The sequence below is a fragment of the Myotis yumanensis genome, unplaced genomic scaffold (assembly GCF_028538775.1).
Source record: "Myotis yumanensis isolate MYYU_CA2020_CCGP unplaced genomic scaffold, mMyoYum1.0.hap1 SCAF_3, whole genome shotgun sequence".
Classification (NCBI taxonomy): domain Eukaryota; kingdom Metazoa; phylum Chordata; class Mammalia; order Chiroptera; family Vespertilionidae; genus Myotis; species Myotis yumanensis.
In genome coordinates, this window is record NW_027223754.1 from 86192802 (window position 1) to 86336980 (window position 144179).

The following is a 144179-nucleotide window of genomic DNA, read 5'->3' on the forward strand; positions in this document are numbered from 1 at the left end:
TGATTTTAGAGAGGAAGGGGGAGATGGAGGGAGGGAAGGAGGAAAGGAGAAAAGGAGAGAGGGAGGGAGGGGGAGAGAGAGAGAGAGAGAGAGAGAGAGAGAGAGAGAGAGAGAAACATCAATGTGAGAGAAAAACATTGTTCAGTTGCTTCCTGTATGCGCCCTGCCTGAGGATCGAACCTGCAACCTAGGTATGTGTCCTGACCCAGAATCGAGCCTGTCACCTTTCTGTGTGCAGGACAACACTCCAAGCAACTGAGTCACCTGGACAGGGCTATGAAATATTCTTTAATTCCTATATCAGCTGACATCAAGTTCTTCATCAAACCATGTCAGTTAATCATTTTTTAACTCTGTATTATGTAAGACTGTATTATATAACTCTGTATTACATAAACTTTAATCCTGATGCTATGACGATTGTCGTTGGTAGACAATTGTCCATGGATCTCTCATGTGTCTACACATATAAGCATGAACAACCTAATTTGCTTCAGAACTATCTTTTCAGGAATGTTAATATAAGCATGGAGACTGAGACTCATTTTAGAGCAAATTTATTTGCATTTCTGGATAGTAAAGATAGAGGTAGTCCCTTCTCAGGAAGATTGGCTTATAATCCAGGGTTAAAATAACCCCAAACACTCCCTCTCCCTAGAGAAGATGGTAAGCAACCCCTTATAAGATCAGTCTCCTAATCTCCTTCAATGCAACACCTACTTTGTGCACAGGCAATGCCTCGCCCTCATTATATCATCCTATTAGAATCGGGGCTCAGGGAACCTGCACCAAAATGTTCTTATTGCTGTAAATACTAAGCTAAGTACATTTGGGCTCATTGTTTTCTTACTGGCCAAGTCCAACTTCAGCTACTGGGCTGCTGCGTGGGAACTGCTGGGTGCTTGACAGTTTCTTGATGCCGATGTGAGTACATTTGTTTTGTCTCCTTGAGTTCACTGAGAAATTCCTGAGGGGAAGGGACCTGGTCTCCTCTCCGCTTTGTGTTCTTCAGCAACCCCAGCATACAGTGGCCATGCAAGAAAACGTTACTACTCAAGATAAAGGCACCCAGACATCCTTCCTGAAGCATTCTTCTCGGTGGAACACAGAGACTTGGGACTATTTCTAAATTGCCTTGACTACCTTCTGCCTAAGTGCCTCTGAGACTCTGGGATCTAAAGCTATTTTGGTCTTGTTTTAAAGCAGAGGCAAGTTCCAGCCAAACATTGTCCACCCATAAAACAGGCCCAGCATGGGTGTGGCCGTGGGGCCTAAGGAACATGATCCCACCAGCCCTGTGACCAGAGGGAATTAGACATATTCTTGGTTCCCCAGGTTGGGGGCAGAGTTAGAAAGGGGGAACCCTCCCTCCTGAGTGATTGCTGTGGGAATCAACCTGCACCCATAATAACATGAATGCACTTTGCCCTGGCCAGTGTGGTTTAGTTGGTTGGAGTGACCCATACACCAGAAGGTGGCGGGTTCAATTCCGGCTCAGGGCACATACCCAGGTAGTGGGTTAGATCCCCATTCTGGGGCATGAGGGAGGCAACCAGTCAATGTTTCTCTCTCTTTTCTTCCCTCCCCCTTCCTCTCTTTAAAATAAAAATAAATGAATGTACTTTATGGATTCTTGCCTCCTAAGTTTGCCAGATTTAGCAAATACAAGACACCCACAAGAAATACTTTTGTAGTATAACTATGTCCCAAATTTTTCACAAGATACCTGTATGCTAAACATTTTTTGTTGCTGTTGTTTATCTGAAATTCAAATTGAATAGGCCTGTTCTCTACTTTCTCCCCTCCAGGGCCCATTCCCCAGCTGAGTCTGACCCACAGGGTGTGGCCTCTTCTCTAAACCAGCCCCAGCAGAAACGGCTTTTCTGATTCCTCTTTTCTACAGTATCTTTAGTCAGGGCAGAGCTGGATGTTTAGGAACTGGACACAGACTTTCAGGAGACCTTCTTTGAGTTTCGTTGATGGGCCTAGACCTTCTGTCATGGTTTGCAGGAAGCAGGACAAGATAGGTGGTGAGCTCACCTTTTAAATTATCTGAAAGCATTTTGATGCATTGGGGTGCTTAACGTTCTGTTTATTTGTGTTTCATTTTCAAATCTGCAATTCCCAAAATTGTATGTCAAGTGAGATATAAAAATCAAGAAATGTCTACCCCTTGTGTGTTAATGAAACTAGAATTGAAACCCAGGCAGAGGCAGAGAGAATAGAAAATTCAATGATTTCCTAGCTGGGTGGTAATCTGTGCTCCCACTTTGATCCTTAGCAGCTGCTCTTCCCACCTGCCCCTTGCAGAGGGTGTGCAGAGTATATCTTGTCTACCTCCAGGCTGATAAGAGACTAATTTAGTGATTTCCTTCTCTCTCACCCAGTAGGCAAGGCTTATGTGGGGCTTAGCTCTGAGCTGCTGGGAAAGCTGCCTGATAATTCACAGTCCCCACTGAGGGCCCTAAAACATGCTCCTCGCTCAGCGATTCTGGGGAGATTTTCAGGGAAATAAATGCCTCCCTGGGGATTTGGTAGGTAACTCCCTGACGGGGCTGGGGCAGAGATTGAAAAATGAATTATCATCCTCATCTGGCAAGGATTTGCAGGATGAGCCCCTTCTGTACTCACAGGGAAGACTTATGCAGTCTCTTCAGCCGCACCAGGCTGCAGGCTTGTCACTGTGTGGCACTTAGCAGTGGGGAGCATTCCACAGGGGCCTCTGTCAGCCAGCCCTGGTCCTGGGTGGTATCTGCCCACTGATGCCCTCCAGCCCCAAGTGACGAGGAAGAGTTCTCTCTACCGCTTGGTTGTAGGAAACTTCTGCTCAACTCACCTCTGCTATCCTTTGGGAACTCCATTTCCTGCTCCATCAGAATGTGACTGTGCCCACTTCCCTCACCTCCTTTCCCGCCTTCCTCCCTCTTGCAGAAGGATCAGCTCTCTTCTTCAGGTGACTTTATTTGCTCCTTTGTTTTCTGTGATCCCTTTTCTCACCAGTGTGTTCAGCTCTGGGTCTGAGAATCTAATGGTCAGCCAAACACCTACAGCAGAATCCTGATTCTACCCCAGATCTCCTGAATCAGAATCTCTGGTTCTGGGGCCCAGAAATCGAGTTCTCCAGATAATGCTTAAATACACTAACGTCTGGGAACTGAAACTCTAGATTTCAGAGCGGAGCCTGGACTTGGCCGCCCTCCCCTGCCGAACTGCGGGAGGTCAGTTTCTCCCTCCCTCCCGTGGAGTCTCTCTCTAGCACTGGCAACCTCACTGCACATCTTTGCGGGTATTTTGAAGGGAAGAGCAAATATCTGAGACACTGTAGGGTTCAGAATTGTCCCCAAAGAGGACATGGCCTGAAAACTAACCTGGCTCATGAATATTCATGCTGGCCATTCGGTCAGTTTTGATCGCTCAGATCAATTCAAGACATTCTCTATAAGCCTTTGTGAAAGCAGGAAACAGGCTGGGGAAGAAGAAGGTAGGGAAGAAGATAGAGGTTAAAAGGAATTGACAGGCAATAGGATTAGAACTCTTGCTCAATCCTGATCTTGCCAGTAAGTAACAGTAGCCTGAAATTAAAGAATTAAACCATGAAGGCTCCCTTGACAACTGATCTGATAGGCCTAGAAGTAAATTTCAGAGACACTGTCATCTGGAAGAGGCAGGGGACAGCTGAGATAAGGGGCACAGGGAGGAAGGGGGGCTGGGAGTGATGGCCTGTTTCTTTCTTTGCAATCCAGTGGTTTGCACCATATGCTGAAAAAGTATTGGGAGCAAATTAGTTGCTAGGGCTTTTATTCACCTCCAGTAGCACTTTCTTTCCTACATCCAATTATAACTTTAAAATGGAGGCAAAGTGAAAAGGGGAGGGAGATAATGAAACATAAGTCAAATGTGGCAGCTGGCAAATCTCTGATAATTGTACTCTCCCTTGTAGCGTTTCATTTCTATTCTCTCATATTGCACAGTAGCCTATGGGGAAGGAAAAAAAGCAACAATAACCTAGAGCCACTCTGAAGGGTTCAAGGAAACAATATCAAATGCAATTTAATGGCATTTCTCATGGGAGACAGGGTAGAGATAAAGTAGTATTCTCAGTTTGCTTCTTCTTGTCTTTGACATCATAAGAGAGTCTAGAAAATTAAATGTACATCAATTTAGGTTAAGTAAAATGATTCTTGATTACCTTTCTCTTCCTTATCTCAATAACTTTAAAAACAGGTTAAAAAGGAGAGAGGAGTATTTATAGACTAGCACACAAGGCAAAATATTTCCACACAATATTGGAAAAGACAAACTAACCCATGTAGGCAACCCATGGGATAACCTGCTTTGGGGGGAAAAATCAGTGCTTATCTGCAACAGGTCTCTTGGACCTCTTTTCATTGTTTGTCTTGACTGGCCATTCTCCAGTTTAACACAATGGAGAACTCACCAATTCTTTAAGGAAATGTTTCGAACAAATAATCTGAAGGTTTAACAATCCACTAGGTGACTCTGCTCTTACTCTTGATGCTATTTATAGCTGAACTTCAATATATTTACAGCTGAACTTTAATCAGAGCATAATTCTTTGATGTCTAGCCCATAGTCCCTTCCCCTTCCATCAGAAATTGGATCCAAGTGGAAGCTTCAACAAGCCTCACCTCTTCCCTCCCTTACATTGAAACCACTGGGATCAGAGTAACTGACTCACTATTGAGCTTGGAGATTCTGCCTGTTTCAAGGCACTCGGGCTGCAGTTTCCTGTGACTTTTATCCTAGTGGGAACCACGCCCTTAATTTAGAAAGAGTATTGCTCTGGGCTATGGACTATGAACAGGGTCCTTTTTGGGTTGCAATGAAGTGAAGCAGCCAGAGTAGAAAGGTAAGATGCTGTGCTCTGTTCTTCATGGAACTCATTTCTTGATTCATTCCCTTTCCTGTCTCTCAGCTTGGTGCTATGTAAGGGTCCTATTTTGGTGGTTCCAGATTTTATGTGATGTTTGAAACCACTGCTCACTTTGCCCTTCTCAGGTGTTGGATATTTCCAATCTCTAATTTAAAAATATTTCTTTAGATTGTGTTTTGGTCTACATGTAGAGATAGGAAAGATGACCTATAAGAACAAGTAATAGGAGATACCAGTGTTGTAGAGTCTGGTTTTACTTTTTGGATTGGGATGGCCAATAGGCTGGTTTGTGGGGCCATGATATTTCTGTGAAAGTCATTGAATAAAACTTCCCACACTAACAGCAACAGAGAAGGGTCTGGAATAGGGCAGGGAATGCTCTTGAAGCAACTTAGAAGCCTCAGTCTCTTCGGCAGAACAGTTTGTATTTTCCCAATAATTTTCTGTTTCACTGCCTTGCCTGTCAACTGTGCCCCTGTCAGTGTGACCACCAGGATCTCGCTTCATCATTTAAAGTCCCGTGTATATCAGAGTTGTCTAGGTAGTGGTGTGCTGGTTACTGTTTAAAGACTAGATCTCTGAGAGGTAAAAGCCTAGTTAAAAACACTTGCCAATTTCCATGGTATAAATACTACCCCCAAGGTCAATTTCAAGCCATGTCACTAAATGTGGAATTGGGAGATGTGCTGTAGGACATCATTATATAGTGTGCTCACCATATAGTTATGATAGATGGAAATAACCTCTAGAGCACAGAAAATAAAAAGTAGTGAAATAATTAGGAAGTGGAGAGTTTTGAGTATTATTTTTGTTTAATAACTTATTTAATTGCAAATTTATACAATTTAATTTTTAATAATGGCTGTGTTTAACATTTGTCTCATAAAAGTCTTTTAAAAATTTAACAACTGGTATACAAGCCACCTTTAGCACACCACTCTGTCTTGGGCTGGGGAAAGAGGGAGAAAAAGGAGAAATAAAAGGGCACATTTAGTATTAAAGTACAAAAGGCCTCTATGCCATTCAGACTTTAAGATCCTTCTTAGCCTTGGTCCATGAATTCATTTAAATGACATAGTTGGTATTGGTCAGAAGCCTGGACATTGGAGCTAGACGTACTGGGATTCAAGCTCAGCTCTATCATTTGTTAGCTTTGCAATCTTAAACAAGTGTCTAACCTCTCTTAGCTTAAGTTTCTTGTGGGTACAATAATGTACTTGCTTCATAAGGTTGTTATGGGAATTAAATGAGATAATAATATACCCTAAGTAGTTAGCCCACTGGGTCACATAGTAAACCCTCAATAAATGGTAGCCATGAGTATTACTATTATTATTAACCTGATCTATTTCTAAACTGTCCACAGTAGTTGCAATGATAGGATCTATCTCAGGTGCAAGATCACACAGAGATTGATTGTTAAAGACAATCTTCTTTGTGTAGCCTGACCTTCATTTCTGCAACAACCATTTATGTAGGGTCAGCTGCAGGAGCAGAAGTGTCCTTCTCTCCACACCTCCTGAAATAATTGCCCTCACAGGTGCCTAAAGTTCAAATACTGGTGACTCACTTCTTGCTGTTAAATGCTGCCTTCTCCCCAGGCCTGCTTTTAAAATGCAAATACTCCGCAGCACCTGAATGGAATGGAATGAGGCAACCAGTTCCCAGGGCTCTGGGAGTCTAAGAATGAGGAGCCTGGAGTGGGTGATCAGATACATGAGGGTTCCCACACACCTCAAACGCCCTTCCATCCTCCCCTCTCCCCCACTTCCAAGTTGACCAGTTCTTCAAGCTGAGATGCCTCTAAAAGCAAATCTGTCTGTCTGCTTCCCCAAGTATCCCAGGACCAAGACCCAGTTGACCCTCAGGCCCACATCCCACTGATGAGGTGGGAACATTGCTGAATATTTTGGGTCAGACTTCCTATTGAAGGAACACCAAGTTTGCTGTTGATTTACCGGGTTCTAATCATGGTCCCAACCACTTGATATGTGACTTTGGAAAGGTCATTTAATGTCTCTAACGTCTCTGAACCTTTATTTTTTTAGGATACTGAAGATACTAATGAGGATTAACCTGAGACTCAAATGAGGGAGCCCTTTATGACTGTAAAGCTCAACACAATGTGCTTTGTTGGTACCAATCTCTGTCCCTATTCTTGGAACAAATCTCTTGTCTCTGTCATTGTTTTCAGTTGGCTCCTTTTGTTTCCATTCTTCACATGTGGATATGGAGAGCAGGCCTTCTTGACAGCACCATAGATGGATGAAAATAACGCATTTCTACCCTTTATGCTAAAAGTTTCTAGTAATCAAAAATACCAGTTCCTAGCTAGGATCACTTATTCATAATACAGCCTTGTGAGCAATAGCAATAATGTGAAGTTATTCCCATTTGGCTCAGGTAACTTGGCACAACAAGAAGGCAGAGGTAATGTTTGCAGGAGTCCTAAGGCTCCATGAACACTAATTATGCTCTAACTGAGGTTTTGTTTATCTATTCATCTGGGCACCTGTGATGCTACACAAATGCTATAAAAGCAGTTGAGTAGCAGAAACCAGGGAGGAACTGTGGCTTCCAGAGGGAGAAGACTTGCAGCCAAGGAGGTCTTAGGTTCCAGGTGAGGGCCTGGGAAGAAAGCAAGGAGCCAGGTGAGCCAGTCTCTCCAGTGCTGATCAACTGACCCCAGTTTGCTTCCATTCTTGACCATCTGTATGGTCTGAGGGGGGCACTGGTGCCCTGGTAGGATGTTCTGACTAAGCTAAGAGAAAGGAGGTTGTAATCTGATGCTTATCTCAGTCAGTGACACAATATTTATTGGTCCCCTTACGGCTCTAAAAGAAGGAAACCTCAGCCCCAGGGTCCTCGCCATCACTGTGTGACTAGAGGGGCTTCGTGATTAAATCTTCTGTTGACTGGCACCACCCTTCAGGTGCTTGCGGTGTGGGTTGGTGAGACAGGTGGCTAGAGGATTACCTGGTCATTAAGGGAAGGGTGTTGTGTTTCAGGGCTGATTATTTTTGGTGGGGAAAAGATTGCTGGTGGCCAGCCAGGGCAAGCTGCCTGAAACTAAGTACTCACTTGGAGGCCTGCCAGGATCCAGCCAAGGGGCTGGGGTGAGGGAGTGAAGCAGAGAGCAGCATTGGTTGGCGAAAGGCCCACTAGGTTCTGATGAGCATTGTGTGGGGTTTGGCGCCATGCTTCTTCAGTGACTGGAGAGTGGCCAAGGGGAGCACAAAAATGACAAAAAGGAGGGAGAAGAGGGCCTTCGGGGAAAGATTACAGATATTCCACCTTGAACAGAAGAGACCAAGTTGACTAAACATGCTATTTTCTTCAAATATATGAGAGATTTCAATAAGATGTTGACAAATTGTTCTAACAACCAAAAAAGAGAAAGCCATCTACCTAGAGGCAACATGGATTTCAGTCACACTGCAGCAGGGTGCCGAATGCACACTTGATCAGTGATAACATCTGTGCACTGAATGGGGCCCTCGAAGCAATTTGGAAAGTAAGGAAAGGAAAGAGGACCCTCCCTGATGTATGAGGACCTGGGCCAGCCCTCCAGGTCCAAGGATCTGGGCACAGATTCCAAGCTCCTCCTATCTGATGGTGAGCTGTGCTTCTGGTTTATAAGGTTCCAAGAGCACAGGGGGTTCTTTGTGTGACAGAAAAGTGCTCCAAGCTAGTGAAAGGACTGATGGATTTTTAACTTGATAATAAAACACTCTGAGTAGAGAACACCCTCCCAGAGGTGGGAGATTAATTTTATCCGTGTTTTTTTCAGCTGCTTCTCTTTCCCCACATTTTGCCCATTTTATTTTACTACTTGCTCAGAGGAGGGCAAAAAGGTTTTCAAGAAAGCACCAGAAATATGAGGACTTTGATTCCAGAGCAGGAAAAGATGGCACAGGCCGAGAGCAAGCCCACAGCAGCCTGCCAAAGAGGGCTCAATGTCTGCCCCTCCCCTGAGCCCTGGGACCAACCAGAAGACTCATTGTGTGATGGCGCCTCCAGCCCTGGGCCCTGCCTGGCCTTCTGAGGAGACACCATCCCCTCACATCCAGCAGCACAGCTCTGCCCCTGAGGTTGTGTCTGCTTGGTCTGAAATATATCTCCGAACTGGCCAGGTCCCCTTCCCAACCTGCTGTTCTCACACACTTCAGAGTTAGCTGGCCCTGAAATAGACTGAAAAGAGAAGGAAGAAATGGTTTGGATACCAAGTCTCTTTTCAACCCCAACAGTCTGCTTCGTGGTCTCAGTGAATTTTGCTCATTTTGGAAGCCATGGAGAAGGGAATTGGGGGGTAGGGGGTGGGGGGTGATAATAATCATTCTGATTGAATTAATTAAAAATGTTCTGTAAAACTATTCCAACTAATCAGGACAAACATTTCACCAAGATCTTGAATCACAGGATGTTTACATAATATAATGCCCAAGGCAGACAAATACTAGATACCACTAAGTACCTGAGACAAAATAAGAAAAGAAAGAAGGAAGGAAGGGAGGGTGGTGAAGGAAGAAGAATAAAAAGGAGTGTGGAGTCCTGGAATCTCGAGATCCGAAGGGCACAAGCAGAGTTTCTTGGAGGAGGGTGGCTGTGTGTGAGCCTCCGGTGGCCTCTCACTTCACATCTCGGCTTCTGAGGAGCAGACCTCTGTCGCAGTGATAGCGATTCCGATGGCAAGGCTGCCATTGTCAGAGAAGAGCTGCGCCAGCGAGGTGTTGAGGACGAGGCAGTCCCCATCAGTGATCACCGAGTCCACACACTCAAGGACAGACCTGGGGGTGGCCTCCCATTTGAGACGCCGATGGTTTCTGTTGAGCTCCAGGCGGTAGGTGAAGCAGTCGGCCTGGGTGGGGGTCCCAATCAGCATCATGGTGGCAAAGAACTGGGGGTGCCCTTCATGCCTCTCCTGTTTCCTGAGCACCAGCAGAAAGTGGTGGCCGAGGCAGGAGTGCATGATGATCCAGTCAGCCGGGGCCGGGAGGTGCATGTCCGTGGCCAGGAAGACGATCTCAGCTCCCTGCAGGATATCCACTCTGTGCGTCTGCCGCAGGTGGGACACCACCACCTCCAAGTGGCCTTCCCACTGGCAGGAGAACAGGGGGCACAGGCAGGGCGTCACCTGGGGGGCACGCAGCTCTGCCTGCTGGTGGCGGAGGTGGTGAGGGTGGGCGTGGTGGCGGGGGTGGTGGTGGGCGTGGTGGTGGCGGTGGTGGTGGGTGAGGTGGTGATGGGGGCAGCCGCCTTGCTCTGGTGCACTCTGAGTGACGGCGCGACAGCTGGACACATACTGTAGGACAAAGAGAAGGATGTTAGTTGGGTGACGTCAGTCTCCCAGCCTGGCTGAGACTCCCCTGGTGTTCGAAGTGTTACAAGCAGAGTCTCCAGTGCAGGGAGAGAAAACTTTATTTCTTAAAAAATGAGAACTGCTGGGCTGTTTTCCAAAGTGGCAGCACCATTTTACACTCCCATCAGCATGTAAAGGAATTCCAATGTCTCTGCATCCTTGCCAACACTTTCATTATCTGTTTTGACAAATATTTTGAGACAAAATTGTTTTGAATGTTTTGCTAAATTTAGATGCTGAAATATTGTAAGTCCCTTCTGTCATTTCATGTCAGTATAAAACCTAAATTCACCCAATTAAAAAATAGAAGGTCCTTCAAAAGATTCCTCCCACAAGAAGACATCTTCCAAATCTAATGGAACATTTTTTAAAGTTTAAAAAGAAAAATGAGGGATACGGTGAATGCTTTGCGTGATTGAGATTCTGCAAACCCAGTCCAAAAAAATGCACTAGTTATGCCTTTCTGATTCTTTAATAAGATACTCAAACAAATAGGAAATTTTCTCTTGAACATGCAGTATGATGGTCATTTGTTGTAGAAAACAACAACAACAAAAAAACACCTTTCTTTTTGCTTTTTTGATACTGTCGATATTTATGTGCAGGCACTGGAGGTCAATGGATTATTCCCCCCTATTTTATTATTGCTAGTATTTTTAAAACAAAATTTTGGAAAGTTCCCATTTGTCCTTCCAGTGCTGTCAGGGGTTGTGCTGTTTTGGGTGCCCTCCTCATGGATTCCCAGGTACCTGGTGGGACACAGAGCTGGTCCTATGCAACTGGACAAGGTGCCCAGAGAGGAAGCCTCACCTGGGACTCCTGGGACCCCTGGGACTTTGCCCCCAGGCACACTTCTGCTCTGTTCCAGGTTCACTGTGGGGAGCAGCTTCCCAGACTCTCTTCACCAGGCAGCCTCCACCCTCAGGCTCTCCTAACCTTTTGTTCCTCATAGTATACCCCTCAAAATGCCCTTAAAAACACCGGGAGCTGTGACGGTACCTTCTGCTCAGGTCTGAGTAAACATTTATTGAGCACCTGCTATGGCCAAGCCCTGCGGGGCTAGGAGCACAGCCATGAGCAAAATAAACAGCATGTTTCTTGGTGTGGGTAGTGCAGATATTAGTGTGCATATGATAATTTTGGTTTTCACAAGGGTCCTCCCTGTGACACGAGGACTGTGATTCATATTTTTCAGGTGAAGAAACAGGCCTCCTGTAGTAATGTGCCTGGGGTTACAAAGCTGGTAATTGAAAGATAGATTCATTTTTCACACCTCCTAACTCTGAGCACAGCAGCATCCCCCACCCCTCCTCCAGCTCCCTCCTCCATTCCTTTAGTTCTTTTTTATTAACTTAATTAGCCTGCAGGACCTAGGCTGCTGAATGGAGGTGGCAGCTCTGCGGGCAGGGGGCTCCAAGTAGGAGGCTGTCACATGGCTGCCTTTCCCTGGGCTGCCATGAGGGAGAGAGCGTCTTCTGCCCTCGTTCTCCAAGCTCTTTCTGCACTTCCGGTGCCTGTGGACACTTGCCTCCTCACCGGGCTTTGGTGTGTAGAGGACGAGGGCACAGGTCTTTTTCACACTCACCACCACTGCTGTCCACGTTTGTCTCCCTGGACCCAGAGTGTGGCGAACAGCTGAGGCCTAGCTAGCTCCCCTTTCATTAGGGCATGCAGTGGGCACACACACACACACACACACACACGTGTGCTGGGATGGCCACCCTGGTGGTGGAGGTGACCTACAGGCAAGTGGGGCCGACTAGCTCTGCCTCCAGTTGTTCGCCCAGCTGCCAGTTTCTGCGTCTCCCGGGGCAATGCTGCCAACCCAGAGAGTGAGCTACGGTGCTCCTGCCCTGTCCCTGGGGGGCAGCTACTGCTGTCACCAACCTGCATACCCACCAGGCCCAGGAAGGAACAGGCTGTGTCCAAGAATCCTCCTAACACTTACCCATTAGTGTTAAATATAGGGAAGAAAATAGTATGTAGCATTTACTAAGTGTTACTAACTGTGGAAAGTAGGTATTTTTTTTGCATAATTATTTCATTTAATTTTTCATAGAAAAGACCAATTTCCTTTTTTAGAAAAAATAAAATTAAATCTGGCTTAGTTCTGCCAGATAGAGAAAGACAAATACCATATGATATCACTTACTAGTACACGTGGAAGCTAAAGAGCAAAATAAATGAACAAACAAAATTGAAACAGACTTATAGATACAGAGAACAAACTGATGGATTCCAGAGGGGAGGGGTGTTAAGGGAAGAGTGTGTGTGTGTGGAGGGGTTGGGCAGGGTAAAATAAGGTGATGGGATTAAGAAGTACTAAATCGTTACAAAATAGGCATGGGGATATAAGGTAAAGAATAGGGAATATAGCCCTGGTCAATGTGGCTCAATTGGTTGAGCACTGTTGCATGCACTGAAAAGTTGCTGGTTCGATTCCCAGTCAGGGCACATGCCTGGGTGTGGGTTTGATCCCTGGTCAGGGTGCATACAGGAGGCAACCAATCAATGTTTCTCTCTCTCCCTCTCTCTTCTCTCTAAAATCAATTAAAAACATTAAAAAATAAAGAAAGAATAGGGAATATAGTTAACAATCCTATCTAATAAAGAGGGAATATGCAAATTGACCGTCTCACCATCACAAAGATGGTGTTGCCCATAGCCACAAGATGGAGGCACCCAGTCCTTTCAGCCCCGCCGGGGGGTGGCAGGCACACGGTGTGGCCAGACCCGCCCTCAGCCCCCCAGCCGCCTAGGGCAGGCCCGAGGTGCAGGCAAGCCTGGGATGGTGGCTTCCCAGCCACCCAGGGCCAGCCCAAGGCGCAGGAAAGCCTTGAATGTAGGCTGCCCAGCCACCCAGGGCTGCCTGAGGCTCTGGTAACCAGGGCCGGCTGAGGCTTGTGGTGCCAGCAGTGGCAGCAGCAGAGCTGTGATGGGGGCGTCGCCTTCCCCTGATTGCTGGGTTACCTCCCACCCCTGAGGGCTCCCAGACTGTGAGAGGGGCAGGCTGGGCTGAGGGACTCCCCCTTCAGTGCATGAATTTTCATGCACTGGGCCTCTAGTATTGTAATAACTATCGATGGACCCAGGTGGGCACTTGAATTATCGGAGGGAACACTGTGTAACCTGTACCATCCATTTTCATCTCATGGCACACATAAACTAATTACTAAAATTCTGCAGCACACCAAAACATATATTTTTGCCGATCTAACAAAAATAAAATAGGCATAATTTTGATTCATTCATACTGGATGGCTAGTGTTGTGTTGGCTATTGTCATTTTTTTTTAAAATTTGACAATGTAAGGAAAAAGAGGTCAGTACCCCTGACTAAATAGTTGCATGTTTTAAAAATTCTTGGGGCACACCGGTTGAACATTGCTGACCTATATGAATGTCTATCTACTGTGTTGTACATCTAATGCTATTACAAAACAGTGTTGAATGTAAACTGTAATAAAAAAATAAAATAATAAAAATAAATAAAAATCTGGCTTAGTTTCCACCTGCCTGCTGGTGGCATGTACCATTTAGTCAGTGGGTGAGGGTGGGGGTCAGAGGTTCCTCCTATTAGTTGTGATTATATAAGCCCAGGGCTCACACACTCCATTAGTCAGGTTTGAGGGCCCCTCCCAGGTCCTTCCACCAGGCCCTGCAGAAGGTCTGGTCTTGGCTTCCTGTGGAAAACCCCAAACGTAGCTTCCTCTCCCAGCCTCTGAGAGGCCCCTCTCTCTCACTTAGTCTTTACAAAAATCAGGAAAGAAACATATTGTGCTTGTCTTATTGATGAAGAAACTGATATACAGAGAGGTTGAGTCACATGACCAAGGTCACACAACTTATAAGGGGTACAGCTGGGAATGGAGCCCAGATCAGTTAAAGATGATATAGATCATAGACCAGGAAGATCACAGCCTGAATATCAGTAGACTCCGGTTGTTGTTTTCTTTCACAGTTTACTTGTCCAGCAGTGTTGACTAAGTCAGTTTTCCCATCAGTAAAATATTTATCTCAAAGGGTTATTAGGGAATTAAATGAAATAATACCTGTTAAACAGCTTTAAAACCATATCAAGTATTACATCAAGAGAGCATTTCCATATAGATGTACTTTTGGGTAAAGACTTGGCAGCCTTCTGCCTCAGTCCCTGCCTACTTGTGTCTATCCTGGTGAGCTGATCTTTGCCCCTGGGCAGTATTCTGGGCTGAGAACAGGCCAACATGAGGGTCTGGAGACCCCAACAGTGCACTAGACCCAGGGCCTCCTCTCCCAAAGCTGAGCCATGATGACAAACATTCTGAAATTCCCATCTCAGAAACAATCTCTGGGTGAATTATTTTCAGCATGTCCTTTTCCAGATCCCTTTTCCATCTTCTCCATCCTGTTCTGTGTAGCTAACCTTTGAGATGTGAAATCAAAGCAAGGAGGAGTGGGAAAGAAATACCTAGATCTCCCTTTTTCCCCAGCCTCCAAATTCTTGCCAGGGTTTCCCATTGGCAGAACCCAAGCAGAGCCCAGAGATGCACTCAACAAGGGTCGGCTCCCTTTGGAAGTGGTGCTGGCTGAGGTGCTCAGGTGAAGCGGGAATGCCCACCTGTTATGCAAATGTCTCCATTCCATCCTCTGTGATGTTTGCTGATCTGACTAAGCTTTCCCTCCTAGGCTGAGATTTGATGAGGCTGAGGGAAGAGGTGGGAAGGGTAGAATTCCTACCTACAATGCACTTGGCCATTCGACAAATGTGTATACACCACCTACCATTTACAACAGGCTGAGAATGCTGAGCAGAATAAGATCCTTGTACCTGCCCCAGTAGCTCCAAAGCCTCCTAATGTTAGGCTTTATGGACTGCATATAATTCTTTCCCCAAGTATAAATCATAGAATAGAATACAAAAATGCAGGATGCAGTGGGGACTCTGACTGAAAATGGGGGAGGTAGCTATTCCAGTCAGTGCAAAGTGACATTTACCCTGGGCAAAGCATGAATGATGAATGCTCTAACAGAACAGGCAAAGGGTTTGCTGACAAGATGGATAGCAGGTTAGAAGGAGCCGGGTTTAAAAGAACATGGGATAGTTAAGAAAAGACAAGTTCCAAGTAGCTAGCAGATGGAGGGCCTGGTGGGGATGGAGAGGAGCTGGGCCGTGGTGCTGGAGAGCAGTCGGACCATATTGCCCAAGACTTATAAGCTGAACTGAGGCACCAAGGTGGCACCCAGTCCTGGTAGAAGTCAGTAGGGGGGCCCAAGAGATACAACTTCATGCTTTAGGGAGCTCCTGCAGGCAGCCCCAGCAGGGCCTGCTCTAAGCTGGTGCTCAGGGTGGGGCCAGCCACCAAATCCCCACACTGGTTCAATCATTGGACCCTAGCAAAGGGCATTGCACTTAGGCTGTCCCATTGCTTCTGTTCGGCCTCAACTTCCACTAGCCTTTTCATTTTTTAATTGCTGCCGGGTAACAGAGCAGCAGGGGTGTAATCTAAAGTGACGGAAGTCAATGACTGTGCAAATAGAGCGAGACATTATAAACTCATGGAGAACCCTGTGCTTTCTGCGCCCCAGGAAGATGCTAAGAATAAAAACAGCCTTATTCTTCACTTCTTCCTGCTCCATTTTCTGATGCTAAATATGTTTCATTTAAGTGATCTTTGGGTGAGTGAGGTCACAGGGCTGCTGGCAGGGAGAAGGAATTCTTTTAATTGGCAAAATGCTAATCGTTTTGGAAAGTGAATTCTAATCTTTCCATCTAGTACAGTGGATGTGTGAGTAATTACTTTTCTTTACTAAACTGTTAGTGCAACATTAGTGATTACGCTAATTAAAATTAATGAACTCTTACAGGCTGATAAACCCCAGTCAGTCCACAGATGCCTTCCTTCCATTGGCTGTATTTAACTTTCCATTTGGAAGAAAGATCTTGAATTAACCTTTAGAACATTGTACAAAATTGGGTTTAAAAATGTTAGGCTTTATGGACTGCATATAATTCTTTCCCCAAGCATTAGTGAGACCATTTCCACTGAGGGTGTAATTGAATTTAAAAACACTTCCTTAATTTGATCAGCCACACTCCTACGGTTGGTAATGGCTATCCCTCCAAATCCTGGCGTCCAAAGGTGAAACCTGCCCTGGAAAATCACGTGACCCTTTCTCCAGTGTCTGCTCCCAATACTTAGCGGTCAGCTTTGCCCTTCCACTGGTTTCCAGGAACATGGCCATGCTAATGCATTCCAGCTGAAGGAGGATTTTGCACCCAATGTCAAATAAAGGACATTTGTTCTGAGTTTTCTTGGGCCTTATTTGTGAGAGTTAATTAACTGGGGTTTTCAGTGCTAAGATAAAAGGGTAAAGGCAGCGATGCTATGGATGCATTTTACACACAGAGAGGAAGAGCAAGTGTGTGGGGTACCATTTCAGGGCCAAAAAGTGGGATAAAGTCAAGGCCTGAATCAAGTTGAGAATCAGGTCGACGGAGAATAATTGTAACTGCTCCCAGGCTCCACTTGGTAGTGTTAGAAAAATCCTCAGTGTTTCTGGGAAGGACAGCTAAGGCTGAAGGCCGAGTGTTGCTCACTCCACCTTCCTGGAGTGGACACAGTGAACAGGCCCCACCTCTCTTTCTCAAAACCTAAAATGATTGTACGTGTGCCTACAAAACGCAGAAGGACTCCGAAAGGCTTCTAAACAGTTAAGAAATAAGTTAAGGTGAGATAGAAAACAATGGCTTTTATCACCTGGGATAGAACATCCTCATTAGAAAGTGTATCTTGCACTCCTTTCTCTCAAACTTAGTTATACTTGGTTCACAGATGGATGAGGACTTCATGTGGACAGCAAGAAGATATCTATAATTTTCTTTAAACTACTTTAGAGGAGAGAATGTGATATAAATGTGTACATTTTTAACCTACACTCTAGGGGTTATCAATTCCCTAATCAGAAATTCACACTTTGAGGTGATCACCTATTTGATTAGAAAGGCCACATTCCAGAGATAGCGGACAATTGCCTGAATTAGCATCCATATTTCTGATCTACATCAGACGCTGCTAATTAACATTCCGCAGAGGTTTTCATTGGGGAAATTAGGTTGGTTTCTTTGTTTCATAAGAAAGGCAAACTGCCACATGCAACACCCACATCTCCTACATTGAGAGCTTGTTTGGAGGTTCTAGCAGGGGAGCACAGCTACTCATACCCTTGACCAAAGATGGTTCTCTCTTCTAGTGGGAAGCTGTCCTCTTCCACAGCTTAAGGAGGGATGACCATGGAGCAGTGAGGGAGGAAATGGACACCGGCTTAGCCAGCCATATCAGTGGAATCAGCCCTGGCGATCAATGGGGTGACAGATGTCCTAGGCAGATCACCCTCACATCCAGGTTTTTAGTGTTTTGGTTTTTTTTTGCCCAGAGTGTAACCAGTAGTTTCTTAATTAGCATTATGCTAGAAATTTCTCTTTGGTGAAATTCATAGTTTGCAAGCTATGAAAATTGGTTAAACTATTTCAGAGAGATTCTTTTACTCTAGGAATGGGCCCAGGAGCTTATTCCCTATGTATTGCTGTATCTGTCCACTGAGTCAAGGACTTATGCTGGTCTCATGTCATCTCTAAGGGTATCAAAATCTTGGCTCTGATATATCACTGCATACACAGTTTCTTTACTGCTGATCAAAATTATGTGAATTGAACAAGGAGATATTGGTTAGTTAACACACAGATGCCTTGAGTTTTAGGCCATATAGGTATTAATTACTTAGAAAAGAGAGAAATGAGTATCACTGATAAAAGAGAAAAATAAAAATTTTGGTGGGCAAAACTTTTTAAAAACAGGATCCATGGGTAACATACTGTAAAAATGGTTCCATACAGATGTCTACACAGATGCCAGTCCTATGGTCTCAAACGCCTCCTGATCAAGCTGGTCATCTTATAAATTAAGCTAGTCCCTGTTTCTCACTCTGACTAGGTCAGGTATGTCTGTTACATGTTTATTTTATAATATGCAACACACTTATTCAATGCCCAGTTTTCCTGCTGGACCATGATGTGAGCTCCAGGTGGGTGAGCATTACATCTGTTTCTTTCCCACTGTATCCCTAGTGTCAGCAGTGCTTGGAACATGGTAGGTACACAAGAAATATTGTGGACAGGCTGAATAAATTGACTCCTTCCTATTGACTTGTCACACCAACACAATCTAACCACTTCTTAGCATCTGACTGTGACCACCAAGAGCAAGTCATTCTCATCACCTTTCTTGACTATGTTGATAGCCTCCTGATCAGCCCTACACCCAATGACAAGTGTTCTAAAGAGACAGAAGAGGAGAAGCCACAGACACAGAGAAAAAGGCTATGTGAAGACAGTGGTAGAAATTGGAGTGATATGGCCATAAGCCATGTAATGCCAGGAGCCACCAGAACAAGAACAAGAACAAGACATATTGCACATGCCAACACCTCGATTTTGGGATTTTGGCCTCTAGAACTGTGTGAGAATAAATTCTGTTATTTTGAGGCACCAAATTTATGGTAATTTGTATGGCAGCCTTAAGAAACTGATACATTAGTCTTCCCGTGTCCACCTTGCCTTTTCTCACTAAATATTTTAATGGTTTTCCATCACATTCAGAATGAAACCCAAATGCCATATTATGGCCATTAAGAACCAACATCCTCTGGCCCCTGGCTAATTCTCTGGCCTCATGCTTTTTTCACCCACACTCCCTCGCTCATTCTACTGTAAGCACATTGACCACTTGCTATTCTTTGGACACACTGTCTACACCTGACATAGGGCCTTTGCATTGTCAGTCCTCTCTGCTTAAAACACTACCAGGTACCCACATGACTCCTTCTCACACTCTGTTCAGGTCTCTGCCCTGAATTATCTTCAATCTGAGGCTGTCCTTCACTTACCTATTAAAAAATGAAAGCCTGCCAATCCCCTTACCCTGTTTTGTTTCACTTCATAGCATCTATCAGTACTAAAGTTAGTCCCTCTTTATCTACCAGAGACATGTTCCAAGAACCCCAACAGATGCCTGAAACCACAGATAGTACTGAACCCTATATATACTACTAGAGGCCTGGTGCACAAAATTCGTGCACAGGTGGGGTACCTAAGCCTGGCTGGCAATCAGGGCTGATCGGGGCCAGGCCAATAGGGGCCGGGCTGATCAGGGACCAAAGGCCCCAGTGGGGTCGGGAGAGGAGGTGACGGTCACCAAGCTGGGCGAGGAAGGAATGGGCGCCAGATGCCAACGCCACTGTCGGCACCCCACCAGCAAGTGGCTTCCCCCTCCCCCCCCTCCTTCCCTCACCACCATGCCGCCACCGTGATGGGCGGGCGACGGACCGATTGGGGCCTGCCAATCAGGGGGATTGGGGGGGAGGGATTGTGGGAGGTTGGCCACCAGCCCCAAGGAGGGAGCTGGTCCTCGGCTCCCCTGGGAAAGGGGCTGCGTCCACTGCCACCCACCCCCAGTTCCCCATCCCAACCCAGGCACATGGCCCTGATTGGGCAATCAGGGCCTGCAGGCCAGGGGGGAGGGGCCACAGGATGTTGGCCAGTCAGGAGAGGTTGTCTGTGGGAATGCACTGACCACCGGGGGCAGCTCCCGCATTGAGCATCTGCCCCCTGATGGTCAGTTCACGTCATAGTGACTGTTCAACCGGTCGTTCCGGTTGTTTGGTTGTAACAGTTGCATAGGCTTTTATATATAGAGATGCTTTTCCTATACCAGTAGAACCTCCGTTCTCTAACTTAATTCATTCCAGATGGCTGCTTGAGAAGCAATTTGTTAAAAAAACCAAATAATTTTTTCCCATTAGAAATAATGTAAATTGAATTAATTTGTTCCAGAGCCTCAAATGATTCCCTATTTTAACCTTTCTCAATTGTCTGTGATCATTATTTTGTGAGCACTTTCACACCCTTAGTAGCAACAGCACTCTTGATGGCCTCTTTATGTTTTAAAATTGTGCTAATTGTCAATTTTGCCATGCCGTACTGGGTATCTATATCAGACATGTGAACACCTCTATCATACTTTGCAATTATTTTGTTTCTAAGCTCTATCATCATTCTCACAACTTTTCTTTTCAGTTTGCTGTTATCACTAACCTTCTTAGGACCCATGGTGACTTATTGTACATATCTATATATATAAAAAGCCAGTGACCGGAACACCATAATAACCAGAATGACCAGTCCTTATGACACCCACTGCAGCCAGCGAACCAGCCCAATCAGGGGGTGAGGCTGGCTAGCCTACCTCCCGTGGCCCCTCCCCCGAGCCAGCCTCGCCCCTGATTGGCCTCTCCCACCCTGATTGGCCCACAGCCCTTCCCCCCAGCAGGCCCTGCCCCTGATCACCCCCTCCACCCCAGTAGGAGGTGGGGCCATCCAGCCAACAACCCATGGCCCCTCCCCAGGCTACTGACCCCTGATCGGCCCCGCCTCCCCATTTGGGGACAGGGCTGGCCGGCCCACTGCCCGCAGCCCCTCCCCAAGGCTGGTCCCACCCCCGATTGGCCCCCATCACCCCGATCAGGGAAAGGGCCAGCCGGGCAACTGCCTGTGGCCCCTCCCCCTACCAGCTCCTCCCCCAATGGGCTCCCACCAACCCAATTGACCCGTTGCCCCTGCCCCCAGCCAGCTCTAGCCCCAATCACCCCCCACACACCAATCTGGGGTGGGGCTGGCTGGCCAACCTCCTACAGTCCCTCCCACTGCCAATGACCCCTGATTGCCCCCCCCCCCACCCCATTCGGGGGTGGTGCCGGCCAGCTCACCACCCACAGCCCCTCTCCAAACTGGCCCCCCACATGCCAATCGGGGGTGGGACCCCGCTGACCAATCACCACGGCCCCTCCCCCTGGCTGGCCCAGCCCTTATTGGGCCCCAATGGCGGTGAGTCGGCTGGCCAACCTCCCACCATCTCCTCCTCCTAACAGACCTGGCTCCCATCCACCCTGATTGGAGCTGGGGCAGTCGGACCCCACCTGTGCACCAATTCGTGCACTGGGCCTCTAGTTTAATAATAATAAGCAGCAACAGAAGCAAAAAGACATGAAAATATTCACAGAACAATTTCCTGAGATGTTAACAACGTGAGGTTTAGCAGAAAACTGACTTATTCTTGCACATTCTCTCCTTTGTTTGTCACCTGAGAGACATGACTGATCATACAGGTATCAGCATGAAAGAGTTGTTGAGTCAAGAACCAAAATTTTGTTTGAAAACAGACACATTTTTCCATGAACAACTTGGTTGAGAACCGAATTGTTTGAGATGGGAGATGTTCAAGAACTGAGGTCTTACTGTACATACATACCTATGATAGAGTTTAATTTAAAAATTAGGTACAGTAAGATATTAACAATAATAACATACTCTGGCCCCTGGCCATAATACTATATTGTAATAAAAGTTATGTGAATATGATCTTTTTCTACCTCTCTCAAAATATCTGGAATTTTCCACTTAATAATTTCGGACCGCGGTTGACCATGGGTAACTGAAAGTGTAGAGAGTGAAACCACAGATAAGGGGGGACTACTAAATAATATATATATACTATCTTCCCTGCTGCAAGGTAAGTTTCTTGGGAATAGGAACTTGGCTATGTTCACTGCTGTGTCTTTAGAATGCTATCTGGTATCATAAAAAGCTCAATAAATCTTTTATATGGAATGAATGAATAAATTCCTCTGGGACTTAAACTTTTCTATCTTAGAGGACCTGAGTAAAGTATACATCCCACTGGAATGTTGATGTGACTATTCCCATTCCTCCTCCCCCCAACTCTGACCTAGTGGTTTTCTCACAGTGTCTGACTGCTGGAACCATGGACCTGCTGTAATGCAACCTATTGTGTGTGCAGGCATCATCTAGCCCTATCTTTAATACCCTGTGTGAATTGAGTCCCAAGGAATGAGTGCAAAAATGCAAATACTCTGGCTACTGCTATTGCTGTAGGTAACAAACTGCCCTTCATCTTTGACCCAGGTGTCTCATGTCATCCACTATCATCCATGAAATTGGGGTGAGCTTGCAAATAGAATGAAATCTCAGGCTCTTTATAGTTACATTCAACACCTGATAAAATGAACATTTTGAAATAAAAGAACACACATACATGAATATTTATAGAAGGATTAACCAAAATAATAATAACCAAAAATGGGAAAAACATCTAAATATTCTTTAGATGGATCCTTTGTGGTATAGTCACACAGTGAAATGCTATACACCTATAACAAGAGAATGAACTACTACTGCACCCAGCAACATGGATACCTTTCAAAAACATGTTGAATAAGAAAAGCTAGACACAGAAGAATACATCCTTAATAATTCTATTTTTATGAAGTTTAAAAACATGCAGTGATGAGAAGGTTTGCATAGTGGTCATCTTTGTGTGGGGCATATTGACTGGGAAGAGACAGGATGGAGTCTCTGGGGGGCCAGAAATATTTTGACTCTTGATTTAGCTGGTGGCTACATGGATATACCTGCATATATAGATATAGATATGTATATACATGAAGACAGATAAGTGTATCCATGGAACAATACATTGAAGATCTGTGCTCTTTTACTGCATGCTATACACGAAAGAAAGAAAGAAAGAAAGAAAGAAAGAAAGAAAGAAAGAAAGAAAGAAAGAAAGAAAGAAATTGAAAGTGGGTGTGGTGTGGCCATTGCCTCCAGATCAGTATTAAAGGGCATATTGTACGAGACTTACAAACACTAGGAAGCCTTTGCTTTCATCTTCACATGTGCTCGTTTGACCATCCAGTGATCTAGTTGCTGTGATGCCAACGACTAGGGGCATCGGAGGCTGGGAATGAGAACCACAACAGGGACAGGTCCTGGGTATCCAGGGGGAGGGAGTCACATGGGCTTAGAAGGGGTTGTGGCTGACACTCCCAGGAGACTCCGGGCCTGAAAACCAGATGAAATGCAGTGAAGGTATCCACAGCCGTGCCTGGAAAGGTGCAGGCCTAGCAAGGCCTTGGGTTCTAGAGGCAGAAGGCTCCCCTCTGAGACTAGATTAGGGGCTGAGGACTGATACTAGTACCACAGCATGCGAAGGGCTTAGAGGAGGCTAACCCCTGACTCTGGTGCATGTCTGGCTAAATAAATGGCTCCTTCTTTCTCTACAGCCCCACCGTGAAAAGCTGCTGACAGCTCTCAGTAAATCCCCATAAGTGAGGTGGGGCAGGTGTTTTATTGACTCTAAAGCTTTCCCAGTCACTGGGTACATATTTAATAAAAATCTTAGGCTTTGGAGAGGGGGAGGGAAGATATAGAAAGGCAGGAGAATTGATACCCCTTAGGCTTGGGAGGTTAGCGGTCTGGCCAGTCCCTAATAACTCATTCATCCAATATTCATCTTTAAGTTATTACAGCCACTGTGTGTCTCTAAGGACACGTTTATTAGTGTGTGCTATGATAATGAGCTCAATGTACTTCAAGGCAATTGAAACTGTGTCAATAATTGTATTTCTTTCCAGAATTCACCATGGCTACGTTTCCACTTGGTCCTGTTGTGTTCTCATTTCCCCCATTGGAGGATGCTCCCTTTCTACAAGCGTCTCAAACTGGCCCAAGGGGAAGGAGGTTAACGTCCCAGGCGCAGCCGTCTGCAGGCCAGGGTGGTTGAGCCCACACAATGCCTGCAGCTTGGGTCACTTCTGGGATGGCAGCAGGGGCTGGCCTTGCTTCCTCTCCCTGCTGTTCCCCGTGCTCTAGGGGTGTCGTAGGAGAGAAGACACATGTAAAGTTTCAACTAATCTAAAGAGCCAGATTTTATGCCCTGCACTTGTGTAAGTCTCTCTCCCATTGTGACCTTGGAATTTCACAAGCAGCAAAGCTCTTTTTACTCTTCTCCACTGAGAGAAGGCTGGGCCTGCGAACCTCAGACACGGCAGTGTGCACACGCATTACCTGGACATCTTGTGAAAAGGCAGACTGAGTCAACAGGTCTAGGTTGGGGCTGTGACGCTGCGTCCCTAACCAGCTTCCCAGATGCCCAAGCTGCTGGGTCACAGATCACATTTTTAGGATCAAGGGCTCAACAGATATTCCCCGCCCACTTTCCTCCTCCTACGGATCCCTTTTGGAATCAGATATACAATTCTTAATGACCTCAGACATCTCTCTTACCTCTCTGATTCTTTTATAGCCTCTATCCTTGTGGGTTTCAAAGTCCTTTCATAACAGAGGGCTGCCCCATTCTGCAAGATATTAACTTGTCAGTCATATGGCGTCCTCATGCCCAGGCAGAGCTTTGAACAAAACCAACCTCACAGGAGGGGTGGGTGAAGCATGGCTCTGAGGGAATTTTAAGTACAGAATGGGAAGTTGGATTATCTTCCTCCCGCTCCCTCCCCCCCCCCCCCCCCCCCGCCCCCACCACACACAGTATTTACATTCATTATTTTTTAGGAGACAGCTTAGCTTTATTTTTATTTATTTGTTTATTTTTGTTAATCCTCACCTGAGAACATTTTTCCATTGATTTTTAGAGAGAGTAGAAGGGAAGAGGAGAGACGAGGGAGAAACGTTGATGTGAGAGAGACACATCGATTGGTTGGCTCCCACGTGGGCCCCAACCAGGGCGAGGATCGAACCTGCAACTGAGGTTCATGACCTTGACCAAAATCGAAACCAGGACCCTTCATTCAGAGGGCCAATGCTCCAACCACTGAGCAAAACTGGCTAGGGCAAGAGCTTAGCTTTAAGTAATAAATTCTCCACTTTCTGTAATCTGTTACTATTCAGTTTAGAAAGTGGAGAATTTATTACTTAAAGCTAGGCTCTTGCCCTTGCCAGTTTGGCTCAGTGTCTATAATCTCTTACTATTTAGTTTAATTTGATTTTTAAGTTCAGAATTTAGAAGTAGCTTCCTCCTCTTAGTCTTAAGTAGTAACAATACATAAACAAACAAAAATCACCCTCTTCGGTAGCATCTATTGATTTCTGTACCATTCTGCTGTTACATAGTAAATCCGTTCACTCATTCTGTCACTCATTAATTCAACAAATACATATTGAGCAGTTACTATATGCCATGCTGGGGCTTAAATAGTGAACAAGACAAACGTGGTCCCGTTCATCACAGACCTGGCGTTTCCAGCAGGGACAGAAAATGCTCTCAGGGGTCTGGGAGGGATTGGCAGGAGAATGATCAGGGCGGTATCCTGTCTAGCGGCTTACAGAGGCCTGAGTACAAACTCCCCGTCCTTTCTGTTTTTCTTCTCTGAATGTCAATCCCAACAGGAGGAGAGGAAGGAGAAGGAAGGTGCCTTAGACAGGAGGTGACGAAGGAACTAGAACCCACTTTAAGGGTCTGGTTTCTGTATAAATTACCTGTAAAGGAAGGGGAGTTTGGAAGGACTTTATCCTCCTCCTCAGACCTTCCCTCATTCCACAGCTGCCAAAACTTCTTCCATGAGCCTAATATCGGAGTATTTTGGAAGGAAGCCTTCCTCCATGACACACAGAAATGGCAGGTCCTCAATCCCACCCCTGCTAATGCACCAGCCTCATGACAAGGACTTAGAATGAACAGTCTCTCCAATTTCTCCCCATGACTGGAACTTGGCATTTCCATTGCATTTGATCTTGGCCAAGCGCTTAACAGTAACTCCCCTGCTAATGTTCACAAGTCTCTATGTATAGGCCTCAGGTTAAAACTTACATTGCCTGAGCTAAGAAAAGAAACAGAGGTATAGATAGTCGAACCCCACTGTGTGTGGTGGGGAAGGGGGTGGGACATACGGCAATGAAGACTCAGAAGAACTGAGATGTGGTCACAGTTCTTCCACGCCTTACAAAACTAAGGGCAACTCATTTTACTTTTCCAGGCCTTGGTTTCTGTGACTGTAAAATGAGAATGATGGTACCTGCTCCTCTCCTAGAGGATATGAGGAAGAGGTCAAAATATGTTTCAAACATTCTGGGAGATAGTATTATGCGAACACAAATCATGGAAGGGCATGCACATAATTGTCGTGACTGACACCTGCTGAGGGCCTCTGACAAGCACGTTACACGCACCATCTCACGGAATCCTCCTCCGGGCTCCAGGAGGTGGACACTATTACCACTAGCAGTTTGCACGCAGGGAAACTAGGGTGCAGAAGGGATGGGGGTCTTTTCCAAGACCGCAGGGTTAGCAGTGGTGGCGCTACGCTTTGATCCTTAGGAGCCTGGCTTTAGAACACAGGAACTGAGCCACAAGAGCTTCCTGCCTCCCCTGTGTGTGCAGCTGGAGCTCAGTGATCTGCCTGTGGATTATCTGCAGCTCATACTTCATTTCATTCCAAACTGACTTTTCCCTGCTCTCCAGTTCAGCTCATTAGCTGGCAAGGGAGCTCAGGGACTTAGAACTAATCCTAATACTAAGTATAGAGCAAAGCATAATTAGGAAGATAAGTCTTCTGGGGGAAAATGTATGTAGCATATTCCAAAGTCAGGCATGTGTGATTTTCCCCAAATTCCATATGATCTACACCACTGTTCTCTTTTTCTAGCACAGATAACTATGAGCTGATGATGTAAAAAAATTTAAAACATTTTTTTTCTGATTAGAAGGAAATGTATTCTCATCACTAAATTTTTAGAAAATTCTGCATAATATAAAGAAAACTAAGAAAGCCACTATTCTGACAGTAGCACTATTAACATTTTGGTGTGTGCTTTTTTCAGTGCCTTTTGACCATAAATACCTAAATATTATATATATATATATATATATATATATAGTTTTATAAGCTGTTTTTTTCCACTTAGTAACTTATAGAACAATACACGTGAAAAAGTGTAGGTTAGCATCACTGTTTTTACTGGCTCCTTTAGTCTTGGAGAACTTATATGGATGTGGCATAATTGGTTTCATTCAGATCTGGTTAAGAGAGACACTATTGTTGTTATGTATCCAATAATTTATTAGTAAATGTATTTGGCAAACCTGCCAGATAGTGGGGATGGAAAGAAAAATAAGATTCAGTTCAGATCCTCAAAGAGTTCACCGTCTCATCTCAGAGTCTTTGCATCAGTTTCTTTTGTGGCCCAATTTCATTGCCCTCTGTTGCCCCTCCTCCTGATGCATGCGGTACAAGAAGTAGCTTTGTGGCTGGAAGCAGTCAGGCCTTATTTGCTGATCCTCCCCCACTTCCAATCCCTTCCCCCTCCCCCTTTTTTTTTGCCTCTGGGTTTAACAGTAGCATAAAACTAATTTATAGCTCTTGCCAGGAAGAGGACAAATTTTCATCTCAGCCCGTCATGCAAAAAGCACTAGTATAAATGAATAATTGTTGACCCATGCTACCTATTAGAGATTGTACTGGGGTCACCTCATTTGTTGTTTTAACACAAGAAATTAAGGGCCCTGGCAAGGGTTTCCACGAGGACTGAATTGGTAATGAGATAGAACATTGTCTTTGTCGGTGACCTCTCCTGGCGCTCTGTCCATGCAGGGAGGGGGATGGGACCTCACTTCCATAGCTATCTCATAAGAAAGGCAGATTCTGCCAGTATTCACTTTTGATTGTAGGCTCATTCCCTGCACCCTCCCTACCCATCCTTGCCAATCAGCATATGCCCATAGGGCAACTAGACTATGCTGGATACTGTGACCTATTGACCATTGACATTGCTATTTTGTCCACCAGGAAACTCACCAGCACCTGCCATATGTGAAACTGTACGTTTCTGAAATAAAAGAGTGCATGGAGTGAAGCAAGCTGCCTTCCTTTCAATATCAAATGGCTTGAGTTGTAGGAAAGGGCTTGTGCAGGGGGTGGTGAGCCTTGAAATGGGCCAGAAACCATGGATGAGAGCAGGGTAGTGGAGGGAGAGGAGAGCACTTCTGGAGGATAGGGAGCAGCTTGAGCATGGCAAGGAACTAGTCTTTTCATGGACTGGTGAAGCCTTGGCAGAATAATGAGAAATAAGGCCGGGGAGGAACAGTCTAACCAGACTACCGACTGCTTCAAAAGCAAGACTGGGGTGGGGATGGGAAGAGATCTCACAACACTTTTGATTGGTTCGGTATCCTGGATATATGACCATGATACATAAGCTCCACTGGATATGTTATGGCTTTTAATTGGAGTGGCTAAAGATTACAGTGGAAGTATGTGTGTATAGAGCCTTTCCCACAGGGGCTCAACAGATAGTTAATAACATATAATATTATTCATTTTTATTCTATCTCTCCAGTCAAGAACTATTACCCTGAACCATCACTAGTATTTTAAAAAGTGTCTCATGTAATTTTGAATATAGGTAAGGTCAATAGCATTTGCTGATTCACATTTTCCGTATTCCAGGCCTTGGTCTAGGCTGATGGATGAAGACATTGGCAGCAAGGCTGTTTTGATGCAGATTCTGCCTGTCCAGGCTGACTCTGGAAGAGGCAAGTAGCAGGAGGGGAAATGCTTTTCAAAGAAACTGAGATATTACCTAAGAGAATCAACTAGAAAATTAGTACAAAGAGGAAGAAAATTCAATACAGTGGTAGGGTAACAGGAGTCCAGTTTTGGGGTGTTTTTTGTTTCAGCCAGTGAGCCCTGACCTGATGACAGGGTGGCGAGGTTATAGAGTGAGGTGGGGTGAAGCAGGGAAGAACTATTGAGTGAATGCTTCTTTTGGATCTTGGAGCATGGTCCCAGGGCAGAAAGGAGAGTGGGAAAAGCTTCTGGATTAAGCTAATTCTCAGCAAAGGCATTCAAACACTAGATTATGGGGGAGACACATTTTCTGTCACCAGGAGCCACAGTTCATGTTGTGTGGCAGGCAGTGGAAATGCTCTGGGAGAATGCAATGTTTTGTAACATGAGGCCGTGGTGAGCCTCATGAAAGCGCCCAGCTAGTTCCAGATCTGCACTCAGTATATTGCCATGCCAGGTTCATATGCACTTGGCAAGCTAAAGAAGGTTGAACAAGAGTTCTGGATTGAAGCAGCCATGGACCATCATGCCAGCTCAGTATGGTGTGGGCAGGAGTGATTTAATCTTCTACACAGTTTGAAAGTGAGGGCTGCACTTTTTATAACTCCACCTTATTCAGGTCACTGGTGGGTATGCAGCGGGTGATCAGGTAGTGCTCTGTTAGTATCCTGAAGCTGTAGTGTATGGATTTAGTTTTATTCTTTCATTTATTCATCTCACTTTCTCAACCATCTCCCATGTGCCAGAAACTGTGATAGAACTTGATGATAAAATAATAAGACCTAGTGTCTTCCCCCTAAAGAGAGCACAGTCTGGTGGAGAAGAGGCTGGAAAACAGAGAACTACAGTACAGGTGTGGTCAGAGCTATGGCAGAAATAAGCTTAGGGTGCTGTGGGAGCAGAGGAGAGACAAGGAGAGAAATCTGGCCAGGAAAAGTTTATGGAGGAGGGGATAGATGAGCTCAGCCTTGGGAGACAAATGGGAATTATCTTGTCAAAGAGTAGGTTGTAGAGAGAGGGAAAGGACATTCAGGTAGACAAAAAACAAAAGCCTGTGCAACAGAGCTGAAGGCTACAAATAGTTCAGCAATCCTGGGAGGTCAAGGTGGTCAGGTAGGTGGGAATGATGAGAAATGACAAGGAAGAGGTAACTAGCTATGGATGTCCTGCAAGAAAGCTTGGGTTTTGTCATGAAGGCTTTAGTGGTCCATTAAACCAATTTAAGGGGATGGAGAAGAGGTTGACACAAACAAATTTCTTACCAAAAAAATTGCCAGGTAGATGGAGTGGGATGTGAAGAGGGATATAGAATTAGTAGCAGTTACAAAATGCATATTTAAAGCCAATCATATACAACTCCTTTGTAGAGATACATATAGTTGCATACTGAAAACATAAAGTAAATTATGGTGGGAATTTTTACAAATAGAATGGTTTATATACTACATTTATAAATAGAACAACTTTATATTTTACTTAAGTGAGTTCATTACTACTATTAATATTGCTGCAAGTACATTTAATTAAAACAATCTATTTCTAAAAAGCAAAGGCTCCTTTTACATTGCAAATACTCTATTGTTAGCTGTAAAGTTGTACATTCAAGTTTTGTGTAACATACTAGGTATTTTTAAAATTATATTTTTATTTTGAACTAATTTTAGATTTAGAGAAAAGTTGAAAAAACAATGCATGTATTGTTAATACAGCTTCATCTAATGTTAACAACCTGTTCAACCATCATGCAATTATTAAAATCAGGAAAATAAAATTGGTGCAATGCTCTTAACTAACTACAGACCTTATTCTAATTTCTAATTTAGGACTAAGCTACTTACCCATGTTTGTCCAGGAAATCACTCTAAGTGAGCAAGACAAGAAGTACAGGAAATGAGCTAGTGACTAGAATCAGGGGTGGGCAAACTTTTTGACTCGAGGGCCACAATGGGTTCTTAAACTGGACGGGAGGGCCGGAACAAAAGCATGGATGGAGTGTTTGTGTGAACTAATATAAATTCAAAGTAAACATTATTACATAAAAGGGTACGGTCTTTTTTTTTTTTTAGTTTTATTCATTTCAAACGGGCCGTAGTTTGCCCACGGCTGGACTAGATGGAACCTGTGCCAAGTGTCCTGAATGGGGAATCTGGGTTTAGGGTGCAGGATCTAATTTGTTTCACATTTAAATCGTTCCACTGAGGCTAATGTGCAAAAGTGGGGCATGCAAAGAGGTCTCCTTTACCCGAAGAAACAATCTGAGTAGTTATTAAAGGACAGCTCAGAGGGAGGAAATTTGTAGAAATGACAAAACTATTTTGTTTCAGCCTATGCAAATATATGTCTACTTTTTCTAGAATAGATGAATTAACAAAAGTAATCTCAGAAGAGATGGAAAATTTAAACATATCAATTGCTGGGAAATAATAGAGAAAACTGTTGTACTTTTCCCACAACCCTCCCAAGATGCAACCACCAGTTTCACAGAGAAATTCTTTACCACAACACTTACCAGATCTTTACAAACAGATGACCCACACCCTACTTAAATTGTTAAGAAGATCAAAATGAGGTCTTATTTTTAGAAAACCATTATAATATTAGTAATAAAATATAATAAAGATAACACAGAAAGAAAACTATAGACTAATATCACTTACGAATACCAATGTAAAATTCTACATGAAATAGTAGCAAATAAAATACAGCAGCAGCATATTGAAAGAATGATAATCCTTTGGCTAGGAAGTGATCATATCAGAAATGCAAGGATGATTTAATATTTATAAAGCTATTAATATAATTCACCACATAAACAGATAAAAAAGAATTACATAGCCCTGGCCAGGTGGCCCAGCTGGTTGGAGCATCATCCCGTACACCAAAAGGTTCAAGTTTGATTACCTATAAGTACGGAAACATGCCTGGGTTGTGGGCTCCATGCCTGGTAGGGGACATGCAGGAGGCAGCTGATCTCGATGTTTCTTCTCTCTCTCCCTCTCTCTCTTCCTCTCTCTCTAAAAATCAATAAAAAAATCTTATTAAAAAAGGTAAAATATTTAAATAGGTATTTCGCAAAAGAATATACATAAATGAGGAATAGGTAAATGATGTGCTTACCTCCTCCCATGAGCACATCAAAATTACAAATAAATTACAGAACAACCATCATTGAGAACCAACTAAACACTAGTTGAACAGAAATCCCATAACTAAGGATATGCAGAAGAAGCCATGTAGAGACTAGTAGGAAGGGTGGAGATGTGGAATGAGGGGGGCAGGGGGTGCCAAAACCACTGTGTGGCAGATAGTACATGGAAAGGATATCTCAACTGTAGTCGTCTTCTTGAGGAGAGAGGGGTCCTAGCCCCACACAGAGTTCCCTAGTGCAGGGCTTCAGTGCTGGGAAGAGAAGTCCTTTAACTTCTGTCTGTGAGAACCAGTAGGGATTGTGGCTGAACGAGACAGCTCTTTATGGACAGAAGTGCTGACAGACACCTCTCTTTCTTTGTTGAGCTCTCCCCCCACTCAGCCTGAAGGTTCAGGCTGAGGCCAAATCTGAGTTTCCATCAAACTGGTTAACACCGTTTTCCCAGCTCTGCTAATTCTCTGAGATCCCCACACACTCAACTTGTGGGCCAGCACAAGCCACTTCCAGAGGCTTTTCCACACAAACAGCCTGTCTCAGATTGTGCTAGGGACTTGCTTAAAATCTCTCATAGGTTCACAAACCACAATAAACAGTGTCGTGCCTCAACAGGCTCCGTACCTTTTACTAAGTGGCCCTAAGCCTGGCACTAATGGCAGCTGGTCTCAATTTGCAGCTTAGCCTCTCCCAGGCACCTCCAAGCCCAGCACAGGTGGCAATCATTTGCTGATCACTTTGTAGCTCCTACCAGGTGGATGCAGGCTGAGCACGAGCAATGGTTGTCTTTGACCTGCACCAAGACACTCCCAAGAGGCTTAAGACCAACATACCCAGCACAGTGGGGCCTTGACTTACGAGTGTCCCGACTAATGAGTTTTTTGAGATACCAGCTGTCTCTCAGCCTATTTTTTGCATTGAGTTGATAGAGTAATTTGAGTTAACGAGCTCCTTACGAGCTCGGTCTCGGAATGAATTAAACTCGTAAGTCAAGGTCCCACTGTAGTTGGTTTCAGACCACACCAGAGCACCACCCAACCATCTCTACAAATGACACACACAAAAGACAGACTCGGAAGGTACTAGAGCCTGCTTAAGTGAATACTGCTTCTTGGGTTCATCCCCTGCAAAACAGCTCATCCACTACAGTCATAACCATCCTTCACAACCAGTCATCCCTGAGGGTCAGTCTTTCCTGACACCACAACAGAAACAAAGGCTCATCTACAATAGGAGGATATACACAACCCACACAAAGGACATGCTTGAAACACCTGGATCAGATGACCAAGGAGACTGTGCCACTGGGCCCCACATGACACCAACTACATAAGGCAACTCTGCCAATACCAGGAAATGCCAATACCAGATTTACCTAATAAATAGAAACAAACATGGGAAGAAGACAAAGAGACATGTCCCAAGTGAAAATAAAAACAAAAACAAAAACAAAACCAGGACAAAACTTCAGAAAAAGAACTAAACAAAATGGAGACAAGAAATCTACCAGATGAAGAGTTCAAAACATTGGTTATAAGGATGCTTAATGAACTTAGGGGAAGAGTAGATGAACTCAGTAAGAACTTTAACAAAGAGATAGGGAACATAAAAATGGAGACAGAAAACATAAAAACGAACCAGTCAGAAATGAGAAATATAATAACTGAAATGAAGAATACATTAAAGGGAATCAATAGTAGATTAGATGGAGTGGAGGATAAAAATCAGTGATTTGGAAAACAATGTAGTGGAAAGCACTCAATCATTACAGCAAAAAGAAAAAGAATTTTAAAAATGAGCAAAGTTTAAGGGACCTCTAGGACAACACCAACTGAACCAACATTCACATCATAGGGGAACCAGAAGAAAAAGAGAGATAGCAAGGGATTGGAAACATATGAAGAAGTAATGACATAAAATTTTTCTTATCTGGGGAAGGAAATAGAAATAAAAGTCAAGGAAGCATAGAGAGTCCCAAATAAATGAACCCAAAGAAGCTCACACCAAGACACATCATAATTAAAATAGCTAAGGTTAAAGACAAAGGAAAAATCTTAAAAGCAGCAAGAGAAAAGCAGTTATTTATGTACAAAGGGACTCCCATAGTACTATAAGCTGATTCCTCAACAGAAACTTTGTAGGCCAGAGGGATTGGCACAAAATATTCAAAGTAATTAAAAGCAAGACCTACAACAAAAACTACTATACCCAGCAAGGCTATCATGTAGAATCAAAGGAGATATAAAGAGTTTCCCAGACAAGAAAAAAATAAAGGAGTTTATTACATCCAAACCAATATTATAAGAAATGTTAAAAGGACTTCTTTAAGAAGCAGAACAAGCTCAAAAATATAATGAACTTGTAATACCTACATAACTACCAATAATTAGTTTAAATATAAATGGATTAGATGATCTAATCAAAAGAGATAGGGTGGCTGAATAAATAAGAAAACAAGACCTATACATATACTGTGTACAAGAGACCCACTTCAGATTGAAAGTTGCATACAAACTGAAAGTAAAAGGATAGAAAAGAGATTTCATGCAAGTGGAATAAAAAAATAAAGCTGGGGTAACAATACTTGTATCAGACAAAATAGACTTTAAAACAAAAGCTATTATAAAACACACAAAAACAGATGAAAGGACCAATCCAACAAGAGGATATAGCCCTTGTAAATATAGATGGACCCAAGATAGGAGCACTTAAATATATAAAGCAAATATTGATGGACATAAAGGGAGATAGGGACAACCATACAGTCATAATAGGAAAATTTAACACCCTATTGACATCAATGAATAGATCATCCATACAGAAAATCAACAAGGAAAAAGTGGCCTTAAATGACATTAGACCAGATGAATTTAATTGTTATCTTTAGAACATTTTATCGCTAAAGAGCAGAATATACATTCTCTCCAAGTGCACATGGGACATTTTCCAAGATAGACAACATGTCAGGCCATAAATAAGTCTCAACAAACTTGAGAAGATTAAAACCATATCAAGAATCTTCTCTGATCACAATGGTATGAAACTACAAATCAATTACAAAAATAAAACTGAAATAAGCACAAACACATGCTACTGAACAATGATTGGGTTAACAAGATCAAGGAAAAAATTAAAAGATACCTTGAGACAAATGAAAATAAAAGCACAATGACCCCAAAAATCTATGGAACACTGGCAAAGTAGCTCTAAGAAGGAAATTCATAGCAATTCAGGCCTGCCTCAAGAAACAAGAAAAATCTCAAACAATCTATCTTTATAGCTAAAGAAACTAGAAAAAGAACAGCGGACAAAGCCCAAAGTGAGTAGAAAGAAGGAATTAAACATCAGAGTGGAAATAAATGAAATAGTTTAAAAAATACGAAAGTTCAATGAAACTAATAGCTGGTACTATTTGAAAGGCTAAAAAAAGTAATAAACCTTTAAGTGAACTCATCAAACACAGAGAGAGAGAGAGAAAGAGAGAGAGAGAGAGAGAGAGAGAGAGAGAGAGAGAGAGAGAGAAAATCAGAAATGAAAGAGAAGAATGTCAACTACACCACAGAAAAAAAAGTATAAGGAAATATTACCCTTTTCAACACAATAGAGGCCATTTATGGCAAACCCACAGTTAACATCATACTCATTGAGGAAAATAAGAACATTTTCCTTAAGATCAGAAATAAGACAAGGATGCCCACTTTCACTTTTATTCAATATAGTATTAGAAGTTCTAGCCACAGCTATCAGACAAGAAAAAGAAATAAAAGGCATCCAAATTGGAAAGGAAGAAGTAAAACTGCCATTACTTGAAGATGACCTGATACTGTATAAATATAAAGACTCTACCCAAAATCTATTAAAACTGCTAAATGAATTCAGTAATGTAGCAGGATACAAAATTACTATTCATAAATTGGTTACACTTTATACACCAATAATGAACTATAAGAAAGAGAAATTAAGAAAGCAATTTTACTTACAATCGCATAAAAAAACATAGGAATAAATTTAACTAAGAAAGTAAAAGACCTATACTTGTAAAACTATAAGACATTAAAGAAAGAAACTGAAGAAGATAAAAATAAATGGAAGGATATACTGTATTCATGGATAGGAAGAATTAACATCATTAAAATATCCATATTACCCAAAGCAGGCTACCAATTCAATGTGATTCATATAAAAATACCAATGGCATTTTTCACAGAACTAGAACAAATGATCCTAAAATTCACATGAAATTACAAAAAAAAAAAAACCCAAAGAGCCAAAGCCATCTTGAGAAAGAACAAAGTTGGAGATATCATAGTACCTGATATCAAAATATACTAAAAGGCTCCAGTAATCAAAATAGCATCATACGAGCATAAAAACAGACACATAGATCAATGGAACAGAATAGAGAACCCAGAAATAAATTCTCACTTATATGATCAAGTAATCTATGACAAAAGAGTCAAGAATATACAATTAGGTAAAGACAGTCTTTTCAATAAATGGTGTTGGTAAAACCAGACAGACACATGCAAAAGAATAAAACTGGATCACTTTCTTACATCGTATACAAGAATAAACTCAAAATGAATTAAAGACTTAAATGCAAGATCCAAAATAAAAAAAACTCCTAGAAGAAAACAGGCAGTAAACTCTCTGATCTTGCTCTTAGTAATGTTTTTGGATATCTCCTCAGACAAGAGAAACAAAAGAAAAAAATTAACCAATGGAACCACATCAAACTAAAGAGCTTTTGCACAGTGAAGGTAACCATCAACAAAATGGAAAGGCGACCTACTGAATGGGAGAAGATATTTGCCAATGATGCATCCATTAAGGGATTAATATATAAAATATACAAGAAACTCATACAATTTAACAACAACAACAAAAAATTGGCAGAGCACCTCCATTGACATTTCTCCAAAGAGTACATTCAGATGGCCAACAGACATATGAAAATATACTCAACATCCCTAATCTTCACGGAGACACAAATTGAAACCACAATGAGATATCATCTCACAACTGTCAAAATTGCTATAATCAATAAAACAAAAAACAACAAATGTTAGTGAGAATGTGGAGAAATCAGAACTCATGTGCATGATTGACAGGATTGTAAATTGGTGCAGCCACTATGGAAACAATATGGAGGTTCTTCAAAAATTAAAAATAAAACTACCAGATGACCCAGCAATTCCACTTCTGGATATTTATCCAAAGAAACCCCAAACATTATTCTAACACACATATACACCACTATGTTTACTGCTGTTTTATTTTAAATAGTCAAGATATGAAAACAACCTGTCTATTGATAGATGAATGGATAAAGAAGATATGATACATATATGCAATGGAATATTACTTAGCCATAGAAAGGAATGGAATCTTTCCATTTGCAACAACATGGATAAAGCTAGAGGATATTATGCTAAGAGATATAAGTCAGACAGAGAAAGATAAATACCATCTTATTTCACTTACATGTAGAACACAAAGAACAAAATAAATGAACAAATAGGAAAAAATCCTCATAGATACACAGAACATTTTGATGTTTGCCAGAAGAGAGGAAGTTAGGGGAATGATTATAAAAGAGGAAGAGATTAAGATGTGCAAATTGCCAATTTAAAAAAATAGTCATTGGGTGTAAATTGTAGGATAGGGAATATAGTCAATAATATTGTGATAACTATGTATGGTGTCAGATAGGTACTAGATTTATCAGGATGATCACTTTGTAAGTTATATAAATGTCTAGTCACTATGTTGTACACCTGAAACTAATATAATACCGTATGTCAAATGTAATTGAAAAATTTAAAAAATAAGTGGCCAATAAGAACATGAAAAGATGTTCAATTAGGGAAATGCAATTCAAAATCACAGTGGTATACTACTTCACACACTAGTGTGGCTAAAGTAAAAAAGATAGATAACCAATGTTGATGAGGATATGGGGAAACTGAAACCCTCATACACTGCTAGTGGAAATGTGAAATGGTACAGCTGCTTTGGAAGACATTGTGGCAGTTTCTCAGATGATTAAACATAGAGTTACCATATGACCCACTCTTAGGTACATACTCAAGAGAAATCTATAATAATAAAAGCGTAATATGCAAATCAACCAAATGCCTGAACAGTGGAATGACCGTCTGGACGAAGCAGCAGTTGTGAGGGCCAAGGCAGTCGCCAGGGCTGCAAGGACCTACTCTTGCAAGAATTTTATGCATCAGGCCTCTAGTAAAAACTTATATTCTCACAAAAAGTTTTAGTTTTATGTTCATAGCAGTATTGTTAATAATAGTCAAAGCCGAGGGGGTGGGAGTGACTAGGGGGGGTGGGGAACAAATATCTTTAAACTAATAAATATATGAACAAAATGTAGTATGTATATCCATTCAATGGAATATTATTTGGCAACAGGAAAGAATGAAATATTGGTATGTATTATAACATGGATAAAACCTGAGAGCACTATGCTAAGTGAAAGAATCCAGTCAGAAAACACATAAATTGTATGACTTCACTTATATGAAATATCCAGAAAAGGCAAATCCACAGGAACAGAAAGCAGCTTCGAGGTTGCCAGGGGCAGGGGGAGGAGATAATGGGTGCTTGCTACTGAATATAGGGTTTCTTTTTGGGGATGATGGAAATGTTCTAAAAATTGATAGTGGTGATGGTTTCAAAACTCTGTGAAGATTTAAAAACCAACTAAATTATATACTTTAAAAGGCATGTGAATTATACCTCAATAAAACTGTTAAAAAAAAAAGAACTAGAAAGAAACTTTTTTAACAAGTAGGCTGACACCATTTATAATGGGCAAATGATGTCTGGAACAAGTCCAGAATGTTCACTGTACCATTATTATTTAATATTTCACAGAAAGCAGCCAATTTAATTTGATAGGAGAAAGAAATAGGGATATAAAAATTTGGAAAGGTGAGGTTCAACTGGGAAATTATTATAAAAATTAAAGAACTCAGTAAAGCACAAATTGCATAAGTATAAATAATAATTTTTCTATATTCACACACAAATTATAAACATTAAAACAATATTAATAAACTTTATAAGAAACACTCACAAGCAATAAGAATAAAAGTATAAATTGCTGCTGAAGAACACAAATAATTGAATAAATAAAAATTACAATCTATTCATGAAAAGGGTGGTTCAATATTATAAATTTGTTGACATTCCATAAATTTAACAGGTTCATAATAAATATGCTAATAGGTTAAAAATTAAACAAGTTGATTTAACATGTTTATATACAAAAAATATATATAAGTACAGTCAGAATGTTACTGAAAAATGAATAGTAGTGAAAAAGACTAGCTGACCACATTGTAAAACACAGTATAAGGTTACAGTATTTAAAACAGTGTGATTCTGGTGCATAAAAAAACAAGTAGATCAATGGAACAGCAGAGTCCAAATATAGACTATGGGTCTATTTAATAAATTTAGTGGAGCAGCAAGTAAGCATTGCATATCATTAAAGAATAGAATCTCCCTAATGAGTTTTAAAATCTGAACCCCTGTTCATCGAGAGAGGCAGAGAAGTGAGCTGAGAGACAGTATTGTGTGGAGAAGTCAGGACACAGCAGCGACCTGCTTGAACTATGACAGGAGACCAGATGGTAGCAAGAACTCTTTAATGGGTTTCAATATGGATCGATGACAATAGCTAGAAAGAATGCCCACCAAATCCAACCACTGACAATACACAGGCGCAGTGTGTACCAGGCCTCAAGAGCTACTTGTTAACATTTCAGAAACTTAGTGAGCTCATTGTTAAACACAGCCACTATCACAATTAAATTATGTAAGCTGGCAATTGATAAGTTATATTAAAAATAAAGGTACTAGTAAATAGCCCTGGCCAATGTTCTCAGTGGTTAGAGCACTAGCCTGTGCACCAAAGAATTGCAGGTTTGAGTCCTGGTCAAGGGCATGTACCTGAGCTGCAGGTTTGATTCCTGGCCCTAGGGAACATGGGGGAGGCAACCAGTCTGTGTGCCTCTCTCACACTGAGATCTCTCTCTCTCTCTCTCTCTCTCTCTCTCTCTTTCTCTCTCTCTCCTCCCCCACTCTCTAAAAATCAATGGAAAGAATATTCTTGCATGAGGATTAACAATAACAACAAAACAGCAACAAAAAACAAAGGTAAATAAACTTACTGCTTCCTATTAATAACTAGAGGCCCGGTGCACAAAAATTTGTGCACTCAGGGGGGTGGGGGAGGGGGGTCCCCCAGACCAGCCTGTGCTCTCTCGCAGTCTGGGACCCCTCGGGAGATAACGACCTGCTGGCTTAGGCCTGCTCCCGGGTGGCAGAGGGCACGCCCAATCCCTAGGTGCAGCCCTTGGTCAGGCTCAGAGCAGGGCCGACTGGGGAGTTGGGGAGCCACCCTGTCATGCACAGAGCAGGGCGGAACGGGAGGTTGCGATGCCACCCTCAGTCACACTCAGGGTACAGCCGATTGGGGGGTTGGGGCACAGCCCCCTGTCACACTCAAGGCAGGGTCGATGGGGATGTTGCAGCGCCACCCCCTGTCACGCACAGAGCAGGGCCGATCAGGGGGTTGGGGAGCTCCCCCCTGTCATGCACAGAGTAGGGCCAATAGGGGAGTTGGGGCACCGCCCCCTGTCACAAACAGAGCAGGGCGGATCAGGGGGTTGGGGTGCTGCACCCTGTCACAATCAGGGCAGGGCCAATGGGGAGGTTATGGCTCTACCCTGTCACACACAGAGCAGGGCCAATCAGGGGGTTGGTGCGCCGCACCCTGTCAAACACAGAGCCGCAGGGCAATCAGGGGATTGGGGCGCCTTCCCCTGTCAGGAACAGAGCAGGGCAGATAGGGAGGTTGTGGCCCTGCCCCCTGTCACACACAGAGCCGCAGGGCGATCAGGGGGTTTGGGTGCTGCCCCTTGTCACGCTGATCCCGGTGCTGGGAGGCCTCGCTGCTCCACTGATCCCGGTGCTGGGAGGCATATTATAGAATAGAGGCCTGGTGCACAGGTGGGGGCTGGCTGGTTTGCCCTGAAGGTTGTCCTGGATCAGGGTGGGGGTCCCCACTGGGGTGCCTGGCCAGGCTGGCTGAGGGGCTGAGGGCCATTTTCTGGCTGGCGGTGACTGAATCTCCCAACCGCTCCTTTTCTTCTTCTTCTTTTTTTTTTTTTTTATTCTGGGCCAGCTTTAGCTCTGAGGCCTCTCTGCTGAAAACATTGATACAATGTTGCGGTCAGGCTGGCTAAAGCCCGGCTAACTGAAAGCCGGTTTCTATGGGTTTTTTTTAGCTTCTATATTTGCTACATAGTTGCTTAGAGTTGCAGCTGAGAGGCCGGCAAGTCAGGTGGGGAACGTTGGAGTCCACAGTCACTGGAGCAAGCAAGCCTCCCTATTCGCTTCAGTGCATGGCTGCCGGCCGCCATCTTGGCTGACAGTTAATTTGCATAAGGATATGCTGATTAGCCAATGGGAAGGGTAGCAGTCGTACGCTAATTACCATGTTTCTCTTTTATTAGTGTAGATAGTAAATTATTTTACTATTATATTTGTTCTTGAGATTATTTACATATCTATAAATCTGTATTTGTATATATGACAAAAATACTAAATACTGGTAAGCAACCCTTTCCCAACTTTATGTACAATGTCATATTGGTAGCTTGAAATTAGCCATGGTGCAAGTATTTATACCATGGAAATTGGCAAATGCTGAAAATCAGGGCTAGATTTCCTGTTTTTATTTATTTATTTATTTATTTATTTATTTGTATTACATAGAGTAAACTGAAGAAAGTGATGGAGAATTGTTAAAAAGGCAAATTAAACTTAAAAAAGTCATGTATATAGCTGTTACTTTGTGTTAAATAGCACTAAATATTGAGAAAATATTAATTTAATATTCTAAAATTATTTGATTCCACCAAGAAGTCATTCATGTCATTAATGAATGATATTCTGACATTTACCTCTACTGTTTTACTTTAATCTTAACATGAAAGAAAATATCAACCAACATTCATATGGAAATCATACACATTCCTAAATGATATGGTGACATCTCATTGTAGTCTGATTTTGTCAAATGATAGCTGCATTGTCACCATAAGTTGGCTCTGGGAACAAGCAAAACTAGTGAAGGTGCTTGGTGTGGCTACATGGAATTTAAAATTAAGAATATTGTATATGTTATTATTCTTTTAAAATTGTCACACATCCTTTATATTAGTAAAATTTATAATAAACTTATGTACATATGTACATGCATACTTTCCCCCCAGACAACTGATTGTCAAACATCTAGCAGGACATCACTTCATAGGCTCTCAAAATTTGGACCCAACTCTGGGCAAAAGTAGGGAATCTTCAACTTGGATAAGATTAAATTTCTACTCTTGATGGAATAGAAACTCTAAATAGATATTAACTCAGTTATGGAGAAAAGAATGTTGCATTTATTGCACACCTCAAATTAGGAATATGTTTAAGACTTGTACACATTTCTCATCTGAAAGAGCTTAGTTGAGGAAGGAACCTCTAAAGCTACAGTACCCTCTGCTTGCCTTCGGTGACATGTCTTATGTGGTGAATGAATGGGCTTCTAATCCTATTGTAAGAATATTGATGGTCCTTTCCTGGTCCTGACTCATAAAAGAAGTTGATGAGGGTCATGAGTCTGGGAGTGGACATAAATCCTGAGGCTGTCCTGCATAACCTTTGACCTTTCAGTGGCTGCTGCCTTAAGGAAATTGGCTGAGCTGCTGGGAGTTAGGGTGGGGGGAGTGGGGATGTTGGGGGCTCCATAGAACTGAGACCTTTAAATGGACTCCATAATTTCCATTCCACGCTTAAGGCTACACTGGAAATTTATAGACTATGGTTTGAAAATCATTATAAGTACTAGACACTCCTGTGTGTGCGTGCCTGCAGATCTGCAGAATGAGAATCTCTGGATGTTGTAACGAGTGCCCCAGATAAACTGCATATGTCCACTGAAGATTGAGAGCTGTGCTTCATGGAGAAATTGCCAGGCATGACTTCCGCTCATGGGTGAAATCAGCTGCTTTATGACTGCAAGGAAGTTTCAGACAAGAGTATCAGTAATTGGGACCATTTTTCTCTAGCCTGGTCAAGACTCAAATCAGGGAATACTGGGCTGAAAGTGCCCACAGTAACTTATGCAAGAAGGTCCTATCTCCAGACTGGCCTAGTAAAAATGTTTACAATATAGTAATTAAAAAAATAGATCAAGGTAAAACTACATACGCATAATGATATTTAATGTTCTTTTTATAAAAATACAATAAAACACATTGAATTAAAAATTTGCTGGAAGCACAAATACCAGAATACTAATCATGGTTATCTTTGGATGGGATTGTGGCAATTTTTTTCTTAGTGATTTTCTGTATTTTACCAGCATACTTATAGAGCACATACTGGTACTGGTTTTATAATTAAAAAATAAATGCTATTTTCAAACGAATTGTGTGTGTGTGTGAGAGAGAGAGCACAAAACAAAACCAGTGCAAAAATCACTTCTATTTAGAATTTCTCCTATCAGCAGCCCAAGCCCAGGGCTTTCACCCAGCCATGGGCTCCCTATTTGTGTCAGTCTTTTTTTTTTTTTTTTTTTTTTACTTTTTTTTATTTCAAAGAGTAAGAGAGAGGGAGAAAGAGAGAGATAGAAACATCAACGATGAGAGAGAACCATTGATCCGCTGCCTCCCACATGCCCCACACCAGGGACTGAGCCTACAACCCAGGCATGTGCCCTGACCGGGAATTGAACGGTGACCTCCTGGCTTATAGGTCGATGCTCAACCACTGAGCTATGCCTGCCAGGCTGTGCCAATCTTAATCTCGCAGCACTCAAAGTTCCTAAACCAATGTAGAGTTTGGGGGCAACCTGCTGAAGGCACAATTCAGCAAAGGTAGTTGGGAAGTCAGCTTTGATCAGAACGGCCCACAGCCAATGTTCTGGACCCTCCCCGGAAACTAAGGTCTGTGTCCTCCCCTAGGAGACACTGGGTTCCTCTGGTTGCTCAGTCCTCCCTCCATCTTCCATGGAGGTGAGGAAAGCAGGCGCAGCCCTTTCCCAAATGCATCAGGATGCTTCATAATGCCTAGAATGGATGGATGAACTCCTGCTTTCCATGGGAGTCAGCTTTCACACAGTGCAGGGCTGAGGAATGGTTTGCACCAAGAACTCACATATATCTTGACTCTGCTATATGTTGTCTGGCTGATGTAGTGCTGTTGCAAACCACTCTAGATACTTAAAATCCAGGAGGCATTTTTCAAACCTGCTTCCAGCAGCTGGTGTTTGGTGGCTAGATACGGGGTATTGATATGTCCTGGAATTGGAGCAAATCACTCTCTGGAAATAGAAAAACACTCTGACAGGCAACAATGCACCACTAGAATTTTAGCCCAGCATTTGCCTGGAGCTCATTGATTTCTCTACTCTAGGCTTGGAGTCAGAGGCAAACTCCTGAGAAACAATATGCTGCTATACTCAGGTGACTGATGGGAGTCTAGAATTGATAATCAACTCTACAAGAATGACTACTTTGAACAAATTCTATCCCTAAGATTTGGCTGTGCATTGTCACCACCAATTTAGTTTCAAGCAGCTCTGGAGACATGAAGTGACAAGCTTCCCAAGGATCCTGTTTTGTGTCTCTGAAGACCCTTAGTTTGATCATGGGCCTGAGCATATGGTGCCTGGAGGGCCTGGGACAGAATTTCCAGACATCAGGCACAGAGTCAGAAAGAAAGAATACACAGCTTGCATGCCCACATCCTTCTTGTTGGCTTCAATGGAAATATGGTTGAGGAATTATTCTGTTACACCCAAGAGAGGCAAAATGGGGAAGAAGTTAAGAGCATGACGTTTGGAGACTTGGGGTTGAGTTCTGGCTCAGCTGCTCGCTCATTTGCTGTGCGACCTGGGAAAAGTTACTTAACCTCTCTGAGCTTCATCTATAAAATGAGGACAGTAAGAGAACTTCTGTCATAGAATGATTTCAAGAATTAAAAGAGAGATTAGCACACTGCCTGGGACAGAGTAGATGCTAACCAGTGGTGGTGGTGGTTGATGATGATGAGATTATCTGAACTTAGTGAGGCAGGACTACTTGGAGGGTATAAAGGTGATAGTAGTTGGTACTTCGGCCATGATGGAGGCAATAAACGTTTCCTGGGAAAAATGAATGTTTTCAGCCTAACTAAATCTTGAAAACCCTGTAATTTGGCTTTGCTGATAGGACAAATAGAAAACCTGGAAAAGCACTTTTAATGCCCTCCAAATGAAACCTTATGGCTGACATGTTCTTTACATCTCAGGAAACCAGGATCTTAGGCTATGAAGCTATGGTGTGGGACAGGAGACAGCTGCTTTCCTGGTCACCTGCTCCACTTTCTCTTTCCAAGGGCCCCAGGACTTCCCTCTCCTGGAGTTTGCTACTCTTGATTTAACTTCTGCTCTTCGCATATATCAACCTCTACTGAGGTAGGGCTCAGAGGTCATTTTGGAGAGAGCGTTTTCTAAAGGGAAGGTGATTCTGTCTCTGGGGAGCCAGAGAACTGTTAACCTGTTCTGCTGTGAGAAGGGTTCGGGCCTGAGCTGGACTCCGGTGGGAAGGCTCCACCTGAACTTTCTGAGGTGCCTCAGGGGCTGATGGGGAGGCAGACGTCACCTGGGCATGGGTGCTGAGGACACAGTTAGAGAACAGGAACCAGACTCTCCCATGCACTCCCTTTAGCCCAGAGCCACTCATCCAAAGGAGACCTGTCAGCGCTGGTGTAGATGGAGGAGAGATAAGTGAGTCATGTTGGAGCAGATGCAGGGACTTCTGAGGAGGAGCTGCCAGTGGAACCTCAAGCTAATGCAGAAACCTGGCCTGAGGGTTGATAGTGCAGGACCACACTTGGGACTATGTTCCAAGCTTTGCTAGGTTTCATCAGCGTTCACTTGCATGATCTCTTCTTGTCCTCACCCAACCCCAGGAGAGAGGACAGACAAGCCCAGGGTGCCCATTTTAGGAACAAGGAAATAGAATCAGAGAGGTTGCATGAGTGGCCTAAGCCTCTTGGCTAGGGCATGGCAGGGTGGTGGCCAGGATGCAATCCCATTCCTAGTTTATGCTTTTCTTTTTCACCTGAAAGAGGTTAAAAAACTGCCTCCTGAAGAGCTTTCCCCAGGACTCATGGCACTTTGTTAACAGCATTCCATTAATCCTCACAGTCATTCTGGAGCAGCAGGTGGCTGATATTATAATGATTATACTGATCATTATTCTGACACAGAATCACGAGGAACCTGGGGTATAGCTTACTGAAGGCCATACTTTTTTGTGACACACACACACACACACACACACACACACACACACACCCTAAAGAGCAACCAGGTGATGCAGCTTTAACTGAGTGCTAAGAACAGGCCTGAGGTCCCAGCACAAGCAGGACTTTCCTAGTATTTCCTGATGCTCTAGTGACACAAAAGCTTTTGCCAATGACACACACAGGGAGTTAACACAATTAGAGAAAGTTTTGGGTGTCTCTGCAGGCTCAAGTGCTGGAAATGTGAGGCCACAGTCAGTCCTAAGGGGCAGAAGGAAGCCAGTGAACTGAGGCCCCCCCAGGCTTCCTGGGCTCCCATGGGCTGCTGGGAGGTGGAGGTTATCCAGCCTTTGCTGTAGGCACTGTCCACACTCAGAAGGCAAATTGGCCAGAAGGAGTGTGGTGAGCCTGCCCCAGGACTGGGTCCTGGCACATGGCTGGCCTCAGCTCTTTACTCTGTGATGCTCTCATGCATCTGAGAAAGGAAGAAGGCAGGGGTGGGAAAGAGGTTGCTTGGCTTCCACAGTGTAGTGAGCGAGAGGAAAAGCCCTGGGCTTGGTGCTGGGGAACCTGGATGCCACGGTCTGAATGTTTGTGTCCCCCCAAGCTCATATGTTGAAAGCTTAATGCCCAATGTGATGGTATTGGAAGGTGGGCCTTTGGAGGTGCTTAAATCATTAGGTTGGAACCGTCATGTATGGGATAGGTGCCTTATGGAGGAGGCTCCAGAGAACTCCCTGCCCCTTCTGCCATGTGAAGATACATGATCCAGCAGAGAGCCCTCACCCAATCCTGTTGACACCTGATTCTGGGCTCGTAGCCTCCATGTCTGAACAATAAACGACTCTTTATGAGATGAGCTGTCTGTGGTACTTTGCATTAGCAGCCAATCAGACTAACACACTGGAGAACATTGTTCCTGGGGTCTTGCCTCTGAGCCTCTGTGGCCAGCTTTGTGACGATGAGCCCTTTGCCTAGCCTCGCTCATCTGTCTCAGTCAGTTCACGCTGCTATAACAGAATACCATAGAAGGGTGGTTAAACAACAATTTATTTCTCACTTTTCTGGAGGATGGGAAGTCCAAGGTCAAGGTGCCAGCAGACCTGGTATCTAGTGAGAGCCCTCTTCCTCACAGGGCAGAGGGAGCCCAGTCTCTTTTTCTTCTTATAAAGGCACTATTGCCATCAGGGGGGCTCTGCCCTCATAATCTCATCAAAACAAAATCACCTCCCAAAGGCTCCACCTCCTAATATTGTCCCATTGAAAGTTGGGGTTTCAATATATGAATTTGGGGGGATACAAACATGCAAACCATAACACTCTTCCATCCATTTAAAAGTGTGTTTGGAGCATAGTCCCCAAGATGCTGAGAGTTCAGTGTGAGGAACTGACAAGTTATTAAACAACTAGTGGACTGGTGCACGAATTTGTGCACATTGAAAGGAAATTAATTAGAAGAAATGTTTTAATATTGCTATTTTCCCTTTCTCTATAATAGAAGTGTCAACCAAATTCACAATCTACAATGACAGATTGAAACACACACGTGCGATTGGCACCAGCAAGAGCTTTATATGTATTGTGCATGCACGAGTCAACTTAGCCTTTTATAGATATAGAATAAACTTGCTTAATTAGATCTGCTTTCTGATGTAGTAAACTTTTTCCAGCCCAGTGAAGCACCCCAACTTCTCTTTCAGGTAATTATCAGCAACACAGCAATAAATATTAACACGAAGCACATTATTATTGTAGATCACTCAGGGAGAACAAATGGTGAAATATTTAACTGCAGCAGTGTTTGACTATATTCTCTGCAGTGAGAAAACCTGAAGTCATTTTCAAGGTCCACCATTTTTTACTTCTTTTCAGTCGGGTCAAGTTTCTAAGCTTTCTAAATCTCTATTTTCCGGCTAATGAAAAGAAAATAGGATTCCACCAAGTCTCCTATCTACTACTCCAGGACTTTTGTGAGGATCAAATGAGATGAGGCATGGGAAAATGCTTCACAGACATTTGGTTAAAGTGTGAAATGTTTGTACCTGACTATAAAGCAAGTCATGTTCCTGGGCTGAAGAAACTGCAAGGAGGCTAATTGCTAGGGAGAGTAAGCCGAGCATTGCTACATGACATCATTACCCCGCGCCCACAGCGACCTTTCCTGGGCTGGGCTGGGCTGGGCTGTAGGCTGCATTTTGCGCCATGGCAGCATTGGCTGAGATTTGGTGGGGTGTCACTCTGGGATGGTGGTGGGGCCTGTGTCCCACTTGGGGAAAGCTGAGTGTTGCTTTGTCAACACCAGGTCTGCGCTGTTGTTTCTCTGTAAATGACCAGTGCATGTCACAGCAGCTTCTGAGTTGAGCGTCTGGCCCCTGGTGGTCAGTGCGCATCATAGCGACCGGTTGGATGGGCTGAGGGACACTTAGCATATTAGCCTTTTATAGATATAGATTACATTGCACGTTGGAAGTGCCATGGCATGGGGAAGGCACTGGGTGATAGAGGATATTTAACAGAAAAACCAGCACCATCTTGGGATATTGAGGAAGGCAACCCAGAAGTGGCTACTCAGAGAATGGCAAGAACTGGGCAAGCAAAGAGAAAGAGAGCAGCAGGCTTGCTGACATGTTGCACAAAACTTGGCTCTTACCCCAAGTCCCATGCTGCTCATATCATTCTAGGCTGCTGGGGTAAGTCATGAGTTTATCTGCCCACAAAGATCCAGCAGGAAAAAAATACTCGTCAATGTGGAGCTTGCTGGAGAGTGGCTGTACTGATGCATTTTATCTTGGGGGTTGTGATAGTTAATTTTATGTATCAACTGGTTAGACCAAAGTACTCAGATATTTGGTCAAACACCAATCCAGAAGTTTCTGTGTAGGTATTTTTTAGATGAGGTTAACGTTTAATCAGTAGACTTTGAGTGGAACAGATTGCCCTCCATAATGCTGATGGGCCTCATATGATCAGCTGAAGGCCTTAAGAGAAAACAGACTGACCTTCTCGAGGAAGAGGGAATTCTGCCTGCAGACTGCCTTCAGACTCAAGCTGCAATACCAACCTTTCCCTAGGTTTCCAGCCTGCTGGCCTACCCTGCAGATTTGGACCTGCCAGTTCCCACAACCACATAAGCCAAGTCCTTAAAATAAATTTCTCTCTTCTTTCTACATATAAATAAAGTTCACTCCCTTTTCTTTTTTTATAATATATTTTGATTGATTTCAGAGAGGAAGGGAGAGGAAGAGAGAGATAGAAACATCAATGATGAGAGAGAAACATCGATTGGCTGCCTCCTGCACACCCAACACTGGGGATCAAGCTCACAAGCCAGGCATGTGCCCTCAATGGGAATTGACCCATAACCTCCTGGTTCATAGGACGATGCTCAACCACTGACCCACACCGGCCAGGCTCTCCCCCTTTTCTATAGGTAGGTCGGTCGGTTCTATTGGTTCTGTTTTCTGGAGAACCCTGACTGAGATAATCCCTGGCACCTTTAAATTGCCACATTCATTTGAAAATATTACATTTTATCCACCAGGGAAAACCAAGCTTTTTGGCTTTTCCTGCTGTTTACACTAAGAATTCAGAGGCTTTTGGAGAAAAACAACAGCCCTAAAATCCGTTCTTGCCCCAACCTGTAATGAGACTCTAGGGCAGTGATGGCGAACCTTTTGACCTCGGCGTGTCAGCATTTTGAAAAACCCTAACTTAACTCTGGTGCCGTGTCACATAGAGAAATTTTTTGATATTTGCAACCATAGTAAAACAAGACTTATATTTTTGATATTTATTTTATATATTTAAATGCCATTTAACAAAGAAAAATCAACCAAAAAAATGAGTTCGCGTGTCACCTCTGACACGCATGTCATAGGTTCCCTATCACTGCTCTAGGGTCTAGATGAGTTGATGAAATTTCTGGTAGCTGTTTTTTTCATCTCACACAACTGCAGAGTCCATTAAGATGATATGGGAGTATGGAGGATCTTTATAATAAAAATGACAACAGATAATATTTATATAACATTTTCTAGGAGTCAGGCCCTCATTGAGCACATTACATGCACCATCTCATTTAATGCTCACAGCAAAGCCACGTGTTAGGAATCATCATCAACTCTATTCTAGAGATGAGGACACAGGCAGAGACACTCGGCTGCAGTGTCCCGGTTCACATGGGGGGTGGAGGCAAGACTGAAGGCCAGGCAGGCAGGCTGAGTCCTTTTAACCACTTTGCTGGATCTGGACTGAGACCAGAGGAGGTGAAGGTGAAGCTGCTTCTAGTGTGTGCTTCTGTTCTGGGCCATTGCGTTGCATACCTCCAGGAGCCCTCTCTTCTTTCACAAAGGCTATCAGGGATCGGCCCTCAGTCAGGCAACCTGGGGCCCTGTTTCTGCTGGCCTCTTCACCTTCCGATCCTGATGACTAGACTGGAATGAAAACCATGGAGTGAGGTTTATCCAGTGAACCCTGTTCATGTCCCAGTAAAAAAAGAGAGGTGTTTACAGCCACTTATTTCCACTAACATGTGGACTAGAAAATGATGTGTATGCATGTATTTTTTAGTCTTGTGATAAACTAGAACAGTCAAGTTATAAAACCTGAGGAATGACATTCATCCAAACGTGAATGTCAATGGCCCTCATGACAGAAGCACTTCTGCTGCACCTTTAAGTCATGCTTGCTCCACCCTGCTCACCTTCGCCTCCAAGCAAGGTGAAGGCTTGTGGGGCTGCTCTGACACCACGTGCATCAGCAATGGGCTCCCTTCACTTTGGGTGGCATTTAGCTGCTTTTCACCTGGGCTGGGACAGCCAATCCAGTGTGGCTGCAGAAGACGGCTCAGAGAACTAGGACCATGGGGAAGGAGTGTTTGCTGTGCACTTCATGTGCCTAAAGGTAGCAGCAATGATCAATAATATATTGAGCACTTATTACCAACTGGGTAATTATTTCAGTGAATCAGGCAATATTATTTCATTGCAAAGAGGCAGTACTGCATCCTGATTAAGAATTTGTACTAGGCAACCAAATCCCATCTCTGCTACTTACTAGCCAGTGCCTTAATTTCCTCATAGGCAATATAGGAATAATGATACCATTGGCCTTTTACTATTACTAAGGTTTAAATGAGTTATTTACATAATTCACTTAAAATAGTGTCTTGATCATTGTAAGCACTTTAATATGTACGATATATTAACATTTAATGTATACATTGGTTTATGTTTATATGCATATTTACTCCTCCTAACTGTCCCATGAGTCAGGCAGCAGTGCTTCTCCCATTTTAGAGATGAGAATATGACAAGGTCTATCGGAGCCCCAAATCCATACTCTCGACCTCTGTGCAGCAGTTCACATCTCCCGCACTGGAAGACCGCATGCTTGGTGCACACATTGCAGTGGGTGCTGCGTTCCCCTGGCACTACCCTTCCCAGATACACTGATGCCTTCTGACCACAAGTTCCTAGTGCCTGAGACTCTGGCCCAGAGCAGCTTTGACAAAGGATGAGAAGAAATTGGGGGGAAATACCCAGATTCTTCCTTCCTGAGGGAACAATTGTGAGGTGTGTTCCACAACATTTCCCATGGGTTTCCAGGGTGACTGCCCCCGTCGCCCGCAGTGGTAACTTGCCCACGCAAGCACTTTGCATGGCTGTCTTTCTACGGAGTGAGTAGTTCCAAGTGCCACTAAGCAGCAACATTCCTTGGCTCCCACCACCCCCCTCCCCTTCTCTGCCAACATCCTAAATAACCTCCTGCAGAGAACAGACTCTCTGCCTGGGCTGCTTCTTCCCAGATCTCTGGTTCCCTGGGGTTTTCCTGCCCCCACCCCCTCCCAGATTCTGGGGTCTTTGGAGTGACATCACCAGGGGCTCAGCTGTGGGGCTTGTTTCTGGCCTGTTGCTGCTGGCTCAGTTTTCTAGGAGGCTAACCCTAGCCCACTGGGCCTTTGCACGTGCTTCTCCCTCTTTCTCCCCCACCTAGCCAACCCAGCCTCTCCCACCAGGACCTGCTGTTAACTTTGATCTGTGCTTTGGGTAGCATATGGCTTGAATTATGTTCCCCCAAAAGATGTTGAAGTCCTAATTCCCAGTGCCTGGGAATGTAACCTAATTTGGAAATTGGGTCTTTGCAGCTGGTCAGGTGAAAAAGCTATCATTAGGGTGGACCATAACCCAATATCAATGGTGTTCTTACCAAAGGAGGAAATTTGAACACAGAAACAAACATAAACAGAGAAAGAGGAAATGAAGATACAGGGAGAATGCCACCGACCAGCCAAGGAGCTCCCGAGGCCCCCGGGACCCTCCCTCACAGCCCGAAGAAGGAGCCAACCCTGCCTACACCTTGATTTGGGACTTCCAGCCGCCAGAACTTTGAGATAATAATTTCTGTTGCTAAGCCCTGTAGCTTGTGGTACTTTGTTAATATGGCCCTAGGAAATGAATACAGGCACCAAGAGCCCAATCATGATGTATTGGATTTATTTGGTTTCTTGTCTCCCCAACTAAACCATCAGTTCCTAGAACCATCTTCCCCAGGACCTCGTACAGTGCCTGGCATGTAGTAGGCAGTCCAAAAATGTCAGTTCCATTCGAATAATTAGACTTTAAAGTGGAAACTCATTTAATTTTAACCATTGTTCTAATTAACTATAACAAAGATGTGAATTATGAGCGCGTGTTATTTCAATAGCTTTGCACCTCTCTTAATTACACTGTCACCTAGCTATGGCCCCAGGAAATGCCTGGTCATTATTGGGCTGATAATCAATGAAGGGGGCAGAAAGGCAGTGAAGGGGGGTCTACTGCTCAGCAAACTGGGTATGGAGAGAGGGTAAGAACGAATGCTCACTGTGAACTATCTGGAGGTTCTTTTTCCCAGGCCACATTGATTCCTGGTTACTTTTCAGCACCACCCTCCAGGAAGCAGTGCCCAGGGCCTGGGGAAGAGCTGGCAGTGAAGTATGAGGGCCATCCACAGCCGCCACAGGGAATGCATCAGACCTGTGTGTTCCTAGCTCAGACTACATGCCTCTGCTCTTGGTGCACATGTTCCTGACTGCAAGCGACTCAGGGCACCTCAGAGATCTCTGGCTGCTGGAGCTATGGGTCCACGCTCCCCAGGCCTGAGACCTGCCCAGCTGCTGTGACAAAGCACTTTCTGAAGACATTGGGGTCTCAACTCAGACCTGCAGAATATCCTGCTCTCATAATTTGAGAACAATGAGCAGGAAATTTGCAACCTTTCTGAAATGTGATTTAGAGACTTGTTCTTCAACTCCAACATAGATTTCTTATTTCCCCAGTAATCATTCATTATTTTTCCCCATATAGTAGGCAGCATATTGGCTCATGTGAAAAAAACATTGGGCTAAAGGACTAATGATTGCCACTGGGCCATGAGATTATGGTGATTTAAATTTTTAATATTGTTGATTTCCAAATTTTGAAAATGAATGTGTATTTTTTATATAATCAGAAAAATGTTACTTTTTATTTTATTTTTTTAAATGCCTTCCTTCATTTTCTTTCTTGATTAAGGTATTACATATGTGTCCTTATGCCCCCATTGCCCTCCACCCCCCAATCATGCCCTCACCCCCCTGGTGTCTGTGTCCATTGGTTAGGCTTATATGCATGCATACAAGTCCTTTGGTTGATCTCTCCCCCTTACCCCCATCCTCCTCTACCTTCCCTCTGAGGTTTGACGGTCTGATTGATGCTTCTCTGTCTCTGTTTTTGTTTAACAATTTATGTTGTTCATTATATTCCACAAATGAGTGAGATCATCTGATATTTATCTTTCTCTGACTAGCTTATTTCACTTAGCATAATACTCTCCAGTTCCATCCATGCTGTTACAAATGGTAAGAATTCCTTCTTTTTTACAGCAGCGTAGTATTCCATTGTGTAGATGTACCACCGTTTTTTAATCCACTCATCTGCTGATGGGCACTTAGGCTGTTTCCAAATCTTAGCTATGGTAAATTGTGGTGCTATGAACATAGGGGTGCATATATCCTTTCTGATTGGTGTTTCTAGTTTCTTGGGATATTTTCCTAGAAGTGGGATCACTGGGTCAAATGGGAGTTCCATTTTTAGTTTTTTGAGGAAACTCCATACTGTTCTCCACAGTGGCTGTACCAGTCTGCATTCCCACCAGCAGTGCACGAGCGTAAAAAGACTCAATATCCTCAATACAGGTGACAAATATTTACTGTGAAGAAGCTGGGTGTGCAGCAAGCCTGGAAGATAAAAGCTCCTTCTTGTTCTGTAACAGGAAGAACTGCTTTTAAAGCTACCCATGACCTCCAGCCCCAGTCTTAAACATCAGCTATGAGTGGTTCTATTTATTGTCTTTGTTAAAGAACAAAGACCAGAGGGCACATGGTCTTCCCTGGAAGTCTATGTTTGGGTCACCCTAGAGAAGCAAACATAGGGCCTCTTTTCATACACCTCTGGCCAGACAGCTCCTCCTTAGGTGTAACTGGACCCTTCTGCTAAATATTAAAGCTGTTAGCTCTTATTTGAGTCTCAGTAGCCGGTGGGCACCCTATTCCATAATAGTCCTGTGCCTACTTGCATACTGACATAATCACAACTCAATTTGCAGGATGCTTAAGAATGGCAGTCTCTCAGCTTTAACTGTGCAATTGAAATTTCCTGGGGAGCTTTTACTGCTCAGGCCCACACCCCAAATGCTGACCTAATCCGTGTGCGGTGCCGGCCCCCTGGCCCCTACTTCTGGAGCTCTGTGAAGCCTCCCCCGGGTGATTCTAACATGTAGCCAGCGCTGAGGACCTGCTCCCCGGGAGTGTGTAAAGCACTTGCCCACTATTGCAGAGGGTCCTCAGAATTGCCGGGAGCAAAGTGAGCTGCCCCAGTTTCCCAGGTAGGCCTTTTTATAGCCACTGCTTTAGAAACCTTAAGTCTCATCCTACCCATGGGGTTTTCCCAATTTCCTTTTCTTTTGTGAAATCTACAACTGATATGCCTTCCAGCTTTAAAATTCTCCAATTATCTGAATGCATGCTCTGGACCTTAGAAAGCTTGGTCTATTCTGTGATTTCCCGGCCAGACCACGGGAAACATTTGGGTGGCAAACGTGATCTGCAGACACTAGGAAGACTAGGAAGACGCTCCAGCTCCCCTCCACCCAGCATTGTCCTGCCCTCCCTTCAAGGCAGAGGCCGAAGGGGCAAATGCCCACAGGGTACGCAGGTGTTAGGAACCTTCGAACCTGTTGGTTTTGTCCTATAGGGGGTGGTGCTGATTTGTATCAAAAGAAGGGTGTCTGTCCCAGGAAGGCCTGGGCTGCGACCTGTGACCTTAGGCAAATTGTTTACCAGCTCTGAGCCTCAGTTTTCTCCTCTGTGGAATCACTGGGATGATGTGTTTACGGCTCACCTAGTAAACCCAACAAAGTTCAAAAATACACTTCCTTTCATCTGATCTTCACACGAACTTAGGGCAAATTTTTACATCCCATTTTACAAAGTAGGTAAATTTGATTTAAAGGGCTTTAGGTGCCTTGTTCAAAATTGCACAAATAAACATTGGCAGAGCTTGGTTTGGAAGTCAATTCCTATTAGCTCTCGCCTCTATTTGTTTCAGGTTTCCATGCCGAGTTCCCTAAAAGTTCAATATGTTCCTCGCCTCAAAGGGATGTTAGTGGGATTAAATGTGATCAGGCCCAGCAGCAGGCTGGGCACCTGTCAATAAAGCGTTGCCATCACAAGTGTTAGCAGAGGAACCATCATATTCTTACCATTTCCTTTCTTCTCGCCTCCATCTCTACAAGCTGAAAGGTTTGGGCCTGACCTGATCTAATTAAAGCAAATCTCTGGGGCTGGGACCCAGGTTCCAGCACTTTAAATTTTTTAAAGCTTCTCGATGAGGGTGCAGGCAGCCTTGGGAAGCGTTGGTAGAAAGCACGCCATGTGCTAAACTTCTCTGGGCCCCACACTGCATTGCACAGAGCAGGCACATACAGGAAGTGGTCCACGCACCTGTAAAGTGCACTGGAATCGAACAGCCCCGCCTTAAGTCCCGCCCACCACTTATTAGAGAAGGGACTTATTCTCTCTGTGCCTTAGGTTCCTCCTTTATAAAAAGCAAAAGCAGAACAACAGGCCGTCTTCTACTGTCTCCACGGCTGGGCTGAGAGGCAGGTGAGAAGCCCAAAGTGCCCCAACAATGTGTCTGAATGTGTTCACATTAATGAGTGCCGAACGCTATGCAAAAGTGAGGTGGTGTACCAGTTTTAGAGGGGCTTCATGTATTTATTAATCATCATGAGATCTTACTGACCCATCTTTTCTTCACCCTTAAACATAAAGTGTGGAGAATAAGTAAGAAATATAATTGCACCTCACACTTCAGGACTCCCCAGGCATCTCACAGTAATAGGTCGCTTCAGCTGCCCTCTCTAAGTGCTAATAATTCCTGGGCGATTTGATGGTGGCACTCTCTCCCAGAGATGAATTGACCCCAGCTAAGAGCCCAGCTCCCTCCCAGATCTCATTACAATCAGCCTGATGGCTGACAGGCTTCAGAATGTAACAAAATTGTAGCTTTTAAATCATTATCTCGACTCTGGGAGCATCACATTAATAAATAGGAATAAAGAGAAAGAAAAGGCAGGGAAGGGAGTGTGGCCTCTATGCCAAGCTTCCCACCACACTGCTCACCATGACACACAGGAAGGGAAATTAATTTTGCCAAAGCCAGGAGCCCAGCTCTCAGCCAAGTAGGAGGATGTGCTTAGCATCACCTCAAGGTGGAGGGCCTTATATCTGAATTGACCCTCTCACCTTTGAAAATCAGTGCTCCAGATTACCCAAGTCTCCCAGCTCACCTTCCTGCCAAAGGTAAAGGTAAGGGAAATTAAAAAGTCAGTGTCTTTATGAAGCATCTTGGTGAGCAAGAAGTGACTTTGGAGGCAGCATAGCACTTTTTCTTGCTGCACTATTTTCCTTCTTGCTGCTTCCCTGAGCTTCCGAGCTGACTCATCACTTGTTCATTCATTCTGTAAACATTAGTGCACACCTGTCATAGGTAAGGTATCAGGCAGGCCCTGAGGAGCATCCAGAAAAATGAAATCATACTTCTAATTCCTACTTATTTCCCAGATCAACTCTGTTTCCTACCACTCAGTCCCCTCTAGATATCACACTGCCTCTAATGGGTATCCTGCCAGCCTATAGTCCCCCACCCCAGGGGTCCTCACCTGTTCCCATTCACTGTCCCACCAAGGTGTTCCCAAGGGTCTAGGGCAGGGTCTTCTCAAAGATCCTTTGTGTCTGCACACACCTTCCCTTCTCCCATGTCACACCTGCTGCAGCCACACACTCAAGCCCAGGGCCTTTGCCATTATCCCGCTTTGTCCATAGGATGGCCCTTCCTTCGGCTCCCTCCATGCTACCTAGACTCATCCTCTAAGACACAGGTTTCTTCCAGAGGCTCCGGCACATGTAGGCAAAGCCCAGAACCGTCAGCCCTCAATGCCCTAGACATGTGGCTTTGCCTTGTGGGTTCTCCTCAGCCTCTGCCTGGAAGGGATTTTCCCTGAGCGCTGCAGAGCTGGCTGCAGAACCATCCTTCTCATTCTGATAGAGCTCACGTGCACTTATTTAGAGAAGGCGTTCCTGGATGACCCAGTCCACAGAAGCTTGTTTGAATTCTCTGTAAAGCACTTACTACTACCTGACATATTTATGTATGGTTTTTTCTTCCTCCTTCGATTAGATTGTAAACCCTGAGGGATCAGGAATGGATTTGTTTCATTCACTGGTATATCCTCAGAGCCTAGTACAGTGCTTGGCACATAGCAGTTGCTCAGTGAGTATTTGAATCAATGAATGAATGGATGGATGGATGGATAGATGGATGGATGGATGGATGGATGGATGGAGGGATGGATGGATGGATGGCCTTGTCTGAAAGGTGAGCTCTTTGAGAGCGGAGATGCTCTTTACTTCTCTCACAGTTCGTGGATGGTCACTTGTTCTTGGTGGGCACTAGGCAAAGGTTTGGATGTACAAATGCTCCCCTTAAAGCTTCCAGGACTCTGTGTCAAAGCCCACTTCTTCTTCTGAGGTTGAATTAAGAAAACAGTGTAATTTAACAGAAGTATAAGAAGGAAGGCATATTAATATTTCTGTGAGACTCAGAAACTACTATCCCAGGTCACCTAATATAAGAAGTCAAAACCTCTTCTCCATCTCTGCTGAGCTTCTGGGTATAATGAGATTAGAGCCAAGACTTTACCACAAGGAATCAAATGCAGCCAGGACCAGGCCTCTTTGGGGGCCAAAGCGAAGTCTACCATGAGGGCAATAAAGGTCTTTTTCAATAAAGCCAGTTTCCGCGGTGTGCTCTAGCCCCCTTAGGACTGAATCCAGGCCATTGCAATGCCTGATGACGAAGGGGAAACCTGCTTCCCAGGCAGGAAGTCGACGCCTAGACCAAGTGTGGTTTAAAAGAAATCAGTCTGTGAACACAAGTGGTATTGACAGAATCATTAGAAAGGAGGAGAGGTTTGGACAGCACTGACTCATTTTGTTGCATTTAGAAAAACTGTACCTTAAAAAAGTGCATACATCTCAAAGTTTTGTAAACAATAATATAAATGGAGCCACTTTAAAAATAGAGCAGGAGCTGCCGTGCCATGCAAAGAAGCTGCCTTGCATGTCTTATGCCTCAAATTTTTGGAATGTTAAAACAGGCAAAATAACCTCTGGACTGGGCCTACACAACCTTGTTTCCCAAAGGACTGCTTGCAAAGATAACAAGAAAGCAGATATTATGATTACTGGACTGATGACTACTGGGCTGAAAATTAGAAACATTGTTTAGAATTAACATCACAGTTAACAACGTTATGTTATCTGCACCAATAGAAATGCCTTCTTTCTACTGATGTAAGTGTTCCCCTTCCCGTTCTCATAAACACCCTTTGCCTCTGTCTCCTAATTGGAACATTATTCTTGCTTTGGTCTGAATTAATGGTTCCCGAATACCTATTCTGACTGATCTCAAATAAATGCTATTTGCCTCTCACTTTGAAAGGCATTTTTATTTTTAGGTTAGCAGTTGTAAGCATTGTAATAAGCAACAGCTTACATACCTAATTTAATAGTAGTTAATGTAGCTAATATGATAACGAACCACCACTGACTGAGCACTAACTCCTCTCACTTTTCCCACAGCCCTGTGAGGTAGAAGTGCTGATCTCACCCTCTATGTGTTGAGCAAAATGAGGTTTAGGAGGATAAGTAACTTGCTCACAGATATAGAGCTGGTGAGCCCAAACTGACTGCCTCCAAAAACGGCTTGTGTGTAAAGTGCATCAATCCCAAGTGTGCAGCTCAGTGGATTTAAACGTGTGCGCTACCCAGTAACCACCACTCAGATCAAGATATAGAACACTTCCAGTATCCTGGGTGCTTCCCGAATGCCCTTCCCAGGCATTCCCCCCTCGCGCTCCTCTCCAGGTCACCCCTCTTCTGATATCTATCTCCATCAATTAGTCTGAGGCAAAATAATCTTGCTTGTTTCTCTTCCTGTATTTTAATTTTTCTTCAGAGAAGAGCAAAGTGTGCTTCTCTCTCTCAGGTCTGCTAATAAATCATCCTATCTAATAAAGAGGAAATATGCAAATTGACTGTCATGCCATAACAAAGATGGCTGTGCCCACAGCAGAGGTAGGGATTCCATAACACAAGATGGCTGCGCCCACAGCAGAGGCCGAGTTCCCGTAATGGGCCTTAATGAGCAATCAGCAGAGACCTGAGGCTGAGTGGCGCTGGGCCAGGACAGGGGCCCTGAGGCTGTGCCCCCTGCCTGGTGGGGCTTGACAGGGGACCTCAGGCCATGCCCTCCGCCCGTGGAGGTTGATGGGGGACCTCAAGGTGTGGCCCCCGCCCCGGCCCGGGCCAGGGGACCTCAGGCCACACACCCTGCCCCAGTGCCGGGCCAGGGAACCTGAGGCTGTGCCACCCACCCAGCGGGGCTTGACGGGGGTGGGGCCAGCTGGGTCTGGATCTAGCCCAGTGGGGGTGGGGCCAGCTGGGTCTGGGTCTCGTGTGATTTCGAGGTGCACGTGGTGGGCGGGGACTTGACTCTGGTTCCTGTGGCACACCCCAGACTCTGCCAGGAGGAAGATTTTCATATACATTTTACTAATTTTCTTTCATCTCTGACACTTCTATTATAGAGAAAGGGAAAATAGCAATATTACAATATTTCCTCTAATTAATTCCATTTTAATGTGCATGAATTCTGTGCACCAGGTCACTAAAATATATATATATATATATATATATATATATATAGCTAATAGGCTAAGTGTCCAACTGTCCGACTGGTTGCTATGATGCACACTGACCACCAGGGGCCAGACGCTCAGCGCAGGAGCTGCTATGACGTGCACTGGCCAGCACCACGGACCTGGCACCGAAAAACCAACACTCAGCTTCCCTCAAGTAAGACACAGGCCCCACCACCACCCTGGAGTGACACCCCACTAAATTGCAGCCAATGCTGTCAAGACTCCATGGCGCAAAATGTGGCCCACAGCCCAGCCCGGAAACGATCGCTGTGGGTGCCGGGTAATGACATCATGTAGAAACGCCTGGCTTCCTCTCCCTAGCAACTAGCCTCATTGCAGTTTCTTCAGCCCAGGAACACAGGTGGAAACATTTTACACTTTAACCAAATGTCTGTGAAGCGTTTTCCCATGCCTCATCTCATTTGATCCTCACAAAAGTCCTGGAGTAGTAGATAGGAGACTTGGTGGAATCCTATTTTCTTTTCATTAGCCAGAAAACAGAGATTTAGAAAGCTTAGAAACTTGACCCGACTGAAAAGAAGTAATAAATGGTGGACCTTGAAAATGACTTCAGGTTTTCTCACTGCAGAGAATATAGTCAAACACTGCTGCAGTTAAATATTTCACCATTTGTTCTCCCTGAGTGATCTACAATAATAATGTGCTTCGTGTTAATATTTATTGCTGTGTTGCTGACAATTACCTGAAAGAGAAGTTGGGGTGCTTCACTGGGCTGGAAAAAGTTTACTACATCAGAAAGCAGGTCTAATTAAGCAAGTTTATTTTATAGCTATAAAAGGCTAAGTTGACTCGTGCATGCACAATACATATAAAGCTCTTGCTGGTGCCAATCGCACGTGTGTGTTTTGATCTGTCATTGTAGATCGTGAATTTGGTTGACACTTCTATTATAGAGAAAGGGCAAATAGTGATATCAAAATATTTCTTCTAATTAATTTCCTTTCAATGTGCACAAATTCATCCACTGGGATATATATATATATATATATATATATATATATATATATCTTATCTAGAATAGCAATTTCCCTATATTTTTAGAACTTTTGAATTCAGAACACAAGAACCATTTTCCCCTCTTGATGAGGACTTCCTTTCTGTCTGGCTGAGGTGCAGGCCACCCCCTAACATCAGGGAGACCCAGGGCAAAGGTCAAACATTTATCTAGATGTTTCAGAGTTACAAGCTAAGCCAACAGACTGTTAAATAAAATACACTTTTTCTTCCTATCGTGATACATAAACATCTTCATAACATGTTAGAAGGCCAGCCTTGAATTTAGAGAGCTCAGAGTTCTGGAACAAGGTAGTGGAGATAGTCACGCCCCCTTTTCTTTTATGTCTGGCTCCATCTCATACCTGGTACATGTAGGTGGCCACCCCAACCTATACATCTAAGTTCTGCTCACAGTTTCCATAAAAATGAAGCCCTGACTACCTGCCTGCGGGCATGCATGCTGGCGGCACACTGAATCCTTGGAGGACAGATCTGCAGAAGACAAGCCCTGTACATCCAGAGAGAGGCCTGGAAAGGGAAGTGTGAGCTCAGGTAGGACATTCACTTGGGCTGCAGATTCTTTACCTCACAGGGTGGGGCACACCCTGAGGAGGACCAGGTGAGACCTGCAGGTTTGTCTGATCTAAGGGTGGTTCCACAGAACTGAGATCATCTGTCTCAATCAAGAGACTATTCTCTTCACTCTCAAATTCACTTCCGCCAGCATATATTTATTTACAGAGGCCTGTTATGGGTAATGGTGCGAAAATGGAAAGATTGTACAGACACTGTCCCTGTTTTCACAGTAGTTATGTATCGTGGGGGAGTCAGACACCATTCAAATATCCCACCACCAGAGATTGTACTTTGAAGAGAAGGAACATGGGTTTTTGAGAGCATATAACCAAGGAACCAGACATAGCCTGGGTGGTCTGACAAGGCTTACTTTGGGTAGGTGGAGGAGCATTCCAAAGGTGCAGCGGTGGGAGAGAGCAAGGAAGGCTGAACCAGCCTCAAGTGGTTGAAGGTGGGGTGAAGCCACCTGGGCAGTGTCCTTCTACGCCCAGCTTTGTTTGGAGACTTTACCTTTTTTTAAGTGAAGTTTTTTTAAATATATATTATTATATATGTATGTATATGTATGTATATATATATATATATCAGAAAATTTGCTACTTTTGTATTATTTTAAAAATGTTTTTTATTGATTTTAGAGAGATCAGAAGGGAGAGGGGGAAAGAAACATTGATGAGAGAGAAACATCAATAGGTTGCCTTTTGCATGCCCCCTACTGGGGATTAAACCCACAACCCGGGCATGTGACCTGATGGAGAATTGAACAGGTGGCCTCTTGGTGCATGGGACGATGCTCAACCAACTGAGCCACACTGGCTAGGGTTATTTTTAGTATTTTTTAAATGTGCAATTCAGTGGCACTAATTACATTCACAATGTTGTACAACCACCATAATTATTTCCAGGGCTGTTTTTATCACCCCAAATAGAAACTGCCATTAAGCAATAACTCCCAATTTTTCCTTCCCTTAGCTCTTGGTAATGTCTAATTTATGTGTCATCTCTACAAGCTCACCTATTTGAGATATTTTATATAAGTGGAATCATGCAATATTTGTCCTTTTGTGTCTGGCTTATTTCACTTAGCATCAAATTTTCAAGGTTCATCCATGTTGTAGCATGTATCAGATTTTCATTCTTTATGGCTGAATAATATTCCATTGTATATACAGACCACATTTCGCTTATCCATTCATCTGATGGTTGACATTTGGGTTGTTTCCACCTTTTGAGCCCATTTTCAATGGTACATACTCGGAAGAAGTGGAATTGATGGGTCATACAGTAATTCTATCTTAAATTTTTTTAGCAAACTCCATACTGTTTTGTATAACAGCTACATCATTTTCATATTTTCACCAACAGTGCACAAGTTTTCCAAGTTTTGCAGTTTTCCATGGACTTTGCCTTTATCCTAAGAGCATCAGGTCTAAATCCATTCTCAGAACCTACTAAGACCACACAAGTCTAGCAGGTAAGCTGGGGAGTCCTCATTTGTAGGGTGGAGGGGGACTTTGAGTAGCGTGCCTTCCAGTTAGTTGAAAGAATTCAGGGGGATCCTGTTCAATACCTATATCATCAATGTCAGCTAGAAAGCAGGGGTACCAGTGTGAAGAAACTGGATAAAAATTGGGAAGCTGGTGTAAAGTTTGGGACCTCTCCCATGAGGCACTGGTTAAGTAGGTAGCTTTTGAGAGTTTTTAAAATCTTTCCATTAAAGTGCCACTCTTCATAGCAAGCCCTCGATAAATAAATATGCACTCATAACAGAAGTTCAATAAGTAGACACGTGAGTTAATGGGTTACTCCATCTTCTTTCCCTCTGGCCCATTATCCATAGCACATTCCGTGCTCTGAAGACCTGGCAAGGGTTCTACTCCCTGCAAGGCCCTCCGGCTCCTGTCCAGTGGAGCAAGCAAAACATCCTGGGTCTGGTTTGGTCCTGAACCACTGCCTGCCATGACAGTTATTCTAAAGAGTGCCCAGAGCTCTGTAAGAAATTAGGAAAAAAATAGGCTTGCTGCCTTGAGTCCTTTTTAGAGCAGGTCAGGGCTAAGCAAATTAAAGGGTGAGAAAGGGGGTAATTTATCCAAATAATGCTCTCCACCCACATTGGGATTTAAGATCACAGAACACTTTGCCAGATATTTTCTCATGTGATACAATAAGTCATTGAGGTTGGCAGAGTTAGTTCTACACTCCATCCAGGTTCTGCAGGAGGGAACAGATTCAGAAAGGAGGTGAAGGTCAAAGCCGAAGATCAGGGAGGAGTCTGCCCAGCTATAGCCCCCTTCCCCCGTAGGTGATAACCCACCCCTGCCTGGCTACCCAAACCTGCTCAGGGTCTCTGGGCAGAGCTTAGCCAGGCTTTTCAGAATCAGTCAAACGTTTTCTTGAGGCATCTGCACAGACTTTCGGCTAGCCTTCTCAAAACCTGTTCTTGCAAAATGCTCTCTTATTTTTTTGCCCAATCAGTACTAAGGTAAAAATAAATAAATAAATAAATAAATAAATAAATAAATAAAGACACTTCATTCTCTTTTTTTCTGTACCAGCCTGCCGGGCGAAGCCTATTTCATTCCTGAAATTCAAATTGGAAACTGCCTTCTGTTCTCATTAGTTTGGGTTGTAGCAGTCATTATATTCTAAACAATTAATCCCTGAATGCCAATTTCTTACTAGAATTATCCTGGACTCAACAGCTGGTTTTCTTAGCAGCAAGGCTGAAGCAATTATGCCTGGCTTTTGTAACTAAACATGCTGTGCTTGGCACTTTACAATGTTTTCATTATCATTGAGTTATCAACATTTATCTCTATCAGGGGAGAGAAAATGCTGTCCAATAGTGAAGGCTGGGCAATCACACAGACCTGTTCACTGACATCAACAGGCCCCCGGGGCGTCTTCCTTATGCTTGGAGAAAAGGGAGAAAGCCCCAAGCCCCAAGCCCCCTGTGTTCTGAGACTGGGGACCATCTGGAAGAACTGGAAAACTGAGGGGAGAGGAGGTAGAGGACTCTCAGGTTATAGGGTCCCCTAGGAGCTCAGGACCCATGGCTGAGACAGTGTCCTTGTCCCGTCCTCAGGGGGACTGTCCCCTGGGGTTCTCTGCTCAATGTCTGTGTGTAACAAAACCTTCCTTCCAAAGCTGGGCTCCTTGGAGTCAGCCCTAGGAATCTGGTGGGGTTTGTGGGATTCCCCGTCCTTCCGGCAGGGAAGGCAGGGCTGCTCTGAGGGGGACACTCTGGGACAGGCAGGCAGCTCCACCCACCTGGGCTGGAGGGGCCCACTTACCTTCTTGTGCATTTACTCAAACTTAGGGTTCCTGGACAGGTGGCACGGGAAGACATGGGAGGAAACTCTGGCCAACTCCTGAGTCCACTCACAATCCCGGCTCACCACTCACTGCTGTGTGGCGGTAAGCACACAGCTTATCCTCATTCTTCATCATGAAGTGGTGGCAATAACTGCTATATTTCAAAGGGGTTATTTTGGTGACTAAGTGGATTCATACTTGTAATTGGAAGAGTGTATCTGGCACATAGCAAGTGCTTTGATACATTTAAAAGGAGCATGGAGCGGTGCCCCAAGCAGACACTGCAACCTCTGCAGAACGATCTGAAGGTCCATGCAGATTTCATGCCTTGGACAACAGAGGAACAGAAGCTTTGGGAATAAGCTTTGGAAATGTACCCAGTAAATACACCTGAAATCTGGGAAAAAATAGCAGACGCGGTGCCTGGCAGAACAAAGAAGGACTACATAAAACAATATAAGGAACTTGTCAAAATGGTAACAGCAAAGACAGCTGCTCAAGAGCGAGTACTGAATGCAAGTAGAGCCAAGCAATGACTGACACAATCTTTGCTGTGTGTATATTTTTATAATAAAATGGAAAATACTATAAAAGTAGAAAATAAACAGGAACTTTCCTTTAACAACTACAGGGGCTTTTTAATGTTCTTTTGTCCTCTTTAGGCCTGAGAGTCCACAAAACAGACTATAAAAATGGAAAGAGGAAGATTGATTCCCCAGCCCCTAAGCCACAAAGCCCCTGATTCATTTAAATGCACCAGCAAACCAATCCCAAACCCTTATTTCTTAAAAAGTCAAGCTTTGGCACCATTGTGGGGGTGACTGCTCCCAGGCTCTTAAAAAGTGGAACTTAAAACATTTCTCAACAGCATATAGGGAACTAATCTTCAGATGATCAATTCCTAACCAGTTAAAGTTAGAGCAGCTATATATTACTAGTACAGTTGGTAAAAGCCAGGACCACTAGATTCCTCTTTCACCTGCCCCTGCATCACTGTCAGGAACTATGGACTAAGTGTGCCTCACATCTGGTAATGATAATAAAAGCAGCAGCAGCAGCAGCAGCAGCAATAATAATCACTAGCATCCATGTAGCATTTACTCTGTGCCAACCACTGTTTCAAGCAATCTACTATATTAACTCAATTAGTCCTTACAACAAACCTAGGAGGTCGGTACTATTATTATACCACTAGGGTCCCAGTGCGTTAATTCGTGCACCTTGAAAGGAACTGTGGGCCATGAGGCTGCAGTGGGCACAACGGTGGGTCTTGGCCCATCCTCCGTGCCCCCGCCCGGCCCCTCCCACCATGGACCCCAGTCCCCTGACAGCATGGAGCAATTGGGGCTGGTGCCAGCAGCAGGTGCGAGCATCAGCTGCTGCCCCAATCACCCCTCAGGAGCAGGGGGAGGTGGAGAAGCCCTCAGGGGCGATCGGGGCTGGCAGCAGCCGCTTGCACCCACTGAGGGTGCTGAGCGATCAGGACCGGCACTGGGCACTGGCAGTGGGTGTGAGCAATGGCTCCAGCACCAGCTGTGGGTGTGAGCAGGGCCAGCGCCTACAGCAGGTGTGAGTGCTGGGTGGGACTATGGTGCACGGGAGCAAAGAATTTTCAGTAACCACCAGAGGCTCACCTGATGACAGCAACCGGTGCCCCATCTTGGTCTGGTGCCTCCACTCACATGCTCCACCATCCTGCCCCGGCTGATGCCTGCCATGTTCTGCGCTCTGCTGCCTGCTGCTGACACCTGCCATGTTCTGCATGACCCCCTGGTGATCAGCACATGTCATAGCTACCGGTTGTTCAAGTGTTCAGTTGTTCCAAAGTTCAATCTATTTGCACATTAGGGATATATATATATATATATATATATATATATATATATATATATTCTACACTAATAAAAGAGAAACATGGTAATTAGCGTACGACTGCTACCCTTTTCATTGGCTAATCAGTGAGTATATGCAAATTAACTGTCAGCCAAGATGGCGGCTGGCAGCCAGGCAGCTGGAAGTGAACATGAAGCTTGCTTGCTGCAGTGAAGGAGGACTCCAACCTTCCCCGCCTGCCTTGCCGGCCTCTGAGCTACAACTCTAAGCAACTATGTACTATGTTGCAAATAAGAAGATAAACAAAACCCCAGAAACTGGCTTTCATTCAGCCGGGCTTTAGCAACATTGTATCGATGTTTTCAGCGGTGAGGCCTCAGAGCTAAAGCTGGCCCAGAATAAAAAAAAAAAAAAAGAAAACAAGGAGCGGTTGGAAGCTTCAGTCACTCGCTTCCGGAAAACAGCCCTCAGCCCCTCACCCAGACTGGCCAGGCACCCCAGTGGGGACCCCCACCCTGATCCAGGACACCCTTCAGGGCAAACCAGCCGGCTCCCACCAGTGCACCAGGCCTCTATCCTATATAGTAAAAGGATAATATGCCTCCCGGCACCGGGATCAGCACAGCAGCAAGGCTCCCGGCACCAGGATCAGCGTGACAGGGGGCAGCGCCCAAACCCCCTGATCGCCCTGCGGCTCTGTGTGTGACAGGGGGCGGGGCCACAACCTCCCTATCTGCCCTGCTCTGTGCCTGATAGGGGGGAGCTCCCCAACCCCCTGATCGGCCCTGCTCTGTGGGTGATAGAGGGTGGCGCCCCAACCCCCCTCCATGGGCCTTGCTCTGTGTGTGACAGGGTAGAGCCATAACCTCCCCATTGGCCCTGCCCTGAGTGTAACAGGGTGCAGCGCCCCAACCCCCTTATCTGCCCTGCTCTGGTGTGACAGGGGGCGGTGGCCCAACTCCCCTATCGGCCCTACTCTGTGAGTGACAGCGGGGAGCTCCTCAACCCCCTGATCGGCCCTGCTCTGTGCATGACAAGGGGGAGCTCCCCAACCCCCTGATCGACCCTGCTCTGTGCGTGACAGGGGGCAGCACCCCAACCCCCTGATGGGCCCTGCTCTGTGAGTGACAGGGGGCAGCGCCCCAACCCCCTGATCGGCCCTGTTCTGTGCATGACAGGGGGCAGCGCCCCAACCCCCTGATCGGCCCTGCTCTGTGGGTGACAGGGGGTGTCGCCGCAACCTCCCCATCGACCCTGCCTTGAGTGTGAGAGGGGGCGGTGCCCCAACCCCCCAGTCGGCCCTACCCTGAGCGTGACTGAGGGTGGCATCGCAACCTCCCGATCTGCCCTGCTCTGTGCATGACGGGGTGGCGCCCCAACTCCCCAATCAGCCCTGCTCTGAGCCTGACCAGGGGCTACGCCTAGGGATTGGGCCTGCCCTCTGCCACCTGGAAGCAGGCCTAAGCCAGCAGGTCGTTATCTCCTGAGGGGGTCCCAGACTGCGAGAGGGCACAGGCAAGGCTGGGGGCCCCCCCCCCCCAGTGCACAAATTTTTGTGCACCGGGCCTCTAATATATATATACTAATAAAAGAGAAACATGGTAATTAGTGTACGACTGCTACCCTTCCCATTGGCTAATCAGCATATCCTTATGCAAAGCAACTGCCAACTAAGATGGCGGTTAACCGCCAACAAAGATGGCGGCTAATTTGCATACACCCAATGATGGGGGGCGAAAGGGGAAGGACTGAAGAATGGTCATCAATGGTCATCGGCAACCCAGGCAGCAGGCAAGAGCTAGGGGGTGGGCAAAGGCCGCCTTTCCCCAACCCCCAGCCGGTGATCGCCATTGGAAAGCCGGGCAGCAAACCCCCTGGCTGGCCTGCGCGGAGTGATGCCATGGCAATAGGAGGGCGGGAGCGTCCAGGATCGCCATGGCATCGGAGGGCGGGAGGGCCCAGGCTCAGGCCAGGCAGCAACCCTATACCCCACTGGGGCCAGGGTTGACGGTTGGCCTGCGCCCGGGATCGCCATGGCATCGGAGGGAGGAAGGGCCCTACCACAGGCCAGGCAGCAACCCCGGACCCCACTGGGGCCGGGGTTGCCGGCTGGCCTGCGCAGAGCGATCCCCATGGCGATTGGAGGGTGGGAGGGCCCGGGCGCACACCAGACTGTGTGGTCTGAGTTTGCTGCTGCCTATAAACCGAGGAAAAGTTGTAAAATGAAGTACTAATCTCTAGGGTTTAGGTCAGACCAAGGAGTAGTGCCACTCAGCCAGAAGCTGGCTCATGGCTGGCCAGTGGGGAGGTGGTGGCAGGAGCCTCTCCCACCTCCATGGCAGCACTAAGAATGTCTAACAGTTTAGGCCCGATCCCTTGGGGGCCTAAGCCTTTAGTCGGACATCCCCCGAGGGCTCCCTGGCTGCCAGAAGGATGTCTGACTGCAAGCTTAAGCCTGATCCCCCGGGGAGTGGGCCTAAGTCAACAGGTGGACATCCCCCAAGGGGTCCTGGACTGCAAATGGGCACAGGCCGGGCTGAGGGATTCCCCCCCACCACCACCGAGTGCACAAATTTTGTGTACCGGGCCTCTAGTATACATATATATATATATATATATATATATATATATATATATATACTAGTAGCCCGGTGCATGAAATTCGTGCACTGGGGTGGGGGGGGGAGAAGGGGCCCCTCAGTCTGGCCTTCACCCTCTCCAATCTGAGACCCCTCAGGGAATGTCCAACTACCTGTTTGTGCCCACACTTTTAACAGATAACAGCTCCATTGTTGTTCCTTTCTTATGCTTAAAACCATTGGAATTAGTAGGTATTCAAAGTGTGTATACATTTTGGGGGAACACCCTGTATATCTCTAGTCAGTGGTGAAAGAAACCAACAGCAGATTTGGAACCCCCAGACAGGGAACCTTGCTCATTCCCCACATGTCTCCCCACTTCACTTTCCACCTTTGTGGGCAGCAGGAGAATCAATGTTTTCTCTCATTAATTCGTAAAAAGCACGTCCTGTCACCTATTGCCCGGCAGGAGTGCCCTAGGCCCCAAGCAAGCGAGGCTCAGTCAGGGCAGCCTTCGCTCATGGGTGCTGGCACTCAAAGTGCACATTCCTCCTCTACAGTCGCCCCAACTATCCCACTGTTTCACTGAGAGGACAGAATTCCTCTCCGCCTCTGGGCTCTTGATCTTGAACGCTGACCGAAGGCACCTCAGAGAGGGCCTCCCGCACCCACCAGGTGTGTCTGTCTGCACCTGCTCCTGCCTCAGCACCTGCATTAACTCCCCAGAGGTGATCTCGTAGCTGCACTGGCCTCTGTGGGAACAGGGCATCACCATTCTGCCCTCTCACTGTCATCTCACAGGCGCCCACTCTCAGCACCCAGAACACCCAGACACTCTCCAAAGGACGTGAGCGCATCAGAGGGGATGTGTGCACATCCTGTGGGGGTGTTAGGCATGCCGGGTTGATGGAAGTTCGATGGAGAGGTGGGGGGAACTTGTGCACACCTTGGTTTGCAACTGTTGCAGGCATGGGAGGGTGACAGTGTGCTGGGGGATGTTCGCACGCCAGGGGGGTATGTGTACACCGGAGGCCTCTGGCTTTGCAGATCCGCAAACCCCCATGGTGCAGCCAGGAGAAAGTCAGTCTGGCCCGCCACGGTGGCTGTCCCTGCGATCCTGCACCTTCTGGGCCAGGAGGCGGATCTTGCGCAGTCACTCCTGGGCGCTCCTGGCTGCCTCCCTGCCGTGAAGGGTCATGGATCCGAGTCCCGGGACCGTGCCCAGCCTCAAGCGCTGCCCCCCGCCCGGCAGGATCTCAGATTCGGGTCCTGGACTGCAGACAGCCTCCCGTGCTGCCCCCCTGCCCACCAAGTCACAGATCCAGGTCCCGGGACCATGGACAGCCTCAAGTACTGCCCCCCGCCCGGCAGGGTCACAGATCCAGGTCCTGGGACAGCGGACAGCCTCAAGCACTGCCGCCCCACTCGTGAGGACATGGATCCAGGTCCCAGACCTTGGACAGCCTCAAGCACTGCCCTCTGCCTGGCAGGGTCTCGGATCTGGGTCCCGGGACAGCGGACAGCCTCAAGCACTGCCGCCTCACCTGCGAGGACATGGATCCAGGTCCCAGACCGCGGACAGCCTCAAGCACTGCCCCCCGCCTGGCAGGGTCACAGATCTGGGTCCCAGACTGCAGACAGCCTTGCCTGCTGCCGCCTGCCTTCAGTATGCAAATTAGCCGCCATCTTGTTGCTTCAGGGTGGGGGTCCCCACTGGGGTGCCTGGCCAGTCTGAGGGCTGTTTTCAGGCTGGCGGGCTACTGAAGCTCCAAACTTCTCCTTTTTTTTTTTTTTTTTCTGGCATTTATTTACCTTCTATGCCTGTCACTGGAGCTGAGAGCCGGCTTTCTCTCTGAGGCTCGGCTGCTGAAAACAGGTTTTCTGGCCTTTGTTTACCTTCTGTATTTGAAACTTTGTTGCGACTCCAGCTCTGAGATCCTGGCTGACTGAAAACAGGTTACTGGGGTTTTGTTTAGCTTCTATATTTGTAACAATGTTTCAAACTGCAAGCTCAGAGGCCGGCAGCACAGGCGAGGAACGTTGGAGTCCTCCATCACTGAAACAAGCAAGCCTCCTGTTAGCTTTAAGCTGCCTGGCTGCCGGCTGCCATCTTGGCTGGCAGTTAATTTGCATATCACCCTGATTAGCCAATGGGAAGGGTAGCGGCGATACGACTAATTACCATGTTTCTCTTTTATTAGATAGGAGGATATATATATATACACACACACATATATATATATATACACACACATATATATATATATATTCTTACAGGTGAGAAAACTGAGACATTAAATAGCTAAGTTGCAAATCTAAAGTTATCGGGCTGATAGTGGCAGTAGTTGAACACAGCAGTGTGGCTTCTGAGCCCAACACTTGATAACACACTACACTTTCCTGTCTCATTGACTCCAACCATGAGCCCAGACCTAGTCCAGGCCGAGATACCCAACACTGTCTTCAGACAGGAGGGCTCTGGGAATCTGAGACTAAGTCTCACTGCTTGTCTAGCTCAGTGAGACTAGACAGTCAGGCTTTGTAACCTGACTGTCTTCCTCATAGAGAGTTTCTAGCAAAGAGCAGGCTTCCCAAGACAGGCTCTGTCTTTTTCAGTGTTCTTGTGCCTCCGTCTTGACAACACGCTTGGTTCTCCCACTTCCTTGCCTTGTTCTCATGGTCCTGAGCTTTCTAAATATTAACTAGATCCACGTTTACTAAGCACGTACTATGTGCCAGTCATGTGCAATAGGCCTGAGGACACAGAGCCCTTGGGAGACTCACTGTCTTACAGAGACACAGATCCTATATAATAAAAGGCTATTATGCAAATCGACTGAATGGTGGAACACCAGTCGCTATGAGTGCACTGACCACCAGGGGGCAGATGCTCAAGGCAGGAGCTGCCCCCTGGTGGTCAGTGTTCTCCCACAGGGGGAGTGCCACTCAGCCAGAAGCCCTGTGCTGGGCTCACGGCTGGGACCACAGTGGTGGTGGTGGGAGCCTTTCCCACCTCCATGGCAGCACTAAGGCTGTCTGACTGACGGACATCCCCCAAGGGCTCCCAGACTGCAAGAGGGTGCAGGCCAGGCTGAGGGACCCCCAGAGTGCACGAATTTTGTGCACCGGGCCTCTAGGCTATACTAATAAAAGGGTATTATGCTAATTAGACCAGATAGACCAGATGTCTTCTGGAAGTCATTCTGGATGTTCTTCTTGACAAAGCCAGAGGCTGGCCTGCAAACTACTGGCAGCCCCTTGGTGCTTGCCGCACTGTGGGTTTCCACTTCTGGTCCAGGGGCTGCAGAAACTAAAAGGACTGGGAACTCCAGCCACTGGGAACTCCATGATGGGGGTGTGGCTTGCCTGCAAACCCTCTGTAGTCCTAAGCCCAGGCTGGCCCCGCCGCCCAGCAGGGACCCCAACCCCGATCGGGGGCATGGCTGGCCTGCAAACTGCCAGTGGCCCCTCGCCCAGGCCAGCCTCACCCCCCAGTGGGGACCCTCCACCCCGATTCGGGGCCCCCTTCAGGGCAGGCCAGTCGGCCCCTACCCGTACACCAGGCCTCTATATAATCTAATAAAATAGTAATATGCAAATTAACCATCACTCCATGAGAAAGATGGTGGCGCCCATAGTGTCCAACATCCTGCACCTGGCAGTGGAGGGAGTGGGGCTGCAGACACAACATGGAGCTGCTGGGCTGGGGGACAGAAGCCCAGCAGACAGAACGTGGCTGGAGTTCCCAGTCCTTTTAGTTTCTGCAGCCCCTGGACCAGAAGTGGAAACCCACAGTGCGGCAAGCACCAAGAATTCTGGGAATTGTAGTTCTGGTGGCAGCCCCTGGACTGGAAGTGGAAGCCCAGAGTGTGGGGAGCTCCAGGAATGCTGGGAATCGTAGTTCTGGTGGCAGACGCATTGCATGATCTCCTAGACACTGGAGCAAAGTGAGCCTGGAGCCCTAACTGGTTTGGCTCAGTGGATAGAGCGTCAGCCCACGGACTGAGGGGTCCCAGGTTCGATTCCGGTCAAGGGCATGTACCTTGGTTGTGGGCACATCCCCAGTAGGAGGTGTGCAGGAGGTAGCTGATCAATGTTTCTCTCTCATTGATGTTTCTAACTCATTATTCCTCTCCCTTCCTCTCTGTAAAAAATCAATAAAATATATTTTTTTAAAAAAGTGAGCCTGGAGCAAGTTACTGTTGCGGGTGGAGGATGGAGGGAAAGCAAAGGTGAGAGACATAAGTAAAGTCAGAGTGTTGAGGAAAAATTAAAAGGAAGATATCCTGCAACTTCTAGGAAATCTCCACCAATGGAGCAAAAAAAAAAAAAAGACCTCTATTATTCTGTGAGCACCAAACCAGACTGGGTTGGGGTCTCAGACAATTTGCTCATATGATTGCAAAGACAGACAGAAACTTCACTCTTTTATGTAGCCAGGCAGATACAATGCACAATGTACATGTTTTCACGGAAGAGGACTTAACAGCACAGTTTGCTATAAACACCCTTTGGTAAGTCACCTTTTTGGTGGCCATCTGTTAGTTAATTGACATAATCAAGAGTAAAAATTAAAACTTTTCTATCTCTATGACAAGCAGGTCCTTATAGCTTGGAGCAAGGCAACTATCTATAATAATAAAAGTGTAATATGCTAATTAGATTGTATAGCCAAACAACCTTCCAGACATCATTCCAGACATCCTTCTGGATGAAGGTGTGGTGGTGGGGATGAAGCAGAGGCAGTTAGGGGTGATCATGTAGGTAGGCGAGCAGTTAGGGGCGATCAGGCAGGCAGGCAGAGGCAGTTAGGGGCGATCAGGCAGGCAGGTGAGCAGTTGGGGCAATCAGGCAGGCAGAGTGGTTAGGGGCAATCAGGAAAGCTGGCAGGCAAGCGTCCCAGATTGTGAGAGGGTGCAAGCTGGGCTGAAGGACCCTCCTCCCCCCCGCCCCCCGTGCATGAATTTTGTGCACCAGGCCTCTAGTCCTACATAATAAAAGGGTAATATGCAAATTGACCCTAATGGCAGAATGACCAGAATGACTGCTGGACCAGTCACTATGAGGCGCCTCTTGCTCTGATCACTCACCACCTCTTGCTCTGATCACCTGATGGCCACCCTCGGTGGGGGTGGGGCCGGTGAGCGTGCAGGAACAACTGACCTCTCAGTCCCTTCCCCCAGCTGTCAGGCACAGATCACCCAATGGCAAATGGGGAACCGGAGGTGGGTGGCGGTGGGGGACGGGGCTGGCTGCAGGCAGCTGGGGAAGATGGCCCTGATCACAGGCCAGGCCTAGGGACCGTACCCGCACATGAATTTTGTGCACTGGGCCTCTAGTATACGAATAACTGCATAGAGAGAAAGAGTCTGAGGGATGTGATTAAATCTATAAAGGGATCAGTGAGGCAGAATGAGGAGGGCTGATTCTCACACAAAAGAGGGGTTATTAAGACAGGATTCACAGCTGAGACCACGTGGGCTGCTTCCTACTGATGCCTGTCCCTAATGCCAAGCAGTTGCCAGTGGCTACTTTGAAGACACCACATCCTGCCTGCTTGGACATACCCATGTGACCTTAGAGAGTAAGAGGAAATTGCATTTGTCATATTTATTTTCTTTTAAAAAATTATGACATTTATTGGGATCACATTGGTTAATAAAATATTATAGATTTCAAGTGTACAATTCTATAATGCATCATCTGTATATTGTATTGTGTGTTCACTACCCCAAGTCAAGGCTCCTTCCATCACCATCTATCTTCGCTTTACCCTCTTCTACCTCCCCCACCCGTTTCCCTCTGGTAATCACCATACTGTTAACTGTGTCTATGAGGTTTGATTTTTTTTTTTTTTTTTTGCTTAATCCCTTCACCTTTTCCATCCAACCTCCAACTCCCTTCCCCTCTGACAGCTGTCAGGCTGTTTTTTATACCTATGAGTTTGTTTCCATTCTGTTTGTTAGCTTATTTTGTTTGTTAGATTCCACATATAAGTGAGATCACGTGATACTTGTCTTTCTTTGACTGGCTTATTTTGCTTAGCTTAATATTCTCCAGATCCATCCTGCAAGGAGTAAGATTTCCTTCTTTTCTACAGCTGCATAGTATTCTATTGTGTAAATGTACCAGGGCTTTATTACTCATTCATCTACTGATGGGCACTTGGGCTGCTTCCAAATCTTGGCTATCTATATATATAAAAGCCTAAGCAACCATCCAACCATCTGACTGTTCGACCAGTAGCTATGATGCACACTGACCACCAAGGGGGAAGACGCTTAACACACAGGCATGGAAACATGGAACAGACTGATGAATCTCAGAGGGAAGGGGGAAGGGGGGGGGGGGGAAGAGATTAACCAAAGATCTTATAAGCATACCAGAGGCCTGGTGAATGGATTTGTGCACTGGTGGGGTCCCTTGGCCTGGCCTGTGGGGATTGGGCTGAAACTGACAGTCTGACATCCACCAAGGAGTCCCGGATTGCGAGAGGGCGCAGGCCAGGACGAGGGACCCCACTGATGCACGAATCTGTGTACTGGGCGTCTAGTTGTAAATAACGCTGCAATGAACATAGGAATGCACATGTCTTTGGATTCAGTGTTTTGGGTTTCTTCAAGTATATTCCTAGAAGTAGAATTGCTGGGTCATAAGGCAGCTACATTTTTTTATTTTTTGAGAAAGCACTATACTATTTTCCATGGTTACTGCACCAATCTGCATTCCCACCAACAGTGCATGAGGGTACCCTTTTCTCCACATCCTTGCCAAAACTTGTGATTTATTGATAATAGCCATTCTGACAGGTGTGAGGTGATATCTCATTGTGGTTTTGTTCTTTTAATCCTCATCCGAGGATATGTTTATTGATTTTGGAGAGAGGAAGGAAGAGAGACAGAGAAAAAGAAGAAGAGAAACATTGATGGGAGAAAGAAACATCAATTGGTTGCCTCCTATATGCACTCCCACTGGGGACTGAGCTCACAACCTAGGTATGTGCCCTGACAGGGAATCAAACCCATGTCCTTTCATGTACAGGACAACACTCCCACCTACTGAGTAACACTGGCCAGGGCTCACTGTGTTTTAAATGTGTATTTTTGTGATGATTACTGACTTTGAGCATCTTTTCATATGTCTATTGGCCCTCTTTATGTCCTCTTTGGCAAAGTGTCTTTCATAATTTCAAACTCTTTCTCATACCCAGAGATTCCCCTCTAACCCACTAATCAAATAATGTCAGAGGTGTTTTCTGAAGACTTTCTTATTTAAAATGGAAAACAAATGAAAAGAAAAATGAAAGCAGAGAGAAGAAGGGAAGGAGTGATAAAAAAAAAAAAAGAAATCAGTATTTACAAGGGCCCTACTATATGCCTGGCACTGGTCTAGGTGCTTTTGCATATACTGTATTTGTCACATTTACGCCTCCTTAACTTCACATTATCTGTCTTAATATAGACAAAGAAAATGAAGCTCAGAATGGTTAAGTAACTTGTCAAGGGTCACAGACTTATAAATACAACTAAATTTGAAGCCACGTTTTAGCCCAAAGGTCATGATCTTCCCAGTACACTGAGAGGTGTTTAAAGCACATACATGGAGTTTCACTTTTGTGCTAAATTTCTGTCACCCATGATAAATGGGTTACACCTATACAATTAATCTACTTACATTCTCCATTTTACTTCCATTTTGTTTACCTTGTCAGTCCATCATTTGTTGTAAACTGCCTCAAACCCCTTTTGAAAAGAGGCAGCACGTAGATAAGGCCAATGGTAAAGACCCATCGCTGCACACCAAGGTCACCTCAGAGAGAGGCAGACAGCAGAGTCACCTTCTCATCTGACAGACAGAGAAGCCAAGGTTAAAGGACTGTTCCAGACCCCACGGGACTGGGCCAGACTGCAGATAAAAGCTTAGCCTCTTGGTTCTGAGAACACTTCCTCTGCCAAGTATTTTCAATGTTTGGTTAGTAAGTGCCTGGGAGCTCTCCTCTCTGCTTCTAATTTCCCTCGGATTCTTGGAGAGCCCTGTGTATCTGGCACTTGCTTCAGTAAGCACACTGAGAGGAGTCCAATTGGCATTTATTTAATTACCATAAACAGATGTATCACTTTGGCTTCAATGAGGCAGCTTCTTAATGTGCTCATCAGCTCTCCTGCTTGTGGGAATGCCAGGCAGAGCACAGGCACAACAGAGGTGCCCATGGTGCCAGAGCCTGCCCTGTTGCTCTCCATGCCAACACCCAGGGGCACTGGGATGAGCAGGTGTCGTGGGAGACTGGGAATGATGGTGATGGAACATTACCCATGTCTGAGGTACTTCCCTCTCAGAATTCCTTTCATTCCTTCCACTTCAGTGTCCCCTGTGAGCCCTCTGCAGCTCTGTGTGATGTTTTCCAGATGTCAGGACTGCTGGATGAGTCTTAACTCCAAGCTTTACTTTGGTGACTTCCCTCCACAGCTCCTGGCTAAGTGTTTAGACATTCTCTGGTGTCAATATAAACCATCGCCTGAATTTCTCCAGCTTGCACAACTGGAAACAAACCTCACAAACATCATTCCACTTTCCTCAAATAATCTCCCCTCTCACCTTGACGCCTCCCTCACTCAGTTCTTCCCACAGCAGTTTTGGAAAGAGAAAATGTTTGAAGGGCATTAGGAGAAGGATTTACTAGAGGCTGAATTAAATTAGGTAGAAAATAGTCATCAAATGTTTTCCTCTTTGCTTTAAAAAATTAATTTACACAAAAGTATGGCTGCTAATGAGAAGGGAAATTTCAAATGCCTATGGATCTCTCAGAGAACAGGTGTGACATGGTAAGAGCCATGTTCTCTTAAAGCACATTTTTGCTTTAGTATAAAAAGATTTCTTTCTTTTTTTTCTTTTCTCAAAGAAAAAGTGGCCGGTTTAATCCTGTTCCAATGCTCAGAGAGCATTTGCATTTCTGATGTCCTCAACTAGCTCCCATTGTCATTGAGAAACAAGTCAATCACCCATCCCAGATTTGGAGGTCACTGCTAGTTTCAGAGGGTCTGTCCACCTGTCAAACCATGTAACCCATTTTTTGAAAAAGTCATAGGTCACAAATTTCCTTTTCTGCAGGATAATTTTGAGTTGAGCATTTAGGTAAAGTTGTTGCAAAGATTTCTGTCAAGTATTGTATGCAAATCATAATTTTTATTGAGCCTGAATTTGGACAGTTGGGCTCTTTGTAGAAGCTTCTAGATAACCAATCCTGTGATGAAGAGGGAGAGACAGCGTAACATAGAGGTTAAAAACCACCACTCACTGGATGCATCCTTGCAGAAATGACCTAATCTCTCTACGCCTCAGCTTCCTCCTGAGTAATGTGGGGATAGACTGATGGCATGGTTCTGAGGATTTTTTAAACAGGCAATTAACTCAGGTAAATTACTTAGCACAGCACTTGGCACTTAGCAAGTTCTCCATAAACATTAGCTAATAAAACACACAGATGTAGTCTTCATTTGGCTCCCCCAGGGAGACTGAGATAAGGACTTGGATGTAGGAGCTTATTTGGGAGGTGATTCCAGGTAGCAGGAGGAGAGAACAGAGTCCCTGCTGTAGACCACAGGGCTTGCTTTCACAGGCAGCTCAGAGAAGCCTAGAACATGCCCCCCAGGGTCATCCACCAGCAGCTGGAGCATCTAGTGTGTGTTTGATGTATATATACACACAAGGGTGAATAAGTCAGAATCCCAGATCAGTATTTTTAAATGAAATACTAGTATAATACACTCAATATTAGATCTATAGCCAAGCAAGTTGGCTCACTTGTTTGTTGTGAGAAGAGAACACTAAGGGATGACATACCAATATGTGCTTAAAAGCACAGAATTTTAATTTAAAAGATTCTGCCACAAAGAGCTGCGTGACATTGAGCTGCTTTGATATTCTGTATAATGGGGAATGAAAATAATATACCACTTCCTAGTGGGAGTCAAATGCACTGCATTTAACACAGTTCCTGCACATAGCATGCCTTTCAGTAAAGAGTAGTCATTTTGCAGTTGTTCTTATCATCATTATTATTATTGTGTGCATAACTGAGACACTAGAAAACTATTGTTGGAGGGTTTCAGGATGTGTAGTCAGCTTACCTTAGTATAAGTCACAATATACTCCTTTTAATAGAAAGGGAACCTGAGGTTCTGAGTGACTGCTTGCCTCAGACTTCCCAGCACATCCTTGACCAGGTTGTAGAAGTTAAAGCTGAGGGGCTGAGGGGCTGACTACAAAGCTGGGCAGATGGCTAGACTTGCTGGCTAGACTTTTTAAAATCTTATTATTGATCTGCATTGGTTCCATCTCTGTGGGACTTTGCAAATGCCAAGCTAACCCCATCTTCTTTCTCCAAACACCATCTGCAATGGCTTTTCTCCTCCATAGAGGACACCCTCTGGTTTTGTCCTGGGAGGCCCGCCCTATCCTGTCCACAGGCCACTCTTTCCTGGCTGGAGTTCCTGATGCTGTAGCTGGAGACAGCCCTGCAGCACACAGCTCCCTACTAATCATGGATGTGTGATTAAATATACATTACAGGACCAATAAATGATTGAGATACAGCATCTCGCAAGGAAAACTGACATTTCCAGTAGACCACACTTCTGAATTATGCACAAGGACCTTGTTTTTTGGCTAAAAACCGTAGAATCGTTTCAAATCCATTTTCTGATGGCTCTTTCATCCTGGGCCCATGCTCAAGATAAAAATGTAGCATTTGTAGCAGAACTTGATCCATCCTGTTATTCAAAAGTCTGGGGTTTTAGCTTTGTGGCTTTGGTAACTGCACTTGGAGCCTCATCCCTATCTTTGCCAGCACTAGAGACACAAGGAATATTTATCTTTTGAATGCCCACTGTTACCCCACTGGTTTATACTCCGGCAAGTTCCTGGGCACAAGGACCCCCAGTGAAGATGTCTAGCACTGCCATGGGTCTTGTTATAAAAGCAGTGTCCCTAACCAATGCCCCAGCCCCCGGCAGTGTGGTGGTACAGATGAAGCAATGGATTCTGCCCCTCATCACTGTGACCTTGGGCAAGTCGATTCATCCCTTGGGACCACATCTGTTAGAATACAACCTAGAACTAGAACATCACTCTGGTTATCTTAGCTTGAACATATATGCTTCAAAATCATGGTCACTCAACAGATCTGTTCCCTCCCTTGTCCCCAACACCCAGTTAGAAGAGGAAAAATTCAGTCACCCATACAACCTAGGCTAAAGAACCTTGGCCACATCTTGTGCATCAGGTAATATCTCTAAGGGGCTCCACTTAATAGTAATAGTGACTACCATTTATGGAGTATCTATTATGTGCTAGGTGCAATGCTAAGCACTTGACTTTGGTGACTTCACATATTATTTCATCTTCACAACAATCATTTTACAGATGAAGAAGTGCAGGCTCAAGGAGGTCAAAGGCATTACTCAAGGAACATGACAGCATTGGATTCAAACCCAGATTTGTCTGACTCCACCACCCATACTCGAGCTTTAGCTAGGATGGTGCTCTTCTTTTCCAGGCCTACTTTCCCCCTTGCCTCTGTCCTGAGACTGGAGTGACCCATCACAGCCTGGGTGGAGGAGAAGGGTCTTCTTGTTCATCCCTAGTCTTTCTTCCTCAGTGCTGGGGACCAGGTTCCCCCCTCCACCGGGCTTAGCATCCCGTGATCTTGCACTGCTATTTGGAGATCACTTTGGGTCCAAAGAGGTTGGCTTCTCAGAATTACCATAAAGTGTGTGTGTGTGTGTGTGTGTGTGTGTGTGTGTGTGTGAATGCGTGTAGAAACAACTCAGATTGGAGTGCAGGGGACTCAGGCCCATGGCCTACCCTGGGACTTTGTAAAATTCTCTGATGATAGTGAGATCCAGGAATTTTCTTGGCTCAGAAAGATCAGGGTGTCTTTCTCAGCCTCCTTCAATTCCAAGGACTGCAGCCTCCATTGAGCACTGGCGCCTGTTTCATCTCCACCCCACTCAGATCAAAGCTACTTCTCAAGGTAGAAAGAACTGAAGGGCAGAAAGAAATATTCAGTCTTCCAGGGAGCGTGTGGTTTTTGCCCACCAACCTCCACCCTCCCCGCTGAATCTCAGTGGTGTCACTGGGCCTCAGATCCACAGCCTCCGGATCAGAGCCCCCTCACAGAGTCCTACCCGTGTGCTCACTCAGCTGCTGCTAATGAAAAGAAATCATGCATAAGTCATGAGGGACAAGTTTCAGGCTGGGTGGGGAAGGGGACTGATCTGCCTGGCTGGCTCCTGCCTGTGAATGACAGGGGACTCCACTCTTCAGCTGCTGTCCCAACATAGACACCCTGTTCTCCTGAGACCCAGTGGGCTGCTGGACTCAGAACCCAAGCAGAGTTTAGAGTTTTCTTTGAAATTTAGCATTAAGGACAAATCCAACTTTTATGTGAGGTAAGACAATGTTCTATTCAAAATTCTCTTCAAGGCCAAGGGCAATTTGCATACCATGGAACAGCAAACACTGGGGCTCACAGAGAAGGAGGCAGGCGGCAGAGAAAGACAGCCAGCGGGGATCCTGGGGAGTGGACACCAGCTTCTGAGGAGCCGCTTTCATTGTAATGACCTGGTTGACAATAACTGCTCTTTACAGACTCTCCTCTATGGCAGACATTTTCCTTATGTGAGCTCGTTTAATTTTCACAGCCACCATAAAATGTGGGCATTATTGTCTCCTTTTCATAGATGAGGACATAGAGCCTCTGAGAGGCCGAGTCATTTGTTCAAAGTCACACATCAGCAGGTGGCACAGCCTGGACTGGAATTCAGGACAGTCTCTCCCAGAGCCCCGGTTTTGCCCTCCACCCACTGCTTCCCTCCCTGTTAAGCTGGTGGGTTTAGAAAATCTGCACCAAGATAGATGAAACTACCATATAATATAAATAATATTGAATGTCAACTGTAATTGAAAAATAAAATTAAAATAAATAAATAAAATATACACCAGGGGCAAATATAAAACACTATGCTTTTGACACTACGTATCTTGTTATCATTTGATTTTCAATATACGATGTGTATGCATCCATGTAAATTGTATTATTTTTAAAAGAGTTTTAAAAAAAAGGAAAGAAGATTTATGGGAGAGGTGGAGAAATAAGGGGGGATGATAATGTAGAGGTTCCAATTTGCTAAGAAAATGTGGGTCTGGTGAAAGGGAAATGGTTGAGTGTGGGGTACAGCCATGGGTTCATCCTGCTGGCCCAGGGCAGACTGATGATGGGGCACCAGAAGAGTTCCTGGGATTTTTTTGCTTCCACAGAATGTACCAATGCAGGGCCATCTAGTTAGGGTTGATCTGAAGGCATCCCAGGACAGTGCAGGGAATGTAGGTCTGTCACTCAGAGGCCTAAATTTTGGTTCCAATTCCGTCAGGAAATAAGTTAATTTTGCAAAAGTCCTGGGTTGAATGGTGGCCATCCAAAACAATGGATCATATCTTAATGTCTGGAACATGTGCGTACCTTATATGGCAAGAGTGAATATTATTTTATATGACTAAAGGTGTGACTACATTAAGATTCTTGAGAGGAGAAGTTTATCTTGGAGTATCCAGGTAGGCCCTAAATGCAATCACGTGTATTCTTATGAGATAGACACACAGAGAAGAGAAGAAGGCAATGTGACTGCAGAGACAGAGGTTGGCGTGATGTGTCTACAAGACAAAGAACACATGGAGCCACCAGAAGCTGGATGAGGTGAGGAACAGGTTCTTCCCTGGAGCCTTGGAGGGAGCGTGGCCCTGTTGTCACCTTGATTTTGGACTGCTAGCCTCCTGAACTGTGGGAGAATATGTTTCTCTGATTTGAAGCAACTTAGTTTGTGGTAATTTGTTATAGCAGCCATCGGAGACTAACACCAGTCACTTCCCCTCTCTGGACTCAATTCCCTCGACTGTAAAATACGATTTAACCCCTCAGTTCTGACATTCTCCCCATCATTCCCTAAGCTGCAGACCCTCATAGGAGGACAGGTCTCCATTCTCTAGATTGACCCCTTCCATGTGACATCAATGTCTAAATAGGTCAAATTTTCCCTTTGGGGAACAGAGCTGGTTGAGACAAGATGACTTTGCTAAGAGTAAAATATGTTCCCAGACAGTTAAATTTTTTTCTTACTGTTAATTGCTAGAAAAATATTCAGCCTCACCCCAAGGAAGCCATCCAAATAACTCTGATCTCTGTGCATTTCAAAGAAAGCTCTCAGTATCTGCTTTCTAATTTCTTCCAAACAGTCCCTGAAGTTTGAGGGACCACGGTTAAAGGAGTTCCATAAAATTTGCTTTGGGAATGTAATCCCCATCAAAATCCCAATGTCATTTTTAAAGAAATAGAATGAGTAATCATCAGATTTGTATGGAACCACAAAAGACCCCAAATAGCCAAAGCAATCCTGAGAAAAAAAGAATGAATTTGAAGTTATCACGCTACTTGACTTCAAATTATACTACAGAGCTATGATAATCAAAACAGCATGGTATTGGCAGAGAAACGGACACACAGAGCAATGGAACAGAATAGAGATCCCAGATGTAAAACCATATTTATATGAACAGATAATTTTCGACAAAAGAGCCAGAAACACACAATGGAGTAAAGATAATCTCTTCAATACATGGTGCTAGAAAAACTGGATAGCCACATGCAAATGAATGAAACTAGATTACAGTTTATCCCCAATGTACAAAAATTAATTCAAAATGGATCAAAGACCTATACATAAGACTCAAAACAGTAAATTACATAGAAGAAAATATAGGTACCAAACTTATGGACCTTGATTGCAGAGACCTTTTATAAATTTGACCCAAAAGATAAGGGAAGTAAAGGCAAAAATAAATGAATGGAACTATATCAAACTAAAAAGCTTCTTTCTGCACAGCAAAAGAAACTGACAACAAAACAAAGAAGCAGCCAACCAGATGGGAGATGATATTTGAAAACAGTCGCTCCGACAAAGGTTTAATTTCCAAAATGTATAAGAACTCATAAAACTCAACACCAACCAACCAACCAAACAACCTAATCAAAAAGTGGGCAGGAGTGGGGGTGGGAAAGGGGGATAGAGACACATATGTAATACCTTAATCAATAAAATAAAAACAACTGCAAAAAAAAATGTGGGCAGAGGACCTGAAAATACACCTGTCCCAAGAAGACATATGAACAGCCAACAGATATATGAAAAGATGTTCAACCTCATTTGCAATTAGGGAAATGCAAATCAAAACTACAATGAGATACCACCTCACACCTGTTAGAATGGCCATTATCAACAAATCATGCAATGACAAGTGTTGGAGAGATTGTAGAAAAAGGGAACCCTCATCCACTGCTGGTGGGAATGTAGACTGGTACAACCACTATGGAAAGCAGTCTGGCGATTCCTCAAAAAATTAAGAATAGAACTACCATATGAGCCAGCAATCTCTCTCCTGGGTATATACCCAAAAAAACTCAGAATCATGTATTCCCAATTATATATACATCCCTATGTTCATTGCAGCATTATTCATGGTGGCCAAGCCATGAAAACAAAGAAAGCGTCCCAAGATAGAGGACTGGATGAAGAAGATGTGGTATATTTACACAATGGGATACTACTCAGCCATAAGAAAGGATGAAATAGCGCCATTTGCAACAACATGGATGCACACTGAGAACATTATGTTAAGCGAAATAAGTCAGTCAGAAAAAGCAAAGAACTATATGATTTCACTCATATAAAACTGAAACTCATGAACACAAGCTGCACTATGGTGATGCCAGGGGGAAGAGGGTGGGGGGGCGAAGGAGGTTCTAATATAAGGTGACAGGAGAGCATTTGACTTTGGGTTGTGAGCACATGGTACAATATACAGATCTTGTAACATAGAAACCTGTACCTGAAACCTCTATGTTCATGCTGACCAATGTCACCCCAATGAATTTAATTTTAAAAATTGCTTTGGGGCTGCTGGGTAAATGTGGTACAGATGTGGTACTCACCTCATCTTAGGGCCAGCTTCAGCCTTCTCTGCAACTCCATTACTAGCAGTCACCAAATGACTGCGCAGGACTCAGGGCATCCAGTTATGTGACTCAAGAGTCTCATTTGCAATTACTATTAACCAGAAAAGCCCCATGACTGCTCTGTGCCCACAGAGTAGAATATCATACAATATTCACAGAACCAAAGGGCTGGAGGAGGCTGCAGGGGAAGGCTTTAGAGTTAAGCTCCTGGAGTGAGCACCGCTGGCTCCTGCCTCTCCCTTATCCTTCCTGCCCTGGAAGGTGCTAATGAGCTGTGAGGAGGCTCAAGCCTGGACAGCAAAAGGAAGGTGGTATTATTCCTAGAGAACTCAGAATGGGGCCCTCCGAGGTGGCTATGTCAATAAGAACTGAGTAACTACAGGATTAAACAATCTTGTCGGAGCCTTTAACTGCTTTAATAAGATATTCAGGCTGAACACTCCAAAGGCCGCCTCTAAATTTCTAAAAACAATGCTCAGGTCTTCAGCTCTCATTTGGCTGCCTGCGGTGCTGTATCAAGCAGAGTTAGTGAAAGCCCCAAGGCCCATGGGATTTTCAAAGATTATTCCATAAAAGTAGGGGCAATGTTTGGCTTTGCCACACTTTTCTTCTTGGCTCCCTCCTTCGATGATCCTCCTCCTCCTCCATGCACCTCCCCCCGACCCCACATCCATCCCCACCGTCACTCAACATACTTCACCCACATAGGTTGGTCTTAGAATGAAATGCATGTGTTTGCTTCAAGTAATGGTACTAAAAATGCCCTAAGTTTCTATTTAGTGTCTGTCAGGCACTTAAAGTCATTACTGTCCCATGCTCCTCCCACTATTGTGTGTGCATGTGGGTAAACTCAAGGTTAACAGGTTACAATAGAGAAGAGCTCTGGAGAGGCTGAATAGAGGTAGAGGTGGGGAGGTTAAGGCCTCACATCTGGAAGCTGGGGAGGACACCGGGGGTCTCAGCAATGATGCTGACACTAACAAGGGCCTCTTGCAAGTTTCTCAGAAAGCATCTGACTAGTCTTCTTTCAGGAACTGGTTTATCAGGGGCTGTGGGTAAGAGGAGGAAGTTGCCCAGCCGGCCTCAGCTCAGCTACTATCTGCTTGGGAAGGCTGTGGACCCACCCCAGAGGGGCTCTGCCGCCACCTCAGATCCTTCCCTGGAGAAGCCTGGGTTCAGGGATTCAGGAAGCCTGAGTCCAGTCCACCCCTCCAAGGCACCTCTGGAGATGGGGGTGAAGGGAAAGGGATGCCCAGGGCAGGCATTATAGAAGCAGCTAGGGTGGATGGGAGAGGAGCAAGGAGAGAAAGGCACTTTGGATTTGGAAACAAGAAAAAGACATGAGGGAGAAAGGAGTGATGAATCCAGACCAGGATCAGAGCCCTCACTGGAGCCAGCCTGGGCCGCTGGCTGCACTTCAGTAACCTCTGTGAATGAAGAAGCAGAGGGCCACCAGCCAAGAACACTGGCTTCTTGGCCTTGGTCACTTTCAGAGCGTAGGAAGAAGTGGGGGCATTGCCTGCGCAAGGAGCCCTCCCTATGGGCAGAGACAGACAAACAGACAGTGTCATTTGCACTCCACAGAGACAGCTCTGCTATAGATCCTTCCCTTGCCTGGGACTTGCTTAAAGCAGAGACCCCTCATATTCCAGGCCAGCTACACTAAACATCTCTTTTAATTAGGATGGGATTAAGGGGCTAAATGACTTTAACCAGGGTGTCTGCATTCCCGGGAAGTCTTCTGCCTTCCATTTAGAAGGAAAGATATCAGCTTTGAAGGAATCCCAGGTTACTTAAGTAATTGCCATAATAAGATTGAGAATGAAGGTGACCTATACAAACATGATAAATACACAATTTTCTCTGCTCAGAAAATGAATTTTGATTATAACTCAGCACTTGCCTCAGGCCCTAAAATACTGTCAGCATTATCAGGAAATCCCAGGAAAGGACGAAGGGCAAAAATGTTTCCACAAAAGAAAACAAAGCCAAAAACACAGTCTTCCCAGCCCTCTTAGGTAGCTGCGTGCCACCTAGAACATTGAAAGTGAGGTTGCAGCCCCTGTGTCCTTAGTCATCAACCCAGGTACCAGCGTGTCCTACAGAGTGTGGGGAAGCACCACAGATCAATAGCTATTCTGGGTTAACATTGCCACAGTTTTTTTTTCTTTGAAAGAATTTTTCCCTGTATGGATCACAGCTTATTATATCCTAGGCATATTTCTGTGGTCTGTCTATGGAAATTAATGCTTACAAGGAGCACTTTTCTTTTGAGGTTTTATGTATTTTTAATATAAGTGATGGGAGCAGCAATGCGCCTGTGGAATTGGTCCTTTAAAAGCTCTGCAAATGACTGTTAACCCTCAGGTTTGAGAAGCAGGTAATAAGCACCTGACGCACCACCTGGATCATGGATGAGCACAAGGTGTTACCTGCATCTCCACGGAGGCAGCCTGGGCTGCAGAGGTGCCTCTGCCTGGCACGGCCTCTGTGAATCTCGTTTGTTCTGCTGCACCCTCTGGTTGCATTAGCAGCACTCAACTTGCTTTGCTTACCTGCAGTGAAGCTCATCTGAGCCAATCTCTTAAGTAGTTTTTTATGGAAAGTGGAAAGCCAAATGAGAATGTATTTGAAAAAGTGAGCCATGGAAAGTAGCCTCGAAAAGCATATGTCACCTATTTTTATGTTACTGCTTATAGCGTTTCTAAGTCGGCTAAAGGCTTTAAGTGACAACTTTTGAAGTTCCTGATGAATCCCTACACATTATGTGCAATAACATAATTTCTTTGAAGGAGAGTGTTATAAAGCACATCCACCTCTAGTATCTCTTTTCAGCCTCACAGAGCCATGGAGGAGGCAGGATAGGAATCTGTATATTCATCTTGAAAGGCTCAGAGAGGTTGAGTCTTGAGGCCACACAGCTCATCAGAGCTGACCCATGGCCTCCAACCTGACTCTGGACTCCTGGACGTAGGCAGCAGAACTACTTGTCAATATCCAGACACACATCGCTGAAAAATATACGCAAATGCACTGCACCCACCCCACACCAAGATCTGAGCGCCCCTCTGCTCCTCCATCAGCAGCAGTAGGCAATGAGCCACAGAAATCCAAACTTTGGGAAAGCTAAATCTCATAAACAATTTTCAAAGATATTGAAATGCAAAACAGGAGTAAACAAAATGTCTTGCCACAGGGAACTAACTAATGTAAAGTGACAAAATAATGGGAGTTTGAATGTGCTCTCAAAAGTGGCCATGAAATGGAATTCAGAATCACATTTTAATATGTACACCATACACTTGCTTGGCCAAGGGTGACTAGTGGTGAGTTCTCACTTATAAAACTAAGCCATAAAAGAAATAGTGAAATGAGGAGAAAGAGAGAGAGAGAGAGAGAGCAAGAGAGAGCACGGGGACAGAGAGGGAGAGGTTGCGTGAGATGGTGTTAGCCACAGCTTGGGTACCGCAAAACGCCAGCCAGGACTGGCTGTGACAATGGCCCCAGGGGCTCCAGGCAGCTGTCCCTTCTAAGGACTTGCAGATATTGGGGGGCGGGTGTTGGAGACACCCACCAGCGTTGACCTGCAGTGATCTGACCGAGAAGAGTCTAACTCTTTCTAGGAGTTTATAAAGTGATGAGCAACAAGCAACTCTCTTCCTGCCCAAGATCAGTCAGTGGTCAGAATAACAGATCTGTCCTCATAGAGATTATTCCAGCACATTCTTCCTACAGACGTGCCCTTCCCCCTCTCTCTCAGCCCTGGGTATAGTGAGGACAACTCCCAGTGAGTCCATCATTTATTTTAGCACAGAGTCATGATGGCTGTTTCGTATTTGGGGAGTTCAGCTACCCTCCCCCCCCCCCCCCCCCCCCCACACACACACACCCCTCCACTACTGCTCTGCTTTCCCGTCTTCCCAGCTAGTGGCTCTTGATTCATTTCCCCGTCATTCTTGCCCGGGATGTGGTGCGGTCCTCCAGGATCCCATATTTTGGCTGTTCTTCTAAAGAGCATTGACCTGAAGGCACAAATGCAGAGGCAGCGGCGCCAGACGCGCAGCCGGGCGGCCGCAGGCAGCACAGCACCCGCAGCCGCCTGCGGTGACTCAGACAGCAGCTCGGAGCCGGTTTCATTATTGTACAACTGAAGCGATTCTGCCTCCTCCAGTCCTCGGTGCAAGGGGGCGGGGAGCGGGGAGCGGGGTGGGGTGAGGTATCTAGCTCACATGAAGCAAACACAAACTCCTGATCTCTCTCTTCTCTCTCTCATTCACACCTATGCTCACTCACTCAAGCCGAGTCTGAGCACAAGGAAAACAGAGCCCCCCCCCCCTTGCCAACTCCAGGTCCCAGTCCGGTGTTTCTGCCCCGTTACTTCAGTGGCAGCCCGAGGGGCCTTCCAAAATCCGTGTGCTTGCCTGCTTCTGCAAACACATGGGACAGGCTGCAATCTGGGTAACTTTTCAACCCTGTCTACTGAACATTTGCCTACAAATATCTGGGAGAGAGGGGCGGGGACGCCCCCTAATCCCTGCCTCCGCCACCTCCACTTCTGACCCCCACCAAACTCTTGGGCTGACGCTTGGGGGCTTGGGGGAAAGAAACTAGCCCATCACTCCAGCTGTTCTGGCCAGTCAGGGGGAAAAGCAAACCGCCACGAAAGCACCAAGCCACCTAGAGAGCCAGAAGGAGCGAGTCAGCCTCTGAGTCCCAAACACGGTCCTGGCCCCAGCGAAACAGCCTTAGCCAGGAGCTCCGTGCACGCGCGGGAGGGTCACTCGGTGCACGCGCGGGAGGAGAAAGGACTTGAACCCTGGCGGCGTGAATATAAAACCATAGAGAGCAGCTCACCTTCAGGTTGTGCGTGGGGTTTACGACGCAGACAAGTTGGCCAGCGGCGGCGAACACCCGTTTAGCCTTGTAGTGCTGAAAGCGGAGGTGGATGAGATCTAACACAGCTCCAAAGCACTGGGTAAAGAAAAGCATCACAACTTTTGGGGGGTCGTTGGCACAGGAAGGCAGCGACGCAGCTGTAAGTCCTTGGGCTCTGAAAGGAGCGCAGCCGCTGAGACACTCCGCTCCAGACCGGCTTAGCGAGCCTTCATATTCATCATCAAAACAAGATGGTTAGAATCTTGCAGCAGTGAGGCGGCCAATCAAAAGGACAGAAGTGTTATCCTTGAGGTGCAGAGACAGCCAATAACAAATGCCTCCCCTACTGAAACTCCCTGATGAATTGAGCCTGGCGGAGAATGTATTATTGAACATTACCATAGATCAGCACATTGCATTTATCTTGTGATTACAGCCAACCATACATAATGCTGGGGAGATCGGCTGACAAAATTGATTGCTTAATGTGTCTCCATTTATTAATTGACTTAATTTAACGTAAGAGCCTTTCTTAATGGGCTGGCAAAAACGTAAAGCGTTTCAACCTCCAAATAGTAAAACAGCCTGTTCCAAAGTAGGCAGATGGATAACGCTGATCGTGGCTCGACTCACCAGAGCTGCTCGGGAGAAAAATCAAATATTACAAGACTCGTCTGATTCCAGATAAGGATTTGGCAGGGGAAGAAACATACATCTTTTAATCTTGCGCTCTGACCCTCTCTGCAATTTGGGTTTCAGTCCCTTGAAAAAATCTTACTCTCCACTCTTTATAAAAAGGAAAGAAAAAAAAAGAATTCCACACAAGGAAAACAGACAATGTATATACATATACATATACATATACATATACATATACATATACATGTATATGTATATATATACATATATCCATAATACTGTAATTACTGAAGCCTGAAGATATTAAACCATAAAAATGCACTGAGTATGCTTCTAAAAATAATGAAATCCCTGATGCATGAATGCACACCACAGAAAACCTACACAGAGAGGAAAGTGGCTTGTAAATCAGCAAAATAATTACAGATGCAGAGGGTCTTTGCTTGTCATTCATTTGCATATTGGTGGACAGCCAATTGCTAATTAACCACTAAATTGCTGGATACCTTAAAATAGAAACTAAGAGCACACATACCACATCATTTGCGTGTGCCTGCGAATGCCAGCAGCATGTTTCTGCGCAGATCAGGCGGAGGGCATGCCAGTCCTCAGACTGCACTCCCCTCTCTTCCGAATGGGGCTGGGAGCGGAGCAAGCCCACTCGCAGGTTCTGGAAGAAAGGCCCGAGTAGCACCTGAGGAGTTACAGTTTCAGGGAGTAGGCAGCCTTCCTGCCTACAGCAGGAGAGTTGAGTGTGTGTCTCCCTCTTCTTTGGTTGTTTTTCTATTAAAAGTTATCCCAAATCCGGTGTGTGGGTGAGCAGGGGCCTTCTGCCCGAATTGCATCCAGAGTTGTGAGCCCATTGCTCCTTCTGGAGTGGCTCTCACTCTGCTCTGGCTATAGAGCTTGGGTTGTAATATATGAAAGCGTACGTACATGTGGAACACCTATTTTGTAGCCTGGTCAGGCGATTAAATCAACAACACCTTAAGATACAGGAGGAAAATGAGCAGGTTTACTGAAACCAGGACGAAGCCCAGGTATTAGTTTTAATTTAAATTTTAAACCAAACCAAATGTCTTAAGAGACAAATAAACCAGGCACCAATTAAAATGGAAACCTGGTACTTTCTAAAATAATTGCACTGGCACAAACCTAGAAGATGACAACTGTTGAACTGATTAGGACCTCATTGATATGATATGTTCATAGGATATGAGTCCCTGCACCTAGTCATTAAACAGTGTGTAAACAAGGTTGCTGACCCACAATACCAGCATTCTCTCTCTCTAGCTTTTCTTTTCCAGAACAATCAGTATTTTAGTGTTCAGCTGAAAAAAATTCAACATTTTTTATTGCCTTACTTTTTTTTAAAAGATAAAAGTAAGATTGCAATTTCATAGATTTCTTAAAAACACATCTAATAATTCATAAAGGTCCAAACTTCCCTTTTTCTCCATCCTTGGTTAGAATGGAACTATTGTGTTTTTGTTTCTCCCTTTGTGCAGCCTTAATCAGGTTTCTTAACCCTTTTAAAGTTCGGATTCCACACCTGTCACAAGAGAATAATAGAAATTTATTAATTTCAAGGTCATTGTGAAGACTAAGATGATGTATCTAGAAGTACCCAGCACAGTGCCTGATCCAAAGCAGCCTCACAATAACTTGAGTCCAATGAGCACCTTAGTGGAAGGGTGATTATTTGGCAGTATGCTTCTTCTTCTGCTCCATGAAATATTTTCCCTACTGATATTCATGCTGTCATCCAGGGTCATGGAAGCAGAGGGCATGACAAGAGTGAACTTGGCTCCTGCTATGTTCTTACGGGTTAGTGTTCCTGATATTACCTAGAGGCCTGGCCTGGGAGTGAGGGTTGAAGGGCTAAGGAGTGCATACTGACATCAGTGGTGAGAATAGTGCCATAGACCTGCTATTGTAGTTTTGTTACCTTGGTCTCAGACTTGACTCCTTGCTCTAACTCTGTATTCAAAACTGCTTTATGTCACTCTCTTTTAAAAAATATTTTATTAATTGAATTTATTGGGATGACACTGGTTTGAAAAACCGTACAGGTTTCAAGTGTACAACTCAATAAAACATCAACTGCATGCTGCATCCTGTACCCATTAACCCTAAGCAAAGTCTCCTTCAGCTCCCATTCTCCGCCCCTTTGCCCACCTCTACTTAGCCCCCACCCTTTTCCCTCTGGCTAGCACCATACTGTAGTCTCTGTCTATGTCTTATACTAGTACATATGCTTTTTGGCTACTCCCTTCACTTTCTTTCATCTGGTCCTCCCACGCTCCTGCCCTCTGATAGCAGTCAGTCTGTTCCATGTATCCGTGGCTCTATTTCTATTTTGTTCGTCAGTTTATTTTGTTCATTAGATTCCATATATAAGTGAGATCATATGGTATTTGTCTTTCTCTGACTGGCTTATTTTACTTAGTATAATAATCTCCAGTTCCATCCATGTTGTCCCAAAGGGTAAGATTTCCTTCATATTTACAGCCGAGTAGTATCGTGTAAATGTACAACAGTTTTTTCATTCACTCATCTCCTGATGGGCAGATCTTAGCTATTGTAAATTATGCTGCTGTGAACATAGGGGTGCATATATTCTTTCTGCTTGGTGTTTCAGGATTTGTAGGATATATTCCCAGAAGTGGGATCACTGGGTCAAATGGCAGTTCCATATTTAATTTTTTGAGGAAGCTCAATACTGTTTTCCACAGTGGCTCCATCAGTCCGCATTCCCACCAGTAGTGCACGAGTGTTCCCTTCCCTCTACATCCTCGCCAGCACATGTTGTTTGTTGATTTGTTGATGATAGCCATTCTGGCAGGTGTGAGGTGATACCTCATTGTCCTTTTAATTTGTATCTCTCTAATGATTAGTGATGTTGAACATTTTTTCATATGTCTATTGGCCACCCGTATGTCCTCTTTGGAGAAGTGTCTATTCAGGTCTTTTACCAATTTTTTAATTGGGTTATTTGTCTTCCTGGTGTCGCTTTGCATAAGTTATTTATGTATTTTGGAGATAAATCCCTCATCATATGTACTATTGGCAAATATGTTCTCCCAGTCAGTGGTGATTCCCTTTTCATTTTGTTGATGTTTCCTTTGCTGTGCAATAGCTTCTTCGTTTCATGTAGTCTCATTTGTTTACTTTTTCTTTTGTTTCCCTTGCCTGAGGAAATATGAGCAAAAATATTGCTATAATAGATGTCTGAGTTTTTAGTGCCTATGTTTTCTTCTAGAATTTTTATGATTTTTATCTTGTGTAAGGTGTAAGTTGATGGCCTAGTTTCTTTTTTTTGCATGTACCTGTCCAATTTTCCCATCACCATAGAAGCATGAACAAACTGTTGAACTTCAGAGGGAAGGCAGGGGAGGGTGGGTGGGAAAAGACCAATGACTTTGTATGCATATATGCATAACCTGTGGACACAGACAATGGGATGGTGAGGGCCTGGGGGTTGGGGGTGGTGAGGACAAGAGTGGGCTGGAAGAGGTTAATGGGGGGAAAAGAAGGACCTATGTAATATTTTTAATAATAAAGATTAAAAAAACAAAAACCTAAAACACCAGAATAAAAATAAAAATACTGATAATTGGTACAGGAAAAAAAAGATTTTCTTCATATACTTAGGTGCTTCTATGTTGGGTACATAGATATTTATAAGGGTTATATCCTCTTTTTAAACAAATATTGATTTTAAAGGGAGGAAGGGAGATAGGTAGGTAGGTAGATTGATAGATGTTGGATGGATAGATTGATAGATAGATAGATAGATAGATAGATATTGATGTGAGAGAGAAACATCAACCAGCTGCCCCCTACATGCACCCCAATTTGGGATTGAACCCCCAAGCAGAGTATGTGCCCTGACCAGGAATTGAATCTGCCACCTTTGGTGTATGGGACAACGCTCCAACCAACTGAGCCACACTGGCAAGGGAAAGGGTTATATCCTCTTGTTAAATTGATTTCTTTATTTATTATGTAGTGATCTTCTTTGTCTCTTTTATGGCCTTTGTTTTGAAGTCTATTTTGTCAGATATAAATATTGCTACCCCAGGTTCTTTTTTGTTTGCTTCCATTTGCATGAAGTATTTTTTCATTACTTTACTTTCAGTATGTGTGTATCTTTTGTTATGAGGTGGGTCTCTTGTAGACAGCATATATATGGGTCATGTTTTATTATCCTTTTAGCTATCCTATGTCTTTTGATTAGACCAGTGATGGCGAACCTATGACACGAGTGTCAGAGGTGACACATGAACTCATTTTTTTGGTTGATTTTTCTTTGTTAAATGGCATTTAAATATATAAAATAAATATCAAAAATATAAGTCTTTGCTTTACTATGGTTGCAAATATCAAAAAATTTCTATATGTGACACGGCACCAGAGTTAAGTTAGGGTTTTTCAAAATGCTGACAGGCTGAGCTCAAAAGGTTCGTCATCACTGGATTAGACCATTTAATTTGTTTACATTTAAGACTATTATTAGTAGGTACTTATTAATTGACATTTTATTCTTTATACCTATGTTCCTCTCTCTCTCTCTCTCTCTCTCTCTCTCTCTCTCTCTCTCTCTCTCTTTCTCCCCCCTCTATCTCTCTCTCCCTCTCTCTTTCTTCTTCTTTTTCTTCTTCTTTTCTTCTTCTTCTTCTTCTTCTTCTTCTTCTTCTTCTTCTTCTTCTTCTTCTTCTCCTTCTCCTTCTCCTTCTCCTTCTCCTTCTCCTTCTCCTTCTCCTTCTCCTTCTCCTTCTCCTTCTCCTTCTCCTTCTCCTTCTCCTTCTCCTTCTTCTTCTTCGCAATCCCTTTAGCATTTCTTTCAATACAGGTTTGGTGATAATGAACTCCTTCAGATTTTTTGGTCTGGGAAGTTCTTTACTTCACCTTAAATTTAAATGATAGCCCTGTTGGATAAAGTAGTCTCGGTTGTTGGTCCTGGCTTTTCATCACATTGAATATTTCATGCCGATCTCTCCTGGTCTGAAGTGTTTTTGTTAAAAAATCAGCTGATAGCATTATGGGCACTCCCTTGTAGATAACTAACTGCTTGTCTCTTGCTGCTTTTAAGATTCTCTCTTTGTCTTTAACTCTTGGCAATTTAATTATGATGTGTCTCAGTGTGTGCCTCTTTGGGTTTCTCTTGTTTGGGACTCTCTGAGCTTCCTGGACTTGTAAATCTATTTCTTTCACCAGGTAGGGAGAGTTTTCTGCAATTATTTCTTCAAATAGGTTTTCAATATCTTGCATTCTCTCTTCTCCTTCTGGCACACCCACAGTGCAAATGTTGGTACACTTGAAGTTGTCCCAGAGACTCCTTACACTATCTTCATATTTTTGGTTTCTTTTTTCTTTTTGCTCTTCTGATATGGTGTTTTTTGCTTCCTCATATTCCAAATCACTGATTTGATTCTCAGCATCCTCTAGTAGAATCCCTGTAAATTATCCTTTATTTCAGTTAGTGAATGCTTAATTTCTGGCTAGTCCTTTTTCATATCTTTGATGTTCTCACTACAGTACTTGAAATTCTCACTAAGGTCCTTGAAAGTCTCACTATGTCTCTTGAACCTCTCATTAATATCCTTAAGCTACCTTATAACCATTGTTTTGAACTCTGTATCTAGTAGTTTGCTTGCTTTCATTTCATTCAGTTATTTTTCTGGAGATTTCTTCTGTTCTTTCATTTGTAAGATGTTTCTTTGTCTTCACATTTTGGCTGCTTCACTGTTTGTTTCTATGTATTAGGTAGAGTTGCTATGTCTCCTGGAATTGGTAGAGTGGCCTGGTGTAGTAGGCGTCCTGTAGGGACCAGTGGCTCAGCCTCTCCAGTCACCTGAGCTCGACACTCTAGATGCACTCCTGTGTGTACAGTCTTGTTGTAGTTGAGCTTTAATTGCTGTTAGTGTCACTGGGAGGAAATGACCTCCAGGTTAATTGGCTGTGAGGACCAGCTGCAACTACAGTGGAAAAACTGCTGTGCAGGAGATACCCCTATGGAGCAGGACTTGCTTCAGTGGGACTTTGTTGCTCACTGAGTCTTCCCCTTGAGTGTGTCACTTGTGGATGTGTAGAGTAGTAATCTGGTATGGTCTGAAGTTATCCACCAGGTGCATTGGCTCTGGGGCCTCCCAAGAGGTGCAAAGTCAGCCACTGCCTGGGACCACCCAGCAGGAGCTACAGAGTTATCTGCAGATGGCTGCTACTTTTATTAGGCTTGGAAGAGCCTTGGCAAGGCCAAGTTGTGAAGCAAGGAAGGCTGGTACTAGTGCTGGGTCTTGGGCCTCTTATCGATAGGTATGGGGCATGCTGATGCCAGCTGCTTCTTGTTTGAGAGATTTTAGGAAAGTCTGAAGCCTGAGTTGGGACAGGCCATTCATATGGGGGGAAAATGCTGCAAACAGCTTGGGTGGGACTTCAAATTGGATGAGTTGGGGTCTCAGGGAATCACCAGGGTGTATAAAACAGTGTGAACCAGGCTGATGGAGACTCATATATGGCTGCCAGTGAGCTCTGCGACAAGGGAGGTCTCAGCATAGGAACAATGACCCCTGTGAGCACCCCTGTCTGGGACAAAACCACCACCAAGTTCTTACTCTAATGCCAGGTAATCCAGTTCTTTTCTGTACGTTCATGAATTCCCCTCACCCCACCCTAAGTTGCTACTCCAGCACTGGTGCTCAGAGGGACTGAGTCCTGGTATGTCTGTGTACTGGCCCTTTGGAAGAAACTGCCTGGATCTACAGCAGCTTCCAAATCACTCAGCCACAATCCCCGCTGGTTTTTACAACTCAAAATTATGGTTATTTCTCTTCCCAGCTCTAGAATCCTAGGCTGGGGGTCTGGTGTGAGGCTGTGACCCCGTGCTTCTCACAAGAGGCTTCTGCAGCAAAGATATCCCTCCGCATTGAGAAAAAGCACCACACATGAGTGTCAACCAGCCCATTCAGTGCCTCTGCCCCTCCTACTAGTCTCAATGTACTTTCTTCTTTACTTCTCTAGTTGTAGGACTTCTATTCAGCCAGATTTCAGGTGGTTCTGAATGATGGTTGTTCTATATTTTAGTTGTAATTTTGATGTGGCTGAAAGACTGCTACTAGAAGCCCAAGGTAAATAAAGGCTTACTTTGAAAGAGTTTGTGAATATGGTTTCATCCTAGTGGGATTAACAAGAATCACAGAAGTTCCATGAAGTTTTTAAGAGAATTAAATAGGCAGAAATACCACATGTTTGAACTGGAAGGGGCGGAGTCAATATAAAATGACAAGAGGCCTTTGGATCATAAAGCTTCTGTAGGCAGGAAGCAAGCTAAGAAAATTATTCAGCAGAAAACAAGGGTTGCCTTTCACGAAAAAGAAAGAATGACCAAGAGCTCAGAGACTGAAGCTGAGAGCTATGAAGACTCATTTTTAGGCCTTGTGTTTTAGTCAAGGAACTTCCAACATTTGCCCGGATGGGTTTTACTATGGATTGGAGGCTCCTTTGTGTCTTCAGTTTTCCTCTCTTTTGAATGGGGTGGGGGTGGTTTATAGTAGTTACCCTATGCTTGTCCCACCATTGTATGTTAAGTGTGTGTGCAGATAACACATACCTTTTCTCTTTAGATCATAGGTCTTCAGATTGTGAGGAACTGTACCCAAGGAGCCCTACTCTAGGACACCAGAGGAGTCTCCTCCACACTGCAACCTGATGTAGTTAACAAGATCCTGCACTTTAAGCTGATGCCATTGAAGAATGAGATTTTGGGGGAGTCTTTGGAAGGGATGAGTTTGTTTCACATTTGCAATATAAATGAGTTGCAGCCAGAGAGTGGAAAGAAATAAGCCTGACAGTCTTTGACATTCCCCTTTCAATGGATGGAGGCTAATTCTCCTCCCTTTGAATATGAGTCAAACAAAGTGAATTGCTCATAACAGAATCTGATAGACATGACAATGTGTGGCTTTTGAGGCTAGATAAAAATACTGCCATTTATACCTTGCTCTCTTGAGTTACTTTGTTAAAAACCAGAAACCAAATTTTAAGGACCCTCAAGCAGCCCTCTAAGAGCAACTGAAGTCTTCTGTCAACATCAAGCATCGACTTGGTAGCCAGGTAAGTAGGCCTCCTTGGATGCAGGTCTCCAGCCCCAGTCATACCTTCAGATGACTGCAGCCCTGGTTTACATCTCATGGGAGATGTCTGCAATCTCATGGGAGACTCTGACCCAGAACCGCACAACTAGGCTGCTTCTGATTTCCTGATCTTGAGAAACTGTGATGTAATTAGTGTTTTTCATTTCTTTGAACCATTAACTTTTCTGGGAATTTGATATACATGTATTGTTGATGAAGAAAATGAGTAATTATGTTGGTGTAATTGATGTAAGAAAAAGGAGCCTCAGGTATTACACTGGTGAATGCAAATGGCAATAATTGCAATGGTATATTTCATGTTAGAGAGCAGGCAAAGGAGGAAGAGGAGGAGGATGACGATGAAGAGGAGGAGGAGGAGTGCAAAAGCAAAGTTTCTTAAGTCTGTTCACAGGAAAGAGCTTGAAACATAAGTACCTTAAAAAAGAGATTGTGGTTTCTACATAAACAAATAAACTAGATCTTCTTGAAGAAATGACTAGTTCTAGATCTGGAGTAGAAAATGTTTAAGATGAATCTGGAGCATCTCATCACACCAGAAAGTAAGGATGCAATAAATAGAATACTAGAAAGGAATTGAAAGCAGTGTGAAGAGGCTGTCACTGGCTGAAGACAGGGCAATTGGAGAATGATTAAGAATAGCAACTGCCTGGCCAGCATGGTTCAGTGGTTGCACATCAACCTATAAACCAGGTCATGGTTCGATTCCAGGTCAGGGCACATGCCCAGGTTGCGGGCTTGATCCCCAGTATGGGGTGTACAGGAGACAGCCAATCAATGATTCTCTCTCATCATTAATGTTTCTATAACTCTCTCCCTCTCACTTCCTCTCTGAAGTAAATAGCAATATATATATATATATATATATATATATATATATATATATATATATTTTTTTTTTTTTTAAAAGAATAACAACTATGTGGGGGCCCTGTCTAGAGTACACCTGATGTTCAAGGCCACTCTGAGTGTAGGAATCCTAATCAGTGTGTTTAAGGTTAATTTGCTATACGCAGGTGCAAAGGCAAGGACGCAGCAATCTATATACTGCGCAGGTGTACCTTTCTGTAGCCCAAACACTGAGGTCACTATTTGGCATAAAGCCTATTTTGTCTAAGTTAGTATAAGGTATATTGCTGATCAGCCGGTGCGCTGCTTCTATTGTGTTTGTATAGCTCTTATGTTGGGAGCTGTGTTGTAGGGAAGTTGTATTACTGACCAGCTGGTGCTGGCTGTTTTTGCTAGGATGGCTCCTGTGTTTGCTACTATGTTAGCTGAGGCTACTTCTATGTAGGACTAGACTGCTTTGTCTGATAAAAAACGTAGCAATGGCTACTTGGACTACAATACTATTAAAGACTCTCTTATACATCTACGACTTCTTATGACTTCTCCGTCCCTTACCCAGCATCCAAGGAGGACCAGCCCCTGGCAGAGGGACTCGGACCCAACGGTTGTGTAGTGGAGCCATATTCAAAGAGTGAATACTCCAACAACTGGTGCAGCAAGTAGGGTCAAAGAGAAACTTACTCTCCAACAAACTGAAATGGATTAAAACACATCTAATATGTTTAAATCCATGCATTTGTAATGGTACTAGAAAAACTAATTAGTCCACTTTGGATCATGCTTGGCACTTAATTCGTTATATTGATACCGGCAAGTAAAGGGAATAAATTGGGCCCTTATTCTACTTTTCTTCATGAACTGGACCTCAGTATAATTGGTATTGTGTGCATCCTGGGAAGTCTACAACAGTGTTTACAAAGCATTCTTGCTAAAGTAACAAACATGAAGTCAGATCAAACTTCTAGATTTAGCTACCAATTTTTAGGAAATATAGGAGACAGGGGAACATGATAAATGACAACATGGAGATTCATTAGAAAAATCTAGCTTATAAGAAATTCTACAGGACAAATGACTAGGTTCTTTAACAAATAAATACATTAGAAAGAGAGACAGGGAGAGAGAGAGAGAGAGAGAGAGAGAGAGAGAGAGAGGAAAATCATGTTTCAAATAATTTTTATAGCATGCGAACACGTCCAGTGTATATTAAACTAGGGAAATTGGGATATACAATTGTATTTATAGCCTTACCAGTGTGGCTCAGTTGGTTGAACATCTTCCCATGCACCAAAAGGTCACCAGTTTGATCCCCGGTTTGAGAGCATGTGGAAGGCAACTGATTGATGTTTCTCTCTCATATCAATGTTTCTCTCTCTCTCCCTCTTCCTTCCTCTCTCTCTAAAATTAGTAAAAACATATTTTAAAAATTGTATTTATAAAACAAATCCACCTTATTTTTTAAAGAAACATACAGCATAAAAGAAAAAATACAAAAATAATAACAATGTCTATTTATTTATAGGTAGCAGGATTATTGGTAGTTTTAAAATATTTTATATTTCCCAAACCTGTTTTAACATGCAAATATTATTTTTATATTCACTGCATTATATCCCTTTTAGAATAAGAGTAAATAGATAAATTAGTAAAAATATGTGTACAGTCATGAAAAAAGCAGATTATTTAAAAACTGTTGTTGTTTTTCACATGGTGGCCCTGTGCTTCTGTCCATTGACATTTTGTTTCCTACAAGAACACTGACTGATTTCATTGGATTGTAATGTATTGGTGGGTGCTGTCTCTCTAGTAACAGGCATATAGTTTACTAAGGATTCTACAAGAAAGACAAGAATCCAAAGGCATGACCCAGCCCTTTGAACTCTGTGATGGGTAGAGAAATTCTGTTAACCCTCATGCATCTGAATAATGAAGTCTGACTTTGGTAGATGAAAAACAGGAAAAGGAAACAAACAGCCTCAACACAGCCCAGGTTGGGTACAGATGGTCCAAGAGCAACAAGTTTATTCTGTAATGTTGCCAAGGCAACAGCAGCTGCTTCTGGCGTTACAGAGGGGTAGGGGAGGGGGAACCAGTAGAAAAAAAGGCAGAATGATTCCGTAAATACTAGTATGTCCTAGGAAAATAGGAAAGAATAGTAAAATATCAGATATTGTCTGGGTGTAAATACTTCCATAACACTTGAAGTGTCATCAATGAAAGGCAAATGGTATTTTTCATATTATAATCTACCTAGAACCAAATAGGAGCTCAGTGCCTCTTGTCATATTGTCATGTTCCCTTCCATGGCTCCAAACAGCAGTGGGAGATCTTTCTGATAGCTTCAGTCCCCTGAGTGTCAAAGCACATCAATGCTTTCTTGTGACAGTTACTGCTGCACCTATTCACATGGCTGAAAGATGCTTATGTTTGTACTGTGTCTGGACTCAGAGGGAAGGGACAGGATTGGTCTTCCTCCTCCACCTCCCCTCCCCATGGCTCCAGCCTCCAGATCTTTTTATCTGCAAAGGAAGGTGATGAAGGGAGGGGAATGTGGCAGCGAGGAGGGAAGGGGAAGAGCAGGGAGTGTGCTAGAGATATTTTCGCTTAAGGGGCAGAGCCAACAGGCGACCTGCCCGGAAGGCAGCCTCTGTAGGACCACAGGGAGCCTGGGGAGAGCTCAGTCAGGGGCTGTTTAATCCGAGTTAGCACCCAGCTCCATGTCTAACAGGTCTTGGAAAGGGGTGGGAGCTGAAGATGAAGATAGAGATATGCACATAACCAGTGGGAGATGTGAAGTATCCAAATCATTCTCAATCTGGAGAAACTGAGAGCTCCGACGCACTGGCTCAGGGAAAGGCCTCTTTCCCCATTGAACCTCTTTTCATGTGTTCAGAAGCTCAGTCTCTGGGTAGTTTTCACCTGCATAGAAGTAAAGAGAATTTAGAGCCCTGCCTGTCCCTAATTTGAATTTTATTTTTTTCAAATGCCAAACCACTTTTACAATAAGGCTGGATGGCACAGAGGTCAAGGGCTGACCTTGGGAGTCAGACAAGTCAGGTGAACCGGAGCTGAAGCCCAGACTTGCCACTTAGAGTTTCTCATCCTATTGAGCTGGAGCCACATGTGCAAGGCTAGAGGCAGGTAGCAGTTGTCCCAGGCCTGGGCTCCTCCTCTGTCAGGGGGGTGCTAACATCAAGCTCCGAATGTTGGGTTTGAATTTGGCAGAGCACCCAGAACATGACTGGTATTTGAACATATCTTTGAAAAATGGGAAAAATGGAATTCACCTGTGCTTGCTTCTTGGACTTGAAAATTACACCAGATAAGGTAGAAACAGAGAGGGTGGAGGGAGCAAAGAGAGAGAGGGGATTTATTTTCAGGAATTGACTCATATAATTATGGAGGCTGGTGAGTTCAAAATCTGGAGGGCAGGCCAGCAGGCTGGGGGCCTCCAGAGAGAGTTTATGCTACAGTTCAAATCCATGGCAGTCTGGAGGCAGAATTTCCTCTCCCTCAGGGGATATTAGTCTTTTTCTATTATTGCCTTCAACTGATTAAATGAGGTCTACAATATGCAGAGTAATTTGCATCACTGAAGGTCTGTTAATTTAAATGTTAAGCTCATCAGAAAAAAATACTTTCATAGAAATATCTAGTACCATGGCATAGCCAAGTACTGAGTACCGTCGCCTAGCCAAGTTGAAAGATATAATTAATCTTTACAAGGCCCCTTAGAGCACTGCCCAAACATTGGTCCTTCCTCACAAGTCAGTCACGGTGACCCCACGGAGTCGCTCACACAGCCAATTGGTTTCCACTAATGCAGTTACTGGCACCACATCTGTGGAGTAGCTGGGGCCAGATTTCAGTTTTGTTTTGTTTGTGCTGCACCCTTCTACAGGAGAAAGTAAGAAAAAGCACAACCTAATTTGTCAAAAAAGCAATTTCTATCACAGATCCTGTGGCTACAATGTCTTTATTCTAATTTTTTCAATATTATGTGCAAGAGGAAAATATTTAAAGGGCACATTAGACTGAGGACCAGAGGTTCAGCATGCTGCCCTGCCATTTCAGCAAGTGTCCTAACCTGCCGAGAAGTAGCTAAATCACACCTGTGCAAACAACGGAGTGCAGAGGATGTGACACGACAATCTATGTGGAAGCGCAGAGGAATCTATTATACTCGGATCTGAAAGAGGATTGAAAGCTGAAACGTTGTTGGGGTAATTTAACTTGTTTTGAAGAGCAATGCTGTATAAACAGAAAGTGTTGCTGTTTTTTTAAATAGAAAGGAAGGAATGAGAAAAACAGGCTGTCTATCTCTGAGGCTGACACCTTGCTCTTTTCTCTCTTTCTCTTGAGCAAAAATTCACTATATCTTGACAGCCCATCTCAGCGATTTCTCCCGTTTATGGCTGCCGGCCCATCTTTCTTTCTTTGGTGACACACGTGGTACTGAGCTCTTTCTATTCGTGGCTGTCAGGGAAGCAGCATGTCCTGGAAGGGAGTCCAGGGGCAAAGATGATCACAGGATTTGAAAAGATGCCTCTCTTGGGTTTGGGGGAAGAGGCTTAGACACTGTTGCTAATGGTGTAAATCAGTGCCATATCCTACAGTACAGTTTGGAAATGTATAACAAATGCCACAAAGCTGTATACGTACCTAGCAATTCCACGATAAAAAGTTTATCCCAACAAAGTAACAGAACACTATGCAAAATGTAGGTATAAGGATATTCATTAGGGTATACTTTTTTTAAAATCTTTAATTTCTTTATTGGTTAAGGTATTACAAATGTGTCCTCATCCCCCCCATTAACCCCCAACCTCACCCCCCCCCCCACTCATGCTCTCATCCCCCTTTTGTCCATGTCCATTGGTTCGGCTTATATGCATGCATACAAGTCCTTTGGTTGATCTCTTCCCCTTACTCCCACCCTCCCCTACTTTCCCTCTGGAGATTGATAGTCTGATCGCTGTTTCTATGTCTTTGGATCTGTCCCTGTTCATCAGTCTATGTTGTTCTCTATATTCCACAAATGAGTGAGATCATGTGGTATTTATCTTTCTCTGACTGGCTTATTTCACTTAGTATAATGCTCTCCAGTTCAATCCATGCTGTTGCAAATGGCAAGAATTCCTTCTTTTTTACCGCAGCGTAGTATTCCATTTTGTAGATGTACCACTGTTTTTTAATCCACTCATCTGCTGATGGGCACTTAGGCTGCTTCCAAATCTTAGCTATGGTAGGGGGTATAGCTCAGGGGTAGAGCATTTGACTGCAAATCTTAGCTATGGTGAATTGAGCTGCTATGAACATAGGGGTGCATATATCCTTTCTGATTGGTGTTTCTGGCTTCTTCGGATATATTCCTAGAAGTGGGATCACTGGATCAAATGGCAATTCCATATTTAATTTTTTGAGGAAGCTCCATACTGTTTTCCACAGTGGCTGCACCAGTCTGCATTCCCACCAGCTGTGCAGAAGGGTTCCTTTTTCTCCACATCCTCTCCAACACTTGTTGTTTGTTGATTTGTTGATGATAGCCATTGTGACAGGTGTGAGATGATACCGCATTGTCGTTTTGATTTGCATCCCTCGTATAATTAGTGACTTTGAGCATGTTTTCATATGTCTATCAGCCTTCTGTATGTCCTCTTTCGAAAAGTGTCTATTTAGGTCTGTTGCCCATATTTTGATTGGATTGTTTATCTTCCTTTTGTTAAGTTGCATGAGTTCCCTGTAAATGTTGGAGATTAAACCCTTATCAGTGATATCATTGACAAATATGATCTCCCATGCGGTGGGCTTTCTTGTTGTTTTGTTGATGGTTTCCTTTGCTGTGCAAAAGCTTTTTATTTTGATGTAGTCCCATTTGTTTATTTTCTCTTTAGTTTCCGTTGCCCTAGGACAGTGATGGCGAACCTTTTGAGCTCGGCGTGTCAGCATTTTGAAAAACCCTAACTTAACTCTGGTGCCGTGTCACATATAGAAATTTTTTGATATTTGCAACCATAGTAAAACAAAGACTTATATTTTTGATATTTATTTTATATATTTAAATGCCATTTAACAAAGACAAATCAACCAAAAAAATGAGTTCACGTGTCACCTCTGACACGCATGTCATAGGTTCGCCATCACTGCCCTAGGAGCAGTATCAGAGAAGAAATTCCTTCAGCATGTGTTTGCGATTTCGCTGCTTGTGGATTCCTCTAGTATTTTTATGGTTTCCTGTCTTACGTTTAAGTCCTTTATCCATTTTGAGTTTATTTTTGTGTATGGTGTGAGTTGGTGGTCTAGTTTCACCTTTTTGCATGTATCTGTCCAATTTTCCCAACACCATTTATTGAAAAGACTTGTTTATCCATTGTATGCTCTTGCCTCCTTTGTCGAATATTAATTGTGCATAGTGGTTTGGGTCGATTTCTGGGTTCTCTATTCTATTCCATTGATCTATATGTCTGTTCTTGTGCTGGTACCATGCTGTTTTAAGAGCAGTGGCTTTGTAATACAGCTTGATATCTGGTATTGAGATCCCATCTACTTTGTTTTTCTTTCTCAGGATTGCTGCAGCTATTCGAGGTCTTTTTTTATTCCAGATGAATTTTTGGAACATTCGTTCTAGATCTGTGAAATATGCCGTTGGTAATTTAATGGGGATTGCATTGAATCTATAGATTGCTTTGGGTAGTATGAACATTTTTATGATGTTGATTCTACCAATCCATGAACACGGTATGTTCTTCCATTAGTTTATGTCTTCCTCTATCTCTTTTTTCAGTGTCCTGTAGTTTTTCACATGTAAGTCTTTTACCTCCTTAGTTAAGTTTATTCCTAGGTATCTTAATTTTTTTGGTGCAATGGTAAATGCTTTTTTAGTCTTACTTTCTGTAAGTTCACTATTGGTGTAAAGAAATGCCATAGATTTCTTGGCGTTAATTTTGTATCCTACTACATTGCCAAATTCATTTATTAAGTCTAATAATTTTTTGATGGAGTCTTTAGGGTTTTCTGCAAATAAGGACAGTTTTACTTCTTCTTTTCCAATTTGTATGCCTTTTATTTCTTCTTCTTGTCTGATTGAAACGGCTAGTACTTCCAGTACTATGTTGAACAGGAGTGGTGAAAGGAGGCATCCCTGTCTTGTTCCTATCCTTAGGGGAAATGGTTTTAGTTTTTTCCCATTGATTATGATGTTGGCTGTGGGTTTGTCATATATGGCTTTTATTATGTTGAGGTATGATGCTTCTATTCCCACCTTGCTGAGAGTTTTTATCAAGAAAGGGTGTTAGATTTTGTCAAATGCTTTTTCTGCATCAATTGATATAACTATGTGATTTTTATCCCTCAATTTGTTTATGTGATGTATCACGTTTATTGATTTGCATATATTGTACCATCCTTGCATCCCTGGGATAAATCGTAATTGGTCATGGTGTATGATCTTTCTGGTGTATTGCTGGATCCAATTTGCTAGAATTTTGTTGAGTATTTTGACATCTATGTTCATGAGAGATATTGGCCTGTAATTCTCTTTCATTGTGTTGTCTTTATCTGGTTTTGGTATTAGGGTGATGATGGCTTCATAAAATGAGCTTGGAAGTGTTCCTTCCTCTTGAATTTTTTGGAATAGTCTGAGGAGGATAGGTTTTATTTCTTCCTTGAATGTTTGGTAAAACTCCCCTGTGAAGCCGTCTGGCCCCGGGATTTTGTTTGCTGGAAGCTTTTTGATGACTGCTTCAATTTCTTCCATAGTTATTGACCTATTGAGATTTTTACAATCTTCTGGATTGAGTTTTGGAAGATTGCATTTCTCTAGGAATATGTCCATTTCCTCCAGGTTGTCTAGTTTGTTAGAGTAGAGTTCTTCATAGTATTTTTTAACAATTCTTTGAATTTCTGTGGGGTCTGTTGTTATTTCGCCTCTTTCATTTCTGATTTTGTTTATTTGAGTCCTCTCTCTTTGCTTCTTGGTGAGCCTGGCTAGAGGTTTGTCAATCTTGTTTATCCTTTCAAAGAACCAGCTCTTGGTTTCATTGATTTTCTGTATTGTTTTTCGGTCTCTATGTCATTTATTTCTGCTCTAATCTTTATTATCTCCTTCCTTCTGCTCACTCTGTGCTTTTCTTGTTGCTCTCTTTCTAATTCTTTGAGTTGTAGAGTTAGATGATTTACTATCATTTTTTCTTTTTTTTTGAGGTAGGCCTGTAGAGCTATAAACTTCCCTCTCAGGACTGCTTTCATTGTGTCCCATAGGTTTTGGATTGTTGTGTTTTCATTGTCATTAGTTTCCAGGATGTTTTTAATTTCGTCTTTGATCTCATTGGTAACCCAATCAATATTTAATAACATGCTATTCAGCTTCCAAGTGTTTGAGTATTTTGGGTTGTTCCTATTGTAGTTTATTTCTAATATTATGCCATTGTGGTCTGAGAAGATGCTTGATATGATTTCAATCTTCTTGAATTTGGGGAGACTTTGCTTGTGACCCAATATGTGGTCTATTTTTGATTATGTCCCATGAGCACCTGAGAGGAATGTATATTCCATGGCTTTGGGGTGAAATGTTCTGAAGATGTCAATTCAGTCCATCTGATCTAGTGAGTCATTTAGGATTGCGGTTTCTTTGCTGATTTTTTGTCTAGAGGACTTATCCAGTGATGTCAGTGGTGTGTTTAAATCCCCTACTATGATTGTGTTGTTGTTGATCTCTCCCTTGTTATCTTCCAGGAGGTTTTTTATGTATTTGGGTGCTCCTGCATTGGGTGCATATATGTTTATCAGGGTTATATCCTCTTGTTGTATCGATCCCTTTAGTATTATGAAGTGGCCTTCCTTATCTCTTGTTATGGCCTTCACTTTGAGGTCTATTTTTTCAGATATAAGTGTTGCTACCCCAGCTTTTTTTTTTCCATTTCCATTTGCCTGAAAGATATTTTCCATCCCTTCAATTTCAGTCTGTGTGAGTTCCTTGTTCTGAGGTGGGACTCTTATAGACAGCATATATAAGGGGCATGTCTTTTTATCCATTCAGCCACTTGATGTCTTTTGATTGGAGCATTTAGTCCGTTTACATTTAAAGTTATTATTGAAAGGTACTTGCTTGTAGTCATTTCTATTTTGTGCCTGTGTTCTTTCCTACCTTTTTATTTCTTCTTTTTACAGCATTCCCTTTAGAATTTCTTGCATTGCTGACTTGGTAGTGATAAACTCCCTTAGCCTTTTTTTGTCATCAAAGCTCCTGATTTCCCCTTCAATTTTGATTGATAGTCTTGCTGGATAGAGTATTCTGGATTCAGTCCTTTGCTTTGCAACACTTTGTATATCTCCTTCCATTCCCTTCTAGCTTGATGTGTTTCTGTTGAGAAATCATTTGATAATCTGATGGGGGATCCTTTGTAGGTAACTCTCTGTCTCTCTCTTGCAGCCTTTAAGATTCTCTCTTTGTCGTGTACATTTGCCATCGTTATTATGACGTGTCTTGGTGTGGATCTTTTGGGGTTCATATTGCTTGGGACTCTCTGTACTTCTGTAACTTTTTTCTTCCCCATATCAGGGAAGTTTTCTGTCATTATTTCTTCAAATAGATTTTCTAATCCTTGCTGCTCTTATTGTCCTTCTGGCAGCCCTATTATGCGTATGTTACTTCGTTTCATGTTGTCCCAAAACTCCCTTAGGCTCTCCTCCTGCTTTTTAATTTTTTCTCCAGCTGCTGTTCAGATTGAGCTTGTTTCTCTACCTTATCTTCTAACTCACTAATTCAATCCTCTGCTTCTTCTAGTCTACTGTTGAAACCTTCCATGGTGTTTTTGATTGTAGCTATCACTTTTCATTTCTTCCTGATTCTTGCATAGGTTGTTGATTTTCTCATCCATCTGGTGAATGAATTCTACAACCATTACTCTGAATTCTTTTTCTGTCATGTTGCATGCTTCAATTTCATTAGTTTCCTTTCTTGGCAACTCCTCATTTTCTTTCCTCTGGGGATTGTGTCGTCTCCCCATTCTGACTATGTCCAGATGGTTCAAACATCGAATTGCGTGGGCCTGGCCCATGTGCAGTGGGAGCTTCGCACCACCCTAGTGTCACTGAAGAGCTCTGACACTAAGATGTGTGGTTGTGGTGGGTTGGTGGGAACCAGGCTCGCTCAGAGTCAGTGTTACCAGTGCTCAATGTGGCCTCGTGTGCGCGCTTAGAATCAGGACCTTGCCTGCACCGTGCTGAAACAGAGACCCCCCTGGAGTGTGTTGAAAATCAGAGCCCCTAGCATGCACCAGGAGTCAGGGTTCCCCAAGAATCCAGTATCAGAATCTCTGTTGCTTCATGCAGACTTGCATTGAGAATCAGGGTCCCTGTGTGCACATGCACCAAGAATTGGAGTCACTGGCTCTTAGTGTGAATGCACAGGGAATCAGGGATCCTAGGCGCAGGTGATAAGAAATACAGTCAAGTCACTGGTGCTTGGTGCTGCCTCCTGCCTGGAGAATCGGGGTCCCGGGGCCTGTGCTGTGGGTAACAAGTTCCCAGTGTTCGCGCATTAGCTCCCAGGCTAAGGTTCCTGTAGCAGCACTGAGACCTGGGTGAGGGGTGGATCTATCAGTTACTATGGCACTGCCCACGAGCCTGCGGGGAGGGGGATGGGCTCTGTTACTCACAGAGATCTGCCACGGAGATGTCTGGATTCTTGGTGTCCGTGGGTCTGTAGCTGTGGTCTCAGGTCTCTGTCCCCAGTGGCTGCAGGGTCCTGGTTTGCTTCTGAGCCCAGAATGGGTGGTGCTGAGGCCGGGATCCTAGTCTCAAGCAGCTGTTTCTCAAGATGGCGTAGTCTCTGTTCCCGTGCTGGTTGCCCAGGAGTGTCCACGCTGGGAGAGGGGCTCCTACGTCTAAGACTGCCCCTTAGAAGACCTGCAGAATCTAACTGTCCCTAGCTCATACACACACACACCACACGTCCACACACTTCTCTATCACTCCCTCACGCTGTCACACTCTCTCCCTCCCTTCCTGCCAGTCACCATCTTTCCCTCCCTCAGGGTCTACTTTTAATAATGAACAGCTGCAAGCAACCTGAGTGTCCTAAAAGATGTACAGGATTGAATAAATTGTAGCCTGTCTTGAGACTAGAATATTATTATTATTATTATTATTATTATTAATCTTTATTGTTGAAAGTATTACAGATGTCCCCCTTTTTTCCCCATTGACCCCTTCTAGCCCCCATTCCCACCCCAGGCCTTGTCTACACTATTGTCTGTATCCATGTGTTAGGCAAGATTTTGGTTGATCTCTTCTCACCCACCCATCCCCACCTTCCCTCTGAGATTCTACAGTCTGTTCCATGCTTCTATGTTTTTGGATCTATTTTGTTCATCAGTTTATTTTGTTCATTAGATTCCACATATGAGTGAGATCACGCAATACTTATCTTTCTCTGACTGGCTTATTTCATTTAGCATAATGCTCTCAAGGTCCCTTCACTCTGTCTCAAAGAGTAAGAGATTCTTCTCTTTTGCTGCTGCATAGTATTTCATGGTGTAAATGTACCACAGCTTTTTTATCCACTCATCTACTGATGGGCACTTGGGCTGTTTCCAGATCTTAGCTATTGTAAATTGTGCTGCTATGAACATAGGGGTGCATAATACTTTCTGATTGGTATTTCAGGTTTCTTAGCATATATTCCCAGAAGTGGGATGACTGGGTCAAATGGCAGTTCCATATTTAATTTTTTGAGGAAACTCCATAATGTTTTCCACAGTGGCTGCACCAGTCTGCATTCCCACCAGCAGTGTTCTAGGGTTCCCTTTTCTCCACATCCTCACCAGCACTTGTTGTTTGTTGATTTGCTGATGGTAGCCATTCCGACAGGTGTGAGGTGATACCTCATTGTCATTTTAATTTGATAGAATATTACTTAACCATTAAAAAATAATAATGTATGTGTGTATGTACAAATAAGTATATAAAGATAATAATGGTATATTAAGGGTAAAAGTAGGTTACAAAATATTAAATATAGTATTAATTCCATTAAAGAATAAGCACATATTAGTGAAATATTTTCTTAGTCTATTTGGCCTTTATAATAGAATACTATATACAAGGTGGCTTCTAAACAAGAGAAATTTATTTCTCACTAAAGTCCTGGTGCACGAATACTTGCATCAGTAGGGTCCCTTGGCCTGGCGTGTGGGATTGGGCAGAAACAGGCTCTCCTAGATTGCGAGAGGGTGCAGGCCAGGCCAAGGGACCCCACCTGTGCACAATTGGGGCCAGGGAGGGACTTGAGAGGTTGGCCAGCCAGGGAGGGACCACGGGAGGGCTCCAGGGCATGTCCAGCCCTTCTCACTCAGTCCCAATCAGCCGGACCTCAGCAGCAAGCTAACCTACCAGTCAGAGTGTCCGCCCCCTGGTGGTCAGTGCACATCATAGCAAGCGGTTGAGTGGCCTTAGCATATCATTAGCGTATTACACTTTTTTAATTTTAGCGTATTACACTTTGATTGGTTGAACGGATGACCGGACAACCAGACACTTAGCATATTAGGCTTTTATTATATAGGAGAGTTCTGGAGGCTGAAAAGTCCAAGATCAAGGTGTGGGCACATTGGTGTCTGGTGAGGATCCACTTCCTGATTTAGAGATGGCAGATTTTTCACTGTCTCCTAGAGCCTCTTTTATGGCATGAATTCATTCATGAGAGCAGGGCCCAATCACCTCCTAAAGACCTTACCTCCAAATACCATGATATTAAAGGTTAATTAACATACAAATTTGAGTGGGTGTTGGGGGACACAAATATTCAATTTCTAGCAATTCATATACACCAAAATATTTACTGTGATTTTCTCTGGGCAGGAAAAATTTGGTTGATTGTTTTATCTCTTGTTACTTATCTGTGTTTTATATTTTTCTACATTGAGCATAAGATTACCTGTATAATTTTAAAAATAAGGAGAAAAATACCTTTCTCAGTTATTATTTGTTATTTTATAATCTTCCTAACTTTGATTAGAAGGGTGGGTGCTGTGTATTCTTGAGGCCCATCAGGACATTTTGGGAGAAAAATTGTTCTCAGCATTATATCTGTTATTTTCTCTCTCCACTGGTATTTTAACATCAATGTTGATCATAACTGCAGAGATTGATTTTCTCTCTCCTGTAAAAAAGAAAATCCTAGCAGATGTCAACAGTAGATAGCTCTTTCTGAAAAGTCTTGATCATGAACCAGTGCAAGGTAAAGCAGACATTTAGTTCCATAAGAGTCCCTGGGCCCCAGATTATCATAAAGACTGTATCTCTTTGAGGTTTGTCTACCTAAATTCATCAAGAAGCTTCTGTGGTTAATGGTGAAAACCAGAATCAGTAATATAAACAAAAGCAGCACTGAGAAACCTGACAGGTGTGTGTGTGTGTGTGTGTGTGTGTGTGTGTGTGTGTTTCCGTGAGTAGGGTTATTTTTCCTCCTCTTGGCAGACCATGAGATCTGTTATTTTTAGTGAATGTAATGGCAGGGCTTGAAATGATGCTATTTCTTGATAATGTTGAGATGTTTCACCCTGAGTGCTCATAGTGCAGATAACAGCCAGCACTTTTCAGGTTGGATACTGCAGAAATGTCAGCATCTAATGGTGTAGCCTCTTCTCTTGGACTGCTGACCTACAATCAGAGATTTAGTCTCCTGCCTGCACAAATGTTAAAACCGTATGAGGAAGTCTCAGGCTTCTAGATCCTGAAACACAAAATAAAGGCCAAAGGTCACTGTTTCGTAAAGGGCCAGCAAATAGTCATGATGGGGGCGAGAAGGACTGAGGGTAGGAAGGCCATGATGCTGCCCCTATATTTGCAACGTCAGATCGTCTTCAGGAGGCTTAGGTGGCTGGCATTCTGATTGGCCTTGTCCCTCTCCTCATGCTCATCCAACAATGGAGATGTAGGTCCTTCTCTTGCCACAGCTTGCCACCTTGGAGCACTGCTGGTCTTTACCTGCAACTCTCTCAAGGCATTTACCTCATCCTGCTTGTGTGGTAGTAATACACAAATACTTCTTAGAATCTTACTAGATTGCAAACTCCCTGAGGGCACTGACAGCTTTCCAATTGGCTTGGCATTGACAATATATGGTACCTAGCAGATGTTCAGTAAAAAAAAAATCATTGAATGAGGGAATGAATGAATAGCAGGCACTAGTGACAGAGAGAACAAGTTCTCTTTAAGAAAAACAAAAGCCAATTTTTCAAGCTCCTAATGGTTCAATGGATATATGTGATTTTCCGTTCTCAAGAAAGGAGCTGGCTCTGATATCCCTGACATCACCACTCTGATGCTCTCTTACTCTTCTCCTGCCAGCAGGAAAGGTGAACTTAGCCATGAAATCCGAAGGGCTCATTATTCAAGTTGCTGCTCTCCATCTGGGACTCTGCCTACTCAATTCCTCTTTGCACTCCACTGTTAACAAGCTGTCTGATGGTGAAACAGGCTTCGTCTTTCCCTTTACAATCGATTAAATGGGTCAGTCCATGGGTATTTATTATTTAACTATTAGGTACACAACACTGAGAAGTATAATACTCATTTTTATAGACTTTTTGGGTTGAATGGGAAAGTAAAGTGGTTTTCATAGATTACAAGGGCTAGTATAGGTCATTTAATCCATCCCTTTTACACAACAGAGTGAACCAAACCATTCCAAGGCCACATTATCATCCTATTCCTCCTCCTTTCCCTCTCCTCCTTCTTTCTTCTCCTCCTCCAATCATCAGCCACAACCTTTACCAAACACCCTGTATATAGGACACTGTGCCAAGTGTTTAAAATGAACACAGAGAACTGTTAGATCAATATACGCACATCCACAGAACTGTTTTTTTCATGATTTAGTTTTACATTGTAGACTGGAACAGAGGTTATAGCTTCATTTCTAATGTTATCCTAGTATTTTGTGACTACTTTGAAGGAAGGCTAACAGTATTAATGGAATATGCAACAGTTTGCTGGCCCCATGCCCCTTTCCCTCTCACAGGGTCCAAAGGGGGCATGGCCAGGGGCAAGCTCTGAGTGCTTTTACTAAAGGTGGCAATGGTGTTCCTGATGGAAGTTCCTGAGAGAGGGAGCTACCCCTCTAATTAGGTAGCACTCCTTCCTCGAGTTCTGGCAAAAAGTGTAAACTGGGTTATTTCATCAGACACAACAGTCATTTCTTCCCTACTCATGCCCATATGTCTCTTCCCTGAAGAAACTACTTTTCCTTACTTCAGACTTAAATGGAGCCTCAGACATGCTCCAAATCATTGGGCCAAATCTGCCAGGAATCATAAAGGAAGAAAGTATTTCTAGGAGTGAATTATATATGGCAATGAATTCATACACTCTGTGTAGCTCCTCATTTCCTTCCATTATGTTAATTCTTCCAACTCAATAACCTAATTCCCTGCTCCCCACCACACACATTTTTTTTACCCCCTGGGAAAGAAGCTGATTGATGCTGAAATCAGGAGCCATCCAATTTTGTGATGGTCTAAGTACTCCAGGCAATTGCCCAGCAGCTGCCAGTGGCTGTTTTAGGCCCACACTAAAACCACCACGTTTCAGCAGGCTCATTTAGAGCTGCAAGCAGGTCGGTGGTGTGTATGAGGTGTGTGCATTTAGGAGTGTGTTTGTTTGCTGCCTCATGTCCTGGACATATACCAAGGTCAGGAAATCTATAGAGTGTTGTCCTAATAATTCCTCTTTGATCTGTTCAACCTGCCTTTGTGTCGCTCAGGGAGGCCTGCTCCAGCCTGTTGGCATTGCTCCCTCACACAGTCCTGATTCAATGCTTATTTATTATTCAATTATTAGAGTTATTGGTTGTGCTCATGCCTTCTTACCCTCAGGGCACATTTACAAATAGGGTAGGAAAACTCTACAGCAGCTTAATTTCTGTTATTATCAGGAAGTACATACTTAGTGTGAAACATTGCCTTTGTTCCATAAAGCTCTTATGGCGTATTTATCTTCTCCAACCCTGGTTTTCTTTCTAGAGGCTACCTAAAAATGTATACATAAGTCTTCCATATAAAGTAGGTTAGTAGCAAGGGACTGGGCTAGTAGACAAGAGCCCCGCTGTTGGGGAAAGGGCCCTAAGGGAAAACCTGACCCCTGCGAGGTGAGACTGGCTCCTGGTTATGTCAACATTTGCTTAACAGACGGTTTCTATTCCTTTCTGGTCTTTCTCAGAAGCTTGCTTTCTCTCTTCAGTTTGTGGACAAACACATGTGCACACAAGCAGATGCACACAGACACGCACACAGAGCTGCAATATTGTAGCCACCTACCTATAACAGAAAGAAGCATTAACCATTTGCTGGGGACAAAGGGGACACATTTCATGTCCTCTCAGCAGATCCTTTTTTGTGGACTCTTTCAGAGGCTTGAAGGGTCCTCGTGTCCTGCGCTGCTGCTTCCCCCGATGGGAAAGGAGGGCCTGGGATGTACGAAGCAACTGCACCTGGGGCCGGTCTTGTCCTGTGCACACAGGAGGCAAAGGTTAGAGCGCCCATCCTGTTGCAGAACCACCCTCCTCCCTACCTGGGAATGCAAAGGGACCTGGGAGCTTAAGTTTTATTATTCTGGCTATAAAATGTCCTTGATTGTAAATAAAAACCCCACAGAGGAACACAAGAGTTCTGTCATTTATTCTTTTTCATTTCTCTGGTTGCCCTTGTCCTACAACAATCCCAACCCCTATAATTAGGTAGGACTCCGGCTGTCCTGGTATCACTGCTGAGACCATCTGGAGCCCAAATGATTTCTTAGCCTCCTGGCAGCTCATGCCAAAGTTCTGATTGTCTACCAGCCAGGTATTGTCAGAAGCTCTGCTCTACCTTCTTGTGGTCCCATGTGGGAACAGGGCAGCAGTCAGCTCTGACCGCTCTCGGAGGTAGCACGTGGATGCTCCATCTACTTTTTTTTTCTAGGATTGAATGGAGTGAGTCCCAAAGTTCTTAAAGCAGCCAGAGCCTGCCTTCCTCTGGTCACTCTCTTGGATCAGCCCAAGACAGAGGCCATCTGAAGTCCCCATATGGGTTTTTGCTAGATGGGCTGGGGACCCTGGAGGTAGCTTTCCATAAGCTTCTGCTCAGGCCTATCTGGGAGTCACCATTTGCTGAACTTGAGTACCTACAGGAAAGACAAAGGGCAGCACAGAGACCTGGTCTCCTTAGTGCAAATGTGTGATTCACATGGGTGAGAATTTCTTCCCACATTGCTCAACTTTAAAAGTGGCACTAATGCTTGAGGCCCTGGAGAAGAAGGGTCTTCGTAATTTAGACACCAAAGGAGTGTTCACTGGTTGTCTATTGGTTGTTTCTGCTGCCTCTCTGTAGTCTGGCTAGTGATAGGTGCTCCCTCCATGCAGTTTGCCCACAACGGGACAGCCCCTGAACAAATTACTCTTCCATGGGGTGTTCTGTTCCAGCTCCATTTTCATCTCAACACTCCTCGTCCTACAATTCACACTCCCTGCTGCCCTGTGAACAGTTCCCATTGCATCTTCTTTTTTAAAAATTATCTTTATTGTTGAAAGTATAAGAGATGTCTCCTCCCCCTCCCCACCTCCTCTACCCCACACACCATCCCCCGAGGCCTTCACCATACCGTGTCTGTGTCCATAGGTTATGCATATAAATTCTTTGGTTAATCTCTCTCCACCCACCCACCCACCCCTGCCTTCTGGTTTGTCTCTTGGAAACACTTACTTCACCCCCAAAACACAGCTCCCAAAGGGTTGCATCTGGCCTTCCTCCTGGTGCCTGATTCTACAGTACAATAACCAGCAATCACTTATTGATCATGCTTCCTGTAGGAAAGCTCTGCCGTTGAAATGCAAATGGCTTATCAAAAGTGGCTAATCCCTTCCAATAACAAGGGCTATCTCTGCCTTATTGGGCTTTGCCAAATATTTCAAATAGCCTTTCTGATCTAGGCAAGGTGGAATACTGGTATTTATCATTAGGTGAAGTCAGTGCTCTTAAACTATAGGTCAGGATCCATCAGTGGGTTCTGAAATCAGTTTAGTAGTTAACAACTAGTATTTAAAAGCTAGAATTGAACCAAATAGAATAGAATAAACATACAAGTGCACCTCATGTAATAAAGGTGAAATTTTGTTTTAGTGTACACACACACACACACACACACAAACACAGATATATAAATGTGTGTCTTGGGGTGGGGCATAAAATGTACTTCTGCTTATTTTTTAACCTTTATTTTTATTGTGAAATAATTTAAACTCTCAGAAGCATATATACAATTCATATATTTCAAAGACTAATAAAGCCCAAACCTGAATTCCCACGACTACAGTGGACAACAGAGCTCATACCTTAGAAACCATCTGTGAGTCCTGCCTCACCTCATTATCTTCCTCCCCCGAGAGGCAACCACTCTGCTGACTTTTATGATTATCACCTCCTTGTTTTCTTTATAATTCCACCCCCACCCACATATATATCAGGAAAGTAGAGCTTAGTTTGGCCTGCCTTTGTGCTCTTTATAACTGTTCTTCCAGGATTTGCTTCTTTCACTCAGGCCATTCCTCTCCACAGTGTTGTGTTTGTGAGATTTATTCCTGTTGAGTGTACAGCTGTGGTTCGTTCATTTTCACTGCTGTGTGACTTTCTTTCTCTGACCCTAGCACAATATATGAACTGCCCCAGGGCTGGTGGGATGGGGATGGTTCCAGTTGGGCTTTTATAAACAGTGCTGCCGCGAACCTTCTCCCTCATTTCCTTGGCATTCCTGCCAAGGAGTTTCTCAGAATACATATGGGAAGGATGTTGGGTTTGAGGTTGTTCCTTCAAGTTCAGCCTGATGAGATGGAACCCAATGCTTGTACCCATTTCCTCCACCCCACATGTGATTTTGTTCAAATGTATTTTTGATTGTGGGTTGTGATTGAAAAGTTGAAAAATACTAGTCTAAAGACTCCTAAGATAAGAATGGTATTGCCTGGCTGGTGTGGCTCAGTGGATGAGCGGTGACCTATAAGGTAACGCTCAATTCCTGGTCAGGGCACATGCCCAGGCTGCAGGGTCAGTCCCCAGTAGGGAGTGTGCAAGAGGCAACCAATCAATGATTCTCTCTCATCATTGATGTTTTTATCTCTCTCCCTCTCCCTTCCTCTCTGGAATCAATAAAAATATATTTTTTAAAAAGATGGTACTTTTATCAAACTAAGGATTTTCTCATTGCCGTGTTTGTGTATGTGTGAGTGTGTGTGTGTGTGAGTGTGTGTGAGTGTGTGTGTGTGAGTGTGTGTGTGAGTGTGTGTGTGTGTGTGTGTGTGAGTGTGTGTGAGTGTGTGTGTGTGTGAGTGAGTGTGTGTGTGAGTGTGTGTGTGAGTGTGTGTGTGTGAGTGTGTGTGAGTGTGTGTGTGTGAGTGTGTGTGTGAGTGTGTGTGTGAGTGTGTGTGTGAGTGTGTGTGTGAGTGTGTGCGTGTGAGTGTGTGTGTGTGAGTGTGTGTGTGAGTGTGTGTGTGTGTGTGTGTGTGTGTATGTAAGTGTTCTCCAAGGAGCCTGGAGCAGGAGAAAGGATGAAAGAATGCTCACATTTGTCTAGTGCTTGTTATCTGCCATGCACAGAGCTCAGTGATTTCTGCATTACATGTATTGTCTCCTGAACCTTCACATTAGCCTTATGACATGTGCTTACTCTCACTTAATGATAAGTTGAAGGTCAGAGAAAATAAAGAACATACCTAGAGTCCTACATCAAGGAACATGCTGAAGTTAGAATGTGAAGCGGGCCTGTGTGTCCGAAGCCTGACCATTCTTTCCCACTTCAGGTGTTCTTCCTCGTGCCCCTGCATCTGCAGGCTGTGCTCCGCTGCCTCCTTGGCACTTGGCCTTGGCCCACAGCTGCGCTAACATCACTGTGAGGGGGACGCAATTCATTCCAGGACCACACCTTCTGGATAGTGCCCTTTGCCTCCTTCTGGGCAGATCCTTGCCTCCCACCCAGGCACCAGATGCTTAGACCTTCCCAGCCTGCCACCTCACTTATGCTTTCCACCCCTGACCATGCTTAGATGTTTCTTCCCACTCATTGACTTCACCTTGTCTCTCATAGTCTCTCACTCTTTAGAGCCCTAATACAGAGTCCAAAAGGCAGGTGTGCATGGTACTGCCCCAATTATATATCATATATTACTATTATGTGTGTATTTTATTATATACTAGAGGCCCGGTGCACGAAATTCATGCGGGGGGGGGGTCCCCCTCAGCCCGGCCTGCACCCTCTCCAATCCAGGACCCCCCAGGGGATGTTCAACTGCCTCTCACAATCCAGGACCGCTGGCTCCTAATCCGGGACTTGCCTGCCTGCCTGATCACCCCTAACTGCTCCCCTACCGGCCTGATTGCCCTTAACTGCTCTCCTGCTGGCCTGATCACCCCGAACTGCTCTGCTTCGCCCTGCACCCAGGACCCGAGGATCCCTCCCTCTGGCTGGCCACAGGCACCCAGGACCCGGGCTGGCTTCACCTGGACCAGCCACAGCCGCAGGGGACTGTGGGCAGGCGGCTTTACCTTGCCACAGCTGCAGGCATCCAGGACCACAGGGTGTGAAGCTTGTCCCTCTCCCAGGCTGCAGGGCAGGTGCAGCTGCTGGCACATGGGACCGTGAGGCCGGCAGCTTGTCCTTCTCCTGGGCTGCAGCCTGGCTGGTCCCCATTCCTTTCTCGAAAGCTCATTTGTTCCTGGCTGGTCCCCATTCCTCTCTCCCCAGTGTTGAGTGTCTGAGCCATGACGGCGTGACAGCGTGAGGGCATGATGACCATTTGCATATTGGCTCTTTATTATATAGGATTATATACCAAGATTTGATTTAAGGAATTGGCTTACATGATGTGGAGGCTGACAAGTCCAAAACCTACAGAGTAGGACAGTAGGCTAGAAACTCAGGCAGGATTTCTGTCACCATCTTCAATCAGAACTTCTTGTTCTACAGGAAACCTGGTTTTGCTCTGAAGGCTTTCAAACGATTGGATGAGGCTATGATGGAATAAACTGTATTCTCTCAAAATGCATATGTTGATGTCCTAACCCCCAGTATGACTGTTTTTGGAAATAGGAATTTTAAAGGGGTACTTAAGGTAAAATGAAGTCACAAGGTAGGGCCCTAAATCAACAAGAGGAAGTGACACCAGGGAAGGGCACACAGAGACAAGGCCAGGTAAGGACAAAAGAAGGCATCTATCTGCAAGCCAAGGAGAGAAGCCTCAGGAGAAACCAAACCTGCTGGTACCTTAACCTTGGACTTTCCAGCCTCCAGAGGTGTAGGAAATACATTTCTGCTGTTGAAGCCACCAGTCTGTGGTGTTTTGTTATGGCAGCCCTAGCAGACTAATACAGAGGCGCACACACAACTGAGGGTAATCGCCTTTATTTAAAGTCAGCTGGTTGCAGGCATTAATTACATCTTCAAAATACCTTCACAGCGGGTTCTCTACTAGTGTTTGACCAACAGCAGGGCACCATAGCCTAGCCTGCATCATTAAACATGTGAACACTTTAGTAGAAAATGCAGGAGCCTTCATGCTAAGGTAAAGTCCTTCACTAAGTTCCCTTGACTTCCGGTCAGGTTTTCCCACCAAATGAGTTTTTGGAGCTTGGGCATGGAGGGTAGAGATAAAAGGTGACCAAAGATTAATTTCACTTCACAGTTTTGATTCTGGTCAGACTTGCTTGTATTGATAAAGCGTAGCGCTGCTATCTTTCCTAATAGTGACAACAATGGCTGTAATGGAGTGTTACACACCCACAGTGTCTCCCTACTAATGATTAAACGTAGGCAGTAAGCCTCACCCTAGCACTCAAAGCCCCCAGGACGGGGCCTCCACTGAGGTTTCCTGGCAGCGATGCGTCTCCTTGCTGCTTTCCAGCCCCCTTGCTCCACCTGAATTAGAAACCTGTGTCCCCTCTGCTGCTGTGATTCCTTCTCCGGAGGTTCCTGAATGGAGCTGGTGGGTTGATGGAAGTGGAGAGGGCTCTGGAGTCCTGGCTTCCCATTGTACCATCTGGGTTAACTTACCTTAAGCTGTTTGCTTGCTCGGAGCCATTTTCCTATTGTGTGAGATGGGCAGAGTGGTACTTACTGCACAGGGTTGATGTGAGGGCTCAGAAAGATAACCCTCATAGAGCACTCGCCTTTCTGTTTGCAAAATCTGTCACATTGTTATTTTCGTTGGCTGTCACCACCCTGGAAGACACCAGAAGAGTCCAATTGCCTCCAGCTTCCATCCTTTCAGCTGATCTCTCCCATCATCACAGTCTGACCCCAGAGCTGGAACAATGTGGGCCACTGCAGCAAGGGACTCAGAAGCACATGGCCACGAAGCCCCCGACTCTTAGAAAACTCAGGTATAAAGACTTCAAGAAATACTATTTCCTTCCGCTCTTTCAGGGAGTCTCTGAGCCAGTGGGCAGGAGCAGGCTCACCCTTGCGCACTCAGGGTCCGAGTTTACTGTCCCTTCCTGACCCGTGAGTGTGGCTCACGCTTCTGGCCCCCCATTCCCAGAACAGCAGTAGCCCCTGTGTGACTGCCAGCTCACCGGAAAGCTCTTCTTCAGCTCCCAAGTTCTAGGACTGGCGTGCTCTTCTCTGGGGGTAGAGCTGGGAATGAACCTTCAATTGAAAAACATCAAGCAGAGTTTCACTGACATCACATCTCTCCTGCACGCTCCTCATTTGAAGAAAATAAAAGCCCAAACCCTGCAGTGGAAGACTCATTAAATAATTTAGTGCATTGGCCATTTTAAGTGGTGATGGAATATGACCACCTTTGGAGCCACCTTTACAACAGGACTTTGCCCAGCACCTCACTGGAGCCCACCCTGTGGATGAGAAGCAACCTTCTTTGGAGGGATCTGTGTCCCCTGCAATGGGTGCCTGGGTAGCAAGGGAAGGCAAACGCCCTCAAATGTTCTCCAGCCCCGACAAAATCCAACAGATGAAATTCCATGCAGATGAAATTACATTCAGGGGTAATACATGGAGACATTTAGATGGAAACCCAAATGCTAAGTTGTGTGTGCCTAAGTGCCGGAGGCCGGTCCATCCTTGCTGCTTGACGCAGTCGCTGCAGGAAAGAGGCATCTGCACAGCATGTGTTTCAGTGGACCTGGCGTATGTAGCATACTGTTTTTAATATGTTTGTTCCCTTTAGCGCCATGTGTTTTAACCAAGGTCACCTCTCCGAGAAAGGTTGTTTCCCCAGGTGGGGATCTTTCCCTGAGGTTAGGGAGGGGATACAACCCCTTAATTAAGTGTCAGGCGGGTAGTTAAGCTACATGGTCTTTACCCCCTGGAATGGAGATGAGAAACACCTTAACCCTTGTAATAGAAATTGACAGGATTAAAATCTGCTGGTATAAATACGGATGTAATAAGACAATAAACGTCAGATCCTCATCAGTTCCTAACCAGAACTCCGACCAGAACTTTGGCTGGAGATCCTGGCTATAGGTCCTGACTAGGCTGCTGACCAACTGAAGGCTGTCTTCGTGTCATTCCTTCTTCGCTGACTCCGTCCACACCTTTGGGGACCCCTGGACCTGCTGGGATTGGACCCCAGCACCTAAGATCCTAGTTCAAGGGGATTTGAAAAGAAGTTTGTGATCTTAGGGATTTAACAGCTTCTCAGTCTCTCATTGGCTTTTTGAAATTTATGGCACCTTTTCTCTTTACAGAGTTTATCTGGGTTAAGAATGTAATTGTTGTAACAAGAAAACAAAATGGATTTATTTCTTAGTTTAATGGACTAATAGTATTATTTTTTAAAACTGGAATAGAATCAAGAAATCACTTATAACATTTAAAATAAATTGTGGCAAAATACACATAACATGAAATTTACCATCTTAATTTAAGCACTTTTAAGTGTATAGTGCAGTGGCATTAAGTACATTATACTGTAGTGCTGTTGGGCATGCTTTTGCACTTGCTCCTACCCCCGCCCTCAGCAGTCTAGACTCACTAGAAGTGGTCATAGCAAGATTTTGTCGACTAATTTATATTTCTGTTCATCCCATAATAACCCTCTTGGGATATTGTGCCTTTATCCTGTGAGAGTCTCTCCTCCATTTGAACAGTGACTACCACCATACTATCTCTATTTAACAGATTAGGAAATTGTGGCCCAGAGAGGTTAAATAACAAGGTCACACAGCTAGGATTCAACTCCATGTTCAAATGAATCCAAAATCCATTTGGTTACATCACCCAAGAGGAAGAGAACCTGAAGGGCAGGAGGATTTGGGGGGAAGATGGAGAGGGTAAATGAGTGTGAGAGTGATAAAAGAGAATGCTGGTCTCCCTTTTCAGGAGGTATCAACCCCATTGACCTCTGATCTTAAGGGCACTTACAGGGTTTTAGCTGGCTGGGCCTCTTTCTTGGGGAGAGACCTCCCAGCATACCCTCCCCTTGGGAGTCTGAGTACAGACATTACAGATTACTTTCATCACTTGCACTCTCCTGCTCAAAGGGTCACTCAGAGCTGCTGGCAGAGTTTCTGACTCTGGCAAATTAAAATGCCAACTATTTGTCAAGATAGATTTCCTTAACCAACTCTCTCCACGTGTTGGAATGTCTCTGTCTAGTTGAAAATGCCCCTGGAGAGTTACCATGGCAACCCTGGTCATAGACAGGCAGGATAAAATCCTTAAAAGAGACTTCCAAATTGGTGTGGCCACTTTCAGCCACAGGCTGACGCTGGGTTTGCATTGGGTGCCGATTTGATGACTCTGGCCTCGGCGGTCAAAGTCCAGCAAGAAAACTCAAAGGTAGCAAAGATGTAATGAGGTGTCTCCCCAGCCTCAGATGTAGGTTTGTGTTGTTTTTGCGTTTTGTTTTGTTCTTTCAGGCTGTGCTTATTTTCCTCTGTCCTTCCTCCATCTTCTGGGCTCAAGGTCAAACACTTAAAAGCAGATGTATTTCTTATAGAAAAGTCCTTGACTTGAAAGTTAGGAAAGAGGTAACTGGCTCAATAAAAGAAGATAGAACATTTCAAGGTATGAAAACTGGAATTGGGTTTTGATAAAGGATTAAGATAATAGTCAAGAGGTCTCAATGACTGCATGTGTGTTTTTCTTCCATTCTTCCTCCTTTCCCTCCCCTCTCCCTCCCTCCCTACTTTCTCCTCTCTCTCTCCCTCTCTCTCTCTCTCTCTCTCTCAATACAAATGTAAACAACCATGAGATTTGGAATGTATAATTTTGATGCAGGTTAGTAATTTACTAGGAAAATTCCCTGGCAAGTGGAATGAGAAAATTGAGACAAATGACTGAACAAACATCCTGAATGGCTGAGCAATTCACAGCCAGCTGATAAATCACAAGACTCTATCTATCCTCCCTAACCAAAGATGCCTAAGAGCAGGTGGTTTCAATCACCTTACTCAGGGAGATAGATAACAGCAACAAAAAACAATTAGAGCCAGACTCATCCAAGTAAAGGTGAAACTAAGCAGCGATTGACCCCTAACTCCACTATACGCTCATTTTGATACATCAGCATACTACACAGCACACCTGGAAATCTAAAGACTATTCTGTTGAGATCCTCCCCTAGGACCTCCTCTAAAATTCCTGCCTATAGAAAATAAAATTTTAAATTATCTGAACTTTAAAAACCCTTGTTCCCGTGTTATATTTTTCCATGTTCCTCAAAGTTTGATTTTTGGTCCTATGCCTTCCCCTCCCCAGCCCATGCCTAACCCGGTAAATTCCTATTCAATCTTTAAGAACAATTTGTATCTCCCCATTGACTATGAGCTCCTCTTAGTCATCCTGCACTACCAAGCACAGTGGCTTGCACTTAGTCATTATCCCATAAATGAATAAATGAATGAATGATGCATGAATGAGGGATCATCAGTTATTTCAAGCCCCCCATACCCCACAACTAAAAAGTGGCACTGTAACAACAGAACTGTGTAATTCAGTACAGTTCAAAATGTGTCATAAACCAGGACATACTTCATATTCACACAAACACCTTGGAAACAGTTACTAACAATTTGTTCATGTGTCATTGGAAAGGCCAATGTATGACTGATTTGTCTTCCCAAGGTGTCATTGTTCCTCGGTGTGCAACCACAGCCTTTTCTCCAGGGCCTGTCAGTATTCTCTTCCCAGCTTCTTCCCCTCAGCTCCAGGTCAGCTTGCTGCCTTCCCTCAGAAGAGCAGCCTGATGCCCATCGCCTGGCATTAGGCCTGTCTCTGCCACTCCAGCCTCCCAGCATGTCACAGCTCTGTTGTCTGCGCAGTAGTCCCACTTCTCCTTGGGCGCAGGCATGAGGCAAATGCAAATTCTTTTTAAATTTTAGACCGTTTTCTTTCCCTTTTTCTGGACTTCTGCAGGAGCTGAGACGTATCTAAAACATGGGCCTTTTGCCTTTAAGGTATCCCATCTTGTCATGACAAATTCATCTCTGAGTCTGTGAAGCACAATGTTACTACCAGCACCAGCACCAGCGGAACACGCTGGGTTTCTTCTGCATTATTATTGTCCCTATTCTCATCACTGTCAGCACCCATGACATTTGTCAAGCACCAGTGTGAGTTGTTTTCCTTGGAGTTGAAGATGAGGTAACAGGACTTTTAAAAATGTATTACAAAGGCATATTTTTTTCACAGGCATTTTTTTTTTTTTACCATCAACTCAACTGTTTAATAAATATTCATTATAGGTCTACTGAGCTGACAATACAATGGTGAGATAGACCCAGTCCCCCACAGTTGTTCATAGTGGCGTTACTCACCACAGCCAAAATTGGAAACAAATCCAATGTCCTTCAATGGATAGACAAAATGTAGAATGTTACCCAACTACAAAAAGGAATAAAGTTTTGATACACACTGCAACATAGATGAACCTTGAAAACATTATGTTAAAGAAGGCAGCCAGATACAAAAAGTCAAATTATTATATGATTCCACTTATATGAAATATCCAGAATAAGTAAATCTATAGAGACTGAATGCAGATTGGTGGTTGCTAGGGTCTGGGGAGAAAGGAAGTATAGTTTAATGGGTACAGGATTTTCTTTTGGATGATGAAAATGTTTGTAACTAAATACAAGCAGTGGTTGCATAACAATGTGACTGCACTAAACGTACACTTTAAAATGGTTAATTTTATGTTATGTAAATTTTACCTCAATTAAAAAAAAAAAAAGACCCAGTTCCTATTCCTCACAGTCCATTATTTCTAAAATTTCATGCCTGAAATTTTATGAATCTGTAATGGCCTATGCGGTGGCACAGGCTCTGTTCTGTAATGTAATCGGTGAGACAGAGAGCAATCTTAAGATGAAGTCAATAGTTGATATCATTGGAATTTCAAAGTGGAAAAGAATGTAAAAACTAGCCATGGCCAAGAGCTAGAATGGGATTATCAGAGAATTTAGACACTTGGCTTCCTGGTCCAGCTCTTAATCAGCAGGGTTTCGGTTTGTTTTAGCAACATTTGGCAGGTACCTGACAGGTTGATGGAGGAAACAGGAGCTACAAGTGAGATGAAGACTGTGTCTACAGCCCAACTGACCTGCACCAGCTGACATGAGAGAGGGAAGAGCCTGGCACAGAAAACTGAGAGATGAGATGGAGTAATAAGTGCCCTGGAGAGAGTCACACTAAGCTCTCCAGTACAAGCCCAGGAGGAGGAAGGAAAATGAATTCTATTTAAGAGAAAGAATCACGTTATATCCATGCAGGGCCCGAGGGTAAATGCCAAGGGTCGAGTCCTCCATGGCCCAACCTCTATCCTGCAAGCTTATTTCATCCCATCAGTAAAGGAGGCCAATTAGGTGTGTGTTTCCCACTTAGATCACCAACCTGCTGAGAATGGAGGACATGCCCCAAATGCTGGCTGACTCTGGTCTTTTTCCTTATTTTCCTTCCCCAGCAGTTGCCCAGAGGGTTTTCCACATCCCCTGGGTTATATGTTGGGAGTGGGAGACACTGATGGGTAGGAAATGCTGTGTCTGGCGTTTCACTCTGTCAGAGAGAGCGCTTGCTGTTTTTCTTGCAATACCTCTCACAGTCATCCTCTGAAATAGGATTTATGACAATTTCTCTCTTGCAGATGAAGTCCAGAGAGGTTCAGTGACTTGCCCACATCACACAGCCAATAGGCAACAGAATCTGGGTTTGAACCAAGACCTATATGATGGCACAGGCCCTGCCCCCTGTGCCTCACCCACAGCCTCCCTGTCGGGCTGAGTCAGTGCTGTAGAGCATACACCTTATTAGGGCAAGCCCTCTGACTGGAAACGTTCAGGGAAAGCTCAGTGTAAAGCTGAAAATTAAGTTAAAGACCCGTAGTTTGAAATAACTTGCCCAGCACAGATATGGTCATCTCGCTGGGTGACCCAGGCTCACTTCCTTAAGGTCTGGGCTCCTTCTGGCAATAAGGTTCAGCTGCTGAAAGCTGACGTTAGGACAAAGCTGCCATAGGTCAGAAGCCAGGTGGTGGGCAGGGGGTGGAGGTAAAAATCAGATAACAGAAGTGTCATGTTACACCTTCACAATGTTCTTTTTTCAATTTTTGAATTTGGGGACAATATTTAAAACTCAGGAGACATCACATAAAATACCGATTTCTGTCTTCTCTTGACAAGCCATACTCGTCCTATATTCCTGAGCATCCCCAGGAGTTGGGCAGCTGTGCTCCACCATCACTGGACCTCCCTGGCTCCCCTTGGGCATCTGTGGCCTTAACTGCTACCTAAAGTCAGGTCCTCAGCACAGAGCTGGGGCCTGCAAGGTTTCTGATGAAGAAAGAGCAGACATGAGTTATACTCTGTCATGAGGAAAAGGCCAGAATTGACTTTTTAAAAATTCATCGCCTTCTAATAATAAAACTGTATTTACAGAGAGTCATGCTTCTGAGAGATTAGGCTGTGCAAACATCACTTCTGCCACGTTCCCAGAAGAGGTCTGGGGAAGTGACAAGGGAACTCCAACTGGGGTCTCTGCAATGAAAAGCAGCAGACATAAAGGAAAAGTGGCCTGCTCCAGGCCGGGCAGGGAGCAACCAGAGGGACAGATCTGAGTTCAAACAACAAATATTTGCTGAGCCCACAGGAACCAGACAGTGAGGCAGACACATTAGCAAGCCAGCAATTGTCCTGTGTGGTGTCTGCCTCCTGGGTCCTGTGCTCAATTCTTTATCCTTTAACTGCAAAAAAAGATGCAGGCAGAGGAAGCTGGTGCTTAGTGAGCCAGCAGGACAACATCCACCTTGGTCACTTCTTGCATGCCCACCCTTGTTTTGCACTCGCCCTCTTTACATCAGGCTGTGAACCTTGGCAATCCTAGACCTGCTGCATCTTGTCCAGCAGGCAAGGGCTTCTCTCATCCTCTGGCCTCAGCCCAGAGGCCCCTCTGCTCTGAAAGCAATTACTGTATCGTTTTATAACCCCTCCTTCCCCCCATTACGTGCTGTGCTGATCTCTCCATGAGAGGAGAGCGTGTTTATAGCTAGAAAGTATAAACAATGGATATTGTATATGAATCTCGTAGCCTACAACAAATGATAATCTCATTTATAAGGTCTAGGAGGCCTCTTTTTTTCCTTTTAGGTAGATTCCATGGGTTTTGTACATAGATGATCATGTCTTCATGCCAGGAGAGTTTTTATTTCTTCCTTTCCACCCAGTATGCCTTTCTTTTCTTACCTTACTGCACTTGTTAGGACTTCTAATAAGATGTTGAATTGGAAGAGTGAAAACAGATGTCCTTGCTTTGCTATTGATCTTATGGGGAAAGCATTCAATCTTTACCACTAAGTGTAGTGTAAATGTGTAATGTTAGCTGTAGGTTTTGTTTTGTTTTTGTTTTTGTAGATGGCCCTTTTCTAGTGAAGAGAGTGCCTTCCTATTCCAATATGAAACACAGTCAAAAAGGGCCAACTAAGGTGTTTTAAATAAAAATCTCCTGTATGATCCTATATAATAAAAGGGTAATATGCAAATTGACCTTAATGGAGGAAAGACCAGAATGACCGCTCAACCAGTCACTATGAGGTGCACTGTCTGCCTCTCGGTTCCTTTCCCCAGCCAGCAGGCTCCAATCGCCCAATGGCGAACTGGGAACCGGGGGTGGGTGGTGGGGGACTGGGGTGGCGCCAGGCCAAGGCCCCCGGCCCACCAGTCACCCACACACAGAGGGCAACCCCCAGTGGGGGTGGGGCCAGAAGAGTGGGCGGAATGGCCAACCTCTTGGTTCCTCCCCCTGGCCGGCAGGCTCCAATCACCCGATGGCGAATGGAAAACTAGGGGTGGGTGGCGGCCTGATTGCAGGCCAGGCCTAGGGACCACACCCATGCACAAATTTCGTGGGCTGAGCCTCTAGTTAGAGAATAAAAACCAGCTTAAACTAGGAATAAAAAGGAACAACAGTGGAATAGAATATTCCACATTCTATGGAACCCACATATGGCCAATACATTTTGTCATAGGTACAAAACCAATTCATGGAGACTCAATGAGAAGGTAGAAAAAGATCAAACCAACCAGAAAATGAGAGATGCTGAAACAACTGTACATATGTATATAAAAAAATGAAACTCAATTATACTGCACACATGCTACAAAAATTAACTCAAGATGGATCAATATGCCAAGCTATAACTTCTAGAAGAAAATCTTTGTGAATTCAGGTTAGGTAAAGAGAAATTAGATACAATGCAAAAAACACAATCCATAAGAGAAAAAAAATTGTTAAACTGGACTTAATCAAAAATTAAGAATTATTTGTAATCCTCCAAAATAATAAACCGAAAGTCCCTCAACTGCAGAATGAATAGTCTGGTAAATCCACTCAGTAATAATATAGAATGAACTATGGCTATACATAACAACATAAATGAATCAAATACATTAAGCTAAGTACAAGAAGCCAGACTCAGAAGACTACACACTGTATGATCCCATTTATGTGACATTCTGTAAAAGACAAAACTTAGAGAGCAGATCAATAGCTGCCTGGAGTAAAGGATTGGGAGAGATCGATTATTCTTAAAAGTAGAGTCTCTTCTAAATGAAGCTTCTGGTTAATCGGACCTTCTCCAGAAATAGAAACTGTTCAGTGGCTTGGGAAGCCAAGTTCTACTAAACTAATGTTTTCCTTCTCTTCCTCTCTCCCCTCCTCATCCTGTGTTTTCTCTTACATGAATGATGACACCACCAAGCCGGGGTTATCCTAGGCTTCCTTCTCTCCCTCCGTTCACCTGTGACTCCAAGGCCTATGCTTCCTACTTCCCAAGTACGTTGTGCGAGTGCTTCTCTCATCTCCACCGCTATGTTCCTTGCCACGCCGCGTCATCTCTTGTCTGAATCCCTGGGCCAGTTTCCCATCGGAGTCTCCCTGACTCCTGCCTGAACCCTCCCTCCTACTTCCTAAGGAAGCTGAGCTTCAGTCCGAAGTGCTGAAGAAGGTGCTGAGGAGCTGAGGCTGCTGGCGATGGGGAGAAGAGGCTGAAGTGCAGCTTTCCTTAGGAAGCTAATGTGACAAGCCTGGGCTTTTGGGTGGGGGAGGTGGGGAGGAAGGGGAGGGGAAGAGAAAGGCTGTATGTCTGCAAGAATAGCAGTTTAGAGTTTGTAACTTCCCCTGGATGGACCAAGGCATTCACAGGGGCTCCTGGAAGCAAATATGCCACAATTACCCCATCACTAAGTTATATACTTACCTCATTCTCTTTACTATGCAATTGCTTTTCCATAGAAACTTTAGTTGTTTTTCAGCATGTCACTGTATTTGTAGGGAAACAGAATCAGACAATATAAAATGCAGATAAAATTGTTGCTCATAAAAGCATTAATATTTGACAGCGTATAAAGCGATGAGGGACAATAGTGGTTACCCATATAGGAGAAGGGGCCTATTATTTATGGAAGCACAGAGTACCATGCCCTGTGGCAAGTTCCTGTGTATAAATTATTGCAGATGCTACTACATATGTACATTCAATAACCCTATGAAGAGGGTAATCTTGTCTCCTATTACAGATGAGGAATATGAGACCCTAAAAGTTTAAGTGACATGCCCAAGGTCTCAGCTAGCAAGTGGTACATTCAGGATTTAGCACCAGGTCTACTTGATCTAAATACCATGATCTTTCCATCATGCCCCCACATCCTTCTCTCCTGAACTGGAACATTCCCTGTAGCTTGATGCTTCATTTCCTTTCATCTAGAACACCTTTGTGGCTGACCACACCCAGGCAGGCCCATCCAAATTTCCAAGGCCACCACAAATGGCCCCTTCTCTGGATAGCCTGCTTCCCTCCCAAACAGAAAACACATGAAACCCCTCTCAGAAAAACTGTTTCTGTCTTTGTACAGGCCTATTTGTGTACTTATTGTATTCCCAATAATAAAATGCAGACATCCTGAAAGCCATAGATTTTCTATGTACATGAAGATATTCTATAGTTTTGATTTGAATACATGTACTAAATTGGTTGAACAGGTCAAAAGTTGGTAAATGAGGCTAACAGAAATGTGTATATGGAGTTAAGTAATGGAACAGTTGATTATTCACATTTTTATTAAATTTTTCTTACTATAAAATAAATATCAAGTTCATCCAATACATATTAGTATTATGAAATTCACATGCTTCCTTTCAGGCACATATTAAAATCATCAATACCCATATGCAGAAATCATTCTGAAAAATAGAAGAAAGGAACTGCATTCATGAATAAATTTGAAATTAATTTTTCAATTGCAAAAAATCAGTTTTAAGACATTTGATAGTCATCTTCTTGCACAATATTTTCTTCTAATACTTTTTTCTAAAACTTATATTTACCTTACTATATGATGAACTCAAAACTCATGGAATGTTAGGGTTAGAAAGGGACCTAAATATATTTCAGTCCAATTCTTTTATTTTGCGGTTGAAATAGAGGTTTAGTGATGTGGAATGTCAGCTTGGTCACACAGCTAGATAGCGCTGGAGGTAAGATTAGAACTTTCTTTTTCCAAAATTAAACTCCAAACTCTCGGGAACAGAGCTGGTGGCTTACTTTAATATTCATTCAAAACCTCTGTAACAGAACCCCAATTTTATTTAGGGGTTACACACAACCTTGAAAAGCCATTTCTCAGACTTCCTTGTAGCCAGATGTGGCCTTATGACTACGCTTCAGCCAGTCAGATGCAAGGGTAAGTAAGTGTGTGGACTTTTAAGAAGTCTTCCTAAAAGGAAGTGGGTACTCTATTCTCCTTTTTCTTCTTCCTTCTGTCACCTGGAATGCAAATATGATGGCTCTAGTTCAGGTACCCAGGGGGGTCCTGAGGATGAGGACCACACCTTGGGGCTAGGAGCCTGAATCTCTGATAACCTCAGGGAGTCACCTTGAAACAACCTTTTGTTGGTTTGTTTGTTGTTTGTTTTTTATTAATCCTCACCTGAGGATATTTTCCCATTGATTTTTGGAGACAGTGGAAGGGAGGAGGAGAGATAAAGAAAGACATCGATTGGTTGCCTCCTGCATGTGCCCAGATTGGGGATGGAGGCAAGGGATTGAGCCTGCAACCCAAGTACATGCCCTTGACTGGAATCGAACCTGGAACTCTTAGTCTGTGAGCTGACCTTCAGTCCACTGAGCCAAACTGGTGAGGGCGAGACAGTTCATTTTTTTAATCTTGTTTTATAAACTATAAATAAATAAATAAATAAATAAATAAATAAATAAATAAATTTCTACATTACTTAGTCCATTATTATTTTGTATTTTTCAGTTATATTCAGCCAAACATAACTAACTCATCTCACTTCCCAACCCCACTCCCATATTACCATTCCTTTCCCATATAGTAAATGGCAACTTCATTGCACCAACTGCTCAGGCCAGATTGGAGTCAATGTTAATGACTTGTTTCCTTTCAAACCCCACAACCATCCTACCTGTAACTCTCATCAAGTCGTCCTTCATAATGGCCGCAGACCTGTCTGTCTCTCAAGACCTTCACGGCTACCACACAGTATTCCCCACCACCCACTGTGCCCAGCCACCTTGTGCACTTTACTATCCCCTGACTCTACCAGACATGCTCCCTCTAGTCTTGGAGTCTTGGTTTTTGGAATTCTTCCCCCAAATATCCACATATTCTCTCCCTTACCTCATTCCGGCCTCTGGCCAAACCTCACCTTATCAGGAACATCTTTCCTGACCACCCTCTCTAAAATAGAGTCCCACCCCCTTCTCTACTTCTCCTTCACAGTACTTACCATCACATAATGCGTACTTAGATCCATTGTCTCTCTCCCCACTAGAGGTAGTTTTATTACTCTGAGCTGCTTGCCATCCCTGTGAACATGTGTTGAATATGTGTTGATAACAACAATAAACCAGCTTTGTCTTATAGTTAATTAAGAAGATCTAAAAGGGTAATATGGGGTATAGCTAATGGCAACCACAGAAGATTGAGAAATTCAAAAGAAGAATGATAGACATCACTATGCCATGTCAATTTATAAGAACCAAACGTCCTTTCATAGCAACCCAAAAGAGATAAAGCCTTTTCTTACTCTTCTCAAGTGATCCCTTCAGTGAGAACCCAGGTGGGTGGTGGGTGCCAAACTGACCACTGATTGCCTAGAGCTGAACACAGCAGTCCTCTCAGAACACTCCAGCTTTATGAAACATTCTGGCTACTTAAAACATCCTATATAATAAAAGGCTAATAGGCAAATCGACTGAACAGAGGAATGACAGGTCAGTGTGGGGTGGGGCTGGCAAACGGGCGGTGCCAGCCCAGCCAAGGTGGGTGCCAGCAAGCAGAGGGAGGGGACGGCGAACGGGGATCAGGAGGGCGGCGGTGGCGGTGGCGGTGGTAGGGGGGCTATGGGAGGGGCAGGGCAGGCCGTTCACCCGCTGGCACCATCCCACAATCAGGGTGCGGGTTGCCTATCGCGGAGGTTAGGCCAGGCTGAGCTCCCCCCCGCCCCCGAGTGCACAAATTTCCATGCACTGGGCCTCTAGTGAACAAATAAAAGTGCATTAAAACAGGTTTATCTTTTCATTTGCAGACAGTTTACTTCTTTTCAAAGTTAGGAAGTTCTCAGTTGGACAAGTAAACTTAAATAAGAAATCTTATCAGTAAACTTTAGCATAAATAGGTCTTAATCTTGACACATTTTTGGAAATACTGTATTATTAATGTTTGTTTGCATGTGGAAAAGGAGCAAAGCCTGAGAGAACATCACAGTTCCCATTTTCAAGGAAGACCAAGAAGTCAAGTCTATCTTCTTCTAGCAAATAATAGGCTGAAATTTCCAAAAGGAAAACCAGCAAGCTATTTCTAAGATTTTATTCAAAAATATATACTTCTCTTGCCCTGGCCTGGTGGCACAGTTGGTTGGAGCATCATCCCATACACCGAAAGGTTACGGGTTTGATTTCCACTCAGGGCGCATACCTAGGTTGAGGTTTGATCCCCCCATTGGGGCATGTGTGGGAAGCAACCGATTGATGTTTCTCACATTGATGTTTCTCTTTCCCTTTCTCTCTCTCTAAAATAAACACACACACACACACACACACACACACACACACATACACATCCTCAGGTGAGGATTTAAAAAATTATATGTATTTTTTAATATAAATCACTCTACATTTCAAGGTATTGTTGTCTCAAACTGCTAAAATATTTTTTATTTGGGAAAACATACAGCTCTGCAAAAACTTAAAAGCCAGCTCTGAAGATAGATCTCCCTGCATCTGATTCCCATATCCACTAGCATCTCACTTCTAGCCTCCGGCTCCTCTTCCAGAAAACTGAGGTAAACTTCACAACAGCCCTGGAAGACAGGTGGCTATTAAAGATAATGTGTGTAGAGTGTGGAGCGCAGAGCCCAGCACCTCTTGGGAGCTCAGTAAACGGCTGCGGTTATCTTTCCATAAGCAATGATCTACAGAAGCCCACTGAAGCCATCAACACTTTTAAACATAATCTATAAAAATAACTGATTTTTAAAGAACATTGGAAAATACCAAAAGATATGAATAAAAAAATCTCCCACCAGTACCATAAATAAAACCTCCAGACAAAAAGAGAAGTCCTGTGAACTGTAGACATTTTCCCTCTAACAACTTTGAAATAGTGACCTCTGCTGGCCAGTGGAAAACATGAGCTTTTCAATCAACTCTTCCACCTTTGAGCCTGGTCCCTGTCCCTGGAACAAAAAGAGACCAGCACTGCAAGGGACCGAAATCATCATAAGGGTTGTCACCATGTAACTGGGATGTTAACAAAATTAAAGGCTGGCCTTTCCATTTGCTCACCCTCCCAAAAGATTATTTTTTGCAAACCCCCTGGTCTCCTATTTTTTAAAGTGTCATAATTGCATGCAAATGTTACCGCTGAAAAACAATACAAGGTAATATTTTCCATAAATACCCAAAAGCAGAAGTGGTGACAAATGTGTACAAAACAGAGGGAAAAATCAGAATGCGTCATTAAGAATATTACAAAAGGAGGAAAAAATCATTGGGAACACATGTCTGATTCAGGTGGGGTAAACAGCTACAAAGGCTTTCTAAAACCCTGCAAACCTCTTACAGGTATGACCCAGAAATCTAATTAGGAAGCAGCCACTATCCTTTTCTTCAGGCGAAATATGCTTGATGCTCAAGAGTCTATTGGCTAGGGCATTTAGATGTGAAATACGTATTTAGATGTAACATACATTCCCATCTCTTAAGGTGTGAAGTAAAACTCAAGGTTTCAAACTGGCAGCCATAGAAACATATAGTTTGGTTTGGCACTAGCTGTATTTTTAAAAATTAATTCATTTCTGACACTTTAAAAATGGAAATTTAAGCTGGCTGGCGTGGCTTAGTGATTGAGCATTGACCTATGAACCAAGAGGTCATGGTTTAATTCTCAGTAGGGGCACATGCCCGGGTTGTGGGCTCCATCCCTAGTCAGAGGGCATGCAGGAGTCTGCCAATCAGTGATTTTCTTTCATCATTGATGTTCCTATCTCTTTCTCCCTCTCCCTTCCTCTCTGAAATCAATAAAAATTATTTAAATTTTTTAAAAAATGGAGATTTCACATCAAAATCTGAATTTCTGCCTTCTTATAAACAAATGGAGGAGACTAGCCATCCCATGCCAGCATTCTCCCATGGCAACAATCAGCAGGGCCAATAGCAGCAGTCTTCTCTGAAAATGGGGCACATGCTCACCAGTTTGCTACCCTCCCCATCCTGGTGGCCTCATGCATCACATCACCTGCCTGACTTTTGTCAGTGCTTTAATATCAGATCCCCGGTTTCCAACAACCCTAAGGCACTAACTATGAGCTCAATTCAGTTCAGTTCAAACAAGTGTCAACCATGTGCAAGGTACTTTAATAAGCAATGGGGATACGAAGAACAGACATGATCCCTGAACCTAAGGAACGCATAGATCACTGTTTCCGGTGAGAGCAAGTGAACGGAAAAGGTAGAGAAGTGGTAAAGACTAAAGGGATTAAGTTTTCTGTCTAGTTTTTGATATGATATTCAGCTAACTACTTAGTTAGTCTTTCTTCTTTTCTAATATATGCATTTAAGAATATAAACTTCTCTCTAAGCATGATGTTAGCTCTATCTCAAATGTTTCAACAGGTGTTTTTATTATAACTCGTTTAAAAACATGTTTTCCAATTCCCACCCATGTGATTACTTATTTGACCTTTGGGCTATTAAAAGTTTCTTAATTTCCAAATACATGGAATGTTCTAATTATCATTTTAAATTGATCTCTACCTATTTGCCTTACAGCCAAAGATGCTCTAAATGATTTCAGTCTTTAAGCTGTTGAAACCTCTCCCCAATCTAGTTTTTCTGACTGAGGGTAATAACATTAAGTTTTGCCTGTTCCTGAAATGTATATAAATGCAATCATACAGTATATATTCTTTTGTGTCTGGCTTCTTTTACTTAATATTATGTCTATAAGCTTCATTCCATTTGCTGCACAGTAGTTCATTATTTTGATTGCTATATAAACTTACATTGTAAAAGTTTAGCACAGTTTATTAATCCATGCTACTACTGATGGACATTTGAATTATCTCCAGTTTGGGGGGTTAACCAAAAAAGAGGTTTGGGCTGTAACAAAGAAAAAAAGCATTTATCTGAGCAAAAATAAATGCATTCCGGAAGTCACAAATTCAAGTAGCTACCAAAGAAACACAGGAGAGAACAAAGAAAGACGGTTTTATAGAGAAGACATTTACAAGTGTGGTCCCCATTGTGGTCCTTCATTCAAATGAAGGATCCTGGCTGGGTTAAGAGGGAATAATTAGTTACAAAATGCAAATGGGAGAGGTGAAAACTACAAGGAGGGAGTAAAGTCCATCTGTGTCCACATTTTTTTTTTTTTTTGCAGCAGCAGTTGTTCTAGGACGTTTATGGCGGGGCATTGAGCTGAGTTTAGCAGCAGGCCAACAACTTAGCAGCAGCTCCGAGAACTGAGGCACAAGGTGCGCACAGGCCCCACTTCCTCCTGACTTTATTTTGAATGACTCTCTTAGCGATGCTTATTTTATTTTATTCTCCCCATTACCAGAGGCTATTGTGAAAAATCCTGCCATAAGCATCCTTATAAACATGACTTTTGATGAATAATACATACACGCATTTCTCCTGGCATATGCCAATCAGTGGAGTTAATAGGTTCTAGGGCAGGCATGTTTAGGTTTAGTAGATATTTTCCATTTGTTTACTCCTTCCAGCAACTACGTAAGAATATTAGTTGCCAACAACTAAAATTTCAGCCTTCATTTTTCACCCTTCATTTTTCAGCCTTCATTTTTCACCCTTCTGATGAGTGTGTAGTGGTATCTCAATACAGCTTAAATTTGTATTTCCCTAATAACTAATGGTGCTGCTTACCTACCTTCTCTTATAAGCCATTTGAATACCCTCCTTGTTCAAATGTCTATTCACCTTTTGCGCATATTGGTTTAACGTACTTTTTGAGGCTATGCTATTAGGTGCATTAACATTTAGAACTGTGTCTTTCTCATGAATTGGATCTTTCATTATTTTGAAGTGCCTCTCTTTATCTCTAATAAGGCTCTTTTGCCTTAAAGTATACTTTATCAAAAAAAAAAACACATACACAAAAAACCCCCACAGCTATGCCAGCTTTCTTTGAGTGTTTGCATGTTTATCTTTTCCTATTCTTGTCGACATATATATCCTTATGTTTTAGATGTGGCGCCTGTTAATAGCAAACAATTGGATTTTGTTTATTATTTAGTTTAATGATCTTTACTTTTTTATTGGAACAGTTAGTCCATTAATATTTAATGTAACTACTGATATATTTGGGTTTATATCTACATCTTACTAAGTGTATTTTCTTTGTCCTGCCTATTCCAGATTTATTTTTCCCTTCTACATGAAGTTTTTTTAGATCAACTTTTTATTTCCTCCTCTCCCTGTCTTAGCTTGAAATTTTACTATTCTTTTAGTGGTTACCAGTAAGTTACAATGCACGTCTTTAATATATCAGAGTTTATGTTGGCACTTTCACTATTCCCAGAAAATGTAAAGACCTTAGATATTTTAACTCTTATATATTGATTTATATGCCATTGTGTTTTATACTTTAATTCTCTCCATATTAAAAAGCCCACCAGACATTACAGTTTCATAAGTTAGTATTTATATTTTTTAATTGATTTCAGAAGGGAGAAGGAGAGAGATAGAAACATCAATGATGAGAGAGAATCACTGATTGGCTTCCTCCTGCACACCCCACACTGGGGACTGATCCTGCAACCAGGGCATGTGCTCTGACCAGGAATCAAACCTTGATTTCTTAGTTTGTAGGTTGACACGGCGCTCAACTACTGAGCTATGCCAGCAGAGCCATATTTACCTTTTTTTGGTTGTTCTTAATTTCTTCCTACTTCTCTGACTGTTCTTCCTTCCTCTCTCTGAAAAAACTACCTTTATAAATTGTTTCATTTATTGTAACCTAGTAATGAAATCTCACAGCTTTTGTTTTTCTTATTCTTTTTTTATTTCCCCACCATTTTTGCAAATTACTGCTGGGTATGGAATTCTAGGTTAGTAGATTTCTTTCAGCACTTTAAACTTTTCATTCCATTGTCTTAATTTGTTTTTGTTGAGAAGTTAGCTGTCTAGTCATTGTTCATTTGAAAGTGCTCTTCTCCCTTCCCTGGCTACTTTAAAGACATTGTCTTTGGTTTTCAGAACGTTTACTATGATGTACATCAGTGTGTATTCTCTTTACTTGTCTGTTAGGATGCATAGAGATTTTTCAATCTGTGACTTGATAGCTCATCAATTGTAGAAAATCCTCTGCTATTAAATCTTCAAAATTGCTTACACCCCAATTTGTCTATGAGTCTGCTTATTATTTTCCTAATTATAGTAACAAAAATAGAAACCAATTAAAAACCCAAATATCAGTGTTATGCTAAAATTATGCTAGCCTTCAGAACATAATAAATACTAAGTAGGCAAAAAATTATCATTAGTTCAGGACAGCCATAGCATTAGTTAAGAGCAGACACTAGTTAAGGATAAGTAGATACTCACTTACATAGAAACATATTCATGATATATTTTTATGTTACAGAAAGGTTAAATAGGCATGCAAACAGATAACCCCACTTGTGTTATGTATTCACATTTGTAAGCAGAAAAGTGAAGAGTCAGATCAGGGTCACATTATGATTTTGTTGGGCCTGAGGCCCTTTTGCCTTTGTGGGCTTCTTTTGCCCCCCAAAATATTAAAACTTATATTTTATAACTATATTGGTACAAAGACAAATATATTAATGCTATATATTAAAACATTTTCTGTGTCCAAAAAGTTATTTTTCCTTTCCTTCTGATTTTGTTATTTTTATTGAAGTATACTTGATTTACAATATCATATTAGTTTCAGTTATATGACATAGTGATTTGATATTTATACATATTAAATCACCAGAATAAGTCTAGTTACCTCTGTCAACATATAAAGTATGAATGACTGTAATTAGAACATTCTCATGCTCCCAAAGTCTTGTGGGCAACGGGCTCCCCTGTACTTAGTGGAAAAGTCAGCCCTGTCATGAAAACCTCCTGTAATTGCAACTATGTTCTTTTAACAGGGTTTCCAGTGCACGTGTCTGTGAGTGCAAAGCAAAGGGCAAGAAGATGAGCATTTAGCTCTTCATCCTATGGTGAAAAACAACTTCTCTCTTTCTCCACCATCCAGAATGCCTGATGCTGCTGGAAGATAGAGTTAAACTTGCATTTTGCCTCTAGGACAGTGGTTCTCAACCTTCCTAATGCCATGACCCTTTAATACAGTTCCTCATGTTGTGGTGACCCCCAACCATAAAATTATTTTTGTTGCTACTTCTTAACTGTAATTTTGCTACTGTTATGAATGGTAATGGAAATATCTGATAAGCAGGATGTATTTTCATTGTTACAAATTGAACATAATTAAAGCATAGTGATTAATCACAAAAACAATATGTAATTATATATGTGTTTTCCAATGGTCTTAGGCAACCCCCAAAGGTGTCACGACCCACAGGTTGAGAACCACTGCTCTAGGACATTCAGGCCAGACTTTTCCTGGCTGAACCATCCCCAAATCCTGTGGCCCTGATGCTGGCTAAGAAATAACATCCAGCAGCATTTGTCAGAATTTGAGTGTATATATTAAATTTCCTATATAATAAAAGGCTAATATGCAAATAGACCAAACAGTGGAACAACCGAAACAACCGAACAACCAGTTGCTATGACATGTTGATGCTTCTATGATTCTGGTTCTATTTTGGTTCCTCAGTTTATGTTGTTTATTATATTACACAAATGAGTGGGATCATGTGATATTTATCTTTCTCCGACTGGCTTATTTCACTTAGCATAATGCTCTCCAGTTCTATTCATGCTGTTGCAAATGGTAAGAATTCCTTCTTTTTTACAGCAGCATAGTATTCTATTGTGTAGATGTACCACAGTTTTCTAATCCACTCATCTGCTGATGGGCACTTAGGCTGTTTCCAGATCTTAGCTATGGTAAATTGTGCTGCTATGAACATAGGGGTGCATATATCCTTTCTGATTAGTGTTTCTGGTTTCTTGGGATATATTCCTAGAAGTGGGATCACAGGGTCAAATGGCAGTTCCATTTTTAATTTCTTAAGGAAACTCCATACTGTTTTCCATAGTGGCTGCACCAGTCTGCATTCCCTCCAGCAGTGCACGAGGGTTTCTTTTTCTCCGCATCCTCTCCAGCACTTGTCTTTTGTTGATTTGTTGATGATAGCCATTCTGACAGGTGTGTGATGGTATCTCATAGTTGTTTTGATTTGCATCTCTCAGATGATTAGTGACTTTGAGCATGTTTTCATATGTCCCTTGGCCTTCTGTATGTCCTCTTTTGAAAAGTGTCTATTTAGGTCCTTTGTCCATTTTTTTATTGGATTGTTTATCTTCCTTGTGTTAAGTTGTATGAGTTCCCTATAAATTTTGGAGATTAAACCCTTATCAGAGATAACATTGGCAAATATGTTCTCCCATGCATTGGGCTTTCTTGTTATTTTGTTGATGGTTTCTTTTGCTGTGACGAAGCTTTTTATTTTGATGAAGTCCCATTTGTTTATTTTCTCCTTAGTTTCCATTGCCCTAGGAACTGTGTCGGTAAAGATATTGCTGCGACATATGTCTGCAATTTTGCTGCCTATGGATTCTTCTTAGATTTTTGTGGTTTTCCATCTTACATTTAAGTCCTTTAACCATTTTGAGTTTATTTTTGTGTATGATGTAAGTTGGTGGTCTAGTTTCATTTTTTTGCATATATCTGTCCAATTTTCCCAACACCATTTATTGAAGAGACTGTCTTGACTCCATTGTATGTTCTTGCCTCCTTTGTCAAATATTAATTGAGTATAATGGCTTGGGCCGATTTCTGGGTCTTCTGTTCTGTTCCATTGGTCTATATGTCTGTTCTTGTGCCAGTACCAGGCAGTTCTGAGAACAGTGGCTTTGCAGTATTGCTTTATATCTGGTATTGTGATCCCTCCAACTTTGTTATTTTTTCTCAAGATTGCTGCAGCTATTCAGGGTCTTTTTTTGTTCCAGATGAATTTTTGGAGCGTTTGTTCTAGGTCTTTGAAGTATGCCATTGGTATTTTAATGGGGATTGCATTGAATCTATAGATTGCTTTGGGTAGTATGGACATTGTAAAGGTGTGGATTCTACCAATCCATGAACAAGGTATATTCTTCCATTTGTTTATGTAGACAGCATATCTCTTTTTTCAGTGTCCTGTAATTTTCTGAATACAGGTCCTTTACCACCTTGGTTAAATTTATTCCTAGGTATCTTAATTTTTTTTGCAATGGTAATGAGATTTTTTTTAGTTTCTCTTTTTGTGAGTTCATTATTGGTGTATAAAAAAAGCCATATATTTCTGTGTGTTAATTTTGTATTCTGCTACATTGCCAGATTCATTTATTAATTCTAGTAGTTTTTTGGTGGAGTCTTTAGGGTCTTCTATGTACAATATCATGTCATCTGTGAAGTTTTACTTCTTCTTTTCCAATTTGAATGCCTTATATTTCTTCTTCTTGTCTGATCATTATGGCTAGCACTTC

General features: G+C 43.8%; 1 protein-coding gene across 1 annotated transcript; it reads right to left on the reverse strand.

Moving 5' to 3' along the window:
* Positions 1–5650: 5650 nt before the first annotated feature.
* SIAH3 (siah E3 ubiquitin protein ligase family member 3) lies at positions 5651–91070 on the reverse strand. The gene is made up of 2 exons (XM_070407467.1): positions 90822–91070; positions 5651–10196 (listed from the first exon to the last, which is right to left on the reverse strand). The coding sequence occupies exons 1-2, from the start codon at positions 90954–90956 to the stop codon at positions 9528–9530; spliced, it is 804 nt and encodes a 267-aa protein (XP_070263568.1). The 5' UTR covers positions 90957–91070; the 3' UTR covers positions 5651–9527.
* Positions 91071–144179: the final 53109 nt, after the last annotated feature.

Bases quoted from the DNA above. Each gene is read 5' to 3' on its own strand.
- SIAH3 (XM_070407467.1), bottom strand. From the start codon at position 90,956: ATGCTTTTCTTTACCCAGTGCTTTGGAGCTGTGTTAGATCTCATCCAC. The intron at 10,197-90,821 runs GTGAGCTGCTCT...TTTGTCCTACAG, and splicing joins ACCCCACGCACAACCTGAAG to TATGTGTCCAGCTGTCGCGC.